Source organism: Meles meles, unplaced genomic scaffold (genome assembly GCF_922984935.1).
Source record: "Meles meles unplaced genomic scaffold, mMelMel3.1 paternal haplotype, whole genome shotgun sequence".
NCBI lineage: Eukaryota > Metazoa > Chordata > Mammalia > Carnivora > Mustelidae > Meles > Meles meles.
Genome location: NW_025721139.1, coordinates 155,074 through 299,252, shown reverse-complemented (window position 1 = coordinate 299,252; position 144,179 = coordinate 155,074). Strand labels below are relative to the sequence as shown.

The window sequence follows — 144,179 nt, the reverse complement described above, 5'->3', positions numbered from 1 at the left end:
TGCCTACTACTTTTCTTCTCCTCCTCCTTCTTCTTCTTCTTCTTCTTCTTCTTCTTCTTCTTCTTCTTCTTCTTCTTCTTCTTGTTCTTCTTCTTTGGAGAGACACAAAGGGAGAAGGTGCGCGCGCGCGCGCACACACACACACACACACACACACACACACACACACGCGCGCTCGCGCGCGCGCGCATGGAAGGGCAGAGAGAGAGAGAGAGATTCCGCAACAGGCTTCAGACTCAAGTGCTGATCCGGACACTGGGCTGGATTTCCCAGATCACAGGATCAGCCCTGAACCAAAATCAGGAGCCAGACACTGAACTGACAGGCACCCTTGGGCAAGGAACTTCTAGGCAAGCTGCTGTAAGGATCCCAGAAAGGCTTGGTAAAATGTTCTCCTCATTCACGTGTTAGTAAGGATGCAAAGATTATAGTGGTGGCTAGCTGAGGTCAAGTCCCACCAAAGTAGGGAGGGCAGCCTTTAAGGGTCTCCAACGATTCCCATCTTGGGTACACATCGTTTTGTGTTCCATACTCCACCTCTTCATTCGAGTCAGGAACCACTGACTCACTTTTAAAGGACAGAATGTGGCCAAAGTGATAGGATGTCACTTCGGAGGTTAGTTTACAAAGAGACTGGTCTCCTCTTGGGCTTGCCCGCCCTCCGTCCCTCCCTCCCTCATCTGTTCCAGGGAAGCCAGCTGCTCCTTCGGAGCTTTATTATGGCGAGGCCCATGGGGCAAGGAATGACTATTTCTTGCTTCCAGCAATGGTTCACAGCCACCTGAGTGAGCTCAAAAGCAGACTTACCCACAACAAGCCTGGAGATGACTGAAGATCCAGAGGCCCTCTTGACTGCAGCCTTGTGAGTGATCCTGAGCCACAGGGACCTGGCTAGTTGCACCTGGATGGCTGGCCCACAGAAATCATATCAGGTTATGAATGTTGTTTTAGGCCCATTGGTTCGGGGAAAACCTTCAAGAAAGACAGGAGTGTGAAGCCAAATGTTTGGCTTCTGACCCACCCCCCCTCTCCTGGGGTTGAAATTCCAGGGAAATCAAGAGATGGTAGAAACGCCTGAGAGATGAGTGTAAACAATGGAAGACAGAGGACGGAAAAGGAACTGTGATCTGTTTTCAAGAGTGAGCTCTATCATCTTCCATTCCCAACAGCGATGTAAGAGCGATCCAGTCATTCCACATCCTGCCTTACAATGGGGAGTGGGGTCTCTCTCTCCCTCTTGTTTGCATTTGGTTTGCATCATGGTGATAGGTGTGCAGTGAGAGCTCATTGGAGTTTGAATTTGAATTGCCCCGTTGCAACTTTTTATGGGATTTCCGTCTCTATACTCTTTGGTAAAGTGTTTCGGTCTTTTGCCCATTTTTTTTGTTTGTTTTTTTTTTTCTGGCTGGATGGCTTGCTTCTTTGGGGGTCAACTTTTGAAGTTCTCTACTTCAGACAGGAGTCCTTTATCAGGTATGTGGTTTGCACCTATTTTCTCCCAGTTTGTAGCTTCCCTTTTGGGTCTTCTTCACAAGGTGTTTCACACAGGACAGACTTCCAATTCTGATTGTTGGATCATGTCTAATGAATCAACTTTTCCCGTATGGGAAATGATTTGATGTCCAGTCGGAGGATTCTTTACCTAGCTGTCCATTCTGGATATTGTTTCCCTATAATATATATCATTTTACATATAAGGCTGTGATTAATTTTGAGTTAATTTAACAAAATTTTTTTTTTTCTTTTTGAGAGTGAACTTGCGCATGAGTGGGGTGTGGGGTAGAGGGAGAAGGGAAAAGAGCATCCTTAAGCAGACTCCCCAGTGAGCTTGGAGCCTGATTTTGTCCCGGGACCCTGAGAGCATGACAAGAGCCGAAATTAAGAGCTGGCTGCCTCAGCGGCTGAGTCACCCAGGCACCCCGAGTTAAGTTTTGTACAGAGGATTAGACTTCTATTGTCATCCTCGTCCTCCTCGTCCTCTACCTCCACCACTTCCTCTCCTCTACCCCTCCCTCTTCTTCTTCACCTTCTTCTTCGTTGTCTCTGGAAGTCCACTTGCTCTAGCACCATTTATTCAAAACGCTGTCATCCTCCATTGATCTGCTTTTCCCCTTTGTCAGAACCCCTTTGACATGTTGGATGTCAATCTCTTTCTGGGTCCTTGATCCTGTTCCACTTAGCTATCTTGATTCTGTTCCATTTGTCTATCCCTTCACCAACACCACACACTTTGGATTACTGTAGCTGTAGATTGGGTAGAAGGATTCCTTTGGTTTTTTTCTTTAGTTTTATTTTCTCATTTTTCTAGGTACTGAAGCGGGGAGCTAATTGTTTTGAGACAGGGAGAGACTGAGAGAGAGAGAGAGAGAGAGTGAGAGAGAGAGAGAGAGAGAGAGAAGGGGTCCAGAGAGAGAGCGAGAGGGATTATTAAGCAGCCTCCATTCCCAGCACCAGCACAATGCAGGTTCAGTCTCACAACCCCGAGTTTGATCACGACTAGAGTCAAAATCAAGAGTTGGACTAACAGACTGAGCCACACAGATGCTCCTCCTCCTTTCTAACCTATGCATGGAGTGCTCTAAATTGTGCTGTCCATTGATTTAGCTGTGTCCCACAAATTTTAATATGTTGTATATTAATTTTCCTTCACTTCAATGCATTGAGATTGATCATTGTTTTTTGATCATCTGGAATGTTACTTTCTCACTGTTTGGATATTCCTTATCTTTCTCCTTTGGATACCTACTTTGCTTTTTAAATTTTTTTTTTACTTTTTAAATTGTACTTCCGAGAAATTGACCGATAGTGTTGTATTTGTTTGAGGTGTACAATATAGTGATTCACCTCTCCTACCCCACCTGCTGTCAGCTGCTTTTGCCAGAAACTGATGTGCTTTGGAGACTCAGGTGCACCTCTCCCACCCCTCCTCCCTTCAGCTCCTGTTGCCAGGCACTGGTTTACGTTGGAGACGGAACCCTCATAGGGGTTCCAAGCGCTTCCTAGTAGCCCAGAAGACACTGGTGATCGGAGACAAAGCCACAAGGCTCTTTGGAGCCAGCTGGTGGCCATCCAAATGTCCCCCACACAGTTCTGGAGCCACTGTGGGCTGTCCTAGAGCAGCTGTGGGCTGCTGGGTTGGTGATTTACGAACGTTGGCCACATGTGCCACGCGTCTCTGGGTTTAGCTGTGAGATCCTGGTGTGCACTGCAGTGGTGGTGTTCCTGGTTAAGAGTGGACTCACCTTCCGAAGAAGAAAGGGGCACTGTGCCCAGAATGATGAAGTCTCTGGAAAAGGCATGGAGAAGACGGCACTGGATGCACAAGCCCGTGGAGCCGTCGCATCATCAGAGCAGAAGGCCAGTTCTCTCCCATTACAGCTTCTTGCTCTGGCTGCCCTGAATCAAGATGCCTGGTATTGGTCAGTGGGAAACACCACGCAACTGCTGAAGGGAGTTCGGGAAAGGCTGTTGAAGAGCCGTCACCAACTGCCTGATGAAAATCCCATCTGTGGAGCACCCCAAGAAGATGGAGAAGCCCTGGGGCGGCAAATACCAGAAGGCTTCAAGGACAGCCGTGATCTGCAAGCAAGTGCAGACCTGCTGGTTCAGGAGATTGTCAGCTGTGGACAGAGAGTGCAGGAAGAGGCAGGGCAGGCAGGCAGGCCAGAGCTTCCTGATGGAGGAGTGTGGTGGCAGACCAGTGGTGAGGGCCAGAGCCAACAGCACACCCTCAGCCAGATCCTCCTGAAGGGGATGCATGTGCTCGAGCTGCTTGGAGATCATCTGGAAGGTGGGGGCTCAAGGAGGCAGGTGGAGACTGGCTCCTCCTCTCCTGACCACGTGTCCTCAGTCGGGAGCCGGTGAACCAAGGAAAGCAGTCCAGGGCACTGAAGAAGTCCCGTCAGAGGAATGAAGAGCTCCCAAGAAACCCAACAATCCACCAAGCTGAGCAAGTACCTGTTCACCTTCGGAACACCCTCCTGGACGGTGAGATTAAGAAGTTGCGCCTGAAGCTTGAGGCAGAGCCTAAGCTGTCCAAAGAGCACCTCAGACAGCTGGAGAGGAAGATGATGGAGGACAAAGCCACAAGTCTCTTCGGAGCCAGCTGGTGGCCATCCAAATGTCTCCCCATACAGTTCTGGAGCTTCTCTGGGCTGTCCTGGAGCTGCTGTGGGCGCTGCGTTGGTGGTATCAGAATGTTTGCCTATATAGAAACGTTTTTAGTGCAGTGTAATAGTTTGTAGCTGAATGGACTAAGTGGCTTGGTTACTTCAATTAATTCAGCAAACCTTACCTAACCAGAAATTTTGTTTAAAATCCTGCGTATTTGATCATGAAAAAATGTTCATCATCAGTAGCCATCAGGGAGATTCAAATTAAAACAACATTGAGATACCACCTGACACCAGTTAGAATGGCCCAAATTAGCAAGACAGGAAACGTGTGTTGGAGAGGATGTGGAGAAAGGGGAACCCTCTTACACTGTTGGTGGGAATGCAAGTTAGTGCAGCCACTTTGGAGAACAGTGTGGAGACTCCTGAAGAAATTAAGAATAGAGCTTCCCTATGACCCTGCAATTGCACTGCTGGGTATTTACCCCAAAGATACAGATGTAGTGAAAAGAAGGGCCATCTGCACCCCAATGTTTATTGCAGCAATGGCCACGGTCGCCAAACTGTGGAAAGAACCAAGATGCCCTTCAACGGATGAATGGATAAGGAAGATGTGGTCCATATACACAATGGAGTATTATGCCTCCATCAGAAAGGATGAATACCCAACTTTTGTAGCAACATGGACGGGACTGGAAGAGATTATGCTGAGCGAAATAAGTCAAGCAGAGAGAGTCAAGTATCATATGGTCTCACTTATTTGTGGAGCATAACAAAAAACATGGAGGACATGGGGAGATGGAGAGGAGAGGGTGTTGAGGGAAACTGGAAGGGGAGATGAACCATGAGAGACTATGGACTCTGAAAAACAACAAGAGGGGTTTGAAGGGCGGGTGGTGGGGGGTGGGAAGTTGAGGAACCAGGTGGTGGGTAATAGGGAGGGCACGTACTGCATGGAGCACTGGGTGTGATGCCAAAACAATGAACACTGTTATGCTGTAAATAAACAAATAAACGAATAATTTTAAAAAATCCTGTGTATTTGATCACCCAAAACAAAGTGAGGGTTGCTGGAGGGATGGGACTTGGGAGAGGGGGTTTGGGTTATAAGCATTTTGAGAGTATGTGCTATGTTGAATGCTTTGAAGTGTGTAAATCTGGCGATTCACAGACCTGTACACCTGGGGATAAAAATACATTACATCTTAAAAAAATGTAAAATAAAAAAATAATCCTGTGTATTTGAGTATTAAAAAATGCCAGCACAGTGAAAGAGTCCTTCTCTTGGGAAATATTTGTTGCTGAATCAATCAGACTGAAAGACCTAGTTTTATGACATGCTAACTATGTATCTCATTTGTTCCTTGGTAGGCAAGTTCTTCAAGGAATATTGACTTCTTCAATTAACCAGTTTGAAATCTCTCATTATAACCAGCAATTATGTAGGAGAGCAGAAATTTGTGCACATTGACACTAAGGCAGCCTAATTTCAAATTTTGACTCAGCCAACCATTACTTACATATTTACTAAGAGATGATTAAACTTTCCTGATTCTCACTTTATCACCTATAAATTAGTTTAAGCACAGTTTTCAGAACTGTTTTATATTTACAACAAAACAAGGGAAGGTATGGAGATTTCCCATAAACAGTTTTTTTCTGAACAGTTTTACATTTTTTTTCAGAATAGTTTTACATTTACAACAAAACAAGGGAAGGTATGGATATTTCCCATAAACCTCCTCCCTGTACACAAGCCTAGTGTCCCCCATTATTAACACCATTCATCAGAATGGTACATTTCACCAAGGATGAACCTACATGGACACACCATAATCACCCAAAGCTCATAGTTTATTTTAAGGTTTCTTCCTGGTGTTATATATTCTGTGAATTTGGTCAAGTATATTACATATATAATACGATTACATATATCCATCATTACAATATCAAACAGAGTTTTTTTCTGCCCTAAAAATCCTCTGTGCTTTGCCTATTCATTCCCTATCTCTCTTCCGCCTCTACTTCTGGCAACCATTGATCACTTTATTATCTCTATTGTTTTGTCTTTTCTAGAACATCATATAGTTGAAATCAAACAGTATGCGTGAAACCTTTTCAGATTGGCTTCTTTCACTTAGTAATATGCATTTAAAGTTCTTCCATGTTTTTTCATGGCTTGATACCTATTTCTTTTTAGTGCAGAATCATATTTCACTGTTAATATTTCACAGATATATCACTATCCATTCACCTACTGAAGGTCAGCTGGGTTGTTTCCCAGTTTTGCCAATTATGAACAAAGCTGCTAGAATCAGCCATTGTACATTTGTGCATGTGTTTTCGATTCCTTTGGATAAATACTGAAGAATGTGATCACTGATCACACGGTAAGAATATGTTTAGTGTTGTGAGATGTTGCCAAACTCTCTACCAAAGTGCCATTCTGCACTCCCAACAGCAATGTATGAGAGCTCCTGTGACACCACCCCTTTGTCAGCCTTTGGTGTTGTCAGTGTTCTGGATTTTGGCCATTTTAATAAGTATAGAGTGATATCTCATTGTTGTTTTAATTTGCATTTCCCTGATGACGTATGATGTGGAGCAAATTTTCATAAACTTATTTGCCATCTGTATGTCATCTTTAGTGAAGTGTCTTTTAAGGACTTTGGCCCATTTTTTAACTAGGTAGTTTGTTCTTTTCCTATTGAATTTTAAGGGTTCTTTCCCTACTTTATATAACAATCCTTTATCAGATGTGTCTTTTGCAAAAATTTCCTTGCAGTAGATAACTGTCTTCTAATTCTCTTGAAATTGTCTTTCATAGAACAGAAGCTTTTGATTTTAATGAAGTCCATCTTATCAATTATTTCTTTCATGGATCATGTCTTCGCTGCTATATCTAAAAACACATTAAGGTCATCTAGGTTTTCTTCTATGTTGTTTTTTAGAAACTTGATAATTTTTCATTTTATGGTTAGGTCTATGATCCATTTTGACATAATGTTTGTGAAGGGTATAACGGTTTGTGTCTAAGTAAATTTCTTTGTATGTGGATGTTCAGTTGTTCCAGCTTCATTTGTTAAGGAAACTTTCTCCATTGTATTGCCTTTGCTCCTTTGTCAAAGACAAACTGATTTTATATTGGTGTATTTCTGGGCTAGATATTCTCTTCCACTGATCTATTTGCTTATTGCTTCACTAATACCAGAATGTCTTGATTATTAAAGCTTTAGAGTATCTATTGAAGTTGGGTAGCATCAGTCCTCCAAATATATTTTTATTTCCTTCAATATTTGTGTTGGCTATTCTGGATCTTTTGCCTCTCCACATAAACTTTAGATCATCAGTTTGTTGATGTCCATAAAGTAACTTGGTAGGATTTTGAATGAGATTGCATTGAATCTACAGATCAAGTTGGGTAGAACAAGCATTTTGACAATGTTGAGTGTTTCCATTTATGAACATGAAATATCTCTGCATTTATTTAGCTTTTTTTGATGGCTTTAATCAGAGTTTTATCATTTCCCTATACAGACTTTGTACCTATTTTGTTAGTTTTGTACTAAAGTATTTCATTTTCTTGATAATCAATATACATGGTATTTTTAATTTCAAATTCTACTTGTTCGTGGTATATAAGAATTCAGTTGAGCTTTGTATATTAACCTGATATCCTACATCATGGTTTTAATTGCTTATTAGTTCCAGGAAAGTTTCATCAATTCTTTCAGATTTTCAATATATAACAATCATGTCATTTGTGAGCAACAATAGTTTTATGTCTTCCTTCCTAATCTATGTATGTTTTATTTCCTTTTCCTGCCTTATTATTTTAGCAAGAATTTCCAGTGTGATGTTGAAAAGCAGTGATAAGAAGGGACATCCTTGCTTTGTACCTGATATTAATTGGAAATCTATTTTCTCACCACTAAGTATAAGGTTAGCTATAGGTTTTTTGTAGATGTCTTTGTCAAGTTGAGAAAGTTCTTCTTTATTCCTAATTTACTGAGAAGTTTTCAGGGTTTTCTTTTTTTTTTTTTTTTTTTTCAGTCATTTAAGCATTGGACTTTTTTCTTTAAATTTTATTTTGTTTTATTTTCAGTGTTCCAAAATTCACTTTTCATGCACCACACCCAGTGCTCCATGCAATATGTGCCTTCCATAATACCCACCACCAGGCTCACCCAACTACCCAAACCCCTCCCCTCCAAAACCCTCAGTTTGTTTCTCAGAGTCCACAGTCTCTCATGGTTTGTCTCCCCCTCTGGTTTCCCCCAACTTACATCTCCTCTACATTCTCCATATTATTCCTTATGGTCCACAAGTAAGTAAAACCATATGATACTTGACTCTTGCTGCTTGACTTATTTCACTCAGCATAATATTTTCTAGTCCCATCCATGTTGATATAAAAGTTAGGTCTTCATCCTTTCTGATGGAGGTATAATATTCCATTGTATATATGCACCATATTTTCTTTATCCACTCGCTGGTTTAAGGGCATCTTGGTTCTTTCAGTTTGGCCATGATGGCCATTGCTGCTATGAACATTGGGGTAGAGATGGCTCTTCTTTTCACTACATCTGTATCTTTGGTGTAAATACACAGTAGTGCAATTGCAGGGTCATAGGGTAGCTCTATATTGAATTTCCTAAGGAATCTCCACACTGTTTTCCAAAGTGGCTGTACCAACTTGCATTCCCACCAACAGTTAAGAGCACTCCCCTTTCTCCACACCCTCTCCAACACATGTTGTTTACTGTCTTGTTAATTTGGGGCACTCTAACTGGTGTAAGGTGGAATCTCAATGTGGTTTTGATTTGAATCTCCCTGATGGCTAATGATAATGAACATTTTTTTCATGTGTCTGTTAGCCATTTGTATGTCTTCTTCGGAGAAGTGTCTGTTCATGTCTTCTGCCTGTTTTTTGACATGATTATCTGTTTTGTGTGTGTTGAGTTTGAGGAGTTCTTTATAGATCTTAGATATCAGTCCTTTGTCTGTAGTGTCATTTGTAAATATCTTCTCCCATTCTGTGGGTTGCCTCGTTGTTTTGTTGACTATTTCCTTTGCTGTGCAGAAGCTTTTGATCTTGATGAAGTCCCAAAAGTTCATTTTCACTTTTGTTTCCTTTGCCTTTGGAGATGTGTCTTGAAAGAAGTTGCTGTGGCCGATGTCGAAGAGGTTACTGCCTATGTTATCCTCCAGGATTCTGATGGATTCCTGCCTCACGTTGAGGTCCTTTATCCATTTTGAGTTTATCTTTATGTATGGTGTAAGAGAATGGTTGAGTTTCATTCTTCTACACACAGCTGTTTCCCAACACCATTTATTGAAGAGACTGTCTTTTTTTCACCGTATAATTTTTTCTGCTTTGTTGAAGATTATTTGATCGTATATTTGAGAGTCCATATCTGGGCTCTCTACTCTATTCCACTGGTCTATGTGTCTGTTTTTGTGCCAGTACCATTCTGTCTTGGTGATCATAGCTTTGTAGTCAAGGTTGAAATCAGGCAACGTGATACTCCCAGTTTTGTTTTTTTTTTTCTTTTCAACATTTCCTTAGCAATGTGGGTCTCTTCTGGTTCCATACAAATTTTAGGATTGTTTGTTCCAGCTCTTTGAAAAATGCCAGTGGAATTTTCATCAGGATTGGCATTGAAAGTATAAATGGCTCTAGGCAGTATAGACATTTGAACAGTATTTATTCTTACGATCCATGAGCATGGAATGATCTTCCATCTTTTTGTGTCTTCTTCAGTTCCTTTCATGAGTGTTCTGTAGTTCTTCCTGATGAATATGGATGCCAAGATTCTCAAAAAGATCCTAGTTAATAGGATCCATCAGTACATTAAAAAGATTATCCACTACGACCAGATGGGATTTATCCATGGGATTCAAGCGTGGTTCAACATTTGCAAATCAATCAATGTGATAGAACAAATCAATAAGAGAAGAGAGAAGAAGAGCGTGGTCCTCTCAATTGATGCAGAAAAAGCATTTGACAAGGCACAGCATCTGTTCCTGATTAAAATAATTCAAAGTATAGGGATAGAGAGAACATTATTCAACTTCATAAAATCTATCTATGAAAACCCCACAGCAAATATGATCCTCAATGGGGAAAAGCTGACAGCCTTCCCTTTGAGATCAGGAACATTACAAGGATGTCCACTCTCGCCACTGTTATTCAACATAATACTAGAAGTCCTAGCAAGAGCAGACAACAAAAAGAAATAAAAGGTATTCAGATTGGCAGAGGAGAAGTCAAACTCTCTCTCTTCACAGATGACATGATACTTTATATGGAGAACCCAAAAGACTCTACCCCCAAACTACTAGAACTCATACAGCAATTCAGTAATGTGGCAGGATACAAAATCAATGTACAGAAATCAGTTGCTTTCTTATACACTAAGAATGAAAATACAGAAAGGGAAATGAGAGAATTGATTCCATTTACTATAGCATCAAAAACCATAAGATACCTGGGAATAAACCTACCCCAAGAGGTAAAGGATCTATACTCAAAGAACAGCAAAACACTCATTTAAATTGATTTAAAAAGTCATGAATGGGTACTGGATTCTGTCAAATGCTTTTTCTGCATCTATTGATATGATCATGTGATTTTTCTTATTTAGTCCACTGATGTGGATTGCATTAATTGATTTTCAAATGTTCAACCAGCCTTCCATATCTGGGATAAATTCCACTTTGTCATGGTGTATAATTGTTTTCACATTTTTTAGATTTGATTTGCTAATTTTTAGGGATTTGCATATATGTTTATGAGAGCTTAGATCTGTAGTTTTCTATTGTACAATTTTGGTATTAAGGTAAGAGGCTGGGGGTGCCTGGGTGACTCAGTGGGTTAAAGCCTCTGCCTTCAGTTCAGGTCATGATCCCAGGGTCCTGAGATTGAGCCCCACATCAGGCTCCCCAGCGAGCCTTCTTCCCCCCACCCCCACCTGCCTCTATGCCTGCTTGTGGTCTCTGTCATATATACAAATAAAATCTTTAAAAAAAAAAGGTAAGAGGCTGACTTCATAGCACGAGTCAGGAAAAATTCCCTCTGCTTCTATCTTCTGAAAGAGATTGTAGAGAATTGGTAAAAGTTTTTTCTTAACTGTTTAGTACAATCCATTCATGAAACTGTCTGGTCCTGATGGTTTCTGTTTTGGATAAATTGGCTTTAATTATGCTTATGTCATAGGGTTATTGTAACCATTAGATGAAATGATGTATGGAAAATAACTGGCAGTATTAATAATTATACTCCTAATAATTAAGTCCCCAGTCAGGATTGTAAGTTTCTTCTAGATATCTATGTGTTCCTGAAATGGACACATTTCTAGTTAGACATAATAATAATTAAAATATGGACAAGATTTTGTGACCCTTTGTACATATATTATATAGTTTTATTCCTTAAAATAACCACCTGTTTGATGGACTTATCCCTATTTTGGATAAGGAGGTAGAGTGTGGGAATTGCTAGATACATTCTTCATAATTCTCTTAAGTTAGTGCCAAAGGCAGGTGATGAAATCATAGTCTCTCATTACCTTACAGTGTATTGACAGGGCTAGACCTCTGTAGACTAAAGTTAATCTTAGAGAAAGTGTAATAATATTCAGCAGGATGTGTTACACATAGTAAATTTTTCATAATTGTCAAATGAGTCCACCTAGAAATACTACAAAGTGAGGCAGAAACCTAATACTTCTTTCACTTTTTTATTTACTATAGTCAAAATAATTAAATATTAAGCCTATTTGTAATAAAAACTGAAGGAAAGCTGGAAGACAGAATGTTAAATTATTTTTTTTAGAGTTGGTAATAAGTTATTTTAAGATAACTAAGAGAGTTTTATATTATGTCCCATGTGATGACTGTTTCAACCTAACTTTGCATTTCTGATAACTCAGATGGAGCGTTTTAGAATTTTGATCATTGCAATACGCCAATTTCACATCCTACTCCTATGTTCTTATGTTAGTGTTTTTATTATTCTTATTTTTTACTATTTTATTTATTTACTTGAGAGGAAGAGAGAGAGAGAGAGCAGGAACGGGGGAGAGACAGAGAGACTGGAAGAAGCAGACTCCCCCACTGAGCAGGAAGCCTCATGCAGGGCTCGATGCCAGCACCTGGGATCATGACCTGAGCCAAAGGAAGACACTTAACCACCTGAGCCTGCCAGGCACCCCCCTATTTTAGTGTTTTTTAATACCAAGTGTGTAATCAATTTCTTATTTTTTACCCCCAGTACGTGCACGCACACACACACACACACACACACACACACTCAGACTTTAATTTCTCATTAACTACTTAGTGGAGCTTTAAACTTTTTGTTTAGTACATAGAAAATGAGAACGTAACTGAAATTAAAAGCTTTTTTCACAAATTAATAACCCTATTTTTAACTACTATTCCAGTCTGAAGAAAATAACACAAGTAGGAAAATGATTTGATTCAGTAACTGTAATTTGGAATCATAGTTGTGTGTTACAGAATAATATTTTTAAAGTGAAACCATGCTTTTCATAGAAATATAAAATAATATAGGTCAAAGATTTTCTCATTAATTAAATGAGGAAACACAAAAGATGTTGCAACTAGTTCAAACATCAAAAAGCAGCGACAGTTAGAGAACAGGAATACTGAGTAACTGCAAATGGATGCAACACAGCTTCTTCCCACCACCGCCCCACCCCACCCCTGCCCCTCTCTTGTCTGGGAGTGGGGGTATGCGTGTGGGGCTTCCCGCCACTGGACAGAATTTCTTCCTATATATATATTTTTTCCCATTTTATTTATTTTTTCAGCGTAACAGTATTCATTCTTTTTGCACAACACCCAGTGCTCCATGCCCTCCCCATTACCCACCACCTGTTCCCCCAACCTCCCACCCCTGACCCTTCAAAACCCTCAGGTTGTTTTTCAGAGTCCATAGTCTCTTATGGTTCGCCTCCCCTTCCAATTTTTTTTTTAATAAACATATAATGTATTTTTATCCCCAGGGGTACAGGTCTGTGAATCGCCAGGTTTACACACTTCACAGCACTCACGATAGCACTTACCCTCCCTAATGTCCATAGCCCCCTCCCCCTCTCCCAATCCCACCTCCCCCCAGCAACCCCCAGTTTGTTTTGTGAGATTAAGAGTCATTTATGGTTTGTCTCCCTCCCAATCCCATCTTGTTTCATTTACTCTTCTCCTATCCCCCTACCCCCCCCATGTTGCTTCTCCATATCCTCATATCAGGGAGATCATATGATAGTTGTCTTTCTCCGATTGACTTATTTCACTAAGCATGATACGGTCTAGTTCCATCCACGTCGTCGCAAATGGCATGATTTCATTTCTTTTGATGGCTGCATAGTATTCCATTGTGTATATATACCACATCTTCTTTATCCATTCATCTGTTGATGGACATCTAGGTTCTTTCCATAGTTTGGCTATTATAGACATTGCTGCTATAAACATTCGGGTACACGTGCCCCTTCGGATCACTGCGTTTGTATCTTTAGGGTAAATACCCAGTAGTGCAATTGCTGGGTCATAGGGTAGTTCTATTTTCAACATTTTGAGGAACCTCCATGCTGTTTTCCAGAGTGGTTGCACCAGCTTGCATTCCCACCAACAGTGGAGGAGGGTTCCCCTTTCTCCACATCCTCTCCAGCATCTGTCATTTCCTGACTTGTTAATTTTAGCCATCCTGACTGGTGTGAGGTGATATCTCATTGTGGTTTTGATTTGTATTTCCCTGATGCCGAGTGACGTGGAGCACTTTTTCATGTGTCTGTTGCCCATCTGGATGTCTTCTTTGCAGAAATGTCTGTTCATGTCCTCTGCCCATTTCTTGATTGGATTGTTCTTTGGGTGTTGAGTTTGCTAAGTTCCTTATAGATTTTGGTTGGACAGCCACATGCAGAAAAATGAAATTGGACCACTTCCTTACACCACACACGAAAATAGACTCCAAATGGATGAAGGACCTCAATGTGAGAAAGGAATCCATCAAAATCCTTGAGGAGAATGCAGGCAGCAACCTCTTCGACCTCAGCCGTAGCAACATCTTCCTAGGAACAACGGCAAAGGCAAGGGAAGCAAGGGCAAAAATGAACTATTGGGATTTCATCAAGATCAAAAGCTTTTGCACAGCAAAGGAAACAGTTAACAAAACCAAAAGACAACTGACAGAATGGGAGAAGATATTTGCAAACGACATATCAAATTTCTTCCTATATTAATCACCACACTCTTACCAGTGTTTTATAATACAGAGTTGTAAAATACCCTAAAGACAATGAAGGCCAAAGAGTATCTGTGGAATCAGTCAGTTAACCCTGAAGGTTGTTCTCTGAAGCCTTAAACTGTGCATAGTTTTCTATTGAAGCACATGTTTTTACCTACACTTGGAAAATGGTGATAGGACTTTCCACCTTATGGTATGCATATGAAGTACTGCAGTCAGGTTTGAATAGTCTCTGTTTTAGTGTAGCTTACCTTGAGACAGAAATACTTGTTTATTTCTTAGAGCAAACCTGAGTATCAAAGGAATTCATGAGATTCCATATTAGCATGAGAGAATGGGCACAGGGTAACTTCTAAGCTTCTGTTTGGACAAAGCCTCTGGAAAGTTAAATAAGCCATGTGGACCTTTGGACAACTTTTTTTTTTTTTTTTGAAAATGTAAATACATTTTTAATAATCCGTGAGTTTCAGTGTTTTTTTCATTTTTTTTAAATTTCTTTTCAGCGTAACAGTATTCACTGTTTTTGCACCACACCCAGTGATCCATGAATACGTGCCCTCGTTATTATTCACCACCTGGTTCCCCAATCTCCCACCCCCCGCCCCTTCAAAACCCTGAGGTTGTTTTTCAGAGTCCATAGTCTCTCATGGTTCATCTCCCCTTCTAATTTCCCTCATCTCCCTTCTCCTCTCCATCTCTCCATGTCCTGCATGTTATTTGATATACCCCACAAATAAGTGAAACCATATGATACTTGACTCTCTCTGTGTGACTTATTTCACTCAGCATAATCTCTTCCAGCCCCGACCATGTTGCTACAAAAGTTGGGTATTCATCCTTTCTGATGGAGGCATAATACTCCATCGTGTATATGGACCACATCTTCCTTATCCGTTCATCCATTGAAGGGCATCTTGGTTCTTTCCACAGTTTGGTGACCGTGGCCATTTGCTGCTATAAACTTTGGGGTACAGATAGCTCTTCTTTTCACTACATCTGTATCTTTGGGGTAAATACCCAGTAGTGCAATTGCAGGGTCATAGGGAGGCTCTATTTTTAATTTCTTGAGGAATCTCCACACTGTTCTCCAAAGTGGCTGCACCAACTTGCATTCACCAAACAGTGTAAGAGGGTTCCCCGTTCTCCACATCCTCTCCAACACATGTTGTTTCCTGTCTTGCTAATTTTGTCCATTCTAACTGGTGTAAGGTGATATCTCAATGTGGTTTTCATTTGAATCTCCCTGATGGCTAGTGATGATGAGCATTTTTTCATGTGTCTGATAGCCATTTGTATGTCTTCAGTGGAGAAGTGTCTGTTCATATCTTCTGCCCATTTTTTTGATATGATTATCTGTTTTGTGTGTATTGAGTTTGAGGAGTTCTTTATAGATCCTGGATATCAACCTTTTGTCTGTACTGTCATTTGCAAATATTCTCCCATTCCTTGGGTTGCCTTTTTGTTTTGCTGACTGTTTCCTTTGCTGTGCAGAAGCTTTTGATCCTGATGAAGTCCCAAAAGTTCATTTTCACTTTTGTTTCCTTTGCCTTTGGAGACATATCTTGAAAGAAGTTGCTGTGGCTGATATCCTATGATATGATATCATATCCTATGATAACCTATGATATCAACATAGGCTGATGCCTATGTTCTCCTCTAGGATTCTGATGGATTCCTGTCTCACGTTGAGGTCTTTTATCCATTTTGAGTTTATCTTTGTGTACGGTGTAAGAGAATGATCGAGTTTCATTCTTCTACATATAGCTGTCCAGTTTTCCCAGCACCATTTATTGAAGAGACTGTATTTTTGCACTGTATATTTTTTCCTGTTTTGTCAAAGATTATTTGACCGTAGAGTTGAGTCCATATCTGGGCTCTCCACTCTGTTCCACTGGTCAATGTGTCTGTTTTTATGCCAGTACCACGCTGTCTTGGTGATCACAGCTTTGTAGTAAAGCTTGAAATCAGGTAACATGATGCCACCAGTTTTGTTTTTGTTTTTCAACATTTCCTTAGCAATTCAGGGTCTCTTCTGACCAGCATCAGGCTCTCTGCTCAGTTGGGAGCCTGCTTCCCCACCTCTCTCTCTGCCTGCCTCTCTGTCTACTTGTGATCTCTTTCAAATAAATAAATAAAATCTTAAAAAAAAGTAAATAAAATAACAAGAAATAAACTCTCTGTGTTTTCATGCAAAATATCTGATGTTTTAGGAATGTATCATTGATTTTAGAAGGTGTGATAGCTAATTTTATGTGTCAACTTGACCTGATCATAGGGTCCTAGGGATTTGGTAAACATAATTTCTCATTGTGTGTGTGAGTGTTGCTGCATGGGATTAGCATTTGGATTGGTAGGCTAAGTAAAGCAGATTGCCCTCTCTTATGAGGGTGGCCTTCACAAAATCAGTGGAAGGTCTGAATAGAACCACAAGCTGGAGAAAGAAAGGTTTTGCCTTTTGAGCCTGACTGTTGGAGCTGGCCATTGTCTTCTGCCATTCAGCTGAGACTTATTCTGGTTTCCAGGCCTTTGAATTTAGACTGAATTACACCACCTGCTTTACTGGATCTCCAGCTCGCAGACAGCAGATTGTGGGATTTCTCAGATTCCATAATTGTGTGAGCCAATTCCTCATAACAAATTTCTTTAGACAGATAGATGATAGATTCTTTACATTATCAATCACAATAAATGTAAGTGGACTGAACACTCTCAGTAAAGTATAATATAAAAAATCCAAGGGTGCCTGGGTGGCTCAGTGGGTTAAGGCCTCTGCCTTCGGCTCAGGTCATGATCCCGGGGTCCTGGGATTGAGTCCCACATCGGGCTCTCTGCTCCATGGGGAGCCTGCTTCCTCCTCTCTCTCTGCCTGCCTCTGCCTGGTTGTGATTTCTCTCTGTCAAATAAATAAAATATTTTAAAAAAATATAGCCGTATACTATTTAAAATAAACCATATGCATCACAAAAGTGTCTACACATTAGAACCAAAGGATGGAAAAATGACATACTAGATAAATAATCAAAGGAAACTTGGGGCAGTTATCTTAATATTAGATTAAGAGAATAAGAGGTAAAGAGAGCCATAAGATAACATTAAGAAATTTAGTTCACCCAATAGATATACCAAATCTAAGCCTTACACATAAAATAAGAGTTCCAAAATATATAAATCAAAAGTTGGCAGAACTCAAACAGAGAGAGTCAATTATCATATGGTTTCACTTACTTGTGGAGCATAAGGAATAACACGGAGGACATTGGGTGAAGAAGAGGAGAAGTAAGTTGAGGGAAATCAGAGGGAGAGACAAACCATGAGAGACTGTGAACTCTGAGAAACAAACTGAGGGTTTTGGAGGGGAGGAGGATGGGGGGTTGGGTGAGCCTGGTGGTGGGTATTACGGAGAGCATGTATTGCATGGAGCACTAGGTGTGATGCATAAACAATGAATTCTAGAACACTGAAAAGAAATAAAATAAAATTTAAAAAAAAGTTGACAGAACTACAAAGAAAAATCAACAAATCTACTACTATAGTACTCCCCAAAACATGAATAATCTTCGGGTAGAGACAAACATTAGTAAAAATATTGATCATATTAACTGAATAAGCTTGATCTAATGGACATTTAAAAACAGAATATTTAATATACATTTGAAAATACACATTCTACATACTAATATATAGCCCATATCAAACATTTTTCTAGAAGATTTTTTTTATTTATGACAGAGAGATAGAGAGTATACAAGTAGGCAGAGCAGCAGGCAGAGGGAGAGGGAACTCCCTCTCGATCCCAGGACCCTGGGATCACTATCTGAACTGAAGGCAGACACTTTACTGACTGAGTCACCTGAGCACCCTCCATATCAAACATTTATAAAAACTGAATTCTTGCTAGGATAAAAGCCAGCCCAAGTCATTTGCAATCATTCTTTGACCATGATGTATTGAGTTAAACTTAATATTAATACATCCAAACTTAAAGAACTTAACATTTATACATCCAAACTTAAAGAAAAAGCTAAAACCACAGGAGGAAATTGGTGAATGTTGGCTATTTTCATATTAAGGTTGGCTGTTCACAGATATATACCAAAAAGTGAAGAAGCAGGTTAAAAAAAACTAGAATATATTTGCAAGATGTATGTCTCAAGAATGCCTAGAAATCAACAGGAGAAAGAGTGAGCAGCCTAATACAGAAGTGAGAAGAATTACTCTCAGAAGAGCCATTCTAGCTGTCCCAGGAACACATGAACAAATGCATAAACTCAGTAATCGGGAAAGGTAAATTAAAACCACGGTGAGGTGTAATTTTGCACCCACCAGAAGGGTAAAAATACAAAAGTTGCTCAGTACCAGTGCCAGATGTAGGTCAAACAGGATCCATCCACCCGCTGGCGGTACAGTTCAGGATCCTGTCTGGGAACGCCTAGAGCGGTGGAAACACTATGAAGAAGGCACAGGAATGAGTAACACAAAATTCAAGGTGGCCCTTATCCCCGAGGGAAAGCAAAGGGAAGATGAGGATTATTACATAAAAAACTATATGTGTGTGTTTTATACATTTTTGGTAGGGATGCCACATTTCACAATTTAAAAAGATTTTAATGAAGTTAAAGGCTGGGATCAGCCAATACTAAAAGTTATTTCAATTCTCGGTAGGTATTATGTTGTGGTTAACACGAAGGCCCTATGCTATTAATTTGTCTTTCATCTTGTTTGTTCGTGCTTTTTCTAACAGTTTCCAGTATATTAATTTCAAGACATGTTGCATATTTATCACACATCCAAAGTACCTTTTTTTTTTTAAAGATTTTATTTATTTGACAGAGAGAGATCACAAGTAGACAGAGAGGCAGGCAGAGGGGGGGGGGAAGCAGGCTCCCCGCTGAGCAGAGAGCCCGATGTGGGACTCGATCCCAGGACCCTGAGATCATGACCTGAGCCGAAGGCAGCAGCTTAACCCACTGAGCCACCCAGGCGCCCCAAAGTACCTTTTTGACTGCAGACCTTTCTAAGAGGGCCCGTGAACAAGGAAAAAAGGTAATGTTTAAGATTTTTTAAATTAACGTTCCTAATGCTGAATATTCAGGTCTAAAATTATTTAAATCTCTCAAATGTTTACTTTAGTCAGGTTGTGATTTTTTTTTAAAGAGCTTTTTACTTTTATCTGGCTTAATTTTTTTCCCTATAAAATCATGCTGTTAAGGTATTTTGATGTATTTTTGAACTGTTTAAATTATTATCAAGTATTGGTTTTAAATTTCTTTTAAGATGATTTCAAGGTTATTGGAAGCCTTCAGGAAAATGAAGATCAAACTAGTGCTTTTTTTCTTGTGATGATTACCAAACTTGTTAAATCCATAGCTAGTTAAACCTAAGGTTCTGTGAAGATCCTGCAATAATTCATTAAGTCAACAACCAAAGGCTTCCTCTACTTGGCTCTAATGAATCACCTAAAATATCTATCTATGCCTATAGACTTCTGGGACCATCTGTCTCCTATTCGAGTTGAATTTATACTGTCTGACTTTTATATATTTTAGGGGGTTAGCTATATAGAAGCAAGCACTGAGTGCAGGCACCAATGGCTATAAGGTTTATTTTTCTATCTTTCCCCAGAGTCTCTGGAGGAAAAATGGAGTTTCGTCCTTTTCCATAATCTAATATGTTGAGTTCTGTCTTTGATATTATTTTATTTTTTTCTTCCTCTGGAAGGGATTTTTCTTCTACAATGATTCCCATTTCATGATGGTTACCATAGGGAAGGTGGGGGGGTATGGGTAAAACAGGTGATGGGATTAAAGAGTACACTTGGCATGATGGGTGCAGAGCAATGTATAGGATTATTAAATTACACCTGAAATTATTAAATTATTTCTATTAAATTATTACTAAATTATTACACCAGAAACTAATACAATGCTGTATGTGAACTGTATTGGAATTAAAATAAAAAACAATCTAATTTTTAGCAATTCAGTAACATGGCAGGATACAAAGTCAATGTACAGAAATCAGTGGCTTTCTTATACACTGACAATGAAAATACAGAAAGGCAAATTAGAGAATCAATTCCATTTACTATAGCACCAAGAACCATAAGATACCTGGGAATAAACCTAAACAAAGAGGTAAAGGATCTGTACTCGAGGAACTACAGAACACTCATGAAAGAAATTGAAGAAGACACAAAAAGATGGAAGACTGTTCCATGCTCTTGGATTGGAAGAATAAGCATTGTTAAAATGTCTATACTGCCTAGAGCAATCTATACTTTTAATGCCATTCCGATCAAAATTCCACCGGTATTTTTCAAAGAGCTGGAGCAAATAATCCTAAAATTTGTATGGAATCAGAAGAGACCCCAAATTGCTAAGGAAATGTTGAAAAACAAAAACAAAACTGGCGGCATCACGTTACCTGATTTCAAGATTTACTACAAAGCTGTGATCACCAAGGCAGCATGGGGCTGGCATAAAAACAGACACATAGACCAGTGGAACAGAGTAGAGAGCCCAGATATGGACCCTCAACTCTACGGTCAAATAATCTTTGACAAAACGGGAAAAAATATACAATGGAAAAAAGACAGTCTCTTCAATAAATGGTGCTGGGAAAACTGGACAGCTATATGTAGAAGAATGAAACTCGACCATTCTCTTACACTGTACACAAAGATAAACTGGAAATGGATAAAAGACCAAAATGTGAGACAGGAATCCATCAGAATCCTAGAGGAGAACATAGGCAGTAACTTCTTCGATATCAGCCACAGCAACTTCTTTCAAGATATGTCTCCAAAGGCCAAGGAAACAAAAGCGAAAATGAACTTTTGGTACTTCATCCAGATCAAAAGCTTCTGCACAGCAAAGAAAACAGTCAACAAAACAAAAAGGCAACCCACAGAATGGGAGAAGATATTTGCAAATGACAGTACAGACAAAAGGTTGATATCCAGGATCTATAAAGAACGCCTCAAACTCAATACACACAAAACAGATAATCACATCAAAAAATGGGCAGAAGATATGGACAGACACTTCTCCAATGAAGACATACAAATGGCTATCAGACACATGAAAAAATGCTCATCATCACTAGCTATCAGGGAGATTCAAATGAAAACCACATTGAGATACCACCTTACACCAGTTAGAATGGCCAAAATTAGCAAGATAGGAAACAACGTGTGTTGGAGAGGATGTGGATAAAGGGGAACCCTCTTACACTGTTGGTGGGAATGCAAGTTGGTGCAGCTGCTTTGGAGAACAGTGTGGAGATTCCTCAAGAAATTAAGAATAGAGCTTCCCGATGACCCTGCAATTGTACTACTGGGTATTCACCCCAAAGATACAGATGTAGTGAAAAGAAGGGCCATCTGTACCCCAATGTTTATAGCAGCAATGGCCACCGTCGCCAAACTATGGAAAGATCCAAGATGCCCTTCAGCGGATGAATGGATAAGGAAGATGTGGTCCATATACATGTTGGAGTATTATGCCTCCATCAGAACGGATGAATACCCAACTTTTTTAGCAACATGGACGGGACTGGAAGAGATTATGCTGAGTGAAATAAGTCAAGCAGAGAGAGTCAAGTATCATATGGTTTCACTTATTTGTGGAGCATAACAAATGACATGGAGGATATTGGAGATGGAGAGGAGAAGGAAGTTCAGATAAACTGGAAGGGGCGGTGAACCATGAGAGACTATGGACTCTGAAAAAGAACCTGAGGGTTTTAAAGGGGCGGGGGGTGGGAGGTTGGGGAACCAGGTGGTGGGTAATAGGGAGGGCACGTATTCCATGGAGCACTGGGTGTTGTGCAAAAACATTAAATACTGTTACACTGAAAAAAAAAATTATAATTAAAAATTAAAGACCTATAGTGGAAGAAAAAACAATCTAATTTTTAAAAAATTCCCATTTCATAACTCCCTCTATGTCTTCCTCTTCTCCTTCCCCCAAATGTTTATATATCATTTTTTAAAACAAACCATAAGAACTTCCTGTGATGCCAATGAGATAGTCAATGCCAGTTCCTTTCATCCCTCTCTCCTTTCATTAGCAAGCTCTTTGAATTATTGTAAATTTCATATGTCTCCCTTCTTATCCTCAGTGCCACAGCCAACCTGGCCACCTCTCAGAGCTTATCTCTGTCTTTTCTCAATTGTGTTGCAAGCCCAGTGGCCCCCTTCCCGCTCTTCAAAGTCAAGTGCTCTCCCATTTCAGACCTTAGCATTTTCTTTTCCCTCTGTCCCAAGCTGTTCTCCCATACAGTCACAGGACTTCCTTCACGTCTCTGCTCAGATGACTTCTTCGTCACTCTATTTTAAAAAACCAAAATGGCAAAATACCCCCACCCCAGCCTCTTCAATTGTTTATTTTCCTTCATAGTACTTACCCCTAGCTGGCAAATATTTATTGGGTGTTTGCAAACACAGGTAAAAGAAAAACTTTAGAACAATGCCTGGTGTGTAGTTAGAGCTTAAGAAATACCTACGAATTGAATCAATTAATGAATATTCAAAGTGCTTCATCTCAGAGCTGTAATGATTCTTCTGTTTCCTTGATGTCCTGTTCATTTGTGTGCAGCATTTGGTTCTTATAACACATCCCTTCTCTCAGTTTCTGAGATGTTATACCTTTATTTAACCTCTCCCGGCTCTTCTGTCTTCTTCAAGAAGACTTTCAAGTTATTGCTTCCTTCAAGGTTTAGTTCTGGGCCCTAAATATTTCTTTTTCAGTGCTCACATCCTCAGAGATTTCTTCCATTCTTCCTCTTCTTTTTATTGTGATTAAAACAAAACCAACATAACATAAATTTATCATTTTACCAATTTTTAAGAGCATAGTTTGGTAATATTTACTATATGTACCTTCTTGTGTAACAGATCTTTAGTACTTTTTCTTCTTGCAAAACTGACACTCTGTATTCATTGAACAATGACTTCCCTTTACCCCTTTCCCCAGCTTCTCGTAACCACTATTGTACTTTCTGTTTCTATGAGTTTGACTGCTTTAGGTACCTCATAGAGGTGGGATCACACAGTATTTGTCTTTTTGTAACTGGCTTACTTCACTTAGCATAATATCCTGAAGTTTCAGCCATGTTGTAGCATGTGAAAGGATTTCTTTCTTTTTTAAGGCTAACTAGTTTTCCATTGTACATATGCACCGCATTTTCTTTATCCATTCATCTGCCAATGAACATTTAAGTTGCTTCCATCTCCTGGCCATTGTGGATAATTCTGTAATGAACGTGGGTGTGTAAATATCTCTTTGAGGTCCTGTTTTCAATTCTTTTGGCTATATACCCAGAAGTGTGTTTGCTAGATCATATGGTAAATTTTCAAGGCATGTCCATAGTGTTTTCCATGCAGCTGCATTATTTTATATTCCCACCAACAATGCACAGGGGTTCCAATTTCCCCACATCCTCACCAAATACTTGTTATTTTGTTTGTTTGTTTTTTCATTTATTTGTTTGTTTAATAGTGGTCATCCTGGGGTGGCTTGGTGGTTCAGTCAGTTAAGCATCTGACTTTAGCTCAGGTCAGGCTCTCAGCATCCTGAGGAAAAAAACCCTGTTAGGCTCCCCACTCAGCTGGGTGTCTGCTTATCCTTCTTCCTCCCCTTCTGTCTCTCCCCCTGCTTGTGCTGTCTCTCTCTCATATAAATAAATAAAATATTAAAAAAAAACAGTGGCCATCCTAATTAGCACAAGGTGATATCTTATTGTGGTTCCAATTTACATTTTCCTGGTGGTTAGTGATGTTGAGCATCTTCTGATATGCTTATTGGTCATTGGTATGTCTTCTTTGAAGAAATATCTATTCAAGTCTTTTGCCCATTTTTAAATAGATTTATTTGTGTTTTTGTTATTATTGAGTCATAGGAGTTCTTTATATATTCTGGGTATTAATCTCTTATCAAATATGTGGCTTACAAATATTTTCTCCCTTTCTGTAGAATGCCTATTCATTCTGTTGGCTGTTTCCTTTGCTACCCAGAGATTTTTTCTATTTAAGACTTCTTCCTACTTCACTTTGCTCCTGATTTATATCTGTGCTCCTCACTCTTTCTTGCACATCTCTTTGTACTTAAGCCTTGCCTTGCCATGTCTTTCCCTTTGTCTTTGCCTTCTATACAATCTAGCATAGGATTAAAACGTGGAAACTCAGTAGTTGAGATGCCAAATCGAATGACTTAAGTTCCCAGGTCATGTCTCCAAATGTTTTCTGAATATCTCAAAACTCTCTCATTGCCAGCATTTAAGGCCTTACAGTTCTCTTCCTTCCACTTTCTTCTTATCTAAGCAATTGTTAAGTCCTCTCGATTTCTTTTGGACAATGAGTCTTAAATTGAAAACTTCTTTTCCATTCCCAGGATCACTGTGAACCAATCTTAATGAACACAGCCCTTCTCCATGTGATCTCCCATTCTACTCTCAGCTGTGTTTTTGAACAACGAAAAGGCCAGGCCATGGTTGTCTTATTAGGATCCTATGGTGATGTCCAATCACTCCTAGAGTAAAACTAAAAGTTTCCCTTGGCTTTCAGTTTTGCCCTATGAAGGTAAGAAATACATTTTATACTCACAATTAACAGTATGGTCCTTCCACTTTGGCCAAATGATGTCCTTAGTTTGTCTCTGAAATACCTTCTTTATCTCTGCTTCTGTATGTTCCCTGTCTCCTAGAAGACTCCCATCTGACTAAAATAATTCAAGTCCTACTCCTTTCTCGAATCCTAACCTTCCAGTATGCCCTTCTGTCTTCCCTGACAACTAACTAAAATAATCTTTAGCCTAACTTGGAATGTCCTAACCATCTCTCTATGTTTTAACACACCAGGTTAATGCTCTCATTAATATTATAGAATTTTCATTTGGAATATCCCTACATTGTACTTTTCTTTGAGCAGTGAGGACCAATAAAATTAAAGTAATTTTCCTAATTCTGAGTTATAGATTTTGGGAAAGTCAAAACACGATGATTTTTTGTTCCACCATAGCTGTTCCCGAGAAACCCCCCAAACAAACAAATCTTCCCCTCCCAAACAAAACAAAATGAGAGAAAATGCCCAAACAATTAACTTTGTAATAGCCTTTGGCCAGTTCCCCATAGATCTAAAACTCTCAAATTTAAAAGCTATGGACTGGTGTTCTCTGAATTTTTTCCAAGCAATTAATACTCCAAATAGTTATGACCCAAGAGCAAGCGGACTCTAGGACCCGTAAACAATGTGCTAGGTGAGGAAGCAAAGGCTCATTATGGACACTTATTAATGACTCTGTCTGTGATCATGGGTGGTTCGCTTAACTTCCTGATATTCACCTCTCTATTTGCAAATAGGGATAAGACTGGGGTGCAAGAGGTACTGCTTTTAAAAGCTTTTAGCCCATGAAAGGTGAGCTATGAATTATGACATTAGACTAGACAAATTTTCTTTTTTTCTCTCTCTTAGTAAATAGGAGATTATCTGTTTATTTATAGATAATCCATCCTATTCTAAAAGAAGAGTTTTAGATCAGTGTTCAAAATATATACTATGAGACTTTATTTTTTTAAGTAAAAAATGCCAGGGTAAATGAACAACAAGTAGTAGGAAAAATAAGAGAAGAATGGAAAAAATGAGATGATAAAAAATAAGAGTGGAATCAGTAAATAGAAAGTGTGTCCTGAGATGCAATCCACCAGCTACAGATGGACTGCAAATCTGACTGAGATTTCTAGCAGCCAATTCAGATAGAAGACCATGATGAGTTCAATGATTCATGGAGTCCATACATAAAAACAAACCAACAGCTCAAAGGCATAACTATTCCTGGTACTAAGATCAAGGGAAATTTCCCATTCTAAATAATGACATTCAAGTAATGAAGAGAGGCATGCACAAGAGTTGAATTAGTGAGGCAAAAATTCTCCCTTTTGATGTTCTTTAGGTTTTTCTTTTTAAAATATTTCTTTCTCCATGTTATTTTTCAATAACAAGAAGTTGATAGTAAGGCAATATTGGTCAAAAACTTGGGTAGGTGAAAAATAATTTTTAGGGGGAATTTGAAAGGAAATACTAGGGGGTGGCAAATTCACATGTAAGAAGAACAGGCCAAGAGTACAGAAATGACAAGTTTTTAGGTCAAACCAAGGGCAATATAGGAAGTCAGAAGCCATCTGGACACATTAAGTGTGGTACCAAAGCCCTGAAGTAGCAGAGTCTTAATTTTAAGCAAAAGATAAAGAAAATGAACTTGCAGTTGGGACAAGGTCATAATATAATTATAATGAATAAAATTATTTTAACATTTAATGGGCCTCTTCTGCGATTTCATTTCATTTATACCATTTCTAGAAAAAGTGATATATTTAATTATACTGTAATTGTCCTGGAAGGACTTCTACATTTAAACTATGATTAGCTTTGACCATTAGTGCACTATGAAGGAAGTAAAGGCAACAGAAAAGGTGATCAAATGGCATGAACAGGCAATTCAAAAAGGAAGAAATTTTTATTCTTATGTCACCTGTATAGTCAATCTGCATTAAGTATTTTCAGTTTTACTAATAAATAAATATTATAAATCACAAATACATATTAAAACATCAGTGATGGGGCACCTGGGTGGCTCATTAGATTAAGCCTCTGCCTTTAGCTCAGGTCATGATCTCAGGGTCCTGGGATGAAGCCCTGCATAGGATTCTCTGCTCAGTGGGGAGCCTGCTTCCCCCTCTCTCTCTGCTTGCCTCTCTGTCTACTTGTGATCTCTCTCTCTCTCTGTCAAATAAATAAATACAATTTCTTAAAAAATAAAACATCAGTGATATGCTAGTATTTTCTATTAATTAAAATTACACAGCAATTTTTTAATTTAAGTGATAATGCATAACATTGGCTCTCTTCTACCTTACTGGTGGAAGCTGCAAATGGACACAGCCTTATAGTGTAGTTTGGTGAGACATATGAAAATCCCTAAAAATCAACACATGCTTAAATTGAGGAAGTCGACTTCTAGGAATTTATTCTTAGGAAATAATTTGGAACAAGACTAAAAATGTTCACTGAAGAAATTTTAAGTGATTCTTGAAAATATAAATACTAAAAAAAAAACCAACAATAGGTAATTAGTTTAATAAATTATAATTCATCCACAGAATAGAATACTATGCATTCATAAAAGCTGAAGGTGTCATAGTAAAATTCTTGTCCTGAGAAGATGTTCATGATTGTTTTGTGTTAAAAGCAGGTTACATTATGAGGTATTATCATGCTACAATAATCAAGAGAGTGTGGTTGTGGTATAAATTTAGATAAATAGAATGGTGGAATGAAATATAGAGGCCAGAAATAGGGGCAAAAATATGCATAATTGATTTTCAACAAAGGCACAACACATTTGAAAAGGAAAAGGAAAACCTTGCAACAAATAATGTTAAAAGAACTAGATGTCCGCGTGAAAAAAGAAATGTACCTCTTCCCCCTACCTCACACCACACACCAAAAAACAAAACAAAACAAAATGAAACAAACAAACAAACAAAAAAAACCTAGATGGGCTTCAGGAAGAAAACATAGGTAAATCCTTTGCAGTTTCTGGAAGGGTCAAGATTACTTAGTTAACTCACATAAAGAACTAACCATACAACATAAAATCGATAAATTGGCTTTATCAAAATGTCATCATAAAAATACACCATTAAGAGAATGAAAAAATGCACCACAGACTGGGATTAAATATTTACAATCCATACATCTGACAAAATACTTGCATCTGGTGTCATAAATAATGCCAACAAGTCAATATTAAAAAAAAATTTTTTTAAAAATGAGCAAAAGCTTTGAGTAGATACTTTACAAAAGACATATAAATGGCCAATAAATCCATGGAAACGTGCTCAATAACATTAGATATACCATTTAAACACAATGTAAATTGATGCAAATTAAATGCAAATTAAAACCACAATGATCTACAACTCTATACCAACCATATTGCTAAAATTTAAAAACGGAAAGTTAAATGTTGGTAAGTATATGTAGCAAGTGGAACTTTCATAAGTTTTTGATGGAAGTGTGAAATGGTACTATCACTTTGGAAAATTGTTTGGCAATTTTGAAAATAAAATTAAGCATTTATCTACCTTGTGACCCTGCAATTAAACTCCTCAGTTTTTACCCAAGAGAAATGAAAGCATATGTCCACAAAAAGACTTGCATAATATTTGTATTAACTCCAAACTGGAGACAACCCAATGTCGATTAATAGGTAAAGGGATGAGCTATTTGTGGTTTCATACCCACCTGGTTTCATACCGATGAACTACTTTTAACATTAAAAACCTTGATAAGGGGCACCTGAGTGACTCAGTGGGTTAAAGCCTCTGCCTTTGGCTCAGGTCATGATCCCAGGGTCCTGGGATCGAGCCCCGCATCAGGCTCTCTGCTCGCCAGGGAGCTTGCTTCCCTTCCTCTCTCTCTGCCTGCCTCTGCCTTTTTGTGATCTCTATCTGTCAAATAAATAAAATCTTGAAGAAACAAACAAACAAACAAAAAAACACCTTGATGAATCCGAAGCTACTACTAAGTGAGAGAAGCCAGACAGAAAAGAGTACATACTGTTTGATTCCATTTCTATGCACTATATGAACGAACAAAACAATTCTATGGTGAAAAAAAAATCAAAACAGTGGTTGCTTTTGGTGAAATAGGTAGGGCTTGGCTGGAAAAGAGCATGAGAAAACTTGCTAGACAGGAATATTTCTTGATCAGTAACTATTACATAAATGTGTCCATTTGTCAAAACTCACCAAACGTGTGCTTAAAATCTGTGCATTTTATTTGTGGAAGTCATTTTCTAAGAAGACACTTGAAAATCCCCGTATCTTAGCACTCATACCTCATCACATGATAACTGGGGTGGTCTGTGTGACCCTTAGAATACATTGGAAGTGATACATATCACTTCTGGGACTGGGTTATAAAACACACTTAAAAAGATGCTTCAATTTTGATCTTGCTTTCGTCCTTTTTCTCTTTTGGATCATTTGCTCGAAGGAAGCCAGCTGCCATCTTTTGAGGATACTCAGGTATCCGTGTGAAGAGGACCAGCAACCCCCAGTTTAATAACCACTTCCTGGCCAGAGACTGCCAACATCCAGAGAGGAAGTTGGGAAAGGTTGGTCCGGTCTTCAGATGGCTGTACCTTGCCTGGCATGTTCATAGCAACCTCATTGGAGACTCTGAGCCAGAATCACCCACCTAAGCCACTCTCTGATTCATGACCCATAGGAATTGTGTGAGAATAATGGATGTTTATTATTATTTTTTTAAGCTGCTAAAATTTGAGGGTACTCTTTTTATTTTTTTATTTTTTTCAAAGATTTTATTTATTTATTTGACAGACAGAGACCACAAGCAGGCAGAGAAGGGGGGAAGGAGGCTCCCCACTGAGCATAGAGCCCAATGTGGGGCTTGATTCCAGGACCTTGGAATCATGACCCAAGCCAAAGGCAGAGGCTTTAACCCACTGAGCCACCCAGAACCCCTTTTTATTTTTTTTTAATTTTTTTTTATTCATTTGAGAGAGAGAGGGGACAAGCAGCGGGGAGGTTCAGAGGGAGAGGCAGACTCCCCAGTGAGCAGGGAGCCCAATCGGGACTTGATTCTTAGACTCCAGGATTATAACCTGAGTTGAAGGCAGACGCTTAACTGACTAAGACACCCAGGCACCCCTTAAGGGTACTTTTTAATGCAACGGTAAACAACTGATGTGCTTTGCATACAAATTATACCTTAACTTTCAAATATTAGGAAAGTATAGCATTTAACATAACAGAGTAGTAGTTTATTTCTTTCTAAAATAGTATCATACATCAAAATGTTGACAATAGCTATCTGGGTGGTTGGGATTATGAGTGGTTTTCTTCTTTATGCTTATCAGTATTTTTATTTCTTCCAAGTAATACTATTATTTTTTAAGATTTTATTTATTCATTAGACAGAGAGAGAGAGCACAAGCAAGGAGAGTTGCAGAGGGAGAGGGAGAAGGATGCTCCCCCACTGAGCAGGGAGCCCTACATGGGGCTGGATCCCAGGACCCTGTGATCATGATCTGTGCCAAAGGCAGACACTTAACTGACTGAGCCACCCAGATACCTTCCTCCAAGTATTATAAAAATATCATAGCTTGTGAAATAAAAAGTTTTAATACAAGCAGAAGATGGGAATAGGTCTTTTTTTCCCTTGTGTTCACTCATACATAGATCAAGGGTTGCTGGGGGTCCTAATGAAATCCACCCTCTTCAAGTGATTACAGGAAAGGCAGCCATGGGTCTGGCACCTTGAGTTTTTGTCTTACTCGTTCATTAGTATGGGAGAATCTACATTCATCTTAGTTTTATTTTTTATTAATTAAAAAAAATTTTTATATTTTTATTTATTTGCGAGAGACAGTGAGAGAAAGCATGAATGACGAGAAGGTCAGAGAGAGAAACAGACTCCCTGCGGAGCTGGGAGCCCGATGCGGGACTCGATCCCAGCACTCCGGGATCATGACCTGAGCCGAAGGCAGTGGTCCAACCAACTGAGCCACCCAGGCGTCCCTAAAAATTTTTTTTATAAACATATAATGTATTATTAGCCCCGGGGGTACAGGTCTGTGAATCGCCAGGTTAAAACACTTCATAGCACATATCCTCCCCAATGTCCATAACCCCACCACCCTCTCCCTACACCCCTCCCCCCGGCCACTCTCAGTTTGTTTTGTGACATTAAGAGTCTCTTTTGGTTTGTCTCCCTCCCGATCCCATCTTGTTTCATTTATTCTTTTCCTACCCCCTAACCCCCCCACCCCGTTGCATCTCCACTTCCTCATATCAGGGAGATCATATGATAGTTGTCTTTCTCTAATTGATTTATTTCGCTAAGCATAATACCCTCTAGTTCCACCCATGTCGTCACAAATGGCAAGAAAGCATTTCTTTTGATGGCTGCATAGTATTCCATTGTATAAATATACCAAATCTTCTTTATCCATTCATCTGTTGATGGACATCTAGGTTCTTTCCATAGTTTGGCTATTGTGGACATTGCTACTATAAACATTCGGGTGCATGTCCCCTTTGGATCACTACGTTTGTATCTTTAGGGTTAATATCCAGTAGTGCAATTGCTGGGTCGTAAGGTAACTCAATTTTAACTTTTTAAGGAACTCCATGCTGTTTTCCAGAGTGGTTGCACCAGCTTGCATTCCCACCAACAGTGTAGGAGGGTTCCCCTTTCTCCGCATCCTCGCCAACATCTATCATTCCCTGATTTGTTAATTTTAGCCATTCTGACTGGTGTGAGGTGGTATCTCATTGTGGTTTTGATTTGTATTTCCCTGATGTCAAGTGATGTAGAGCACCTTTTCATGTGTCTGTTGGCCATCTGGATGTCTTCTTTGCAGAAATGTCTGTTCATGTCCTCTGCCCATTTCTTGATTGGATTATTTGTTCTTCAGGTGTTGAGTTTGCTAAGCTCTGTCTAGATTTTGGATACCAGCCCTTTATCTTATATGTCGTTTGCAAATATATCCTTCCATTCTGTCAGTTGTCTTTTGGTTTTGTTAACTGTTTCCTTTGCTGTGCAAAAGCTTTTGATCTTGATGAAGTCCCAATAGATCATTTTTGACCATGCTTCCCTTGCCTTTGGTATTGTTCCTAGGAAGAATTTGCTGTGGCTGAGGTCGAAGAGGTTGCTGCCTGTGTTCTCCTCAAGGATGTTGTTGGATTCCTATCTCACACTGAAGCCCTTCATCCATTTTGAGTCTGTTTTCGTGTGTGGTGTAAGGAAATGGTCCAGTTTCATTTTTCTGCATGTGGCTGTCCAATTTTCCCAACACCATTTGTTGAAGAGGCTGCCTTTTTTCCATTGGACATTCTTTCTTGCTTTGTCGAAGATTAGTTGACCATCGAGTTGAGGGTCTATTTTTGGGCTCTCTATTCTGTTCCATTGATCTATGTGTCTGTTTTTGTGCCAGTACCATGCTGTCTTGATGATGACAGCTTTGTAATACAGCTTGAAGTCCGGAATTGTGATGCCACCAACTTTGGCTTTCTTTTTCAATATTCCTTTGGCTATTCGAGGTCTTTTCTGGTTCCATATAAATTTGAGGATTATTTGTTCCATTTCTTTGAAAAAAATGGATGGGATTTTGATAGGGATTGCATTAAATGTGTAGATTGCTTTAGGTAGTGTGGACATTTTCACAATATTTATTCTTCCAATCCAAGAGCATGGAACATTTTTCCATTTCTTTGTGTCTTCCTCAATTTCTTTCATGAGTACTTTATAGTTTTCTGAGTATAGATTCTTTGCCACTTTGGTTAGGTTTATTCCTAGGTATCTTATAGTTTTGGGTGCAATTGTAAATGGGATTGACTCCTTAATTTCTCTTTCTTCTGTCTTGTTGTTGGTGTAAAGAAATGCAACTGATTTCTCTGCATTGATTTTATATCCTGACACTTTACTGAATTCCTGTACAAGTTCTACCAGATTTGGAGTGGAGTCTTTTGGGTTTTCCACATATAGTATCATATCACCTGCGAAGAGTGATAGTTTGACTTCTTCTTTGCTGATTTGGATGCCTTTAATTTCTTTTTTTTTTTTTTTTTTTTGTCTGATTGCTGAGGCTAGGACTTCTAGTACTATGTTGAATAGCAGTGGTGATAATGGACATCCCTCCTGTGTTCCTGACCTTAGAGGAAAACTCTCAGTTTTTCTTCCATTGAGAATGATATTTGTGGTGGGTTTTTCATAGATGGCTTTGATAATATTGAGGTGTTTTCCCTCTACCCCTAAACTTTGAAGAGTTTTAATTAGGAAGGGATACTGTACTTTGTCAAATGCTTTTTCAGCATTTATTGAGAGTATCATATGGTTCTTGTTCTTTCTTTTATTAATGTATTGTATCATATTGATTGATTTGCGGATATTGAACCAACCTTGCAGCCCTGGAGTAAATCCCACTTGGTAGTGGTGAATAATCCTTTTAATGGACTGTTGAATCCTATTGGCTAGTATTTTCGTGAGAATTTTTGCACCTGTGTTCATCAAGGATATTGGTCTCTAATTCTGTTTTTTGATGGGATCCTTGTCTGGTTTTGGCATCAAGGTGATGCTGGCCTCATAAAATGAGTTTGGAAGTTTTCCTTCCCTTTCTCTTTTTTGAAACAGTTTCAGGAGAATAGGAATGAATAGGAATTAATTCTTCTTTAAATGTTTGGTAGAATTCCCCTGGGAAGCCATCCGGCCCTGGGCTTTTGCTCGTTTGGAGATTTTTGATGACTGTTTCAATCTCCTTACTGGTTATGGGTCTGTTCAGGTTTTCTATTTCTTCCTGGTTCAGTTTTGGCAGTTTATATGTCTCTAGGAATGCATCCATTTCTTCCAGATTGTCAAATTTGTTGGCGTAGAGTTGCTCATAGTATGTTCTTGTAATTGTTTGTATTTCTTTGGTGTTAGTTGTTATCTCTCCCTTTCATTCATGGTTTTTATTTATTTGGGTCCTTTCTCTTTTCTTTTTGATAAGTCAGGCCAGGGGTTTATCAATCTTTTTAATTCTTTCAAAGAACCAGCTCCTAGTTTCATTGATTTGTTCTATTCCTTTTTTGGTTTCTATTTCATTGATGTCTGCTCTGATCTTTATGATTTCTCTTCTCCTGCTGAGTTTAGGCTTTCTTTGTTGTTCTTTCTCCAGCTCCTTTAGGTGTAGAGTTAGGTTGTGTATTTGAGACCTTTCTTGTTTCTTGAGAAAGGCTTGTACCGCTATGTATTTTCCTCTCAGGACTGCCTTTGCTGTGTCCCACAGATTTTGAACCATTGTGTTTTTGTTATCATTTGTTTCCATGAATCTTTAAAATTCTTCTTTCATTTCCTGGTTGACCCATTCATTCTCTAGAAGGATGCTGTTTAGTCTTCATGTATTTGGGTTCTTTCCAAATTTCCTCTTGTGAATGAGTTCTAGCTTCAGAGCATTGTGGTCTGAAAATATGCAGGGAATGATCCCCATCTTTTCATTCCAGTTGAGACCTGATTTGTAACCCAGAATGTGATCTATTCTGGAGAATGTTCCATGTGCACTAGAGAAGAATGTGTATTCTGTTGCTTTGGGATGGAATATTCTGAATATATCTGTGATGTCCATCTGGTCCAGTGTGTCATTTAAGGCCTTTATTTCCTTGTTGATCTTTTGCTTGGATTGCTTGCTTTCTCCACATCCTCACCAATACCTGTTTTTTCCCTGACTTGTTCATTTTAGCCATTCTGACTCATGTGAGGTGGTATCTCATTGTGGTTTTGATCTGTGTTTTCCTCATCTCTGAAGGGTTTTCTTATGGAATGGTTTCTTAGAGCTATGGGCTTACCATATTTCCAGTTTCTGGAACAGCGGTAAGGAGACAGCATTTTCCCTAGTTGCTCTAGCAAAAGTACACAGGTCTATTGGACCATCCCTGAATTGTGGCCAATTAATGTGTTGCACCTGCTTCTCCCTGGAGTTCAAGGTTGGGTCAACTCTCCCAAAACTAAATGGAAACCAAATCACTGAGTGGAGGAAATGGTTCCCCAACAAAATCTGAGTTGTGTTTACCAATGAAGGGGGAATGGCTGCAGAGAGGCCAAAAAACCAGGTATCTGTCATAACTTGAATATTGTAGCCACAAGCTACATGGCATTGTATCCTTTAGCATTCTGATTCTTCCATGCTCTCATACTCCATAGGGTCTGGGAACTTGGTCTTTCTGATAGCGTCCAGGCTCCTCCTATTTTCAAGCACTAACACCCACTTACACTCCATTTTATGAGTGAAAAAAAAATTGGGATTTGTGTTGGAACATAAGAGCCTTTTGATGATCGTTTCAGCTCCGCGCTTTGTTTCTACTATGCATTTAGCCAAAAAGAGCAGATTGGTGGCATAAATACAATTGTAGTGCTGCTAGTCCCCTCCACAGCCTTCTTGGAGAAATAAAAGGAGGGCTCTTTATAGCAACTGTAAACCAGAGTCAAGTTTAGGCATAATACTGCCACACAACCTTTCTCTGGAATCAAGAAAGGCCAGCATCATAAAAGAAAGGAGCTTCTGTTTTGATGAAGACTTACAGAAATTTCTTTTCTTTTTTAACCTTCAGAAGAGAAATAGCAATTGGATATCTTGCTTGAGTCCAGGGTGGTAAGAAACATATCTGAAATGTGGCTAATGTAAGGATTGCAAAATATTTTTTTCTTGCTTTTTAAAAAATCTGAGCCCTTTCGCAGTAAATTCCAAAGTCCTTAATATGGCAAACAAGACCCTTTAAAATTTGTTTACGTTGCTTCCCTCTATATAGTTAACTATATCCAACCCCCTCCACCCCCATGAGAGAATTTGCCCATTCTCTTTTCTTGGCCTGAAATACCTTTCGCTGCTTCATTTAGTTATTCTGTCATCTTTCGAGATGATATCACTTCCTTCCTGAAGTCTTCCTAACATCCTACTCTGTGGTAAATGCCTCTATCTGATATTCCCCTAGCATGCTGTACTTAAAACTACCATAGCGTGGATCCGAATGCAGCATAATGATGTATGGCCTCCATGTGCCTCTGAGTTGTTTGAGAATGAGTTTTGTTTGCTTTTTGTTTTCCTTCTTTGCCAATGCCAAGCATCATGCCTGGTATGGAGTAAACAATCAGCAAGCACTTTTTGAGTAAAGGAATAGAATCTGAGTGTTAACATAAACTTGATTGAAAGGGCCTGTGCAAGGCTCATTTACTTTAGGTATTAACCTTTGAAATTTTGTGCATTCTATATACTAGTATACTTTGAACACATGATGTCTCTAGTAAGCAGGGTAGAAATGTTCCTAATGAGAATTAGTCAAAATTTTATTAATTTGAGAGCTTTATGTATACAGAATATTAGTGTATTCCTGGCATATGCAAGCACTAGAAACTATTTAATAAACAGTGGCTATGTAATAATTTGTGTTTGAAACCCCCAGAGCTTATGGTCCAAATTCATTTATTTATTGGAAAAAAATTATAGGAATAAACTTAGTTTTAATATATACTACAGAAAATGATCTACTTTCCATTCCTTTCATAGGAGGAGTAATTTCTGCTAATTGAATTGATGATTTCTGACATTTGGTTTTACTTTTAGTCCTGGATCAGTTTCAAACAGTAACTCATATAGGCTGCTCCTCTGTGTAGCTTGAGAATCAGGTGCATCCGGATGAATTATGTGAAGTTCAATAAAACTCCTTCGTGCCCATCCACCTGCCCATGCTCTTGCTTTTTTATTCAGTTGACTCACAGCTCCTGAAAGGCAGAGTCGGTTTCTGATTTATCATCATTCCCATTGCATAGCACAGAGCCCGGTATATAAAAGGAATGCCATAGATGCTTGTTGATTTAAAATGAACTATTTTGGCATTATTCTCGGAGGGCAAACAATGTTTACTAGGTGATTCCTTTGGTGCTAGCTATGTCTACTGCATTATCTCTCTTAAGACCTGCTGTGATCTCATGAAGCAGGTGTCTCATGAAGCAGGTAACACCATAGTAGATTAGTGAATGTTGGAGTGCTGAAAGGTGAGTAGCTTGTCGAAGGTGATTCAGGCTCATCAGATTTCAAAGTGGGCACTCTATCCAGTACATGTTAAAAGCGATATTTCTCTCACTGGGCTGCCATGAAGATTAAATGAGTTAATGTATGGAAAGCACCCAGCACAGTGCCTGGAACATAATACACAATGCATACATCTTTGCCGTTCTTATTACTTTGCAGTTTCTCAGAGTAGATGGTAAAGAAATGTTTATTGATTTTTTTCTTTATGCCACACTTAGTAGAAAGGACATCGTTATATAAAGAGAAGAGAAGAAAAACAACACCCTTTTAGGTATGTTCTTTCTTGATATGTTTACTACAATAACTCAAAATAGTGCTTTAAGACTTGGTTTGGGGTTTAACCCAGAAGAGTATTAGTGTCTTCACCAAGTCCTTGGTGAGCAGCATGTGTGCACTTACTGTCTATATGTTACACTTTCTTCTAGCCTGGACTTGGGAACAGCTGTGGCTTATTGCCCCTGTTGGATGTAATGGGAATTTGCCCAGTTTCTGTAGTTGATCTTATTCAACATTGAATATAGAGAGAGTTTTACATGAACCTCTTCCATTTCTATTACTTGGCCAACTCAGTGTCCTGCATTCCCTTCAAAGTCTGTAATCCTAACCCCCCTGGAAAACAGAAGGAGGTGGAGGAAGGGAGGCAGTGAATGGTATACGCAGGGTCTTAAAATGCAGTTGAGTGATTTTGATGTCCTGTGACTGTCCTCAAAGCATTGAGGAACTTCAGTGATTTTGGGTAGTCAATGAAAAGTTAGACCGTGTTCGATTACCTTAGGTTTGACATTTGTCCCAGATACCTATAGTGCTGAACAGTTTTATACACTCTCTCCTCCTGTTTCGACAATGTCTTCTCTGGTTTGTCCTGTTTTCTCTCTATGGAGTTCAGACCCTTGGGGTTTGTCTTTATAGATGAGGATACTGAAGTGGTATTTTTTTTTTAATTAAATCTTAGTAGAGTTGCCTGGTGAGCCTGAATTTCCTACTAAATGAATCGTAAGCATTTGGTGGCAACTCTTCCCACTTTCTAGAACTTTAGAAAAGTTGGCTCTCCAACTTGAGGCTTTCCCTGGTCCTCGCCTTTAGATGTGCTGATCACATCCAAAAGTGGCTAGAAACAGTAGTACCAAGGGTGACACCTCCCTCCCACCTTGCTGGGAGTTTCCTCTGATCAACTGTTCTCCCAAGATTGCATCCTGCCTATGACCTCACCAATTTTTTTGTCTCCACATAAATTGCTATCTTTTCAGGAGGAGCATGACAGCCTCCCTTTGCTTGGGCTTCCATTTGTACAGAACTGTTATTATGGAATAAGTTTAATGGGTCGTGAATTTCGTGCAGAAAGGGAGGGTCTCTTGATGACTTTGTATGTACCAGCTAAGGACGTATTGGCTCCACAAGGAGTGCATTAGGCTAAATATTTTTAGCCAACTGACTCTGGGGGTAATAACCCTAAATGCTTCATTAAATTTTCATGGGTGAGTGACAGAAGCTATGAGAGGAAAAAAAAAAAAACAAAAAAAAAACCCAAACCGGCCACATTAGCTTTATGATTACACAGCTGGAGGACAGGAGTGTGGCACCTCAAAAGAATAAGAAAATCAACTTTTTGAGGAACTGTTGCCTGTCTTTTCTTCCCTTTCTTGGCCCTGCTCCCAATGGGCAGCCCTTGATCAGATTTTTTCTCTCCCCCACACCTGGCATTCTGGCGTCTGGAGACAGGTTATACCATACCAGACTTTTACTGGAGTTGAACCCAGTCTGAGGTACAAGACTTTCAGACCAACACAGCTTTTCTGCAGCTTGGTAGCTCTTTGTAAACTAGGACCAGAAGGAGGGAGCAACTGTTTACTGGCTGGGGCCTTCTCCCGTGCAGGCCGCATGTTGGAACTGAATCTGCAGATTGCCTTCTCCCGAGCGTTCTAAGAACGCGAGTGGAGCGAGAAGACCAGCCCGCATACCTTCAGAGGCTTGAGTCCCTTCCTAGGACCGAGGGCAACGTGAGTGATGCAAGCCTTCTCCCTTCTGCTCGCCCAGGGAAGCCTCAGTGGAGACGTGAACCTGCCTAACCAGGGATGGCCGCTGGGCGCTAGCGCCCCCTCCCGCGAAGGGGCGAGGGGGCCGCCTCTGGCTTTCACCCGTGGGCATTCTACCCTTGGGAATGCGTGAGAAGTTTGGAGCCTTGGATAAAAGAGTAGACCCTAGGGGAAAATGAGGCAGGTCGGGAGGGCGCTGTGGTCGGTGGGGACGGTGGCGAAAAACACTGGCTACTTTGTGAAAGCCGAGGCTGGGAGCTTTGACACTTTCCCTTCCTCACCCGCTCCGCGCGATGCGCTGGGGAGGGGACTCCACGCCCCCCACGCCCTCGGCTCGGTTCGCCTCGGTCCGCACCGGGATGCGGAGTGAGCGCAGGGGCTCCGGAGGCGCGACCGCGAACCGCGGCGCCCCGGCTCGCTCGTTCGCTCCTTCTGCCTCCTCCACCCCCCCGCCGCCGCCGCGAGTCGGCTAAGCTCTCGGAGCGCGCTCAGGCGGCACGGAAAGCGTCCGGGCGGGAGCGGGGGCAGGTGCCGGAGCCGGAACAGGAGCGGCGAGGCGCCGGGTGACGGCGCGCCGGGGGCGGGCGGCACGGAGGCAGCCACGGGAGCCAGCAGGTGAGCTAAGGCGCCGGGCGCCGGGCGGGCGGGGGGCCGCACGGGGCGGGGGGCCGCGGGAGGAGGCGGGGCTGCGCGCCCGGCGGTCTCCTCTCCCGGCGCTGACGCGGGCCTGTGGCTGTCGGGGACGACGGACCCTGCACGGCGCTTGCCGGGCTTCCCCGGGGTGGAGAGCGCGCCTGAGTGCCGTCGCCCGCCGGGCTTGGGGAGCCGCTTCCTGCTCGGCTGCGTCAGCGGCGGAGGATGCTGTCCGCGTGCGGAGGTGAGGCGCGGCGGGGGCGAGCGCAGCTCCGAGTTCGGCGCCAGTAGGTGCCGGGGGCAGGGGGGAACTGCGGGCCGGACGCCGCCGCTGGGGCCCCGGGCGCGGAGGAGGGCTCCTGGGGCGCCCGTCGTGGGAGTTTGGCTGGGATGTTGCGGGAATGGCGACTGCAGTTTTCCGCCCGCTCCCTTCTCTTGCTGGGGGAAAAGGAGCGACCTCTCCTTCCTCCTGGCTCTCCCTCACCACCCCCAGTCTTACTTCTGACCTCGCGCCTCTTCTTTCCAGACGTCCTCACCCCAAACACTCGTCTCTCTCCGAGACCCCCTGCTCCCTCCTCCCTGCCGCAAACCCTGTTCTATCGACCTCTGAGCCCTCCCTTCCCCTCCAAAACATCCCCATTGCTCCAGAGCCCATCTCCCGGTCTCTCTAGCGGCTTCCCGGGGCCGGACCCTCTTCCCCACTCATCTGTAGCGCTCTGCCCGCAACTGTCGAACAAGCGGGTTTCTCCTATAACCCTTGCCTTTTCGCAAACACCCTCATAGCTGGACACCTCGTCTCCCTGGACCCAAGCTGTTCTCGAGTCCTCCGTCGACTCTGTTCTGTGCTGCTCCCCGCTCTGTCCCATTCCCCAGGCTCCCCGCAGCCCGATGGCTCTCCTCCCCGGCCCGCCCCTTTGGTTTGGGCTCCAGACTGGATGCTGTGCCTGGGAACCAGAGCTGAGGGCTTTTGTTTCTGTTTTTCTTTCTTTCTTTTTCTTTTTTCTTTTCTCCTCCTACTGGGGAAACTTTAAAATCCCCGTGGTTCGGCTCCTAAAAAAAGCCCTAACCGGAGGGCCCAACCGCCGAGAGAATCTGGACGCAGGGAGACAGAGATGGGGGAGATCGTGTGGCTCGTCGGAAGGGAGCCATGGGATGAGTGAGTGTACAAAGTAAAATTCAAAACAGAGGTGGTTGCTGCTGCCGGGACTCTCCTTCCCAGGCTGATTCCGTCCCGCGGAGTATTATTGTGACCCCTGGTGGGAGGGCGCGTTTTTCTCTGCACTTTTTAAAGCGCCCGTCCCCACCTCCTCCCACCTCCCCCTTGGTGGTGCTGGTGACCGAACGGGGGGTGGGAGAAGAGGGAGTCGGTACAAGGGAAATCTGCTTGGAGAGGCTGATGCCCCTTGGTTCCTGCATTGTTTGCTCCCGGACCCGCCAGATTGTGTGTGCTTCACGCTAAACTACCCGCCACCCCCAACTGCATCACACAAGTCCTCGTTGTTGGGGGTCTGCCTGGGCACTTCCGCCGGGGCTGGGAGAGTCTGAAGGAATGGGATGGGGGTGGGGAGGCCGGGGGCGCTCGGGAACGAGTGCCGGCTGAAGCCGGAGGCTCGGCCCCGCGGGCAGAGCGGAGAGCGCCCTGGCGCGGGCATCCAGCGCTCTGGCGACTGTCGGGGAGCGTGGTTGCGTGCCCGCGTGGGTCGGTGCCTGGCGGGTACGTTTGTAGACCCAGGTACGTCTGGACTTAGATCCTTTAGGAAGAGCCGCGAGTGGAAAGCTTGCGGAAGCGAGTGCGTCTTTTGCTGTCCTGGCGCTGGGCGGTCGGGCGGTCTGGGGAGCGGGCGAGCGGGCCAGCGAGTCTTCCGAGGCGGTTGCTACTAAGCTGCTCCAGCGAGTTACCGGAACCGGAGCAAGGATCCGCTATCGCGTCTCCTGCCCTCCTGCTCCCCTGCTCCCCTCCTGCTGGCGGGTTCCACGCACTTTCACAGTGTTGATGGTTTTTGAATAAAGGCCTTGTGGGGGTTCCGCGGACACTTCATAACACTTAACATGTTTTCAAGTAATCATATAAATTAAAACTGGCTTACGTTCAGAACCCCCTAATTATCCGGTTCACGTTTGTGCATTTATGTGCCAATTAGAGGTCTTCAGGAAATCCATAAAATTATAAACCATTCCCACCCCCTGAATTAGCGCGCATTGTTTTTGTTATCTCAACGATGAGTGATTCTGGATGGAATCCTGAATTGAACAGGCAAGAAGATACATGTGCGGGTGGGTGGGGGCGAGGGAGAGGAGAGCTGGGCTGGAGTAAGGACACTTAACAGCAACCCCCTCCCCCATCTCTCTCACTTCCTATCCTGGCAGGGCTTGGTGACAATTCTGGAATCTGAAAGGGATCAAAGATTTTCTTGATTTCCTATTGAGAAGGGCAACCTAATCAGAGCTGTGTAAAAGTCAATTCTAAACAATCAGAAGTTGTCTGCTGATGTCCTTGATTGAAACCCCAGCATTCAAATGGAGTATTGAAGAACTCTCAGACATAGTTTTTGAAGTGCTATTGTTCTTTTCAGTACACAGAGGCCCTCATAAAGGTTTAGGAAGTTCAAAATGCCCTGATTTGAAAGACTGACATTGTAACTATTTGGCAACTCTGAGGGGATCAGCAGGGATGAGAGCAGAGGCCTAGGTGGGAAGTGCAAAGGTGTTGTTAAAGTCTTCTTGGGAGCTGTGCCACTGTCAAGTGGGAATTCAGTTCTAAGCATCAAGTTGGCAATTAAATCTCTTCGTAAAGCAGATTTAGGGGATGGTTTTTACTAGGTTGTTTTGTTTTTTGTTTTTTGTTTTTTTTTTCCCCTTGGTGGATTGCTTAAGGTCTGAATAGGCATATCTGAAACATTTTAATCATGTTCATTGTATTCATCTGGATAAAAGTTACTGATTGTTGATGAAGCTCATCTCACAAGCTGTTTCACAGTATGTTTTATTTGCAAGACACACCATTGTAGGAGGCTGTAGGGAAGAGATGCCATCACTTATTGTTCTTGTTCTCTTCCCCAGGCCAGAGAGGAATCTGCTGCTTCACTCCCCTCTGCCCTCCAAAGTCATTTCCCTTAAAGGGATGGGGGTTTGGCTTGGTACCTGATAGGACCCTTCCTAAAAATTGCATTTGGTGGATATATGGATGCCTGGAGCCAGCCTCCAGGCAGATGAAGAATCTAATTGAAGCAGCATTTCATTTTGATAATTCACTCAAGTCAAACATTTTGGTTTTTGCAGGAATTTAATCCCTCTCTCAAGCTAATAAAGCTAACAAAGCAAGAAAATCACAGTTTATATCTTTTAGATGGCATTTTAAAAAGTTGCCTACATTGAATGCTGTTGTCAGGAGCTTTCAGCTTTATTTAGGGCTTACTGTGAAGAAGAATGTGCACTGGGTGAGTTAAGTAATTGAGGATAAATCTCGTGACCTCTCAGAACCTCTGTTTTGTTATTTGCAAAACAAGGACTGTATTATCTACATTGTATGCTCTTCAAGCAATTTGATAGGGAAAACTATCTCATTGGGCTCTTTGACAGATAACAGGACTTCAGGAGAATGGTAACTTTTGGTCACAGGAAGGAGTCCTGCTAAGGAGAGAGGATATTTGGCATTGGAAGGCCAGGATGGAATCCTGACTATGTGATGTTTGGTAAATCACCTCTTCTATTGTAAGAGTGGGTTAGCATAAGTACAGCCATCTTAGCTTGAGCAGCCATCTCAGGCCTAAGAGCTGAACTTTCCCCACCCTGCTTTAGTTCCAGAGACCCCCACCCTGCTTTAGTAACAGGAATACCTAACCCTGTAAACACTTCCAGGAAAAACCACTATACCTAACCCTGTAAACACTTCCAAGAAAGTACCTAACCCTGTAACCAGACCTGCAACAGCTAATCAGCCTACTGCAGAAAAACTCCCCCGCCCCCAAGCCTCTTGTAATGACTCATAAAAACCCCTGCCTTAACTAGCCTTGGTGTCCAAGTCGCTATTCCGCTGTGTCGGGTATACTTGGGCCCAAGCTTAAGCTTGTCAAATAAACCTTGCTGTGTGACTTGCATTATCGAGAGTTTTCTCTGTCTAATTGAGGGGTGGTCGACTCTGTACCCTGTTAATAGGGTATTAACACTGTTAATAAAAAAAAAAAGGAATAGTTTACCTTTTTGGAGCACTTACTAAGAGTCAGGCACCCTTTTAAGCACTTTGCATGCATTAGTTTATTTAATCTTTAAATAACCATGAATAATCTTTGAGTAACCATAGGTTGATAGTTGTATTTTCATTCTCCTTTGATTAATAAAGAAACTGGGGCCCACAGAGATGGTAACTGGCCCAAGGTCACAAAGCCAATAAGGTATAGAGCTAGGGTTTTTTTTTTATGTATTTATTTATTTAGAGAGAGTGCGCATGAGCAGGGAGGGGCAGAGGGCAAGGTTAGGAGGAGACAATCTTAAGTAGGCTCCATCATTAGCATGGAGCCCCATGTAGGCCTCATCTTCACAATCTGGAGATCATGACCTGAGTCAAGAGTTGACAGGTAACCAACTGAGCCACCCAGGTGCCCCTAGAACTGGGATTTAAACCCAGGCTTTCTGGTTCCTGGGCCTGTGTGGCAGCATACTTGCCTCTGTGTGGAGGGGTGATCCCAGCTATCTCTCTTCCTTAACAGGGAATAATGGAATAGACTTCCAGCAGGAGCAAGTTAATAGGTTTTTCCCAAGGTTCAGATGCTAAAACAAAATAAATATTGTGTTATCAACAGGGCATTGGGCTGATGGTAGAACATTTTGAACACTTGGGACTTCATGATAGGTATTGGTCAGTATGTTCACATCTATCTGTGCTGTCAAAGTATTCTTTAAGTAGGTATACAGAAATTGCATTACTGCTGTTGTCTGTTAACAACTGTGATAAGCAGAGATTCTTAAAATTAAAAGGTGGCATAACAGGTAGTTAGAAGTCTGGACTTGGGTGCTAGAGTGCCTGAGTTCAGACCCTAGTTCCTCCAGCCCTGCCAGCGGTGTGGACTTGACCAACCTCTCTGACTTCTCCATGCTTTAGTGTCCTTGATAATAAAACAACAGTACCCACCACCTATGACTGTGGAGACAATTATAGGAATTAACACCAAGTGCTTAGAACAGAAGTGAGTACATAATGTTACTTAGCTCTGTGTCACCCTTCAAATGAAAGCCAGATTCTTCCTTTTCATAATACAAAGGTCTCTGTCATTGATATCCCAAGGCCTAAGTATCCTAACAGTATCTGTTTTTGTTTTTATTTTTTTCCTAAACAGGAGGTAGGGAGAAAGAGATATAGTTCAGGATTTCAGAGAAAGGTTTTGTTGTTGGGTTTTGTTTTTGTTTTTGTTTTTCTAGGTCATTGGAAATATTACCTTGAACATTTACCTTCTATGTGAAGGGAATTGGGAAGTACACATAATGCTAAACTCTCCATGGAATTGCTCTTTTCAGAAACTGTTTTGAGGAAAATAAAATGACTGTTCGATTGATTGGATTCTAGTAGTAGAATAGTCAATTCTCCCCATTTACAGATTGGAAAACAAGTCAGATTAAAGGAAACATATAAACATAATGGCTGAGAGACACCATTGGAACCCAGAATTCTTGGGCTCCTTGTCCACTGCTTTTTCCTCTGGGCCAAATTGCCTCCCATACCAGGATAGAGAAGTAGCCTAAGTATAAACAAACCTTGAAGCAAGGGGAGTGTTGCCAGACTAGGAGCAGGAGCCAGTCAGATGTTCTGTACTGAAAAATGTGTCCAATAGGAAAAGAAAACCCCTCCTCTTATAAGTACACTAATATCCATGAAAACTGGCACTAAACTCAATCTATGAAATGCACATCGGGATATGAACCCATGTTAAACACACACACAGAGCAGCTGATGACTTGAACACCTCCCTTAGGTTGGAGAGCAAATGAACAAATGATTGGGTTTCTTTTTCTGTGAGATGCTCTTTGTGTTTTTCTTCCACTTAGTTTTCAGATATGGGAAGGTTTTGGTTCAGGAATCCTAAAACTCCTCCGGCTTCTATTTCATGAAATATGCAGCATATACTATTGGAGAGAAATTGCCAGCTTGCTTTTATTATTATTATTATTATTATTATTTGAACCCAACATATAACCAATCTACAATACCAGTGGGGGATTCTCATAAAGAGAAAGGAAAACAGAAATAAAATTTTTGCTGAATAGAACAACTCACAGCCAAATGATACAAGTTTTGTGATGGCCAAGATGGGTTGTTTCATTTAGGGGATAAAAATGAGAGGAGGGCAGTCCCAGACAGATGAGACCGTTCAAGGTGAACCGCAGTCTCTGTCGACCACCTACACTGAGCCTTGCAAAATTGTCAACTTGGTATATTGGCTCCAAGATGCAATTTCTGACTCTCGCTGTTGGTCAGTGTCTCTGGTTCTTGGCGGGACAACTGTGATCTGTTGGTCCATCAGTTAGTCTTCCTTTCCCCCTCTTTGCCTCTTCTTGTTTTTGTCTCAGAGTTTGTCTCTCTTTCAGTCTTTGGATCCATTTCTATCTCTTCCTTTTAGTGTCACTTTTGCTAGTGAAGACTGAAAAGTTACAAATATGTCTTTGGGACTATCTGGGAAATGGAGGAAGCTAACTCAGGGAATGCCCATAGACATTACTTCCATGCCCATTTAACACATACTTGCCTGAGCACCTTGTTTGTATCTGGCTCTGGCTTTGTGCCTGGCATTATGAACAGTACCATGAGCAAGGGTGCAGTCTCTGTCATCTAGGCACTCTACCTCCTGCATAAGTTACTGCCACAGGGTGAGATATGGTACAGAAAATATCTGCATGGCACTAGAAGCTTCCAGAAGAGTAATTTATTACGTCTAAAGAAAGGAAAAGGAGGGGCAAGCTTCAAAGAAGAGATTGCATTTCAGCTGGAAGCTGAAGGTTGACCAAGAATTTCTCAGGTCTTGAAGGCATCCAGACCGGGAGAACTGTGTGGGCAAAGAGAGGTGGGCATGAAGGTTCGTCATTGGTTTGGAGACAGGCAAAGTTGGGTGTGGCTGTAGTGTACAATATGTGACTGAAATGGATTATTTTGTAGAGCATTTTCCAGATTCTGTTTCAAGGAACACTAGGGTTCTCCAAGATGGTTATGAGTATTTTAAAAGAAAGAACATACAGAAGGAAAAAAGTTCTGTGTCCCCCAAAGTTTGAAAAGCATTGAAAAACATAACTCACTCTTGCTAAGACATGGTATTTACTGACATATTAAAACTTCAGTAAGAAGTAAAAGCAAGCAAGCAAGGAAGCTCATTGAAATCATTAAGATCTTCTAAACTTACTTGCCAGAGCCCCCCTCATTTCAAGGAGCCCTTTTTAAAAAGTGTCTTATGAGTTAGAGTGGGGAATGTGTTTGTAGGTAATCACTTAGGACTTTTACAAAAAGGAGTTGATTTTTTTTTAGAAGATTTTGTTTATTTATTTGACAGAGATCACAAGTAGGCAGAGGGGCAGGTGGGGGGGTAGTTGAAAGCAGGCTCCCTGCCAAGCAGGGAGCCCGATGTGTGGCTCAGTCTCAGGACCCTGAGATCATGACCTGAGCTGAAGGCAGAGGCTTTAACCTACTGAGCCACCCAGGAGCTCCAAAAGGGGTTAATTTTATCATAAAAGTAATATGTGTGATTTGAAATGTAGTGTAGTATATGTGAGACATACAAAAAAGTAAAAAAATAGAGTAAAACTATGAATAAAGAAAAAAAAATCAGCACAAAAAAGCTGAGAACACCCAACTTAAGAAATAGAGCCATGTAAATACAGTTGAAGGCTCCTTTCCCTGATCATATCTCCTTCCCTTCTGCCAGAAGTAACCACCGTCCTAAATTTGGTGTTTATGATTCCATATAATTCTTTTGAATATTCTTTTTAGAAGACAAAGAATTCCTTTGAATTCCCATTCAGTTTCTAGCTTGTCACTACAGAGATAATAAAGAAATTGTTGTTCTGTCCAGGAATTGTTGTTCTGTTCCTGGAATAAAGGACGTTTATAAGCTCTTCAGAAGAAGGAACTATGACTTCTCCTTTTAACAGTATTTGGAATGTAGTAGATGCTTGATAAATTTCTGCTGAATTGAATTTAACTAAATGTGTGCACTCTCATGGGGTATATTAAGTTCACATGGTAATGAAGATTGGGGAAAAGTAATTGTTTTTCATTAACAGTATTGAAATTCTTTGTGATCAGAGATCTTGAAAACTTTTTTTGTTTCATTTTTGTTTTGTTTTGTAATCCGGATCTGTAAGTGAATAGTAACAACTACTGACTATAAGTCCTTTTCATGTTTTCTTGACATCTTTTGGAATCATTAATGATAACCACTTGCCCAAATCTGCCCTATTAAAATAGGTGATTCAGTAAAACAGCTATCTACTTCCATTACAGGAAAAATAACTCCAAGTGCTTTCAGTCAAAAAGGATATTTGTAAATTACAATGTAATTAATTACTCAGTACCCAGACACCAAGTACTTTGAAGATTTATACTTAGGGCCCCAAGAAATAACTTACTGTCAGTAGCAGGGTGTGACCTTAGGTACAGTCATGCCAACACAAGCATCTCTCTTGATATATGTAAGGGACATCTTGAAAAATCTCCATCTGAAACTTATGTCATATTTTCCTTTTATGTTATCCTAGCTTGTATTCCTGAATTACTCCTGTTTACATGTCAGCATGCAGTGAAGGTTGGAATATTGCTGAGGGATACATGGTAGAAAGAATGAAAGGATGAATAAAGTGGGAGACCCGTACTCTCAGTGGGGGGAGACTTTTATTTCATATGAAATCGTGGTTGTATGGGAGATGGTAGATTAGCTTTTCCCATGGGGCTGGATGTTGATCATGGCTGACAGTCCACCCCCATGATTTTCTTCCTCTGATTTCACCAGTACTGATTTCTCTGAGTAATTTTGGGAGCACGAGTAAAATTCCAAGGGATAGAATGAGGATCAGCTTTGGGTTCGAATGACCTTCAACAATGCAGACAGCGCACGGAGGGTCGGGAAGAAATGCCGTAGACTGCCATGCCCACATGATTGCCTACAGATGCCCATGGGCTAGGAGGACGGCACATGGTGGTGCTTGTCCTGAATTGGAGGACACATTCTGAGCAGAATTGTATGCATTCTCACAAAAGTTCTAAATATAGAACACAACCATTCAGACATTAAAATTAAACCAGAAGTGCCAGTAATCCAATTGTGGATGAAGTCAAAGATGGGTCAACCATATGCTGAATCTGAGCTCTGGTATGTATTGTTAGAACATAGTGAATGCAAAAAGGTTACTGTAATTTATTCCTTCGGGAAACTGAATAGATTTATAAGCCACATAGAAGTTGGAGTCTTGACAACCTTCTGCTATCTAACTTAATAATGTGGTTGAATTTATCAGTCTTTTCTTTGATGGTTAGTACTTTTTATGTCTTGTTTAAGAAAGTCTTTTTTTTGGGGGGTGCCTGGGTGGCTCAGTGGGTTAAAGCCTCTGCCTTCAGCTCAGGTCATGATCCCAGGGTCCTGGGATCGAGCCCCACATTGGGCTCTCTGCTCTGCAGGGAGCCTGCTTCCTCCTCTCTCTCTGCCTGCCTCTCTGCCTAGTTGTGATTTCTCTCTGTCAAATAAATAAAATATTTAAAAAAAAAAAGAAAGTCTTTTTTTTATCCTGATGTCCTAAAGATATTCTCCTTTATTATCTTCTAAAAGTTTTATTGTTTTGCCTTTCACATTAAGTTCTGTAATCCACGTAGAGAGAGAGTATGTATGGTGTGAGGTAGCAATTTATTTTATTCCTAATTTTCTTCCGTATAGAAAAGAGTCATCAAGGGACTTAGGGTCAGTTTCTAGGTGTATATTTTGTCTACTCTTTGTCCAGACTACATTTCTTTATTATTATAACTTTATAGTAAATCTTGGTATTTGGCAGGACAGATCCCCATAATGTCCTTCTTCAGAAATGTCTTGGTGCTTTTTTTTTTTTTTTGGCTTTTTATCTTCATATTCATTTTATACTTTCAAAGTTACACAAAAATACTCTTGAGATTTGATTGGAGTTACATTGAATTTATAGTCTAATTCAGGGAGATGATATCATTATGATACTGAGTCCTTCCAGCCATAAACATGCTACTTCTCTCCATTTTTTGGTTCTTAATGTCTTTCAATATAGATTGTAATTTTCTTCATGAAGTTATGCACTCTTACTAGATTTATTTCTGGGTGCTTTATGTTTCTGTAGTTGCTCTTCTAAATGCTATCTCTAAAAACTATATTTTCTAATTATGTATTAGTTTTCATCATATCCCACCTGTATTTCTTGCTCTGGATGGTGGGGGATTAGGAAGGGAGGAGAAAAAATGGTGCTCACTGACTGCTTACAAAGTGTTAGGTGCCTGGGGCACCTGCCTAACTCAGTTGGTTAAGCATAGGACTCTTGATTCAGTTCAGGTCATGATCTCGGTTGTGAGATCGAGTCCTACATCAGGCTCAGTGCTGGATATGGAACCTGCTTAAGAGTCCCTCCCCCCCCCCCAAAAATTACTAGGTGCCTTGCATGCTCTCATTTGATGTCCAGAACAGCCTCCACCCTCCTTCACAGATGGACAGAGCAGGGGATGCCCTGTGGCCCAGTGGGAATGCAGAAGTGAGGAATGGAGCTCCAAGGACTTGCTCAAACCTTGTAGCAGTCAGTCACCTTGTTCCAGTGGCAGGGTCTTTGAAAGATGTCTCTAGTTTTGGAGTGTGCAGTGAAGCAAAGAACTTCACTGGTTAGGCACTCTGTTATGTCTGAGTAGCAAGACCTGGGGCCAGTCTGGCTCCTGATCCATTGAGGAGACTGGGCCACTGCCCAGGATGCCACCTTGAAACAGAAAGAGAGGGAGAGAGGGAGATAGATACCCTAGTTTCTACCCCTCCTCCTTTCTTCCTGTCTCCTGCCCGGCATTCCCATTGATTGACCCTAACTGGAAGTCAGTTGACCAGGGAGCCTGGGAATGGGACTTGGGCTCAGCTTCCTGCCACACCCAGCAGTGCAGGGGAAGGGGCCTGGAGTGGATCAGAGAGAAACAGGCAAAGGACTAGTTCTGATGCCAGGGAGACTAGTCTCTTACAAAAGTGTTCACTAATATTGCAGAGCTTGGGAAAGTGAAGTAAAGCCATGCTCCTCCTCTAAGCTGCCCTCCCATGCTGTCCCATCCAACCTCCCTTGCCGAACTGTGAGAGGGACCCCTGACATTGAATCTCTATCTTGCCAGGGGAAGCTACATCCGTGCCAAGTGCCCTGGTGAGTAGAACAGTGACAGTCCCTTTTCTGCAGTTCCCAAATCTAGAAGACTCTGAAAAGTCCCAGTAATTTTTTTATAATTCATTGCATGGCAAGAACTGATCTGATCTGAATGGACACGAGACTACTTATCATGTCTGTTGATGCCCCTGAGTGTGAACAGTCATACATATGGCTTGAGAGGTCTTGATGAACTTGATTATGGAGAGAGGGACCTAGCTAGGGGTAGTCCAGATACCTAAAAGCTAAGTGTGTGACATGTGACATGCGACATGCTGCCTTTCTAAACTGCAGAATAAAATCTGCTTTCTGAACACATCAGACCCAGGAAATTTGGATTGTGAACCTGTATTTCAACATGACAGAAGGAGAAGGAGTGGAAATGTGGCCTGATTATAGGCAGCTCTAGGCCAGTGCTCCTGGTATGCAGTACAGCCATTCCAGGATCACCGAATGCCAGAGCGGGTTTCCTCGGTAGACTAGCCTAACAGCCCACTCAGTCTATAGATGGGGAGACTTCATTGAGGTTGGAGAGCTGGCCCATGTGTCGCGGGTCACCAAGAGCTTCTCAGTGGAGCTGCTGCTACTTGAGTTCCCTTTGCAGTCCATGCTGCTTTGGTCTGAAGCTTGGGTGACTTCCAATGTTGAAGTGTCAGAATGAAGGAAGCCAACTGGTGAGTGAACATACAGGTAAATCTGCCCTCTAGCTGTGGTCATCTTATCCTTTTGTAGCATTTCACACAGACACGCACATTTGCACACACACACGCATGTACTCACACTCATGCAAAAACTATTCAGCTTCTGATCTTATCAGACAGACAGGATGGGTGTCACCATCCCCATTTTCCAGACCATCAGACCAAGGTTTGAGTAATAACTGGGTCCATGGCGTGGGCAAGTCCCTGAATGCTTGGAGCCTCCACTGGAAAATGAATTCTTACTCATGGTTTTGTTCTAATTGTTCAGCCACAATCAGACCCATAGGGAGAGCGGCAACACAATTAGAAATGTGCCTGGTGCCCATCAACCATCCTTTCTTCCTCACCCCTCCACCTTCAGACAAGTAAAGTAGATTACTTGAAGCCACACAGCTATTCCCTTTGAAAGGGCAGGCTTCTAGTATCATGAAGAGAATTTAGTAGTTGACTGATGACAGACCTCTTCTCTCTGTGCCTCTGCTTGCTTGCTTGCTTGCTTGCTTGCTTTCCTGGCTTTAAGAGGAGGGGCTTGAAGAAATGCCACCATGTGCTAATTTTCTCTTTCTCTCCTGGGAAACTGGGTCACAGTTGGCTGTGACCTTTGTGGCCCCTATTGTCTTCACAGACCCTATTGTCTTCACAGATCCAGATAGGCACAGGTTGTTACTTTGTTTACTCCAAATCTGACTGGAGAGGAAGCAACCAGATCAAAAATACAATTTGCTGCAGAGAGCAACTTTATTTCTTGTCAGCACACATGGTACTTTGCTTATCATAATTTACGGTACATGGGCATAATAAAATATTTTCTTTTTCTGAGTATTTTGCAAGATTAGTAAGGCTGCATTCTTAGGGAAAGTTTATTAATCCATAACTTTTAGAAAACTCCAGAGGAAGAAGATACGAGATATGTCCTGTAGGTAAAGACGTCAGCATTGAATTATGCGTCCGTTATTCAACTAGCTCTGTGCCAGGTGTAGTGCAGGTTGCTGATAGGATAGCAACTCTCCCTTGGATGTGATCTAAACCAGCAGTTGTGTTCATTTTGTTTTCAAATTGGGAGGGTGTGAAAAAGTAGGCGGCAGCCCATTGAGTAATCGCGGTCCTTGGGATGCTGGTCCCTTCCACCCCTTTGGCGGCACTGCAGCGACATTAGACACAGGCATTTGGACCCTGGCTGCCTTGCCTCAAGCTGTGTGCCCTGGGTCTCTTGTCTCTTAGCACATGGAGATGGTGTGCTGGTGGCAAGGGTGATAGCAATGATGAGGGTGATGGTGAGGAGGATAGTTACCTCTGTGCCCATTACAAGGGGTAATGGTTTACGGGGAAGTACTCTGTGCTCTGTCCTGTCACTCATTTACCCAGTGTTCATTGCGCCCTTGCAGGGTATTGGCACAATGGTGCGCTCCGTGGAAATGGCCACAAAAGATAGGCTTTCTTCTCAAGATCGAGGATTGGTGTATGAAGCCCAGATACACAGATGACAACACAGTGGCTAAGTACAACAACAAAAAAAGTAGAATTAGCTGAGGGATGAATTTTGCCAGCACCCAGCTAAGTAATTTGAAGGTGAACTGGGCTTTGCTGATGGATTGTTCTTACTGTAAATATGTTTCAGGGATTGTGCTGGGTGAATGTGATAGCAGCTGTTGTCTACCAGGGAAGACACAAATCCACAAATGATGGAGGAGGCACGTTCTAGGTCAGGGGACCATGGTAAAGGTAGAGATGGGAACCTCCATGTATGGTGAGACCTGAATGAGCTGGTATGAGCCGGCCAGAGCCGGGGAAGGTGAGGCCGTGAAGGTAGTACCTGGTCGCCATATTAGCCTTGAGATTGTGGCTGGTGGTGAAACAGCCTTTTCTTTGTGTGCCCTTCTGCTCAGATCTCACCCTTCTCCTCTTCCCCGGGGTGAACGGGCAGTCTAAGGAGAAATGGGGTTATATTTATTTAGGTGAAATGAGGATGGGTATATGGCAGGTATGGTGTGTTTTAATGGTCTCTCTGTGGCCTCCTGTGACCATACCTGCAAGCCCAGGTGCCTACAAAGACTGCGTAGTTGACATTGCTGAATGGAACAATCCAGGGGAGGCGTTGGGGGGTCCTGGGTTAGCTACTTGGTTAGCTCCAACCAAGTGTTGCCATAAGAGAGTGCTAGACAAAAGTAGCCAAGTCTTCAGCTTGAGAAAGTTAGAAACTTTTAAAAAGACTTATTTATTTATTTATTTATTTGCCAGATTGAGAGAGAGAGAGACTGAGCTAGCGGGCACAGGAGCAGGGAGAGTGGCAGGTAGAGGGAGAAGAACTGAGCAGGGAGCCTTGGGAGCCTTGTACAGGACTCGACCCCAGGACCCTGGGGTCATGACTTGAGCCAAAGACAGATACTTAACTGACTGAGCCACCCAGGCATCCCAAGAAATCTGTTTTTTAAATGTGAAATCCATCAGTTTAAAAACGTGGATGAAATTAGTTACACAACAAGGACAACAACAGAAAAATAACATTTGTAGGCTAAAGATAACTTGCCCGTGGGCTGGTTTTGACTCATGAACCCCCTCATTGGTGGATTCTGGCCCATTCTTGATAATTATTATGTTATGACTACATAGATCGCTCTCAAATGGAAGTTAAATAAATATACCAAGGGGTAAATCGGGCCATTTTTAGTAAGGAAAAGTTTCTGTAAGACAGTTGGATGGTAGGAATTGGTCCTCGTTTATTTCTGTGTGTTTCCTGAATCACCTCTTCTGTTGTTCTTGATTAAATGCTTCTGATACAGGGTAAACCTTTGGTAAAACCGGTGTCCGTGGCAATCCGAGTGTGTTGCTCACTGTTTGCTGGGCAGCACTGAGGTTTTTGTGTGTCTGACTCTACAGCTGCCTTGGTGAGGCCTGTTACATCCTGCTGCCCAGGCAAGTCCCCGTAGTAAGTCCGATGAGTGGGTGTAGTGTCTGTAAATGACAGCGTTCCATGGCGTTCTCCTTTAGGGTTGAGCCTTGACTCCCAGCCTCTGAAATATGCACATTTCAAACGAGAGTGAGAACACAAGCAACTTAGTAGTTACTGTGGAGTTGAGTGAATGTCATAAATATTTATCTTTTTCATAGCTGGCATAAAAATGTTAGGATATAAAAAAGTCATTCACTGTAAAAACAACAGAAAATTCATTGGCTATCCATCTCCTGAATGTGTGTGTCTCTTTGGGTTTTCATTAACTTCTAGCAATATACTTTGAGAAATCAGATTTGAACAGAAGTTTCAGCAGAATATGAAAGCTCCTGGTGTTCATAATTAACCCGTTTTCAGCACTGATCCATTGCGTACAATAGCTTCCTTTTAACCATGTAGTGGCTGTAAGCAGGTTCAATGTATTTTTCTTCCAGATTTTTTTTTCTTCAGAAAGAATCCCTTGTTTACTGAATTTGGAAAACACACAAGAAATACGAAAGAAAAAAGTCACTTATAATATTTCTACCCAGAAGCAGTCTCTGTTAATGTTTTGAAGTACAGAGATAAACAGGCTAGAGATTGAGGTCAGATGAATATGGGTTTCTATCCAGTCTTCTTTTATGTATTCTTGATGAGTCTTATTTTTCTCACCTATGAAATAGAAATATGGATATTATCTCTCTTATCTCATATATTCTTGATTAAACCAGATAATGTACATGAAGCATGTAGCTCATTGGTTGGTGCACAGAATGCATTAAAAAATGAGCAATATGCTTATGTCTCCTATTCTTTTGACTACAAACGTTTTGCTTTGTGGAATCCATGTGGTCAATGACCTATTTTCTGTTAAAAAAAAAAAAAAAAAGGACCACTCCCCTTGTTCCCATATCTCTTTAAGAATCACTCTCTAAGTATCCTTTTTAACAGATTTCTTTGCAGACCTGAATCCTCCTTAAACTTTTCCCTTGCATGTTTAAGGTGTTTTTCATCCTTCTTTATTATAAATAATTATTTGATGGATATCTCTCTTCATCAATCTTTGGTGGCAGCTTGACTTTCTGGTTAATATAGTGACTGCATCTCACATGGGAAATGGGCAGGATTCCTGCCAGCATCCTCTATTGGAACCCTTGCAGATGATGGATGGGAATGTTCTGTATCTGCACTGTCCAGTATAGTAGCCACTAGCCATGCATGGCTATTGAGCATTTGAAATGCAGCTAGTGTGACTGAGAAACTTATTTTTTAAAAAATTTTTAACATTATTTAATTTTAGTTTGAATAGCCCTGTGAGCTCATGGCTACCATATTGTACAGCATGGGCTTATGCTGTTCTGGTTCAAGAGTAGATCTAGGCTGGGGTTTGTTTTTTAGAGAGACCTGTCAGTGAAACATCTAGCTTTATCTTTTGGGCTTTTCCTTTAATTCTCTGGTACAGGTACTTAAGTACTGGATTTTCCCTTTCTTTGTGTACATTCTTTTTATTTTGACGGAGGGTTAGTAGAGGACACGTCACGTGCCAGCCACCAACTTTTTTTTTTTAAATATTTTGTTTATTTGACAGAGAAATCACAACTAGGCAGAGAGGCAGGCAGAGAGAGAGGAGGAAGCAGGCTCCCCACGGAGCAGAGAGCCCGATGCGGGGCTCCATCCCAGGATCCTGAGATCATGACCTGAGCCGAAGGCAGAGGCTTTAACCCACTGAGCCACCCAGGCGCCCCGCCAGCTACCATCTTAACTTAGAAGATGAATTTTAAGTTTTGCTGATGTGAGAACAGTTCAGGTTGTCAGTGACAAGAACGTAGCTTAGTATGACTTTGGTCTAAAGGTTAATTCCTTGGCCTGTGTTTTCCATGTCGTTGGTTTTGTTAGTGGGTTCTCCCAAAATAGTGGCAAAGATGGCTGCCAATAGTCTAGGCTTACATCCTACTAGCCTGGGCCCTAGCAGAAGTAGAGAGGACTTTTCCCTCACAGATCATAGAATGGCCTAGATCTGGATCTTGGTGAACTTGTTTTCATTCCTGAGTCTGGCTCTGTGGTCACAGTTGGGGAGGTAGGATTCGTGTCCATCGGTCAGCTCTGGGCCCAGGTCTGTATAGAGCTGAGGTGAGTTCCCTGGTAAACTACATGGTCTGCCACTGGGTTGGGAAATGTGTTTGTCAGGCAGACACATGCTGCACAATGGATACTCATTGTACCATATCTTTGAAGCATTCTTGCTTACCCCAGTTCTATTTCAGGAAAGCCATTTTGTCAGGGGGGAGGGTGGATTTTTTCATCTTGTGAGTTGCTATCCATTGGCCTAGCAGGCTTTTATCACTTAATGGGATCATTCCCTTACCCCAAGGAGGGCCAAGTCTTCTGATGATGAAAGCATTGGGGTATTTGGGCTGTGTCTGCTCTCACTCTGTGTTCTGACAGTATGTTCATAAGCTAACTTCTTCTCCCTGGGAAGTAGGTAACTATACCCCAGAAAGTGAATGAGGTTAAGTAAATCGATGCATCTATTGTGATTATTTTTCATTATGAATAAGGCAAAAGATATATTGCCCAAGCCCCTTCCTACAAGTACCTGAATCAAAGCTGATGGGATTTACGTGTCAGACATCAGATAATCTAGGAATCTGGTGGAGAGTGGGTACTTCAGTCCCCAGCTGGTGTATTATAGCAATATCTTGGGACTTATGGGTGTAATTAAACCATCCCTATTAGTATTTACAAAAAGGGACTCACTGCCCTTAAATGTGACTGTAACATATCAGATCTTCATAAAAGTATGGAGCTAGTTATTTCATCAGCAAAATCCATGTAGAAAATATTTTATTAATGTTTCAATTTTCTGATTCAGCCCTTTGTGTAATAAAATATGGTGGCTCAAACAGTTTCCTTTTTACTGTTCTTGCTCGGCCTCGTAAGAGAGGCTGAAATTTTGTGGTACCGTTTATGCCAATTTTCCTTTAAACTCTCTAGCATAAAGCATATCAGCAAATTAATATTCCCTGACCATAAGATGAGATTGACCTCCTACATATAAGTTCATTTCTTGTCCTAACATCTACTGTACTGTGAAATTAGGGTCTTTTCTTTATCTGTCTATATATTTTTACTTCATTTTCACTGTGGCAGGAGTGGTGGTGGGGAGCTCAATCCAGATACCATGTCACCTTAATGTATTATCAGCTTTTGCCTAGTCAGTCATTACTATATAATGATGCAGGCAATGTCATGAACACAGCTCGCTTTTTGGTGCTCTTTTATTCCAGATTGAATGAGAGACAAACTGTCTGTACTTAGAAGGAACCTAAAACATGGAGCACAGGCTTGGTGAAACTCTGTGCTCTTCTTGGCTGCGTCACTTGTGCTGAATCGAGTTACCGGCAGACAGGTAAAAGAGAGGGAGCTGTGATAGGCTGTGCATCGGGGAGTCTTAACATCCTGTAGGAACATGTGGGATCTCCTATCAGGTTAGTCAGAAGTCCTGTGTGTCCTTGAACTACTTACTTGACTTCTCTGAACCTACCTTTTCTTGGCTGAGAAAGAAGAGTTTGGATGAGTGATCCCTAAAATCCCTGCCCACAATAACTCTCTGATTTTTATGCAGACTGACACTTTTTGTTCATCTATAGTAATACGTAAGGACTAGTGTCTAGTACGCAGTTATACACATGATTCCGCCCCTCTCAAAAGTCTTCCTGTGTTCCCTCATCCTAGGCTTTGTCCTTCTCTGTTCTTACTATATTTTTCACCAATGATACTATATATCAGAGTGGATTTTTTTTTTTATTTTAGTACTTTACTTTTTTTTTTTAATTTCTTTTCAGTGTAACAGTATTCGTTGTTTTCGCACCACAACCAGGGCTCCATGCGATACATGCCCTCCCTATTCCCCACCACCTGGTTCCTCAACCTCCCACCCCCTGCCCCTTCAAAACCCTCAGGTTGTTTTTCAGAGTCCATAGTCTCTCATGGTTCATCTCCCCTTCCAATTTCCCTCAACTCCCCTCTCCTCTCCATCTCCCCATGTCCTCCATGTTCTTTGTTATGCTCCACAAATAAGTGAAACCATATGATACTTGACTCTCTCTGCTTGACTTATTTCACTCAGCATAATCTCTTCCAGTCCCGTCCATGTTGCTACAAAAAAGTTGGGTATTCATCCTTTCTGATGGAGGCATAATACTCCATCGTGTATATGGACCACATCTTCCTTATCCATTCATCCGTTGAAGGGCATCTTGGTTCTTTCCACAGTTTGGTGGCCGTGGCCATTGCTGCTATAAACATTGCGGTACAGATGGCTCTTTGACTACATCTGTATCTTTGGGGTAAATACCCAGCAGTGCAATTGCAGGGTCATAGGGAAGCTCTATTTTTAATTTCTTGAGGAATCTCTACACTGTTCTCCAAAGTGGCTGCACCAACTTGCATTCCCTCCAACAGTGTAAGAGGGTTCCCCTTTCTCCACATCCTCTCCAACACACGTTGTTTCCTGTCTTGCTAATTTTGACCATTCTAACTGGTGTCAGGTGGTATCTCAATGTGGTTTTCATTTGAATCTCCCTGATGGCTAGTGATGATGAGCATTTTTTCATGTGTCTGATAGCCATTTGTATGTCTTCATTGGAGAAGTGTCTGTTCATATCTTCTGCCCATTTTTTGATATGATTATCTGTTTTGTGTGAGTTGAGTTTGAGGAGTTCTTTATAGATCCTGGATATCAACCTTTTGTCTGTACTGTCATTTGCAAATATCTTCTCCCATTCCGTGGGTTGCCTTTTTGTTTTGTTGACTGTTTCCTTTGCTGTGCAGAAGCTTTTGATCTTGATGAAGTCCCAAAAGTTCATTTTTGCTTTTGTTTCCTTGGCCTTTGGAGACATCTTGAAAGAAGTTGCTGTGGCTGATATCGAAGAGGTTACTTCATATGTTCTCCTCTAGGATTCTGATGGATTCCTGTCTCACGTTGAGGTCTTTTATCCATTTCGAGTTTATCTTTGTGTACAGTGTAAGAGAATGGTCGAGTTTCATTCTTCTACATATAGCTGTCCAGTTTTCCCAGCACCATTTATTGAAGAGGCTGTCTTTTTTAGAGTGGATATTTTTTGTGTCTTACTTTCGCCTTTGAGGCTGTGAGCTCCTTGAGGGCAAGAGCCTTTCACCCATGTCTTTTCCATATAAAAAGAATATTTTGCAACATGACACCTGATCAATGTTTGGCAACTGTATGGATAAACTTCGCATTACATTTTAGAGATTGTGCAGGGAAGCACAGAAACAAACACAGGGGCTCAGTGGGTTAAGCCGCTGCCTTCGGCTTGGGTCATGATCTCAGGGTCCTGGGATCGAGCCCCGGATTGGGCTCTCTGCTCAGCAGGAGGCCTGCTTCCTCCTCCCTCTCTCTCTGCCTGCCTCTCTGCCTACTTGTAATCTCTCTCTGTGTGTCAAATAAATAAATAAAATCTTTAAAAAAGTTTATCTGAAAGGGGACCCTTCTTTAGCTGTGGTGAAATTGTTTAGGCCCTTAAGTCACGTACAGTAAACTCAGGAGTTTCTCAGGGAAATTTCACTTTAGTGTACATGAAATGCCAAATTTTTGCAGTTGAGCAGAGAGGTAAATTATTTGGGGCCAATAATGGAATCCTTTTATACATTTCTGATTATTCAGCGCCATATGATAGGGCCATGCTACGTGATTTCCTATCATGTCAGAATGTGGCCTGTGTGGTGGTGAGGTCATTCCCATCCTTTTAAGAAAGAAGAGAGAGCTTGTACTGTCCTCACTGGTGTTTTAATGTTTTGAGGTTGTTTTTGCCTGGGCTCTGGAGGAGCTAGTCTGCAAAGCAAGACAATGTGAACACATCTCCCCAAATCAATGAGAATTGTGCTGTCCTCTAGAAAATTAGGTTTGAGCCACATCAATGTAAGTGCGGCAGACTGAATAAATCCCATTTCGTGATTGCACCATTATGAATTGTGTAATGTGCCTAGATGGGCACTAGCTATGATTGCTTCTCTTTCCTCAGCATTATGAAATGGTAATGCGGTGGATTCATGGGAGGAGAAGTGTCTAAAATAAACAGCCCAGGCTACACGAGACAATTTAGGGCTCGCACTTTGGAAGTCTCCCAAGTGGACCAGTATAAGATGTTACTATTAACTTGGTGACTTGTTTTGAGAAGAAAAGGAAAGGAAAGGGAAAAGGAAAAGGAAAAAGAAAAAGACAGGTACTGGCGTGAAGTCCCTGCATCATCTTGCTTTATGCGGTGTTTTATGTAAGTTTGTTGCGAAGTGGGAAAAAACCTCTAGTTGGGTACCTCCAGGGGTAGTTCGTGGGCAGGCCAGATGATCTTCCATAACATTTGTTCCTTTAGCCACTTGAAATAAGTGCCTCCTTTGTGCCCCGCCACCACTGCTGGTGTAGGGGAGGAGGTCTGGCAGGGGTGGTTTGCAGTGTCTAGATAGACGAGCTTCACAGGTCGAAAGCCCCCTAGTTTTTCATTCTCTCCACCTCGATGGTGTTAAAAATTCACCAGAAAAATAAAGGCTCCTCTACCAGTGCACTGTTCATTTCATGCACAGACCTGCAGACGTTCATTAACGGTGTTTCAGATCGCCAGCAGTTGATACTGGGAGGTGAGCCCTCATAGGGATGAGCCCTTGGAGCTGTGAAACGCTAGCTCCATCTGAAGTTTGGAAGACATGCGATGATAATTCCAAAGGCCCTCTTATCTCCTGATCCACTGGAAGCTACCTGTAAGCTGAATTCAGTGAGTGCTGGGGGCATAGGCAGCTCTGTAGTCAGTGAGGACCCGGAGAACTGGGAAAGTAGGACTGGCATTATAAGCTAGTGCTTGTTGGTCTTAGAGCAGTGATCTCTTTCAGTTCAGCTCTGGCTCCCCGTGTTATAGACTCCCTGGGTCTTCACTGCAAGACAGAAAGCCTAGCGTTCATTGAATCCATTAGGTCTATTCTGGCTCAGGCTGATGCCTCTCAGTTTTCTGCCTTAAATGTGAATGATCAGCTTTCATGAGTAAGCAGCAGTAAATTCAGTCCAACGTACTAGCTATGTGATGTTGGACAAGTCATGGCACTTCCTTTAGCCTCACTGTCCGTATCCGTAAAATGCGGGCCTGTGAGCTGTGATGTTCTAGGTTATATAGATGGGATTCTGGCACTTAGCACTGTGCTTGAAACATTGGTGAGCTGATGAGAAGCATCTGGGTCCTCTGTACTCCACGGGTTCCTGGGATTCTCAGATCTGACCTACCTTTTCAAGCATTTGCATGGTATTCAAGTAAATATGCCTATCAGTGCCCTCATTTATTTTAGAAAATGGTAGAAGCCTAGAATCTCAGGTCTGAATTACTATTAAAATTTTATTTAATTAGAGCAATCTCCTTTTGAGATCAGGAAACTGTGCCATCCGTCCATTCATCCTGTTATTCTCTTATTTAATATTTATTAATATTAGGCACCTGGTGTATGCTTGGGGCTATGCACGGTGCTGAGGAAACCAAACAGAGTGAGATGCAGTCCCTACCCACAACCCTCTCCCCGTTCCCCACAGAGGAAGAGCACCCGTGAACTACAAACCCGTCGCTCTTCATTGTACTGCCTTTTGGTTCTGTGTGGCTGGGACGATGGTGCTGGGAGCCCAGGGACTTCCAGTAGAAGAGAAGGTGGGGGGAGAGTTCCTCAGCTCTGTCTCCTGCAACCATTCATCATTTCAAGCAGAAACTAGAGACTGAATTCGAGGGCAAAACTGTGACAAGCCTGTTTATCAACAAAAGCACCACCGGGAGTTGGAGAGCACTTTTTCTGCTGAAGGACTTCCATATTGGACAAGCACACACTCAGAACCCAAGCCCAGCTTCTCAGTCCATGTTCAGAGGAAATAAAGGGCCACATAGAAAATGAAAGCGGAGTGGGCACCCCGCAAGGGGTGGGACAAAATCCAGAAAGTTCTGAAAGGCCTCTGTGTGGCTGGTCCCCCAGCTCAGGCCCACACCTCCAGGGGTCTGACTGTGGCAGATGGGGTAGCAGTTCGCCCCCGACTTGTAAACGGGGTGTGGTCTTGCTTTACGTTTTCCCATAGAAAAGAAATACCTTTATTATAAAGTCCCAGTTGAAAAGACAGCAGTGAAACAAGCCACTTGCGGTTGAGGAGAGGATTGTGAGAGGACAGTTAGGTTATGGACTGCGACTCAGCAGAGTTTCCAGAAGGGAGAAGGATATCCCCAAAAAAACAAAAAATAGTTCTGTCACTTGCATCATTTAAAAACCCATTGCCTGCAGGTTTGTCTTGTCTCCCTAGTCCCCAGCCCTGCCCGCTGAGCTCTTTCTCATTGGTCAAGTCTCCAGTCCGTTGCCCTCCCCTCTCTTGGGCCTCCCTCGACGGTCTCCATCACTTGGATGGCTGTCGTCATCGTGCTCCAGAGCCTCAGTCCCAGGCCCCACATTTGAGTTCTTCGTGTCCATGTTGGTAGCCTGTGGAAGACCCCGACAGGTGTCCCCAAATACATGGACTGTTGTCTCTTTCTCTCTGCATTTCCTTCCCCTGCGTGTGGGCCTTGCTCAAACACTCAACAATGTTGACTGAACTTAAATATCTATTGTCTCTGGTGAGCTTGGACGATCACGTGGAGGTCGCTCACCCTGTAAGTCGTGTCCTCTGGGGAGAGAGGGGGCATGTGGTGGGAGAAAGTGGATTAATTATGCCTGCCTGATGGGCAGGTGACACAGCAACCAGAAAGCCAAAATTAAAAAGTGATCTTCACACACAAGAAGGGTTGATTGAGTCAAACATGGTAAAAATTAGGACTAAATGCACACTGTTGCCCTTAGACACAAAGCATGAATATCAAAGCAACATAGCATGTGGTGAGTATCTGCTTGTTCTTATGAAGGAGATGGGGGAGGGGGATGATTTAAGTTCATACAAGTCTCCAGAAAGCTGCCCAAGATGTCTTTTCTATCCTGGGGTGGATTTACTGAAGAATTTAGTAGCTAATGAAGAATTTGGTTTTGGATTCTTGTCTCTACTCTCTGGAGGACCCAGCAGAAGTTCAAGTACATGAGGACACACACCTGCCTCTCGTGCCAGGCAGTGACGGCATGGATGTGGCGTAGACTCTGTGAATGTCAGTGGCCTGGGGACCGATCAGACTGGAGTGTGTCTGGAGGAAGAATGCTGAGTGGTCAAAAAAGAAAAAAGAGATAGAAAAAAAGAAAGGGAAAAAGATTGTCCCTAAATGAATTTAAAAAGTACTAGAAGCAGTCTGAGATATTTATACTTCAAGACATGTGTTTGTTGGCAGGGATGGTTGTGTGGGGGAAGTGCGGAGCATAATCACCATCTACCAACATTTTAAAAACTGCTGTGTGGAGTGGGAATTAGAATTCTTCTGTTCATCATCAAATGAGTGGAGGTTAGAAAAAGCAAGTTTTGGCTCAAGAAATCTAAGTGTGAAATGGCTTATGTGAGATAAGGTGCTCCCTTTCTCATTTCGTAGGCTCAAAAACTTGAGGGAAAAGGGTACTACAGAGGATTGCCACATTGGATTGGGGGATTGGGCAAAATGATTTTTAAGGATCCTTCCAATTCTAATGTCTTATTTCTATTGAACATGTTGTTCCTTTTTGACTCCGGAAAAAGATTTAGAGTATGAAAATAAGATGAACAGTTCTCATTTTATTGCAGAAAGCATGTTTATTTACATTATCTCAAGTGAACCCTCTAAGATACACATGTGGTAGAGATATTATTATTGTCATTCTGTAGATTAAAAAACCTACAGACTTTTTACAGACTAATGACTTTTTCAAGGTCATCGGAGGAGCTGGGTCCTTGACTTCATAAGGAGTGTTTACAATCTGGTTCTCTGTGAGTAGTTAGACCATCCCTAAGAGGTAGATTCTAATCTTAATTTCATTTCATAGATGAGGAAACCAAGGTATAGAGCACAAGTCGAGGTCATGTACCTGTGAAGTGGCAGAACCAGTGTTTGAACCAGATGGTGTGATTTTATTTCATAGTTCATATTTTTAACCTCTGTGTAGCATGCATTTCTATAATTAGCATAATATCTCAGCTGATGGAATGCTAAAATTGTGAAGTTAAAGAGCAATCAATAATTTGTTTTGCCATCAACCATTCAAATGATCAGAATACAAAATTAACAACTCAAAGTGTGTTTTTTCCACCCCCTGGGACAAACTATGGTATCCTGGAATGTGTATCGAAGGTTAACATGAAAAGTCGGGGGGAGAAAAAAAGACATACCTTCCCAAAGGACCCCAGAAAATCTGGCCCCTCACTCTCAAAAGTGGGTCATGACGCAGTTAGACATCACTTACCTGGCTTGTTCAGCATGGAGATGCTAGGTTAAATGGATTTTGCTAAAACCTGCATCTAATGTTTTGAGCATCCAAACTTCTGTGTGCTTCAGCAGACAGCAAGTAGAGTAAGGGCAGCCTAACATGGTGGCTGAGAGGCCATGCATTGTATGTTCTGAATGACCCCAGACTTCTGGCTGCTTCTTTTTTTGCTGTGCCTTTTCCTACTCACCTGATAGCTTATTAAAATGCTTTGGGTGCCTTGGCCCAACAAGAAGTGCCCCCAGCTTGCTGTGTTCCTTTAGCTTGTGCTCTGTTTTCCACAGATCTTGCTTTCTCTTCCTATGTCTACTGTCCACTCCCCCACCGCCAGCTTTCCTCTAACCTGCTGGGATCTGTTGGCTCCTTGATTAGTAACAGAAAGTAAAACTGGAAATTTTTAGGGAGAGGAGTTTGGTGTTTCTGTAAAACTGAGTCTAATAGCCTTTGTGCTTAAGAAAGGAATGCCAGGGGCACCTGGGTGGCTCAGTGGGTTAAATCCTCTGCCTTCGGCTCAGGTCATGATCCCCAGGTTCTGGGATCGAGCCCCGCATCACCTCCTCTCTCTCTGCCTGCCTCTCTGCCTACTTGTGATCTCTGTCTGTCAAATAAAAAAATCTTAAAAAAAAAAAAAAGATAGGAATGCCATAGATGTGTAGAGAAAAGAGTCTCCTGTATGGTAGCCACGGGAGCCCTGTGGCAATTCACATTTCAGCTCATTAAAAGAAAACATCCGGTTTCTCAGCCCTACTAGCCACATTTCCAGGGCTCAGTCATGTCCTGTGGCTAGTGGCTGGAGTAGGAGAGCTGGTGGATAGCACAGATAGAGATCATTTCCGTCATCACCAAAAGTCCTCTTGGCACTCGTTGTTCAAGCACCTGTGCCATTGAGGCTTAAGGATAAATGGAAGCAGACAGACATGGGTTCCCTGTTGGCTATTTTGTAGTTGAGAAAGGTGTTTACTGGCTCCCAATCTCCTCATCTGCAAAATGGAAATAATAAATCATTACATCACAGGGCCGGTCTGAAGATTAACTACAGTGTCTTGTAAAACAGCTCTTGGCTTGCAGTACTGGGGTCCAGGGAAATTCATTTCTGGAAGTTACCCATTGTATGTGGCATCCAGTCTGATAAGGCCAGTTTGTGAGGCCGAGGTTTGCAGAGCCTGCTTCCACAGAAATCATCCCCCTCGGTACTGAGTCATAATGCAGGAGTTAACATGCATATTAGTTACTATTTGCTCCTCAGATGCGCAGAATGGCAAACATAACCTTTTTTTTTTTTTAAGATTTTATTTATTTATTTGAGAGAGAGAGAGAGCATGAGAGGGGAGACTTCAGAGGGAGAAGCGGACTCCCCACTGAGCAGGGAGCCTGATATGGGACTCAATCCCTGGACTCTGGGATTATGATCTGAGCCTAACGCAGTTGCTCAACCAGCTGAGCCACCCAGGTGCCCCAAATACAACGAATTTTTAAGGAGTAAATGCTTTTTAAGAAGAGTATGTAAAATACTTCACATCTATTAGGAAGCTTTTTTGTAATCTATTATTTTTTAAAGATTTTATTTGTATGAGAGAGAGAGAGCAGGAGCCAGGGGGGTGGAGGGGCAAAGGGATGGGGAGAAGCAGATTCCCACTGAGCAGGGAGCCCTACTATGTGCAGCTCCATCCCAGGACCCTGAGATCATGACCTGAGCCTAAGGCAGCTGCTTAAAAAGCTGAGCCACCCAGGTGTCCCATTTTTTGTAATCTAAAGACCACATTTCCCAAGCCACCTTCCAAGGAAAATTAGACCCATAATGGCTTTCTTTTATCATGTTAGGTTTGGGAAACCCTGCATTTCCTCTTTCCTTTGAATTTCCTCTTGGAGATTCACAATGTGCAGGTTAAAGGCTCTGAGAAGTCCTGCCAGAAAGCAATTATGTTTAACATTTTTTAACTCAGTGTTTTGAGTTTTCATGGATGTGGCACTCCTCCCTATTCTTATAGAACACTTATTAAATAGTTTGTACAGAAGCCATTTTAAAACATATCCTACTCTAAGGCCTTGTCAACCACTGTTTTCCAGAGGCATCTGTAGGAAGGCTTGAAAAGCATTTCCTTCTGCACTAACCCCTAATTCTAATGTAACAAAAGGGATGTGGTGCCCACAGCTCACTCTCTTTCGCAGTTCCTTAAGGAAAGGATAAATTTGAAGCTAGTTCAGGACCTGAAAGTAAGCTACTTTGTCAAGGTTTAAGGTTCAATAAACTGCAATTGAGATCTCTTGTATTTCAGACAAAACTGCAAAGGCTGGTTTTGTTCTTGGAGATGAGAGACTAATGGAACCGTGCTTCCATCGGATGACCAGCAGGTTTCCAAGACCTCTGTCCTCAGCAGTCTGTCCTTGCAGTGTCCTGCCCATCGGGTCTGATGGCGGTCTTAGAGAAAAAGGGAGATGTGATTCAGCCAGTGTCAGTGAAGGGATTGCTTTGAATAAAGCTGAACCTGCATTGGCTCTGCTAATGTGATAAGATCTAAGAGAATGGTCTCATCGTTGTTCTCTCCCTGCACCACGTGACAAAGCCTGACAGAGAGCCTGCTCATACATGCCGCTCACAAGGTGGTGGGATGCTGGGAACTTTAGTCTAGCAGGGAAGGATAATGAGCACATTCTCGAATCAAATTTCTGGATCCTGTGCCTATCTGTCTGGATGGATGTCATCTCTCTCGCTCTTTTCAGTCATCTATCTCAGGGGTCAGCAAAAAAAGGAACCAGCTAATAAATATCCGTGGCCTAGCAGGCCCTTTGGTCTCTTCTGCAACAACTCAGATCTGGTGTCATAGCTCAAAAGCAGCCAGAGACAAGACAGAAATGACTGTGTTCCAGTAAAAGTTGCTAAAACAGGTGGTGGGCTGCATGGGGCCCACAAGAGGTGAGTCTGCTCACCTCTCATCTATCTCTTTGGTTATCAGTGTAAGCACCAGTTTTGGCTGTTTCTATAATGCTTGCCTGAATCAGATGGTGTGTGTGTGTGTATTCATCTACCTTTAAAAATAATTTGAGGGGTCCATGGGTGGCTCAGTGGGTAAAGCCTCTGCCTTTGCTCAGGTCATGATCTCGGTGTCCTGGGATCAAGCCCCACATCAGGCTCTCTGCTTGGCAGGGAGCCTGCTTTCCTCTCTCTCTCTCTGCCTGCCTCTTTGCCTACTTGTGATCTCTCTCCCTGTCAAATAAATAAATAAAATCTTTATTAAAAAATGCTTTGAATGCATGGCTAGATGCAGGCTTCAGACATCTTCTGTGAAGTTATTTCTATCTGCGAGTGTCGAGACCCAGGTGTCACATATGTATGTGACGTCTTACATCTCTCTTTGTTTCCCACAGCATCTCTTTGCACATAGTATCTGTTTAGTATATGTTGGTTGCTAGGTAAGCAAATGAACTATGAAATACATAGGACTAGTGCTCTTAGAGATTCAAGTGTAACTGTGTCTACAGAAGCATTAGTTAATTGATATTTTTAGTTTGCCTTCCAGGTGCCAAGCAGGGAACTAGATCTGGAAGATTCGGCCATTAGCAACAGGACTTGGCAGCTCTTCTTGGTGTACTCACACAGGATAGAGTCTGTAATAAACACTTGTGAGTTACCATACTCACATACTCATTAGTGTCACAGCCTTCCAGAAAACTCTGTCATGAAGATGCAGCAGATGCTTTGGTGACAGCCTCTTCTTTGTCCATACCTCTGAGTGTATTCTGTGTCCCTCTTGCCTCTTAGAGTGTCCCCAGGGCCATGCATTGTGCTGGGCTACTAAATCCTTATGAATGAATGAATATTTCTGGAGCCCAAAACATAGAGCTAGTGTGTTATTCTAGAATGAGCTTTAGTTGTGGGCAGGGCGGCTGGGTTAAACAGCAGCTCTGGGCACAGGCTGGCTATGATATGGATCAGTTGGGCTTCTCCTGGGCAGCAGAAGAAAAGGCATGGTCGGGGCGCTTGAGTGGCTCAGTCAGTTAAACGTCTGCCTTCGGTTCAGGTCATGATCCCAGGGTCCTGGGACTGAGTCCACAATGAGCTCCCTGCTTAGCGGGGAGTCTGCTTTTCCCTCTCCCAGTCCCCTGCTTGTGTTCCCTCTCTAGCTGTCTCTATCTCTGTCAAATAGGTAGATAGATAGATAGATAGATAGATAAAAAGAAAAAGCATGATCACTGGGAACAAGATTGAAAGACTTCAACTATTTATGACAAATGATTATATGGGTCCTTTGGGGCTGAGAGCATGCCAGACAAATGGTCGTGTTAGCCATAGGGCGTGCAGACCTAGAAAGAAACACAGCCACTGTGGGAGGAGGAAGGTTGGGAATTTGGAGATCCTCAAAGCAGATTTCCTCCATGCTGTCAGCTGGGACCATAAGTAAGGGTAAAATTTGTAACAAACAAATATTGGAAGAAGAGAGAAATAGCAAAAGAAAAAGAAGAAAAAAACAACAAACCTAAACCACAAAATAAAAATGCTGAAATCATGACAGGCTGACAAAATGAACTTAAAAAGGACCAAAGCTGGCTTTCTTTTTGGTTTCTCCTTGATTTCTCCTTGTCTTGTTCCGGGAGAAAGCTGAAATCATCTCAGCCGGTCCCTTCCACCGGGAGGATTTGAGACCAGGAGTAGCTTTATATAGGAGGAGAAAACTGTTACCTGCCAGGGCTCTGATTAGTCACAGCCCGGGGAGGAGGTCAGGGACCCTGGCCTGCAGTATTTTCCACTCCCGAATTCAGGAGCTCCCGGTGATCTTCATATCAGTAGACTAGTCGCAGTTATTTTGGTGTCTGACTAGAGCTGATAGAATTGAAATGAGTACCTTTTGCAAAATAATTTTTAGCGGGGTTGTCTCACCTAGGCTCTGGAGTATCCCTGTGAGGGTAGGTGTTACTATCTCCATTCCTGGCAGAAATGGAGGCCCCAGTTAGATGATTTGCCTAAGGCCACACAGCTAATGAGCAACAGAGATAAAGGCTGAATCCCATCAGGTCTTCTGATTCAAACTCCGTATCCTTTTCACCAGGATGGGCTTCAGAAGGAATGTTAGGGTCTATTTAAGAGGGCCGCTTAGGGCCAGAGCCCTCATTGTCCATAATAAGCCCACCAGCAGGTGCAGTACTGACTTTCTCAAGAAAATTTGGTATGTGTGAAGAGCACCACAGCAGTACTGGGGGCCAAAGTTAGCAGTGTTGGTTTTGGGGTTCACACTCTGGCCCTCTTTTGAAAGCTCTGTGGCTTGGAGCAAATTAGTTAACACATTTGCTTCCTTATCACTTGCTGAGGCAGGCATGAGTTAATATATGTAAGGGACTGGTAGGTCTTCTGGAATTGGCTTTATTTTTGTTGCTGCTATGATGCTGGTTTATGTTAGGGCATCTAGGTAGCCAGATGACGGTGTCAAGGGAAGTATAGAGCTTTTTACCCACTGCACATTTCATTTGGGGGGAAACAATTTGGGTATAGTTGATTTAGGGAGAACTCTTGGTCTGGATGTTATCTAAGTGTATGCTCTATAGTTGCTTGCTCCTTCCCTCTTTCCTTGTTTCCTTTTCTCCCATCCTCCTTTCCTTCCTCCCCCATCCTTCATTTTTTGTTGTTGTTGTTGTTGTTGAGTTGAGGCTAGAAGGGTAAGAGGATCAAAGAAACAGGATAAGAGCTTGTCATCTATGTAATGAGGTCGGAATGGCATTCCCCCCAGAAGAATATTGCGGTAGAGACCGGGCAGCATGAACTATGGTGTGTTTCCTACCAAAGTTGCACCCACGTAGGTCCAAAGTGCCCTGGCGTTAACTGCTCTCCAGTGAGCTGGGGTGGCGGTGGGTGGAGGGATTTGAACTGGTAGTGGTAGGTGGGGGCCAGAAGAGGGAATGCCTTGTGTTCCATCCTGGAGAGTGTTGACTTTATGTTGAAAGTCATGAGGAACCTTTGGAACCTTATGAACTAGAGAATTAATTGATCGACTGGCTTCTTGAAATCAGTCTAGAGTAGAGGGTGTGATGGGCAGATGGAAATTGACAAGAAAGGAGGCAGGGAAGTGGGCTAGGAGATTAGGAGAGAGATCATTAGGACCAGAGCCAAGGCAGCGACGACAGGAATGTGAATGGAAGATGTGGGTTTGAGGGTACGTAGAACAAGGCTCCAGCCATGTCTTGGTGGTGGAACAGGACAGAGGGTTGACGCATGAATCGATAGTTACCCTGGTGGTGTGAAAGAGAATGTCTCTGAATGTTTTCCTAAAAGAATGACATAAAAAGGAGACAGGCACAGCGGGAACGACTTCAAGGGCCCCAAATAAAAGAAAAAGCAATACAGATCCCGGGGCATGTTTTCAGATCATGGTGTTGAGGATTCCAAGTGGGTAAGAGGAGGAGATGTTTGTGAGAGGGAGCTGTGTTCAGTGAAGACGGGAGATTTGGGGTCATGGAGAAGAGAAGTGCTAAAGTTACGAGGGATAAAGAAGAAGAGAAAGAAAACTGGGCAAAGAAATCCAGAAGGGGGAATGAGCTGTGAGAGTAGGAAGTCAAGCTCACCTCCAAAAGGGCTGCCTTTGTCTGAAGTGCACAGACAGGGAAAGAAAGGGGAGGGAAGAGGCTTTCAGAGAAGGGGGTGGCAGCAGAAAGGAGAGTCAGTGGAGATAACAGGCCAGCCGTAGGTGGGACATGAGATTCAGAAGGTGGAGAGACACAGGCAAGGGGAGGGAGCATTGAGCTGGGCATAAAGCTGGCGCACGGTCAAAGGGAGCCAGAGAAAGAAGAAGGGGGTACAAAGGAGCCTTGAAGAGTTCAATGAGGTCACTTCAATATGGGACAGAACGGCCCACACAAGGACAGGGAAGCACAAATAGCTTGAAATGCCAAAGGCCTGTGGGGCTCTGGCAGAGGGGAAGCTAGTTACAATTTTAGCCCAAGGAACAAGGCTGTCTAGGATGATGGAAATGTTCTGGGTGAATAGGGACTGCGAGGTCTGGTCAGGAGCAGCAGAATCCTATATAAGGACTGGCTGCTTGTTTAACAGACATAGGATGGATATGGATGTGTGAAAGGAAATCTTTGTTGAAAGATATATGATCTTAAGTTGTATTTATTCGGGAGGGGAAATAACCACATTTATGGATGCCCATGTCCCACAGGAGAAATGTGTCAGGGAGAAGGTCTGCCAGGATACAAGGCCTTAACTGCGTGAGGGAGAAGGGGGAGCACTGGGAGGGGGTTCCAGCAGCTCATAAATATGCTGGCAGAGGAGAGGAAGGAAATCTCCGCAGCACTGTTTGAGAATCTGTGTATGACTTGAGAAGGGCAGGGGCGAATAGAGCGGAGAGATCATGGGCTTAGTCGAGGACGCCTAATTTCAAATTGTTTTTTTATCTAGTGAAGTGACCTGGTGTCAGGAATTTGACCTCTGACCCTTAGTTTCCTCAAAGCTTTACAGTGTTTCTATGGTGATTAGAAGAGAGAAGACCTGTGTGTGTGTGTGTGTGTGTGTGTGTCAGCAGCGGACGGTGTGATTTCACAGTAGTACATTTTATCACTAAATGTAGAAGTTATGAAGTTCAAAGTCAAAGATGGAACAGTGAGAATTTCCTTGTACCTTTTATTTATTTTTTATTTTTTAAAGATTTTATTTATTTATTTGAGAGACAGAGAGAGATCACGAGCAGAGGGCAGAGTTAGAGGGAAAAGCAGGGAGCCCAATGTGGGTTTTGATTCTAGGACCCTGGGATCATGACCTGAACCAAAGGCAGTGGCTTAATGACTGAGGCACCCAGGCGCCCCTATTTATTTATTTTTAAGATTTTGTTTATTTATTTGACAGAGAGAGGGGGGCAGGCAGAAGGAGAGGGAGAAGCAGTCTTCTTGCTGAGCAGGGAGCCTGATACGGGACTCCATCCCAGGACTCGGATCACAACCTGAGCTCAAGGCAGACAGTTAACCGACTGAGGCACCCAGGTGCCCTCCTTGTACATTTCAGATAAGAGAGAATTCTGACACTAGTGCCAACACTGCCACCCCCCACTCCTCCTCCTTGATGCCATCCCCCAGCCCCAAGCCGCTGCTTTCCACCTGGCATCTCGTCCTCATAATGATTTACAGAGGTGGGTGGTATTGCTTGGAGAGGTTAAGTGACTTGCCCTAGTCTCTTTCCTGCTAAGTGGAGGAGCCAGAGTCAAACTTTTGGCAAAACCAAACTTTATTCTGGACCTTACCATGGGGTCAGGGGAGTGGAGAGCTGGATAATACCTTCAGAAGTAGACTGATCCTGCTGATTCCACTGCCAAAATCCCTGCGAGCATGTCTGCATGAGCCTCCCTGCCCTTCCCTGACCCCAAGCCAGGCCCATGGGAAATTGCACTTGGTGTCTTGGAGCAATACAGCCAGAAGGCAGCCCACACAGGTGCTCATGAACTAAGAGAATGCAGGATCCTTTCACAGCTGGATTCTGCCTGAGCTTCAGCTTCTAGGAGGTAAAAAGGGATGCCACTAGTGGCTAGTTTTTGGTTTTCCCTCTTCATTTGAGAACTCAGGTGTGAAGATCATGCTCAGCTATGAAACAGCAAAAGAAAAATACAGATTTAAAAAGAGAAGGTGAAAAAGAATGGGCCGGCCATGATGGAGAGGGGAAGGAGCACTGGTAGGAGCAAGGACCCAACCGAATACAGTGACCTCTGGCCACTCATGGGGTCTTTGAAGGCTCGTGGTGTTCACCCACAGAGTGAAACTGTGCATCCATTCACTGGTCATTAGGGTCCTTTCCAGGTCTCACAGGCTCTGTTGCGGATAGTGAGTATAGCACCCATGTTCCTTCCTTTCAGTCTCTGCCTCTTTGTTACCAATATTCCAGAGCTGTCCTTAGGTTCCTGTAGACACTAGTAAAGCCGATAGGAATTCTGTCCCCTCCTTCTTATGGAAATAAACTGCACAGGCCCCTTCTTTCAGGGGGCCGAAGTGGTGGAGAGTAAACAAACTGACATTGTTGTCCTTTGGTATCATTATGTCTGTCTGACCCCCTAGCTTGGGAGCTTTTGGATGGGTGAGGACCGTGCCTTATTTATCTTCCAATCTTCAATGTCAAATAGTGCCCTTTACTTGTCCGGTCAAAGAGTGAGTAAATGGATGAATGGCATTCGTACCATTTACAGAGTGCTTCGGGCTAAGTAAGGACTCCACATCCATGACCTTGTGGAAGCCCCATAAGGACCCAGTGAGATAGGAGCTCCCTGCTCCCATGTTATAGTGTGTTTGCAGACACTGGCCCGCTCAGTCACTCCCCCAAGGCCCCATAGCTAGGGAGGGGGGCACAGACACGTGGGATCAAAACCTTGGCTCTTGTGAACTCTGTCACCTGTGTTCTGAACTCACTGGAATGTGAATCTCTTAAGAGGTGACCAAGGACCCAAGGGAAGTGATCCGTGAACCATCCGTTCCTTTGGAAGCAAAGTGAAATCAGCAGTGAAATGAGGCACCATTTGGGTGCATTAGGTAGTCTCCATGGCACCGGCCATCTTGGGGACAACAGTTAATGGGAAACCCTGCCAGATGGCTACAGTTAACTTGCACTTTGCTCTAGCCCAGTAACTTTTTAGCCCCTTCTCTTTCTAGTCCCCTGCCTGCAAGCCTGAATCCCACCCTCATCAAGATATTTACTCTTTTCTCTGAGGGCCTCATGCTGTCTCTTGCCTCTGGATTCCGTACCTGCAGAAATGTAATTACAGGTCTTGGTCTCTGACTCCAATGTGGCTGAGTCTCCTTGAAGATGGGGGGCTCCATCTAATTTACCTCCATGCCACTGAGACCTGGCCAGGGGCCAGCCCGTGCTAGTTGCTAAGTAAATGTTTGTTGAGTGGATGCATTACAGATGATCCCAAGGGTGATTTCCTAAATGCCCCAAACCTGCACACTCAAATGGCATATGAAGCTATTTCTGCCACATGTCTGGTTTTATCCAGGCTGAGCCATGCCTCTGACAGTGCAGCTTTCTGAAATATCAAAGAACTGAAGGGACCTAGCCCAAATCCAAGGAAGAATTTTATGTGGAACATCTGGACTCAAGACCGTCTCTTTTTTCCCTTTTCAAAACGTAGTAACTTATTTTATTTGTGTTGATCCCCGATGTTTTGATAACAGCTAATCCATCAGTTCTTCCAAGGTCAGTAGGAGTCCACAGAGGGCTTCAGCCGCCTTGAGAAGGGTGTCCTGCCGCCACTGCTTATCCCAGGCAGATCCCATTTTCTGTGCTGCTCCTCATGGAAGATCTCAGCAGGGGCATATCACATATTTTTCTAACACCTCCCTTCTCAAAGGGCAGGTCATAGGGTGAGGGCAGGGCTTATTTCGTTGCTAACATGATTTATAAACATCCCACACATACATCTTTCCTGATCTCACATTATTATTTTTTTAACTAAAAATTTAACTGTGGTAAAATACGCATGCCATGAAAGTTACCACCTTAACTATTTTTGAGTGTTGGATATATTCATGTTGTTGTGCAACCTATCTCTAGAACTTTCTCTCTTGCAAACTGGAACTCTGTGCCCATGAAATACCTCCGCATTTCTCACTCCCCCAAGTCATTGGCAACCGCCATTTGAGTTTTTTGTTTTGATGACTGACTGCTTTAGATGGCCTTGTGTAAATGTAATCTTACAGTATTTACTTTTTGGAGACTGGCTTATTTCACTTTAGCCTGTGTCCCCAAGTTTCATCTGTGGTGTAGCAGATGTCATAATTCATTTCCTTTTTAAGGCTGAATTTTACACCATTATATGCATACACCACATTTGCTTCTCCATTCATCTGTTGGGCATTGGGTTGCTTCTACCTCGTATGTTTGCTGTCTATCTGTCTTCTTTGGAGAAATGTCTTTTCAAGTCCTCTGCCCACTATTATTTATTATTATTTTTATATATTATATATTTATTATTTATTATTTTTTTTATTTTTAAAATATTTTATTTATTTATTTGACAGACAGAGATCACATGTAGGCAGAGAGGCAGGCAGAGAGAGAGGGGGAAGCAGGCTCTGCTCAGCAGAGAGCCTGATGTGGGGCTCGATCCCAGGACCCCAAGATCATAACCTGAGCCGAAGGCAGAGGCTTTAATCCACTGAGCCACCCAGGTGCCCCATCTCTGCCCACTTTTCATTGGATTATTTTTTTTTTTGTAGTTGGATTGCATTTTGCATTGGATATTTGTTTTTTGTAGTTGAGTTGTAAAATTTCTTTATCTATTCTGGATATTATACCCCTTTATCAGATACATGATTTGCAAATATTTTCTCCCATGCCTTTTTACCTTGTGATGGTGGCCTTTGATTCAAAGAAGTTTCAACTTTTGATGTAGACTAATTTATCTATTTTCACTTTTGTTGCCTGTGCTTTGGGCATCGTGTCCAAGAACCCATTCGTGGCAAATCCAATGTCATGAAGATTTTCCTCTGTGTTTTCTTCTGAGTTCTCTCTTTTTTTTTTAAGATTTTATTTATTTATTTGTCAGAGAGAGAGAGCGCGCGCGAGCACACGCACAAGCAGGCAGAGGCAGATAGAGAAGCAGGCTCCCTGCCGAGCAAGGAGCCCCATGTGGGACTCATGACCTGAGCTGAAGGCAGCAGCTTAACTGAATGAGGCACCCAGGCATCCCCATTTTGGGGGTTTTATAGTTTTTAGGTTTTACAGTTAGGTCTCTGATCCATTTTGAGATGATTTTTTATATAATAGAAGGTAATGGTCTAACCTCATTCTTCTGTGTGTGGATATCCAGTTTTCTTAACACTGTCTGTCAGAGAGACTGTCTTTTCCCCATTGAATGCTCTTGTCACTCTTGTCTCAAATCAATTGACTTTCTCCACAAGAGTTTACTTTTGGGCTTTCTATTGTACATTTCTGGTCTGTAGGTTTATCTTTGCACCAGTCCCACACTGCTTGGGTTACACTTACTGATCTTTATTCTCCGAATAACATGGGGTTCCAAATGCAAGTGCCAGTGAAGCCATGACACGTTGAGGTTCAAAGGTGGGACAATGACATCTCCGGGTCTCCTGGCCAGTAATTTGCAGAGCTGGGCCTTTGAACTCTTCACTCTGCTACAAAGCCTGTTGCATCGTGGGCCAAGATACTCCACCATCAGGATTAGAGGACCAGACTTGAATAAGCTTTTCTTCATAGAAGAATCATTGCTGTTGGAAGGGAAAAAAGAACTAGTATGTGTTATGACCTCTAAATACCTTTTTGACAATTAATGACTTTATAACTGTTCAGTAACTGCAGCTCTTTCAGAACCTTGATTCCATGTATTCCGCATTCCTCCCTCTGACCAGCAGCTCACTCTCTGTAATACACGTTAGTCAATACTACAGTTTCTAATGCTCCGGTACATCTTTAATACTACCGTCTGCCCCCCAGCTGTGGCATTCTTTACCCTCTCCACCTTCCTCTACTTATATTTTTCCCATAGCACTCATAGCCTCTAACAGACTGAACACTGGCTTCTTTTTTTTAATGTTTCTTGTTTTTGTCTGCCCCTGCCCACTGGAATGTTTACTCCCTGAAGCAGGGCTTTTCCTTTTGTTCACTGATGTATACAGTGTGTGTGTGTGTGTGTGTGTGTGTGTGTGTGTGTGTGTGTGTGTGCGCGCGCGTGCGTGAGCGCTCGGTAGATAGCATAATGACCTCCAGAGGTTCCCGTGTCTTAATTCTCAGACCTCTGGATCCATTACCTCCTGTGGCCAAAGAACTCTGCAGAAAGGATTGAGGTTAAGGACCCTGAGATGTGGAATTATCCTAGATTATCAAGGTGGGCTCAGTCTAATCACCCAAGTCCTTAAAAGCTGAGACCCCTTCTAGGCTGCAGAGAGCCAGAGAGGTGGCACCATGAGAAGGACCCAACCTCCATGTTGCTGGCTTTATATCCGAAGGGGCCGCAGTCCGTCGGTGGGTGTTTTGATCTGTTTTTTCCAAGGTAGCCATGGAAGGGAAGAGAGAGCTTTTTTATTTTTTTTTTCTCGTAGAGAAGATGAGCCAAAAAGCATAGTGTATATTCATCTTCAAGGTCTCATGTATAAGTAGAAAGATTCTTGAGGATATTATCATATTATTACAAGATAATCTCCTACACATACCATGCATGTTGGAACTCTGAAAGCAAAATGATATTTTTGTTTGGGCTCTTCAGTCTTGATAGAAAGAAAAAAAAAAAGAAAACAGGAACTTAGACGTATTTTCTTCAAGGCAAGGTCTGTGAAAATCCTGTTATGGAGCTTGGGTGCCAAAGCATGCTGTGTGAAGTCAGCCGGAGGTCATTACTATTTTTATGAGGTGATTATATTATAACTATGAGTTGGGCTTCAATCATAAGCATATCCTTTATGTGTGTTTCTGAACATTCTGTCCCCGAGTGCCAAATTCCACATTGGAATATTGATTGTCTGATGCCTGAGTTACAGCCTTCCTCAAATCTTGAATTAGGCCTCAGGGTTCATGTGTCTTTCTGGAGATAAGTTCTTCTTGTAAGTGGGAGATGTGAGGTCTTAAACAGTGGGCCCCACAAGGTGGGAAACCAAAGGCACACTCAAGTACCATTTTCCCCCAGGTGAAATAGGAGGTATTAAACACACCATTTTATGGCATAAATAGAGAAATTGTCATAATTTGTAAGTGTCCCTGAATTTCCTCTCAAGTAAAGCAAACATTAATGTATTCCTGCAAATGTTTATTATTTTCATGCAAATCTAAATGAATAGTTTTTCTTCCATTCTTTAGATTTTTTTTTCCCCCATTTAACCATAGGCTTCTAAATTTCCCTATTCTATAAATAGCCCTGATTTTTAAAGTGTCGCCATATTATTTTTAGATTGTTCAAACACGCCTTAATAAGGACTTCTCAGTTTCAGTACCTTTGAGATTGTATGCATTGTAGGAGGGCTAGCTGCATCCCTGGTAGGCTCCTGAAGCCACCAATTGTAGCATCCTCTAATGTCTTCAGTTGTTATCCCCCGTGGGGGGTCAAAGAGACCCTAATTGAGAATCACTGCCTTCACATGTGTTCAGTCAAGGTCTTTCAGCATTCTAAATACAGAGGGAAGTGAGTCTTGGAGTGTTTAAACCAAAAGGCAACGGCAAATGTCAGTGTGACAGATGCTTGTTCACATAATGACTTCCCCTCTAGGATGTCAGGGGAAGGCAGGGCTGTTAGGTGTTTGCATCCCTGTGACGTGGGACTGCTAGTCTGCTCAGGGGCCCCCAGTAAGTGTTTGTTGGATGCATAAGAGGAACCAATTACCTGTCAGTAAATGTGTATTCAGCTTCCATAAATGTATGCTTTTATGTATTTATGTATGTGTGTTGGTAAGTATTATGTAGGTATGTATGTTTTCCCATAAAAATACTTACCTGAGGGGACGCCTGGGTGGCTCAGTTGGTTAGAAGATTGCCTTCAGCTCAGGTCATGATCCCGGAGTTCCTGGATCGAGTCCCACATCGGACTCCCAGCTCCATGGGGAGTCTGCTTCTCCCTCTGACCTTCTTCTCGCTCATGCTCTCTCTCACTGTCTCTCTCAAACAAATAAATAAAATCTTTAAAAAAAAAATACTTACCTGAGAATCTTTGTTACATTCTTTTCTACTTCCGCATCTCAACAGTGGGCACATAGCTGAGCTTTCAGTAGGCGGAGGTCGGCTTGCTTCCTGGACGTAAAGCATGAATCGAAATGGTGAACTGAGAGGACGTCATGGGCCCACGCCATCACAGATGCAATTTGGGGGTGATGACAGCATCTGCTGTTGGTCATGGGATCCTCCCCCATTGGGCACCCTGAAAGGCCTGCTTAGGGTTGCCTCCTTTGAAGTTCACATTGGATACACGGCGGGGTGTGGGGGGTGTCCAGGTCTAAGGAGGCATGTTGGGTCTTTTTGAAGCCGCACTGGCAAGAGGGAGAATGTTCTGGTTCATTGGGGGGATGAAAAATTCTACTTTATATTTCCCCAGGCTTCGCAGTTGCTGCCCAGTTGTGTGGCCACTTCTCATTTCCAGAGTTCGCCTGGCCACCCTGCCAGGGCTGTGACGGGTCTTGCTGTGATGGCTCTTTTCTCTAGGCTTGCATTGAAAGTCATAAGAAAAAGTCCGAGGAGAGCAGCCCTTCCCAAGATTTATGCTGAAACAGCACAAAAGTTGAGTGTTCTTGGAAGGTCTTCGAAGTCACTTTTAAAAACTTTTAGGTTTAAATTCATTCTCTAAGCTTTGACCACCACAATAGTGTGAATTTTAAAAGGACTGTAAAAAACACTTACAAGGTACAGTGGATTTCTAGGTCGGGATTCAAAGCTCTGGGAGGAAAGTGGAATTAAAAGGCAGTTCTGTTAAAGGCACGAAGGATGGCGGAAATGACCTGGTTCAAACTTCTCATTTTACAGATCAGGAAACTGGAAATCAGTGGGAGACTTGTCCAAGGTCAGAGGTTTTTTTTGTTTGTTTGTTTTGTTTTGTTTTTCCCCTTATCTTTTGAATCTCTTTTTCTGTCTCTCTCATTCTCCACCCCCCCCAATAAAATTAGACCCAGAGTTATAAGCACAGATCAACAACGGTTTTCCCAGACCACAAAAACATTGGACCTAGCTATGGTAACTTAAGAATAGTGAACTGACACTAGTCTCTTTTACTTTATGAGTAAACAGAAATCCAGAGAAGGGTTTTTGTGCTGTAGAATTTTTTTTAAGATTTTATTTATTTATTTGACAGACAGAGATCACAAGTAGGCAGAGCGGCAGGTAGAGAGAGAGATGGGAAGCAGGCTCCCCGCTGAGCAGAGAGCCTGATGCGGGGCTCAATCCCAGGACCCTGGGATCGTGACCTGAGCCGAAGGCAGAGGCTTTAACCCACTGAGCCACCCAGGCGCCCCAGTAGGTGGATTGTATTTTACTACCTTATTAAGAGTAATGGGAAAAAAATGGAAGGAAACACATTTGGAGCTTATGGGTGGGTTGAAATTTCTTGAGATGGGAAACAAATTCATAAACAGCAGAGATAATAGCCCTACTTAAATGAGAACCTCTGTGGATATCAAGCAATGGAGTAATGCCATTTTGCTGTTTGGAGCAGGGGGGAAGCTTGAACATATTTGCACATATTTGCACATAGAATCCTTGGAGAAAATTGGCCTTGCAAAGAGCAGGATGCATTTGGATATGAAAATTATATGCAGACCACTGTATTAGCATAGTCCTATCTTTCTGTACACCTTTCCACTGCCGCACATATCAGAGATAAATTCGCCGACCTCACACAAACCAGATCAAAAGGGAATAAACTGGAGAGGCTTAGTATATTTCTTTTGGAGCTAGCATGTTTAATACCAGTTTCTCCTTGACTGCATTTTGTAGTATTTGGTCGTGCATGCTGGAAGGAGCCTGACCTTCAGGGCCAGAGTCTGAACTCCTGCCCTTTTAGTTATAAAGTCCTGGACAATGAGGGGAAAGTAATTGTAGCCCCCCCCCCCCCAGTGTACCCAAAGCCTGGTGCGGTGGGAAGTACATGGACCTTGCAGTCACCAAGTCTCATCTGACGCATCGCCCCTCCTCTCTACTCAGCTGCTCAGAACCAGTTTCCTTGTCTGCGAAGCGAGGACCTGCATGCCCTGTGTTGTCAGGTTGTTGTAGGGTTAATAGTGTATCATGTATTTGGTGCGAATGTAGCATCCCTTTTCATTACAACACTGGAGCCTTTTAAGACCCGTTTTCCTATTGTGATACATAGACTATGTTCAAAGAGTTCATGACCCCCCATGGGGACAATGAGTAATAATAAACACAAAAGAAAAACCCAGGTATCTACTCTACAGGTCCCAAAATAGAATGTTGTGGGTCTCTGGAATCTTCCAAAGGGCTCCTCCTTGACAGTGTCTGCCCTCTCCCCTCCCCAGGTAGCTACCAGCCTGAATTTCATGTTGATCATGTTCTGCATGCCTTTCATTTTGCCTGCTTTTGAACTTTATATAAATGGAATCAGATAGGAGCACCTGGGTGGCTCAGTCATTAAGCATCTGCCTTCCGCTCAGGTCCTGATCTCAGAGTCCTGGGATTGAGGCTCGTGTTGGGCTCCATGCTCAATGGGGAGCTTGCTTCTCCCTCTTCCACTCTCTCTGCCTTTCCCCTTGCTCCTGCTCTCTCTCTCAAATAAATACATAAAATCTTTTAAAAAATGGAAACAGATCGTACAATACTCTCGTGCTTTTGGTACTCATTGTATTTTTAATTTTTAAGTTTGCTTGAGACCAATGCACATACATATGGTTAACTTTCTCTGCTGTGTAGTGTTCTGTTCTAAGAGCAACCCATTATCTCCTCAAGTAACGGTAGGCATTTGGCTGGTGTCTACTTTTTTGCTCTTACAGAATATGTTGCTATAAATATTCTTCTATCCCTTTGATTCTTAAGCTGAAAAGGTCTTTATAGACAATTTAGTCTGATACCTTGTCGCTGCCTAGTTGTTTCGCATAAAAGGCAGCTGAGGCCCGAGAGGGCCAGCAGATTCCCAAGGTTTCCCAGTTAGGAAATGGCAGCGTAGGGCCAGTAACCATGGTTTCTTGTCCCAGTTTGGCTCATTGCTGTGACTAGACCACACATCTGATGGCTCGTCTTTTTATTTTAAACAACTTCCCATGCTACTGATAACTATAATCTTGGAGTTTTTATTTGGGCTAGCTCTTCACCACTCTTCTAGAAACATACTTGGCATTTAGTGGTGAGATGATTTCTCCCCATCACCAAATCTGGGGCAGTGCTGCCTTCTCTGGGGCCCCGTCCCATTAATGCTGGCCCGGGACACACCCCATGGCTATGGACCTGCCGGGAAGCTTCTCCTTCTTCAGCAGTGGGAACCTCTGAGACGTGTTTCAATCAGGAAAAGAATCAAAATAGACCCAAAATGGCCAGAGGTGGGGGGGACTGCTGAGGAAAGATCTGAATCCTTACGAGGCACTTTCTTAGGAAATGTCCTTTTACTATAAATAGGAATGGATATTCAATTTTAGGCCCCCTTAAAAAAAAAAAAAGCCAGCCTCTCAAGGACTGAAATTAGATTTGAGGCTGATGGGATGATTATAGGATGGGATGATTCTGTGCTGTGCTAAGACACGTCTGAAAGTTTAGAGCAGCTGGTGCAATGGAACAGCTGAGCCACGAACAAGTAGCAGCTGATTTTAGCACTTCTTTCTAGATGCCCTGGTTGGTTAACTCTGGCATTTGGCTCTCTTGTAAGCTCTCTTCTGGAAGCCCCTCAGCATCTCAGCGTCTCCTCCAGCTCTGCCACCGAGGAGATGGACACCTGTGGGCAGCTTGTTCCTCTTTCAGGTCCCAGTGTCCTGCGTTTTAACATGGTGGCAGTAGTTCATGTTTATGAAGAGCTTATACTGGGCTGGGCACTGTGCCATGGTCATGGATCATCTCATTTCATTTCCGCAACACTGCCATGAGGGGAGAACTGTTATGAGCCCCCACTTTGTGCAGAAATTGCACACAGAAAATCAAGGTAAGGTTGGCCCACTGATCCCCATGAAATGGGGGATTTGGAGTCTTGTTCTGGAAGAGAAGTATCTGGGCCTCCCTCCTTCATCTTTTGATTTGGGAACTGTTGTATGTTACAGGCACCCCATTTCTAGACACCCGCTCTACCAGTGACCCTGGCGTCCCATCATTTGTCAGCGTGGGATCCCCAGGGGAGATTGTGGCCGGGATTCCGAATTCTTGATGGGCATTTGTCTAGAGGGAGTGTCCAAGCTTTTGTCACCTTGAAAGTGGTGTGCCACCTCTGAAAGTTTAAGAACCGCTGACTTTGATCTTAAAGTCGCTAAGACGACAAACCGATGCAACCGGCCATTTGAAGACAATGAAATAGAGCCAATCGGCTTATGAATGAATAAGTGTTCAAAGGCTCATATTGATTGGTTTTTAATGATCGGGCCAAATATTTTGAAGTCCTGAAATTGCACTAGAAATTCACTGTGTGGAATTTACCGAAGAAACAAAAAGCAGTAACCTATCTTGTGAATTACACAATCCAAATATTTCATTCAATCCAAATATTTCACCACTGTGTCTTTGCACGGAAAGGTCTCCAAGGAATCGAAAACAGCTTCTCGCACCACTTATTCAGAAATGGTGACAGACACTATCAGGAAAAGGTGAAGGAAAAGGAATTTGGTGTGCTGTAGTTGTCATGAGGAGGTACAGGTGTAACCCCCTCTTAGTAAATTGCAACAGGTGTTAGTTGTGGAATGTTCATAGGAATAAATGTGGACAGTAGTTTACATTTATTGAGCACATATGGCATCAGGCTGTCTTTTAGGGACTCCACCTAGATTTATATAATGATCAGAATTGCTGTTTAAAGTGGATCGAGAGCTGCCCTTTGTATCTCTGTTGTCTCGTCTGTAAAATGGACAGAGTCAAAGGAAAGCATAAGAGCCAGTCTAAAAAATGTCCAATTAATTCTGATGGCAGGTCTCTAATATGGAGCCAATTAATGTATTCATGCTTTGGCATGACCTTCATTATAATTGCTTAACTCTGAGACTGTCGCCTCTCTCTGCAAGGTCCAAGGTGAAGGAATCAGACATTGATTAACTGCCTAATATGGGACAAGTGTCTTTGCAAATGTTATTGGTTCTTCAGTACTATCTCACGCATGTATTTATCACGACGCATCTCTAATTATTGTAAAACTACCTGTATGACTTCCTCTTAGCCTGTAAGTTGTTCATTCACCTGTGTATTGCTGACCTTTTGCTTTAGTAACAAGCCACCCCCAAATTTCAGTAGTTATCCAAGCTGTCTGCAGCTCTGCTCAGGTTTATTCTGGGAGATTTTTTTGCTTTGGGAACCCAGGCTCGGGGAGCAGCCTCATCGGAACCACGTGGTCCTACCGCCTGGGGGGGTGGGGCTGAAATGCAGGTGTAAAGTGAATGAACAACATAAGTGCATTTTAAGTTTCTGCACATTATGGTGGCCAAAGCTAGTCATGTGCCCAAACCTGACAACAGGGCAGGGAATGTTCCTTGTTTCTCTTGAGGTGCTGGCAGTCACAGTGCAAAGGGCACAGATGAATGCCCATCTCATCGGGAGGGATGCAGAGAGCTGGGAACCATAGTCCTGTGTACTACCATCTGAGCGTTCCTAGAACTCCGTTTTCATTCGAGAGAAAACCGAAGCCTGGAGATGCTGCATACATACTGGATAACATGATGATGTAATCTGAACTCGTTTTTCTGATTCCACATACATGCACTTTCCCCATCGGGTTTCCAGCATCATTCCTTTCTGCTCTGACACACATACTCTGTTCCTGTAACACATGGAGATTTATGTAATTTGCCCGAGCAGCATGTGCAGTCCCATATCGGTGGCTGAGGACACGATGTTAACATGTGCAGTTGCATTTTTCTCTTCCTATGCCGGTGAGGGTGGGCTTCTTTCCAAAAACTCAGGGCACCTGAAAGCAGTGTTTCTCTGGGGCTGCTTGGGGAGCTCCCACTGACCATTCCGTGCTAACCTCTGTCTCCATGTCGTCCTTGCCCCTCTGCATTTTAGGTGCATGGGGACTTTTTTCTTCTCCTGACAACACTGGGAGTTTCTGGAAGACAGAGGGAGAGTGGCTGCTTCTTGCTGATGGGTCCCAATGGTGGGTACAGGGGAGGTGCTGTAAATGTACACAGAGATAATGAACACATGAAGCTTGCTTCCATAGGAATGGCACTTGTCATCGTAGGGGCAGTGATCTTCTGTTTCTGGTACATGTCAAGTCAGGTGGTTTGAAATCATTGTAGAACAAAGGGCCTGGGAAATCCGTCCACTATCATGACTTACATGTGTCCCGTCTACGCATTGTTCTTTCTTTGAAAACTCAGCCCATTTTTCTACAATGTGTTTCCAAAGTGATTTTTATCCCTCTGTTTTCAGGGACAAAATAGGCTCCAATTATTCTCTTTAATTAAGTGGTTTTATTTTATTAATTGTTTCTAACTTATAGAATTCCCTGGAGACCCTTTACATGTTTCCAGATGAAGCCAGGAAGAAAAGTGCATTAATTATACACACAAACTCCTTTTGGCGAATTAAGCATGATGCACAGTGAACATGAAATGACTCACCCTCCTGAGCTATCAATCTTGTCATTAGTGATGGCTTGTATCAGTGGTATTGACATGGGCTTATCCAAACTGGATTCTTCAAAGAGTCATTTTAATTTTGCACAAATGTAAGAAGACAGAGTAGTTTGACATTCCATTTTTTTCTTTTGCTGAGTGCCTGGAGCTTTTCTGTTTATAATACCGACAATATTTTATAGTGCTCTCGTGTTTGTAAAACACCAAATTGTTACCTGAACAAGCCACAGGGCAATCCCTGGAGAGAGCTGAGTTTCACAGGAGAGGAGATGCAGCCTTTGCAGTTAAAGTTTATACCTCAAATCAATACAGCCAGAAAGGGGCAGAGCCTTTCGAGTTACTAGTATCTTTTTAACATTTCCAAGCAGGGATATGGGTGCATTGTGCTGAAGCCCCTTTCCTGTCATTTTCTGTGGGCATCTATTAAGGAAATTCAGATGAGTGTATGTTATATTGTCAATTCAATAAGCATTGTTTGAGCACCTGTTATGTTCTAAGATGCACCAATGCAAAAGTACCACATTTTAAAGAAGATTTTATTTATTTATTCATCAGAGAGAGAGAGAGGGAGGGAGAGAGGGAGGGAGAGAGAACTAGCACAAGCAGGGGGAGCAGAAGGCAGAGGGAGAAGCAGGCTCCCCACTGAGCAGGGTCCCCAATGCAGGACTCGATGCCAGGACCCTGGGATCATGACCTGAACCAGAGGCAGATGCTTAATCAACTGAGCCACCCAGGTGCCCTGAGAATACCACATTTTTTAAGACATGTACTATGTGCCGGGCACTGTTCACTGAAGGCTGACTCGGTTCATCTTCATAGTGACCCTCTGAGGTAGGGTCCTTATTGTTCCCAAGGTGTCCTTGAGGCACAGGAGATTAATTGCTCTTTGCACGTTATGCAGCTGGAATGTGGCGGAGTTGGGGTTCACTCCGGGAAGTTGGGCGCTGAATACCAGGCACTTCCCTCTCCAGCTTACTTCTTCCCCAGCCATGGCGTCCTTCTGTTAAGATGGGGATGGCCTCCTGTGGCAGGCGGTCAGAATGTCAGAACCCTATCAGAAGTTGCTGTGGTAGCTCTATGATGGCGTCCTGGAAGGGGGGCACCAGTCCCCCTCCCTGCCTCCGGGAAGCCTGGATACATGGATTGAGGAGCCTCACTGGCCACTGCTGAGCTTTAATTCCATGACCACTGTGTTTGAGGAACACATTACATTCCCGAGTCTTCTGTCTCTCCGAAAGGAGCTTCTTGAGATGTGTAGAATATTCTAGAGAAATTGCTCACCTTCTGAACTAAAGAGAGAATCCCTTGGGTTGACAGTCCAGATTTCTCATGACTCAGAAGCCATTTTTGGATTCCCTAGTGTGCACTGGGTGAATAAGACCTGGTTCCTTGTTGAGGCATTTCACGCGTGTTCTGCATGGAATTGGCACTGGGCATGTTGACATGAAGTGTCCTCTTTGAAGGCCAAGTCTTTCCTCCAAATAAAGCATTGAGATGATTGAGTTTCACTGCCTTTCAAAAGACCGTGTTGTTCAGCACTATTCATGGGGTGCCTCCTATGTGCTGAATGGTATTCTGGGTCCAAAGGATAGAGCAGTGGACGAAACCAAACCCCCTGTCTCTCAAAATGGAGCTTGCATTTCAGCAGAGGCAGATGGACAATGAATAAAATTAAGTGAATCCAACACCAGACGGGGATGAGAGCAGTGGAGAGAAATAAAGTAGGAAGGAGGGCAGCTGCGTGTGAAGTTGCAGGTTTTTTGTTTGTTTGTTTGTTTGTTTTTGTTTTGTTTTGTTGTTTTTTTTAATAATTTGCAGGCTCCCTGCTGAGCAGAGAACCTGATGCGGGGCCTCGATCCCAGGACCCTGGGATCACGACCCGAGCCAAAGGCAGAGCTTTTTTAACCCACTGAGCCACCCAGGCGCCCCTGAAGTTGCAGTTTTAAGCAGTGTGCTGAGACAGGGACCTGCACGTGTGTTTATGGAGGTTTCATTAAAATCGAGTCACCCCTACCACTTCTGCTTAAGACTTATGATTTATCTTCATTGCCTTCATAAAGTTCTTAGGCACAAAGTTTCTCATAACTGGGGCCTGTTGACCTCTCCAGACTCATTTCAGACCCCTTCCCCCAGAAACCATGCTTCAATGGCACTGACCTGCCTACACTTCCAGAAAACACTGCGGCCCTTTTTGTCTTGGTGCCATTGTGTTTGTGCTGTGTTTTCTGCGGGCAGCACCCTGCCACTTCACCTCAGGAAGCTTGTAGGAACTCTCTCGTCAGTACGCCTCTGTCCGTCCTAGCACCCTTATTATAGCTCACACTATATTGCCGTTGCATGTGTGTGTGTGGGGGGGAGCGTGCCCCTTTTCAGTAGACTGTGGTTTCTTCCTTGAAATAATTTTCCTTTGTCAGTGCTTAATCGACATAGGAGGAAGGAAAGGACATAGATAAGTAGGTGGGTAAGAAAGGAGGAGGAAAGACAGGAGGATAATCCAGAAGGCATCTAGGAAAAGAGAGAAGTTGTGGAGGGAGGAAGGAAGGGAGGAAGGAAAAAGGAGGAGGGGGAAGGAAGAACTCTCAAGAGTTCTTTGATCAGGCTTGAGAAGGTCAGCATTGTGTCTGAGAGACATCCCTCTGGCCATTGTGGGGAGAGAGTTGTTGAATCCCAGCACTCATCCACCCCACCTCCCCTTCAGCAGATCCTTTAAAGTTACACTCTCGGGTAAGATCGAGTTTTCCATCACCCCTAGGATTTAACTCTGCCAACAGAAGAAAAGACAGGGCCGAGGGAGGAGTTTGTGTCCACAGACTTCTCTCACCTGCCGCCCCAGGCCATGATCAATCATGGAAGTCTGATTGAGAATTCTAATCACAGCTTTGCTATCCTTCAGACCCCAGCCACTGACCGTTGAGTCCCTCCTTCTCATGCCTGCCGCCCCTCTGTAGTTACAGTCGCTCTTATGCATGAGTCTATCATTAGCAGAGAAAGCATGATGCATTGGCTAGGGCTCCCTTCATTCTTAGAACCTAGGAAACGCTTCTTTTTTCAGACTCTCAGGGCCCGTGTGGGACATCGTCATGAATGAAAGAAGAAAATAATACAATATTGGATGTGCCCTTTTGCTGCCACTGTGTAGAAAGAAAATGATGCATTATGGGCACCGTGAGTATATGGCGTGCATCCCAGCCCTGCCCCCCAACCCAATGGCAGCTGATGCAGAAAATCATTGCTCACAGTCAGTGTCCCAACTGAACCTGATGGTTGATGGTTTCATTGAAGATGTCCTACCCTTTTCCAAACCAGAAGAGTCAACAATTTCTAAAATGGAATCTCAAGAAGAAAAATCAATGCCCGTGAATTCTTTGGACTTTCAAAATGATCAGAGGCAGTGTTACTACTCAGCTAAAAATATTCTCAGTGACTGGTGAGACCTGGGGAGAATTCCCCTAGAGAGGGGAAGATGGTTATTTTCCATGACAGTACTGTTTAATTTTTTCACTCATATGCATCTATTACTATAATAAAAATATAAGTAAAACAGCTTCCTCTTGACTGGCAAACAATTAGAGGACAACATAACTGAAAAGCATGGACTGCTCACCTTTTCTTTTTTTAATTGTGATAAAATAGACACATAACAGAACATAAAACTTAGCCATGTTTAAGTGTACAATTCAGTGGCATTAAGTACATTCTCATTGTTGTGCAACTATTAACACCATCCATCTCCTGAACTTTTTCATCTTGCAAAACTGAAACCCATTAAACAATAATTCACCATTTTATGCCTCCTCGGCCCCCTGCAACCACCCTTCTACTTTCTGTCTCTAGAATTTGACTATTCTAGGTACCTCATGTAAGTGGTATCATTCAGTATTTGTCTTTTTGTGACTGGCTTATTTCACACAGCATAATGTCTTCAAGATTCATCCATGTTGTAGTATGCGTCAGAATTTTACTCCTTTTTAAGGCTGAATAATACTCCATTGTGTGTATATGCCACATTTTGTTTATCCATTCATCCATCAGTGGACTCTTGGGTTGCTTCTGCATTTTGGCTATTGTACATAATGCTGCTATGGACATGAGTGGGCAGCCAACTCAGTTTTTTTTTTTTTAAGATTTTATTTATTTGTTTGATAGAATGCTCAGCAGGGGGACAGGCAGATAGAGAGGGAGAAGCAGACCCGCACCCCCCACCGAGCAGAGAGCCCAACATGAGGCTCAATCCCAGGACCCTAGGATCATGACTCATGCTGAAGACAGATGCTTAACTCACTGAACCACCCAGGCTCCCCCTAGCTTAACTTTTAAAAGTGTGTTTTTAGGATCCTCTCTTGTTTTTATTATAAAGACTAAAAAGGCAAAGGGAGGCTAAATCACCTGGGTCATAAATGATCCCTCCATCATCTGGCGATTAAATGAGCCCATCCTTTGTATTCTTTGTTTGGGTGTCCTCTGAAGCAAAGACTATTATCCCATTTTATACTGAAAAATTGAGGCTCAGAGAGGTTAAATAATCTCCCAAGGTAACACAGCTAGAAAGGGGCAGCGGTTCAGTCTAGGTCTGATTCCATGGTCTGAAATATTTCTGCTATCTAATGCTGCCTCCCAAAAGTGTAATCAAAGCTGGACCTGAAGTGTGTGCAGATGAGGGGGAAGGCCAGAGCCTGAAGCGCTATCCCTCCCCTATGCCTGAGACACAAATATAATTTTTTTAGAACCAATGGAGAACAAAGAAAAGTACAGAACATTGAACCTAAAGGATGCAGACATGAAGCCTGATGTTCAGATCAGAACATACTTAACTATTTGTCATAATGCCAAAAGGGAAGAAGAATTCTCAAAGTCTGTAAGGAAATTCTGAGCAAAAGGATCAAAGTGCCACGTATTTCAAGGCCATGAGTGGACAAGAAAATAGTAGATGAGTTTTGGGAGAGGAAAACACCCGGAACTGACGAGGAACAGAGGACATGGGGAGATGGAGAGGAGAAGGGAGTTGAGGGAAATTGGAAGGGGAGATGAACCATGAGAGACTATGGACTCTGAAAAACAACCCAAGGGTTTTGAAGGGGCAGGGCGTGGGAGGTTGGGGAACCAGGTGGAGGGTAATAGGGAGGGCACATATTGCATGGAGCACTGGGTGTGATGCAAAAACAACGAATACTGTTACGCTGAAAATAAAAAAGGAAAGAAAATCAACAAAGTGGGCTAACAGGAGGATTTCTCGGAGCTAGTAGTGAAGCTCTGGCAAAATCCTGCATAGGTGTGGTCTGTGCAGAGGACACAGAGTTGCCCCATGCATCCCTGCAGGGAAGGGAGCAAAAACTACTGGCCATCTTTGAGAAGATTTTTGATCACCAAGTAGAAAACAAAAGAGAAACGAGAATAAAAACCCTTACAAAGATGAAAAATAAAGCTTGTGTTAGGAGAATGAGTATATCCCTCTGTGAAGCACACAGGAGGAAATAATTTTTCTTAGAAAACATCAGGGCTGCCTGCTGTGGGCACCAAAATGGTAAGTAAAATACCGAGCAGCATCAGAGAGGGCTCCGTAAGCAACCTGAGAACCTGCTTAGCTCATTCATTCCTGTCCAGTGCATGTGCCCACTCTGCTGTGTCTCAGGAAAGCAGTGTGGATGTGACAAGACTACAGGAAAGGACATGTGGCCAGGAGGCTCAGGTTGACCCATGAGAATGAGATTGGGAACCCTGGGTTTTCACAGCCCAGCACTTTCCTGGAGGGTCTGACCCAGGAAACTGGAGAAGATGACACTTTGCTGGACAGGTTACATCCAGGAACCCCCTCTGGCCCAGAGCTGTTATGTGCTTGTCTTTGTGTCATGAGGGGACAGGAAGGGGAGATCACAGCAGACAATGATACTCTGATATTAGTTCTTAAAGATCCTTTGTGGAGTTTTTCTCTGAGACAGACCTGGACTGGAATATGGCTTGACTTTCAGGAGACATTAAACCCCAGCCCCAAAGTGCTCCACCAGACCTGGCCCTGGCTCAGGGGGACCATAGTTGTAGGGAGAGGGGTCCTAGGATGAACTCAGGGGGATATTCTCAGAATCCTACCTTTGAGACATTTTGCTGAAATGTCTAAATCCAAAGTGATGCCTCTGCCACTTGGAACAAGAATCTCAGGTAAGAACAGTGATGGAGATTGTGGCTTCTTGGGTCCCATCCAGGTCTATGAGTCAATACTACCAATTTCCTTACAACCAAGCACTTAGAAGTAGAGCTTCCCTGCTGCCTGGGTCCAGCACACAAGCCCCACCGAGCCTTGAGCCAGGGGTCAGGCCCTAAGCTCAACTTTAGATGGCTTCCCTCAAGACTCTCAAGGCCATTCTGACCTGTACTCTGTCCCCAGAGAAGCCTCTGGTGGGACTTAGTTTGAGAATAGAAAGGGAGTGAATGCAGGGGATAGGAGGACACTGAGGAGTGGAAAAAGTATATAGTGGAGAGAAAAATGTAGGCAGCCAGTTAGGATCCCTCTGAGTTAGGAGTGATCAGTGGGGTTCCCAGTGCAGTTGTGCAGCTCCTACACTATACAAAAGTGCTCCACAGAGGCCAGACATGGAGGCAGAGCAGCTCATGGAGGCTGCTTGCCTAGGCCTTGACCCTAGCACAGGGCTGTGTCCACCGCAAGGACAGGGACTCTTTCTTATCAACACAAAGATGCAGCACATGCAGGCAAACAGCCCTAGGCTTTTCCATCCGTGTCACCAAGTGCTTGTGAGACAGTTGATGGAAGTGTGTGCCTTTCTTCCTCTAGGGAACACATGGGTTACACAGAGTGAGCTGCACCTATGTCTAGCCATAGTTAGGTCGGTTCTGGCTCTGCAAAGCCACACCCTTGGCTGGTAAGTGAAGGAGAAGGTTATACGCGTGCTAGGCTCATTATCCACAGGAAAGATACCTACCTGACATTACACCAGGGGCTGGGCATCATGACTTTGCCTCATTCAGAGACTTGGCAGGACCCCAGCATGCAGAACAGAGCAACGGGTCCCTGGCCAGTGCAGCTTGTCCCCTCCCACTCCCACCCATCGGCAGAAGAATCTCTTACTGCCATTAACCAGACAGCTCCCAGGGTACAGGGGATAATACCCTCCCTGTGGCCACTCCACAGGGATAACATATAAGAACCATCCAAAGTGCAAGGGGATTGACCCTGCTCTGCAATGCCCTTTTGGCTTAATAGGAACAGCTGGTCAATGAGGTGTTTGGTAGCAATTTAACAAGGCTCAAACAGCAAGAGGCATCTGCCGATAAATCAAAAGGGAGTGCCCAGCTAAATGAGGTTTAATTTAAATTCTTATCTCGAGCTGAGAGGAGTGTGGTTGTGCCTTCCAATTGTATTAGTACCAGCAAGACCTAGGCCTTGGGGGTGTGGGTCCCAAGACAAGACAGAGCTATATAAAACCAAGCCAAACTGCTGAAGAGAAGAGGGAGAAGGGAAAGATAAGTTGTCATTTCTTCTTTCATAGAAACAAAACAAGCTTCACTCTATTTAGAGGTCATTAAACTCATCATGGCCATGAGCACATCCACTGTGGCTACCCCATTACAGCAGAGGGCAGGAGCCCACACACAAGAGCACAAATGAGCCTGGCAGGGAAGAGGACTTGTTCTGTGGAAATGTCATCAGTCAGAACCATGGTGACACCAGGGAAAACAAGAGCTGCTTCTTTCTCATTGTATCCTTCCACAAAGAGCATCTCCATCGGCTTCCATTAAGTCCTCTTCTGCCTGTGAGCTGTGCACAGGCTTGAGCTTCTGTATGTAAATGCCCAGTCCTGAATGGGCCTGACTCTCCCTTCCTGAACATCCCACGTTTTTGTTTTTTTTTTTAAAATCAGAGGCCTGGACTAACATCAGGCAAAAAGCTGACTGTTGCTTAACTCATTCCTACCTCAGGAAGTTGAGCAGTGAGTCACTGAAGAGTCCTCCTTTCAAGAGGCCTCCCCCAAATGCCTTTTCCCCATGTTTCATTTCACTGGGACCAGAGACAACTTCCCTGTGGGTCTGGAGGGTAGAGCAGGATCTCAATTCCCAGGGCCTGTTGGCAGGGGGAGTGACTCAGAAAGCTCAGGAATGGAGAAGGCGGTGACACCCTACCACAAAAAGTATAGCTTAAAGTTCATGCACACCCAATCACTCCTTACGCCCCCCCCATCCTTTCCAAGCCAAGCATCCTCCTCCCCACCTCCACACTCCACGCAGTTACTGACTCTCCTCTTCAAACACATCAGCACATGTTCCCTTGATATCAGTCAATGTTCATGAAGAACACACAACCTGCCACAGTGACCTCATCTGGCTTTGTAATAAGTTCCAAGGTAGACAGGCCAGAGCAGCACCTCACACAAAAGACCATCTCTTAGGAAATCTGTTTGACTTAATAGCAAGAGCAAAGAGAATACAGAAGTTTATTTTTCTCTCATCTGAAAATTTACAGGTGGCAGTCCTGGCCTGGCATGGCAACAGACATCAAGAACCAAGGCCCCTTCAATTCTTTGACTCTGTATATTTAGCTTCTGGCTTTCATCCTGAAGACCACCTCATGAGCAAAGACTAGTGATGGAACACCAATCATCACATCTGGATTCCAGGCAGAAGGCAGAAGAAAGAAGGAGGAGTACCCCCACCACCAAAAAAGGCACTTCACAACTGTCTTTTTAAAAGTTTTCCCAGAAGTCCCACCCAATAACCTTTTTTATATCTCACCAGAACTTGTCACATGTCCACATCTAGAAACCCAGGAAGTTGGGAAATGTGGTTTATTAGTTGAGCATCTTGCCACCTCCCAAAATAATTGGGGATTCTTCTATAAAGGAAAAAGAAGAGAAATAGATTTGGGCTGGCACTATCAGCCTCTGCCACAATGGGCAGCAATCTAGATTTCATTTGACAGGAACTCCCATAAGGTTCTAAGGTTGAGATGGTGACACACAGATGGGTGACCAGACAGTCAAGGGGATTTTAAGTAGCATCTCAAAGGGTGTTGTGGCTATGCCAGCTGGGACAGAAGTCCATCACAGGACCTAGTCCTGATAGCAAATGTTAACAATCGCTTGGATGAAAATTTTCTGGAAGACAGGATCGTTGCCCCAGTGAGGAGGGACATATACACAAAAATTAGCAAAAATACCACAATTGACAGTGCCTACAGGACCCCAGAGGGGCGCACATCCAGAACAGTGAGGAGACACACAAAGAGTGATCTTCCCTGGATTCTGACCCTGGAGGTTTGCCAGAGCCAGACCCTCCTAAGAACATGATGTCTGTTGTGTTTATATGCATAAAGACACCAAAATAACAAATAAATTATATTCCTTTTTGCACATACTTTTTGCCTAGTAAACATGGGCTGACTGATCAGAATTAATGACCCAGTTCTTCAACATCAACTTCAGTGATAACAGTAAAAGGAAAAGATGGAGGAAGCAGGGTTAAAGACTATGGCACCTGGAAAAGGGATCCTCGGCTCCTCTCACACAGATATTTTGAACACAACTGTCTGAATTGCATGCAAGATGTTCTTCATAAAAGTAGGTAGACTTGATGGCCCAAAGGAAGAGGCAGGAGAGGGGCTCCCTCCAGTCTTGAGTGCTACACTGAACCAGAAATGCCACAAGTTGTTTGCAGAGCAACACTTAGAAACAGTTCCTATTCAGTTTTCTCATTTTGTTTTGTTTTGTTTTTTTTTTTTGCTTTTTATTTTAAAACAATGTTAGACTCATAAGAAGTTGCAAAAATACTAGATCCATCTATCCTTTACCAAGGTTCCCCTGAGTTATAAGATCTTACATAATCACAGTAAATTATGAAAGCCAGGAAACTGAAAATGGCACAGTATTACTAATTAAACTACAGACTGTATTCAGATTTCACCAATTGAGCACATAGATATGTTAATGTAAACACCATCCTAATCAGGATATCAAAGTGTTCTGTTCCCACAGTGAAAACCCTTTTCTACTCTTTCCTTTACTATCTCTAACCCCTGGCATTCAATGATCCATTACTATAATCTTGTAAATTTTTTTTAGAGAGAATGCACATGCTGTGAGCTGGGGGTGGGAGGGAAGAGGAACAAAGAGAGGGAATCTTAAACAGGCACCATGCCCAGAGCAGAGCCCATCACAAGGCTTGAGCTCATTATGAGATCATGACCTGAGCCAAAATCAAAGAGTCCAATAAAAATTAGAGCAGAAATAAATGAAATAAAGAATAGAAAAGCAATAAGAAAAAAAAATCATGAAACTAAAAGTTGGTTCTTTGAAAATATCAACAAAATTGATAGTTTCAGCTGGTGAGACTATCACCTAAAGGTGATAGTACCTTTAGGTACATGAACTAAGGAAAAAGAGAGAAGACTCAAATTACTAAAATCAGAAATGAAAATGGGGACACTATTACCAATTCTACAGATATAAAAAGGATTATAAGAGAGCAGAACAACTGTACCCCAACAAATTAAATAACCTATATGAAATGAACAGATTCCGAGAAACATAAAATCTACCAAGACTAAACCACAAAGAGATAAAAAATCTGAATAAACCTATAACTAGTAAGATATCAAATAAGTAATCAAATATCTCCCCAAAAAAGAAAAGCCCCAATTCAATGGCTTCACTGGTAAATTCCACCATTTAAAGAATACTAATCCTTCTCAATCTTTCCCAAAAAATTGAAGAGGAGAGAATTATTTCCATCTCATTTTATGAGGCCAGCATTACCCTGATGATATCAAAGCCAGACAAAAACACTACAAAAAAAACTACAGACCGTTATTCCTTACAAAATTGATGTAAATGTCCTCAACAAAATACTAGCACACAAAATTCAGTCACATATCAAAAGTATTATATATCATGACCAAGTGGAATTTATTCCTGGAATGCAAGGATGGTTCAACATATGAAAATCAATTGATATAATATGCCACATCAACAGAAAGAAAGAGAATACTACATGATTATCTCAGTGGATGCAGAAAAATCTTTTGACAAAAATCCACACCCTTTCATGATAAAAACACTGAACAAACTATGAGTAGAAGGAAACTACCTCCACATAATAAAAACTACACGTGAAAAACCCATAGAAAACATTATATTCAATGGTGAAAGACTGAGAGCTTTTCCTCTAAGATCAGAAACAGGACAAGGATGCCTGTTTTCACCATTTTTACTCAACATAATACTGGAAGTTCTAGCAAACCAATTAGGCAATAAAAATAAATACAAGGCTTCCAAAATGAAAAGGAAGAAGTGAAACCATCTCTGTTTGCAGATAATATAATCTTTTATGCAGAAAACCCTAAGGATTATAAACACACATACATACACTGTTAGAACTAATAAAGGAATTTAGCAAAGTAGCAGGATACAAAGTCAACATACAAAAATCATTTCCATTTCTATACACAAACAATGAACAATCTGAAAAGAAAATTACAAAATATTATTTACAATAACATGAAATCAAACATCAAAAAGAATGAAATACATAGGAATTAACAAAGGAGGCAAAAGACTTACACAATGAACTACACTGAGATATCACCTCACACCTGTCAACATGGCTAAAATCAAAAATGCAAGAAACAAGTGTTGGTGAAGATGTGGAGAAAAAGGAACCCTTGTGCACTGCTGGTGGGAATGTAAACTGGTGCAGCCACTTTGGAAACAGTATGGAGTTTTCTCAAAAAATTAAAAATTGAACTACCCTACAATCCAGTAATCATACTACTAGGTTTATACCCCCAAAATACAAAAACACTCATTCAAAGGGATGCTTGTACCCCATTGTTTATAGCAGCATTATCTACACTAGCGTAATTATAAAAGCAGCCCAAATACCCATCAATAGATGAACAGATAAAGTAGTGTATGTGGGGACGGCCTGGGTGGCTCAGTTGGTTAAGCCACTGCCTTTGGCTCAGGTCATGATCCCAGGGAGCCTGCTTGCTCCTCTCTCTCTGCCTGCCTCTCTGCCTCCTTGTGATCTCTGTCAAATAAATAAGTAAAATCTTTAAAAAAAAAAAAGAAAAGAAAAAAAGAAAGGATGCCCAACTTTTATATCAACTTTTGAATACCCAACTTTTGTATCAACACAAATGGAACTGGAGATTATACTGAGTGAAATAAGTCAAGCAGAGAGAGTCAATTATCATATGGTTTCATTTACTTGTGGACCATGAGGAATAACACGGAGGACACTGGGAGATGGAGAGGAGAAGTGAGTTGGGGGAAATCGGAGAGGGAGATGAACCATAAAAGACTGTGGATTCCGAGAAACAAACTGAGGGGTTTGGAGAGGAGGAGAGTGAGGGGCTGGGTGAGACTGGTGGTGGGTATTAAGGAAGCATGTATTGCATGGAGCACTGGGTGTGGTGCATAAAAAATGAATCTTGGAACACTGAAAAAAATAAAATTAAAAAAATAAAGAGACAGTGAGAGACACAAAACAAAACAAAACAAAACAAACAAAAAAAACCTATCCAAAGCAATGTGCAGATTCAAAGCAAACCCTACCAAAATCCCAATGACTTTTTTACAGAAAGAGCAAAACCCATTCTAAAATTCATATGAAATTATAGGGAACCCATATAACCAAAACAAAGATACAGTAATCAAAACAATGTGGTATTGGAATAAATACAGAAATATAGATTAATGAAACAGAATAGAAAGCCCAGAAATAAATCTTTGCATGTATGTCAAATTATTTTTTGGCAAGAGTGCCATGATCATTCAATGGGTAAAGGACAGTCTTTTTTTAAAATGATGTAGGAAAACTGGATATCTACACGCACAGAAATGAAATTGAACCCTTGCCTAACACCACACAAAAAAATTAATTTAAAATACATCAAGGATTTGAATGTGAGACCTAAAGTAATAAAATTCTTAGAAGAAAACATCAGACAAAAGCTTCATAACATTGGACTTGGCGATGATTTCTTGGATATGACACCGAAGACACAGGCAACAAAAGTGAAAATAGATTGGCCTTTATAAAAAAATGAAAGACTTTTCGACATCAAAAGATACTATCAGAAGAGTAAAAAGGCACACTACAAAATGAGATAAAGGATTTCCAAATTACATATCTGAAGAGGGACTAATATCCAGAACATATATTCAAGTAGAGTTAAAACAGTCCATCACACGGGTCCATCCTTTTCCAGATCCTTTGACTAGAGAGGACACGTTTTCCATGGGTTTTTTGGTGTGTCATTTGGCATTTCCAAATTTCAGGGTTCTCTAGTGCCCAGGCTAGGATATGAGGAGACGAGTGCGTGTGCGCGCCCCCCCCCCCCACATTCTTTTTTTTTTTTTTTTTAATTTGTTTATTTACAGCATAACAGTGTTCATTGTTTTGGCATCACACCCAGTGCTCCATGCAGTACGTGCCCTCCCTATTACCCAGCACCTGATTTCTCAACCTCCCCCCCCCCCCCCCCCCCCGCCCCTTCAAAACCCTCTGGTTGTTTTTCAGAGTCCATAGTCTCTCATGGTTCATCTCCCCTTCCAGTTTCCCTCAACTCCCTCTCCTCTCCATCTCCCCCCCTCCCCACAGAGCTCACCTCTGGGTCACTCCCGAATCACCAGGTCTCTAGCCCTCTGTCTTCTTTCCTCCACATTGTTGAGTCCGTATGCATTTTGCCCAGGGTTTGTAGTTGTAATTAGCGTGAGGAATAGGTGACACACATTTTCCCCATTTTTGTCTGGAAGCAGAAGCCCCCGTCCAGTTGAAATGGAAAGTAATGTGCTCAGGCATCAGGGTAAATTTAACCTTACAAACTGATGTTCACTGAGGTGATCTTGACCCATAGATTCTGAGGTACAAAGGGAGCAACAGCCGGCGGACTCCCTGATCCACAGACAGACGGCATCTCTGTTGTCTGGGGTTGCATTTGAGCGTAGGACTGCATCCCCTCCTGCTTCCCTACCAACAGAAGAGGGTCACTGGGTGTTGGTTTGGGTTGGTTGGTTTGTTCTTCCATCGCATGAGGGGAGAGTAAACGCTCACTGGCAGCCAGCTTCAGCGCCCAGACCAGCCTTTGGTGAGATGGCCGCTCGGCCGGGCAGTAAGCGGAACGAAAGGCGATAAGCAAGAGCAGAGCCCGCTCTCAGAGGAAGCAAGCCCCTTGGTCAGCGCCCATCTGCCAGGAAGCCCCAGTGGCGTCGACCACGGCAGCCTGTCGCCCCCAGGTCTGATCACCACGCGCAGCCAACCCTGGGCGAGCTTCCGAGTGCGGCTAGGCCTCGGGGAGCCTCAGGTACGTGCAGCCAAGGCAGGGAAGGACCCCTCCTGAAAGGGCGCCAGCGGCCTTGCTGAGCGCGGCAGACTCTGCTGGGAAGACGCAGGGTAGCAGCAGCTGCCTGTCTTCACTTGCCATACTGAGGAGATGCGGTTTCTCTTGTCTCTGCTTCAACAAGTGGGTTCGCGGTTCCACTGTTTATGTGTCTTAAAAGCCAACATTTTCAAGTGTGTTTTTGGTGTGGAAAATGATTATCCCACAATTGGCACGGCAAGGCATTTCCTTTGAAACTGAATTGCCAGCTTTGCGCAGTGGCAGTATGGTAGCCAATGAGGTTTATCCGAGGCGCGATTATTGCTAATTGAAACTGAATTGCCATGTGTACAGTTTTGCTGTTTAAGACAACACATCACCTGGCGGCTCCGGGAACAGAAGAGGAGCAAAGTGCCGAGCTTCTTCCAGAACCAGAGCGTCAGTCTCAGTTCTCGGTGATGTGGAGCGGTTTTGGGGGAGCACCAGGCGGAGAACACCGCCCGCTTCACGGGCTCAGCGGGCTCAGCACATGCGCAGACCCTGGGGGTGGGGCGTCCCTCCAGCACGGGCTCCTCCACACCTCCCCCACCCCCTCTATGGAAAAGAGCTCCCCAAAAGGGCTTCCTGCTCTGGCCACCCATAGCAAAGCTTACTCAGAGCAGAAGGGTGGAAAATGGCTGTTTCTTGAACCAAACCCCAGTGGAACCCAAAATCTGGGGGGCGGGGGGGCGGGGACTGTGGCTATGCTTCTCGTTTTAGTCCCTCTAGGAGATGTTCCCGCTCCTCGCATACATTCTTGGTGGCTCTCCCCTTCCCTTCTTCAATCCTCGTGGCCTCAGAATGTTCTCCCGGGGGAAGTCGGTCGGTTTAGGCATTCAGCTTAAAAGTACAGACACTCATCAGTGAAAGATGTGTAGTCGGAGTATATGAGCCGCAAAATCAACTTCTTGTGTAGTGCTTGGTCCTCATTCCCCTAACGGTGAAGCCATGAACTCAGGATATTGGAGGATTTTTACTCAAAATGGATGGGTGGGTGGACGGATAGATGGTAGAGTGGGTGGATGAGTGGATAGATGATGAGATAAAAAATGAGAATGGCAGGGTCCATGGCCTCTCCAAGCCCCTGTTCAGTGAGTAGAATGAAAAGCCTACCAGCCATCCTGTCTTCTGTGTCCTGTAGGAAAACCCAGTTCCTCCTTGGCCCTGGCTCTGGCCTGACTCACTAATGCATAAGTAACAGGCAGGACTTGGAGTTCTCTCGCCCATACCTACACCTGGGTCTCTGCCTTGGCTGATACAAAAACACTGTGTCTTCCAGAAAGAAAGATAGTAATAGAAAAAGGCCCTAGGCTGAGAACCAAGACATAGAGCTATTCAGTTTCCAGGTCAATGTCAGCAAGCTTCCACTGCCCCATTATTATTTTAAAAGCGATTTAGCAAGAAAAAGAGAAGAAGAAGAAGGAGAAGAAGGAAGAAAAGGAAAGGTTAAAAAAAAGTGATTTAGCAGAATGGGAAAAAAAATTCTGTGTTTATGGGCCATACAACATGTCTTTCTATCCTAGCAGAAACAGAAACCTTGGTGTTTAGAACAGTGTGCCCTGCAGAGCTCCTTCACAACTCCTGGCTGGCATCTCTGCTTGCTTCTCAGCCCCAGGCACCTGCTGACTTACAGAGCCCCAGGTTCCCAGTGGGTGGGAGCTGGACTGGGGTCTGGGACCTGCTCCCAGGCCCCACACCTGAGGTCAGTGTTACTGGCCTGTTAGCCAGCAGGACCACAGACGGAAGCAGCACACAGAAGGCAGAGTCTACTCTGCCCTTCCTAGTTCACCAAGAAGCTCCACAGGAGCCAATCTGGCTCCTCCCCCAGATGCTTCCCAGCGAATGTTCCTTTGCTGGCCGGCCCACATCTTCAGGAACACGCTTGCTGTCTCTGTGCTGGCAGGTGACATGGGCATGGGTCCCGGGGGGAGGCCTGCTTGGAAGGGACTCCACACATCTGCCTCCTGTTCCTTCTTCCTCTTTTCAACAGTTCTCCAGCTTTATTCTCTGTCTTAATTCTCTGGTCCTAAACTCTTCCCTCTTCAGCTTTGGCAAGTCTGCTGGCTTGTGGGCAGTGGGGAAATCTTCCCTCCCCATCTGCTCTGCCCACCCCCTCCACACCCCAGCATGACCTCAGACCTGCTGAGATCCAGCTTCTTCCCTGTGGGCAGCACCTGGGCCAGGTCCCACTTAAATTCCATCCCTGACACTTCCCTTTAAAGAGCAGGTAGTTGTTTTCTTCCTCTGATCCCCAGAGCAAAGATGCTGCTCCTCACCTTTTCTGGGCCCCCATGGAGGACCCAGAACTGAAAAAAAAAAATCTGCCCAGCCTCACCCTCTGCCTGCCCTGTCCCCGCTACAGGAACCCCTAGCCACATGTGGCTCTGTACATTTACATTTTCAGCTACTAAAATGACAGAAAACTTAAAATTCAGTACTGCAGTCACATTAGCCACTTTCTGGTAGCTACCTGCCATTTGTGGCTACTATATGAGACCATGCAGAACAACATTGCTGTCATCATAGAATTTTCTCCAGGTCAGCCCTGCTCAACACAGTCCTAACCATTCTAGTCTGAACCATCATGCCTCAATTTCCTTCTACAGCTCTTTCTGAGAAGACTTAAGCACTAAATGTGAGTCAAAGACCTCCCAAGTCCCTGGACACGAATCTCATGTCGAAATTTGAAGCAGTCAGCTTCCCTGCTGTCCCGCTGTCCATACCTCAGGACCATCCAGTGACCCCATTCCCAGCGTGCCCTACACCAGGAACACAAGGCCTCAGGGCAGGTGGAAACAAACCAGACCACAATGTTACCGCAAAGGGGAGCCAGCTTGTCTCATCCTCGAGGACAGTCATTGCAAGCAAGACACATGCTCTGAGAATTCTTCCAGTTGATATAGGCTGGGATCAGAGACTGCCTCTGCTTGCCAGCCCACCGAACTGGTCAGGAAAAACAACTACCAGGCTGGTTCCACTTGCACTGTTGGGGGCCCTCTTGGCTCCATGAACATGTCCCCCACTCAGCCACACGCTCAGCAGCCCTCGAAGACCTGAGTCCCCTTGCGCACAGCACAGGTGACAAAAGAAGCACTGCTCTTCCCTGTCCTCTCAGCACCAAGTGTCCAGAAGGTAAGGCAAGACCAGCCTGCAAGGCAAAGGAGAGATGGCTTCCCTTCTTAGAGAACAGAAGGGGACCAGCTGTCTGCAAATGCAGGAACCTACCAAGTGGATGTGGCCCTTAATTCCCTTGCACATCTTCCCTTGGTGGCTTTAGGAGCCACAGAACTTTCCCACCTGCTTCGCTTCTTGCCCTGAGATCTCATCTGGATCTTCTCACTCGTAGGCATCTCTGCATCACTTTGCCCTTAAATGTTGGGTTTCCTGCCTTTCTGCCTAGACCCTGTCTCTTCGTTCATTCATTTTTGTTGATCACTTTGCATTTGCTGTTGCCCACATGTGTTCTCCGTATCGCTGCGTGGTCTGGGGGCCTGGACTCCACACACCACATTACTGCTGCCCTCGTCCTCGGGCCTGCTGCTGAGTCAGCTCATGGAAATATCAGGAGGTGGGAGGGCCAGAGGAGAAAGAGTGAGGGGCGTTGTAACCCTTTCCTTCCTCCCCTCCTCTGCAGTCTTGCTGATAATCTAGTAGGTCCTCATCTTTCTCAGTCCCTCACATTTGCCATGGCCACCAGGCTGTGGTCACACTGTTCCCTCCCCTTTGTCCTATCTGGCTCAGAGGGCAGAATGACTCCTGTTGCTTTTGTCTGGGTACTTCATCATCCCTTAGTGGTTCTCTCAGCCTTGCCCGCACCTATATAAATAACCTTTTCTTTAAACTCTGTCCTTTTAACTCTTCTTCCTGGACCCCTTGTGTTCTGCCAGCGCCCAGGATCTATCACCCTTCTCCATTTGGAGCAGGTTCTGCTTATCACATAGTGACACAACACAATAGTTACAGAAGTCTGTGTTACTTCTCACAGTTCTGGCTCTTGACTCAACCCAGCTAGGTGGTTCTCATTCCAGGTCTCTCATGAGGCTATGGTCAGTGATGGCCCAGGTTGGAGCCACCTCCAAAGGCTTTCTCACTTGCATGGTCCAGCTATCAGTTAGTACCTTGGCTGGGAAACCTACCAAAGACCTTCCCACTTGGTCGTGGCTTCCCCATAGCATGGGAGCTGGATTCTGAAGGCAAGAGACATGATGGAAGTTGAATTGTCTTAGGACCTGGTCTTAAAAGTCACATGGCATGGCTTTTACTGCATTGTATTTATTGGAAGCTAGTCACTAAGGCAAGTCCATATTCACGATAGGAACTGTGTTAAAGAATTTGTGGACATATTTTTAAAATCAGCACAGATGGTACAGTCCAAATCTTATACCTTCTCCGCCCATAGCCACTTTGATCTATGTCCTCCACACCCTCTTGGGTCCCCAAAGCAGAAATGAGAGTGTCTCTCCAGACCCTTCTCTTTTCATCCTAGAGACATTGAGCACTGATTGACTACCTCCCAAATTTCTCTCAAATGCCTCAGCTCCCTTCCATCCCTCACTCACCACTGCTGCTGGACCTCCATCATATCTATCATGTCTTTTGGATCACTGTTGACCTCCCTCCTCCTTCCCAGAGGTATTTGTGTCACCAGTGGAATGCACCGAAGACCACCCCATGGCCCTTCACTTTCCTGAGTAAAGAGGGGGAAGGACTGGAGAGGGAAAGGACTTTGTCCAAAATCACACAACTAACCAGAGGCAGAGGCAAGCTGGAACTCAGACTTGCTGCACATGAGGGCTGGGCACGTTCCAGCACCTTCCCTGCTTGAGGGTAAATCTTTGGATGTTCTTGGAAGGCATTCTCCCACCAGAAGCCTGGGGCAGTCTCTCTATCTCTACATCTCAGGCCCAAAATATGGTCTCTATTCACAAAGAAATTGTTGCTAGAGGAATAAATAAATGGCTACTTTTATTATTTTCCTTATTCCAATGTACCAATTTACCATTTAAATAGGCATTTCCAGATTTCTGAGTGTCATCCTCTCATGAAGGAACTATTCTTGATCTTAAGGAACTTCCATTCTAAAATTAAACAAGACAGACAGAGTAGATAGACACACAGAGAGAGACACTATGCTTTTCTTTTTTTGGTAAGGGCTGGGGGGGAGCGCAGAGAAAGGAGAGAAAATCGAAGAGGACAGAGAAAGATCAGCACTGTTTGGTGGATGGAAATAGCATGAGAGACAACATAGAACTTGATGAGATCTGGCCCCCAAGAGAAAGGATTTCGAAGCTGCGCAACTGTTTATTTATTTTTGCATATGGGATCAGCCATTTTATGCGACTGATAAAATCAAGGACAATTAGACCAAATTGTGCTTTAATTTTGGATTGAAAGTGTGATTCTTCCACAGAGAACTCCCTCCTACAGCATCTGAAATTACTAACTAGCTGCGGAAGGCACATGGAGCCATCAGCCCGGGTAAGTGTGAGCTTATTGCTTGTCAAAAATGTAGACACTGATAAGATCCGGTGCTCCTGCAGGGGCATTAGAAAGTCTAGACAAGATGCAAATTAAGGTTGCACTTTGGGGAACATTATTTAAAACATTTGCTTGTTTACAGTTCATTCGACTTTGGAACTGAGGAAGACCCCAGAACCCCTGAAGTACCTCGGCTGCTAGTTTGGGTTGGGGAGCAATTGGGGCGGAGGAGGAGTAGGCAGGACACATTCGATTTCATTCTTCAAAATGTGCTAAGCCTCCCCTAAGCCATAAAAAAAAAAATCCATCACCTTTCTTCTCTTTTCTACCTCTCCTTCCTTTGCCAACCTGGTCCATAGAAGCATAACATCCATGTTAAAAGTTTAAACCCTTTGAGGCCATAGATGCAGAGTGGGACCCCTCCTGACCTTACTTAACCATTCAGCAGGACCTGGACAGCTGAGTTCTCTGAGCTTGGGGACCACATCTGCTAGGTGCTGGTAGTGATGGCATCTACCTTGCAGGGTATTGACGGATTAATGAGCTGACGTGTGTGGAGGCATTAGCACTATGCCTGGCACAAAGCCAGAGTTCAAACGATGCTTGGCATCACTATTGTGTTTGTGAGTTTATGACCATCATCATACAGCCTGTCATGCTTCTAGGTCTTCCTCCTGGTGCCCGCTAACTATTGCTTGAGAGGTTTCCTTCTTCTCTTGGTTGACCTTTCCTTTGGAAGTTTCTATCCCTGTTGGGATGCTGGGCCAGGATGGGTATTCTCACTGTGAGGAGTGTGGTACTCCATACATGTCCCTGTTTGGGCCCCCTTGGCCAGACAGAGATGAGAACAAGACTTTTCCCAGGTACAGCAGGGCTGGGTCCAGCCAGGGTCAGGAAAGTGTTGGTCAGAGTTCATCACTGGCCTTCTTCCCCTAGGCAGCAAGCTCTGAGCTCCTTGGTTAGGAAATCTTAATGGTGGAATGTAAAGCTTGCCACTTCCTGGAAGGGCTCAGGAATCTTGAAGGGACTGTGTAATGAGAGACGACCCAGCTGGGGGACACATGGGCAGGCCTTCAAAACCTTCCCTCTAAGCTCTAGGTTGGTTTTGGCCTTGGAAATTATGGCACTGCCCAATATCACAAAGCCCAATATCATCCAGGCCTTGCCTTCTATCCTTTTTGAGCCGTCTTTGACTCTCCCTCCTTCAGTTGAACCTGGATTTCTCTTTCCTTCAGGGGAGAGAGCAGCAGAGGCTGAGCAGGCTCTTGGTGAGGACAGGACTTTTGTGGGCAAATGGGACTGGATGGAGGAGCAAAAGGAAGACCCATTGAAGGACTTGCTGTCACCCCATCAGAAAGTTCCTGGAAGAAGCATTCCTTTGAGTAACACTACAGGGCATAGTTCCTGCCCTGAGGGGCTCATGAGGGGTGGGAGAGAGGGATTACTGGAAATGTGAGAGAGAAGCGCAAGGCATGCTGTAAGCCACAGGAGGGGTCACTGAAGGCTCTCAAGAGAAGGAAAGTTCTGGACAAGGATATCACTTACCTGTGAGCATGAGTTAGGGGTTACCCAGGTTACAGGTTGGTAGAAGGACAGTCTGGTATGGTGTGTGTGTGTGTGTGTGTGTGTGTGTGTGTGTGCTGTAGTACTATGATCTATTTAGGGTGGCTGAAGGTGCAGTTGTGAAGGGAAGAATGTTAGGAAGTGGAGAGGTGGGCAAGGGCTATATCATGGTAGCCGTTAAAGGTCAATGTTACAGAATTGGGATTTTCTCAAGTTGGTGATTGGAAGCCCCTGGAGACACTGAGACAGGTGAGTGCTACAGTAGGACTGCATTTTTGACCAACTAAGACTGCCTTTGTCCCAGCAACACAGGCTTGGATCTCAGAGGGTCACACACCCAGCTGCTCTATTTCTGCTTTGGTAAATTGAGACCCAAGACAATAATTGTTTGTCCCTGCCTTTGCTTAGCAATTGAAGCAAAACAAACTAGTCTCCTATGCCTTAGAGGCCCTTGAAAATGTATTTTTATTTTTTATCAGAGTAGTATATGTATATATATATAGGCTTAAAAACGCAAAGATGACTACAAAGCATAAATAGAAAACAGCTGTCACTGACCCATGTGTCTCCCTCCTAATTCTCATTCTTCAAAGACACTGTCTTCTGATATTTACCTCCATATTTGCAGGCAGCATTCATGGAATGCTTTTTCTTCAGTTTTAGATTTACTCCCATATATATACCATTGCCTCCTCTCCATTTTCTCGATATAGTTACATTACTGCTGTTAGCTAAATCAGTGGCTGCTTTAATGTTTTCAGCACAGCTGAGCCACCTGATACACCAGAACGTTTTTTTCAGTTTGCTTTTTGTCCTTCCTGGCATGAGTAATTGTCAGTTTGCTTTGTTTTTTAAGGAAACTATTGATGACTCATTCTAAAACTCTCCAACAGAGCCCCAAATCTCCTTTCATACCTTTGAATACAGCAAACCTTCTATAGGATTTCCCTCCTCCCTTTTTTTTCTGAGACATTCCTCCTGGACCCTCCCTCTCCTGTTCCAGGTAGGAGATGCTGCTTTCCAGACAGCTGCCCAGCTGGGTGGGAGTCAGTGGCGTGGGGTGCGGGGGGTACAGCTTCTTTTCACTCTCAGATTGGAAAAATCCATTTGCTTTCAGAGGCCCTTTTGGGAACCATCTGGGGACCCTGCTTCTTCAGAAAGAAGAAGCTATAGAAAACGTAAAAAAAAAAAAAAAGCAGAATAATTTTTTATTTTCCTTGTATTTACACTAAAAACTCTCCTTACCCACATGCATGCTTTGGCTTTCTGAGGATGCAAAACCGAATCCCCTCTTTGGTTTTAAATCCACTAAAGCCTCTATTTTGCCCATCTGATTTATACAATGGCATATAAGAAATGCAGATATTATTACTTCCAGGTGCACACACAGTAATTTAACTAAATGCTATCAAAGCCTTTCTAAGTAAAAAGGCCTCCTGGGCTTGTTTTAGTGAATAGATAAAGCTAATTTGTAATTAGTACATTTAGTTGTTAATATGCAAATGAGGCCTGCTGTTATCTGTAATTAGCACCAAATTCTTGATTGCTAAGGATGCTGCTAAAATACTTAGAAAAGTCTATAATCCTCACTGAAGTCTCCAACTACCTGAGGCTCTCCCAGACCTCACTCCAGCCCAGATGCTCCCCACACCCGTGCTCCCCTCCCAGGGGTTCAGCTGCCTGCTGAACTCCTCCTCTCTGTTCCAGAAGCACCTTGAACTTACCTGAACCTGAACTCATTAAATTCTGTTCCCTCCCTACACCCACAGCCCCTTCTAAGAACCAGGGCTCTGATGCACCACTGTCTCCCTCTCTCCCTCCTCCTCCTCCATCAGGATCCCCCATCAGAGAATGCACCACCACCCAGTGAGTCACCCAAGCCAGAAATGCAGGCTTCATCCTGAACCCCTTCCTCTCCTTCTCCCTCTGCGTCCCATCCATTTCCAAGTTTGCTGCTTCTTATCCCACCCACTGTCACTTCTCTAGGTCAGGCCGCCCTCTCCCCTCTTCCTGTAGTCCCCCCTCCTTTCTCTGCACTCCCGTTTACTGCCCACATGGCATTCAGCATGATTTTTCCAGACCGCCTCCTCACTTTACATCGTTCAGGTCTTAGTTCTGACATGGCATCCACTGGGAAGAAAGATATCCAAGATCCCCAATCCCCGGGTCTGACATAAGCGCCCCTCAACCCACTCCCATATCGCCTCCCAGCATGATGTCACCTGCTCACCTGTCTGCTTTACTCCTTAAAGTAGGGGCATGTGTTACTGCCCTCAACAACAGACACTCAGTAAACCATCCACAGATACTTGTCAAACAAACGACTGAGTTGGTCTTCTCAGATTGGTTTTAAAAGGTCCCCACCAATGTTTGCTATTTGATTCATTTCTTTGCAAGTTGACTTTGCCTTAACCTTTATGGATTGGTACTGAATGCTGAATTAGAAAGGTCTGAGTGACGGCATCAGGGAAATACAAATCAAAACCACAGTGATATACGACCTCACACCAGTCAGAATGGCTAAAATTAACCAGTCAGGAAATGACAGATACTGGTGAGGATGTGGAGAAAGGGGAATCCTCCTACACTGCTGGTGGGAATGCAAGCTGTGCAGCCACTCTGGAAAACAGATGGAGGTTCCTCAAAAAGTTGAAAATAGAGCTACCCTACAACCCAGCAATCACACTACAGAGTATTTGTCCTAAAGATACAAATGTAGTGATCCAAAGGGGCACGTGAACCCCAATGTTTATAGCAGCAATGTCCACAATAGCCAAACTATGGAAGGAGCCCAGATGTCCATCAACAGATGAATGGATAAAGAAGAAGTGGTATATATACACAATAGAATACTATGCAGCCATCAAAAGAAATGAAATCTTGCCATTTGCAACGACATGGATGGAACTAGAGAATACTATGCTAAGCAAAATAAGTCAATCAGAGAAAGACAATTATCATATGATCTCACTGATATGAGGAATTTGAGAAACAAGACAGAGGATCACAGGGGAAGAGAGGGAAAAATGAAAGAAGATGAAACCAGAGAGGGAAATAAACCATAAGACTCTTAATCTCAGAAAACAAACTGAGAGTTGGAGGGGAGGAGGGTAGAAGGGATGGGGTGACTGGGTGATGGACATTGGGGAGGATATGTGCTATGTTGAGTACTGTGAATTATATAAGGCTGACGATTCACAGACCTGTACCCCCGAAACAAATAATACATTATATGTTAATTTTAAAAAGACCCAAAAGTGATAAAAAAAAAAAATTAAAGGCCTGAGTGAGCTCTTGTGTATGCTCTTACTGCTGCCCCCAGGTAAACACACAGCTCACCCCAGGAGGGTTGGGGTCCCCCCACCTCTGGGCTTTGACACCTTGTATCAGTGGGCTTCCCTGTTGGACTTGGGGGGCTTCAGAGGTGCGGGCAGGGGGCCGCCAGCTCTGCCCCCTCCTGTGTGATTCCAGCCTCCATCCCCATGTGCAGCCACCCAAATGCAGATGAAGTCCTTTGATGGCAGGCTCTGAAAACCAAGGAAGATTTTTCTCTCTGGTAAGAACATTTGAAATAACATCTTTTCAAGTGTGTTGAAGATCAGAATATGAATAAGATGGGGGTGTGGTAGGAAGGAGTAGTGGAAGGAGGGGCTGGGCCTCTGCAGCTTGGTCTGTTCTGAAAGGGGTGGTGGTGAAACTTGCTTTCTTTTCTCCACAAAATGACAAAATCACTGTGGGGACATTTACAACCAGAATCTTTTCGACATTTTTAAATCTCTGAAATCATCAAAAAGAAAACATTCTGCCATGTGCGTTGGCACGGGAAATGCTTTATGGTGTGGGGTTGTCTAAAAGACACGAATGGAGCCTGGTTAACTTCATCAAGATCTCTCTCAGAGATTTGGGGTCTTTGAAACATTACGTACAGTCTCCTGGGCAGCATGTTTGCCATGTGGAAGGTGGGGGAGGGTGAGGGTACTTGATTCTTATATACCAGTCACTGCATACAAGGCCAGCATGTCAGGTTCACATCTTTCCTCTTGGAACCAAGGGACAGGGACAGCAAGGAAAATATTCGAGGTGTGGGACACCATCCGACCACCATTCACTGACTTAAATCAGCCCACCCAATTGGGTGCTGGAGGCCAGCCCTGGACTAAGAATCTAGGAGAATGAAGGAGCCTCCGCTTTTCATTCAGGACTAGGAATGGAGCCCAGCGACTCTGGTGGGTCACAGAGCCCTTGGCTCCCTCACACCCCCTGCGTCTTGTGGGTGGTGACTTACTGAGCAAAGTTCATGAATAAGCACTTGGTCTGGAAGGTAAGGAAACCATAATCCCTAAGTCCCAGTGAGGGGGCAAGCAACTTTTACCATTAAGTCGCTTGGTCACCTATAAATAAATCGCCTACTTCCCCCGTTCTCCCCCTGACATTCCTTCGGGGCCATCAGTCCAGCCTCAACATTTGCTGCCCAGTTCACTGTCCCTTAAGATCCAGCGTGATGCAAAATCCAGCAGCCACCTAGCATTTAATGACAACTCCCAGCAAAGACACGCTGAGGGCAGGGACAATTTTATGTTGCTGGTACACTGTTCCTTGTGTGGAGGATCAAAACTGAGGGAGAAATGGGGCCAGAGCCTGCAACTCCAGCTTGGAGGATGAGCCTAAGTGGACAGTACAGCTAGAATCTGAAACAGACTTTTCAGCACAGCGTGTCCCCAGACCGTGCCCTTCCAGGATGGACTAAACAGGCTGGTTGTGAAGCAACAACGTGAGGCATAACATTCATGTCTAAGAGGGGCTCTGAGTAGAGGAGAACCCCACATGACAAACATAGGTTGGTCACTCCATTTGGATCTAGGAGACAAGGTCAGCTTTATGTTGAGGATTCTTTTTCTGTCATCTTTACAGATGCTCACAGAAAGCCCTGATTACTTGCTGGGGGCCAAGAATAAGGGAGTCACCTGGCTAAAAGTATTTCATGGCAGTAAGCACATGTAAGTGACTGTCCTAGTTCCATCCCAGTTCCACACAGTTCTCACAGGGCATGCTCAAATACCCCAACTGCAAACTTGTCCAAAAAACTGCTTCTGGATTGCCGAACCCTGTGAGTATTCATTAAGCAAAACTCTGGACCATTCCAGAAAAAAAAATGTACATATACACAAATTTTACTTATAATTCCCCCCTGAAACAAGACCTTTGGTGCTCAGTGATAGCTTCCAGGTGAATTATGGTTTAGGAGTTGACAAAAAAGTCCCTCCAAAAGGAAAATCCTTGACTGTAGTAGTGTGGGAAAGATTGAGTTCTCTTTGAACACATTATAAATTATTTTTTCTCCAAACTCAAATTATTTACAGCTTCTCAGGAATGTCTCTGTCACTTGTGGCATGACAAACAACGTCTGCCTCTGAGGGAGAGGGCTGGAAGGACCTGGTTTTCTCCAGAATGTACATCAGCTGCAGTCCTGATTCCCCTCAAGAGATTGTCTGAGTCGGGGGTGTCACTGACGTTTGCTTGGGCATCTTGTCCACTCCTGGTAATTTATCTGAGCAGCGTTTGTCTATGGTGTGTATGGTGACCATGTTCCTAATGAATTTTGTGCAGGTTCACTCCCCCTGGCACAATTTACGGCCGACTGATATATGGGGCTGTGATTTGGTGTGGCTGGAGCACACATGACCTCACAGCCGGAAACAAGGTTCCAGGGGGTCGGCTCCTCCTTTCCATCTGTTTGGTCACCACCTCTTCCTTCCCAGCACCCCAGAGGCACTGACCACGTGGTCACTGGAGCTAGACATCTTAAGAATCCCTGTCCAATCCAGATTCTTCCCGGGGATGATAGAACAGTTCCCCAGGTGGCAGCTGTAAGATGGGGAGCTGCTTGGCAGGGCCTTGGTTGGCCCCATGAGGAACTGACAGAGGACAGCCAGGCTTACCACTTACGATGCGCTGTAAGCTTTCTGCTTGGGCGTAGAGGGGCTGAGAGCCAACTCTGCCATCTTTGTGCCACCTTGCCCAGAGGATACAGTTTGTCCCATCCCACAGAGGCACTGTTTGGGGGATGAGGACCTAAGAATGACCCCCTGTGGTGGGTGTGATGAGGAATCCAGGTCAGGAGTGGCGAAGGAGGGTCCTAGGAGTGTGTTCCCACCAGACAGCTGTCAGGGCCTGAGGCTCCACAGTAAGAACAAACAGAACAGGACCCAGCCGTCTGTTTGGTACTGGTACTTGGGGCCGGGGTTTGCTAGAGCAGCCAAAGAATTCAGGCCTCTTCCACGAAGGCACTGCTCCCTGCCAGGAATGCTCGAGCTGGTGGCAGATGGGAATCAATATTCTTTCTGCATACGAGTTGCTGCAAATCATTTTTCCAGGGTTTTCACACTAGGCACCCTGTCTTCTCGGTCTTGGGGTGAGTTACGAGAGAACGAGGTCTTCTATGTTTTTAAGGTCCACCCCTGACACCAAGCCGGGCCCTGAGCCAGCAGAATGGTGTGTCTGGGCTCATGCCTTCCTACCTGCAGTCATGAGTCCCCTGGAAATGTGTTTCTATCCCCCACCCCCCACCCCACCCCCCCAAATCTGAAATGACTAGAACACTCCCTGCCCTGAAGGCCCATGTCAAATGCCACCGAGAGGCCACGTGGAGAAAAAAAAAAGTGGTCAAGTCACAGCTCCACCTCTTCCTGGCCACGTGATCTTGGGCTTTCTGAGCCCCCATCCACTCCCCCCTGTCCAGTGGAGTTAATAATGACTTCTTCCCAGGGCTCCTGGGAGCGTTGATCACGGGCTGGATGTGGCGCATTCACTGCAAAGTTCTCCACAGTGTCTGTCCAAGACGATGGCCCTTCCTCCAGGCAGCAGTATTCCAGAGCCAACCAAGGGCCCCCTCCCCCTCTTTCAAACCTCCCCTTGGTATCTCACTCTTCGTCCACCTGGTAGCCCTGATCTCGCGTCTGTGCAGTGCGTGCTTGCTGGCTGTCCGCCGCACACCCAGCCTCGGCCCCCTAAACACCCCCTGCTTAGCTTGTGGGGTCACACTGACAGCTAGCTCAGAGGGACCCACGCTAGAGCCTCAGCAGCATATTAGGATTGCTGCCTGGGCTACGGGATAAATATTTTAAATTCCAATGTGAAAAGACGCACAGAAACACACCAGCAGTGAGGTTTCCAACTTGAAGTTTTCCTCTGCAACAAAACTGTGTTTCTCTATCAGCAGCAGGTTTAGCCAGCCATGTAATTTTAAACAGCCTGAAAAATTACCATAGATTCCAAAGCATTGATTTTCTGCACCACAGTAACATGTTAAATCTCTTTTCTGAAGAAGACAAAAGAGAACGAGAAGAATCAACTTGCAGTCCAAAGGGAGGGGGAGTGGGGTGGGGAAAGGGGTCCTTACACAACAAAATTAATTTGGTAAGTTGCCGATTTTTATTTATTTTTTTTAAAGATTTCATTTATTTATTTGACAGACAGAGATCACAAGCAGGCAGAGAGGCAGCCAGAGAGAGAGGAAGGGAAGCAAGCTCCCTGCCAAGCAGAGAGCCTGATGCAGGGCTAGATCCCAGGACCCTGGGATCATGACCTGAGCCAAGGCAGAGGCTTTAACCCACTGAGCCACCCAGGTGCCCCAAGTTGCTGATTTTTAGAGTAGATGACCTGTGAAGGACATTCTGCTTCCAGCCAGGAACCTTGTTATGTAAGAAGGGCAAGCTCAGTTGTGCCTCAGAGAAGAGGGAAACGGAGGAATCCGAGGCGGCTAGCGTAGATGGCTGAGTGACATGGCCCGCGAGGGGCCCCTAGGCCACCCCGGAGCCCCAGGCCCCCCAGAGGCATGAGCGGGGAGCCTGAGAGGGCCCAGGTTTGCATTCGCTCTAGGTTACTGAGAAGGCAGACGCTGTTGTCTCCTGATCTGGGTCTTAAGGAGTCCGGTCAGCTTTGAGTTAGACTTGTTCCGTTATTGACACTACAGGTTTAAAAATGGAGTGTTAGTTTTCCAGCTCAGAAAACATCACCTTGGGCTATGTGTGAGGATTTAAATGTATAACCACCATTCATAATTTTTTCCAAGCCAACCTTGTTATTGCGACCTTTAGTCATCTTGTTATACCCAGTACAAAATGCTCAGAGCTAAAACAGTTCAGTTATAACTTTGGGGGGGAAAATCCCACTGTCCTTTACCCTGTCATCTCCTGACTGCCCCCACCAAAAAAAAAAAAAAAGAGAGAGACCTTAGAACTTCTATACTTGGTTTCAAACTCAAAACAGATTTTTTTTATTTATTTATTTTTAGAATGCATCAGTTAAATCTGTTCATCTTTTTTGAGTTGAGGGACTGGAAGAAATCACACATCATTTCTGATGTGATATACCCATGGGCGGTTTTGCATCCTATCCAAAGATAGCTCAACTTCATTTTAAGATGTTTTGCCTTCTATGGCAATCAAAATCAAACTTTTCTAAGTAGACATGTGCTTGTAGGTTACGCAACTCTGAGCATCCATCAGCAGTGCATGTGGACTTTGCTTCACCTTGAATAAACTTCCAAGCCCTAGAGGTATGTGTGTGCACCTGCGCTCCTCATGGGCATCTGGGCACCTCCTGTTGCTCAAGCTCCAGGGTGAAAACAGGGTAAAGGGCAGTCACATCTGGGCTACCTACAGGCTTTGTCCAAGGTCAGATTGTCTGCCTACCTGGAGGAAATCCTTTTTTCCTCCCCATCTTTATCTTCACAGGGAACAATGCCAAGGGAACAGAGAATCAGAAAGATGGGGACCAGCTGTGCTAAAGTCACCTAGTATTTCTGGGTCTCACTTTACTTACCTCCAAATTGGACCAGATGCCCCAGAAGATGACTTCCAGCTCAAACTCCATCTCATGCTTTTCTTCTCTCTGGGAGGATCCCAAGAGGTGATCAGGGGCCAGGAGGTAGCTCCCCACCCCCAACCCACTGCTGCAAACTTCCTCCAGCCAGCTTCCTGCCGGTTGTTACTCTTCCCCTGCTTCTTGCCCCAGGCCAGTGTCATCCCTTCTGCTTGCCTATCTGGGCTTCCTCTTGCCTTGCAACCCACAAACACCCCTTCCACTGGATCCCATCGACAAGAAATCTGGGGAAATGTATTTGTAACCAGGACAAGCTCTAGATAAATATTGGTCACTGTTTCTTGGCAACTTATCATAATTATCACAATTATCATAAATTCCCTTAGAGTCATATTAGTTTCCTCAAACTTTCCGCTTACTCCTTCTCCTAAATGAAACTGGATCTAACTGTAATACTTTTTTATTTTTGCAACACTTTTAAAGGAGGCTTTTGCATTTATTCAATTAAACTATTCACTACCTAATATTTTTTATTTTATTTTATTTTATTTATTTGACAGAGAGAAATCACAACTAGGCAGAGAGGCAGGCAGAGAGAGAGAGGAGGAAGCAGGCTCCCTGCGGAGCAGAGAGCCGGACATGGGGCTCAATCCCAGGACCCTGGAATCATGACCTGAGCTGAAGGCAGAGGCTTTAACCCACTGAGCCACCCAGGCGCCCCTCGCTACCTAATATTTGTTGGGCTGAAGAAACGCTTGTTGAGTAAGCGAATGGACAAATGTACCTTGTTGGTGCTATGGGAGATTTAGGAACAAACAGGCCCCCTCCCCAGCCTTTAGGAGGACAGTCTATCTATGGTGGTGGAAAGGATCAAACACGCACAAAAACAGCTGGAATCCTAGCAGTGCCACTACTCTTGTTATAGCAACACAGCTTGTAAATATGGAAAGACAATACTAGCTGAATAGTAGTTGGGAAACAGCCACTTCCCTAATCACCCGCAGCAAATTCCTCCTCCGGGTTATGCTGCCTCTCTGTGGTATTCCCAGACCTCCCTACAACCTAGCAACCAGGGAGGAGTAACACCTGGTTTGGCAGGGAATGTTCGGTATGCTCTTCCGGAGCTGTCCTGATTTGTCAGCACCAGTGGTTGTCAGTTGGTTAATATTTTGACTACTACTAAGGAATATGAATAAACCTTTGGGGGGGGGGTGCCAAAAAGAAGCGATAAAAGCAGTTAAGCAAACAAAGGAGATATTGGGAGACTTGGTTCCATTCTCAGCTGTACAGGGGGTACCAGCCATAAGTCTGGCCATTCAGAGAGGGCATTATATTTCCTGGCCACAGGGACTGGTTCAGTAAGGGACAAATGACCTGTCCGATGAAATGAAATGTAATGAAACTTTCTGTGGGGCTGTTAGTAGATAGATAGTTGCTCTTTATGATGGATGTGAATTGAGATGTGATTTTTTTAAAATATTTTATTTATTTGATAGACAGATCACAAGTAGGCAGAGAGGCAGGCAGAGAGAGAGAAGGGAGGAAGCAGGCTCCCCGCTGAGCAGAGAGCCCCATGCAGGGCTCGATCCCAGGACCCTGAGATCATTACCTGAGCTGAAGGCAGAGGCTTTAACCCACTGAGCCACCCAGGCGCCCTGAGATGTGATTCTTGAAGGACCATAGGAAGCCCAGTGAGACTTGAATTTAAGAGTTGCAAAACTCCTGGATCAAGCCATTCCTGAAACTCATTCCTGCCTTCTGGACTATAATCTAGAGTGGGTAAGTTTGCTTTCCTGTCATTGTATAACAAAAAAGTCCTGATACTGGTGTGAGGCAGCAAAGAAAATACAAGTGTAGGAGAGATGGAAGGCAGTGCCCTGCCATTTTCAGTGTAGCATGGCTCTATACTCTGATCTTTCAATCTGGTCTCACTCTCTCCTATCCATCCAAGCCATCATACCCTTCCAATTTTGCTTGATTTCTTGCCCAATGTGGGGTTAAATCCTTCATCTTTTCAACTTTCCTCTGTTTTCACTTTGCCAATCTCCAATCCTTGGCCATCAGACAATGTTCCCAGCCCTTTTCACGTCATGGCAAACACAGAACATGATAATCTTGGGGGGAACCCTGGGGTAAGCTAAAGCATTAAAGGTGTCTATATGGGTCTTGATGGGGAAGGTCCATTCAATTTTCTTCAGATTAAAAAATTGTGGTAAAAAATAGAACAAAAAGTCTTAGGGAAGACTACAGCTTTATATGAAATTTCGAAGTAAAATCATTTCAAAATGTTAAATGAGAACTTTGAGCTTGCTCCCATGAACATACCTTTTTAATGTCAGGTTTACTGCTTTAAATGCTGTCCTAAAATCCTGACCAAAACTTTTTAGTAATAATCTCTTCAGCTTCTTGGTAGTCACTATCAATGAGAAACCTTGCACAAGTGGGGAATAAAAAAATTAAAGCCATTTTTTGGGGCAACCTTTCAAAAATGTCAACTGTCGAAATGATATTTAAAGAATCCAGTCACGTTCCATTTTTCACTTCTACATATAAATTCATGGGGATTTCTTGATGACATTACTTATGATAAAGCAAATGGACTTCCATTCCAAGACAATTATTTTTACATAAATTATTTCTACATAATGACGAAGACCTAATGTGCAGAATGCATGTGCATTGTTAAAGAGGTCTCCTTGTACCTAAAATGGATGCCACCACAGTAGTTTGTCAGTCACAGTAGACAGGAATAGCTGACATACAGGAAGGCAGGGACAGCACCACTCCTTAATGCCCTTGTCGTTACCAGGAGTGGGGGGTGGGGGGTGGGGGGGTGGGGGTGGGGGGGTGGCCAATAGCCCAAGCTGTGTGCTCAGGTACTCCATGGGCTCTCTGTCTAGGCAGGGCAGTGTCACGCTCTGGGACCAGCCTCCCCCCCACATCCCCCCATCTCCACGGTGGAGCAGCAGCCTCCTGGGTACTTAGGTTGGTCCTGAGCTTTCACTTGCAGGAATCCCCAGGTTCTCCCTTTCAGGAGCCCAGAGACATCATTCAGCTGGAGGCAACCATCCAGCACCCGCCCTGAGCCTGAGAACTAAGAAGATCAACACCTCTACAGCAGACCCATAAGCCCCTGGTCACCCACATGGGCATCTTGATACAGGGGATGGGTAACTGTCTAGACAGGTCATCATGGAGTGAATACATGCCATCACCACTACCCTCAGGAATATTCATTCATCTGTTGATAGATTAGCCCCAAACCCCACCACTTCCATCTCCTCATATTCTGTCTGGTTTTTCCCTTGACTTTACCCATCCCCATTCATGCTTCTGAAGGTTATCTATCTGCCTACTCTTTTCCAGTCCTTCGCTCTCCATGACTTGCTCCTAGGACAATTGGAACTATTTTCTGCCTCCTCTATCAAGACATCCTTCTCTCTCTCAGCTCCTGCAGGCTGTACCTTCTCAACTTTCTTTTCTTTTCCTTGCTTTCTTGATCTTTATTGGAACTTATGTCTTGATGCTGTACTTTGTCATTTTTTTCTTCCATCCACTAGCTGGAAGTTGCTGACCCTCTTTTTAGTCGATACCTTCTTCTCACCCTGTTTTATACCATCACTTCTGTGTGAACAAATTTCAAATCTTGCCAGCAGTCTGACTGTCTGAACCCCATTCTAAATTTTGCCTCTGTCTTTGGGTAGTTCCTTCTGAAACTCCTGGTGGCACCCCCCACTCACCCTGCTCTGAAGCTCCTTCTCCACCCCAGCCCCACGTCAGCTTTTCCTTCTCACATCCCTGTTTCTGGGAAGGGCCCCACCATTCCCCCACCTTGATTCAAACCCTTGAAGGTAATCTTGGCTTCTCAACTGATTATTGAATCCTGATGATTCCCTCTCCTGTATGCCTATCCCATTCCTCACCTCCATTTCTGTATATGCTATCCTATTCTAGGTTCTTTACCTCTCAATGGGATTATTACAGTAGCCTCTCAGCTTGTCTATCACCTTGTTTTTCTTTCTTCTGCCACCTTGGACAAATTCTCACAACTCCCATGTATAAAAGCTTTTAATAGCTCTTCACTGTTGATTATATTGCGCCTAACTTCTTAGCCAAACATTCAGATCCCTTCATAATCTGTTCCCAGCCTATCTGCACAACCCTAGTTCATTTATAGACTTAGAAATATTTATTAAACTTCTATACTTTGTGCCAGACTGGCCTAGGCACTGGAAATACCGCAGTGAAGGAAATCAAATTCTCAGTTCACATTCTAGAACTTACATTCTAGAGAAGAGAGTCAGACACCAGGAAAACATGTAAACATGTTGGATAAGTGCTTGTGGAAAAATGAATTAGGGTAAGAGGGTAGGTAGGTGGTGATGGGAGTAGCACTTTATTTTTTATTTTATTTTTTTAAGATTTTATTTATTTATTTGACAGAGAGAGAGATCACAAGTAGGCAGAGAGGCAGGCAGAGAGAGAGGAGGAAGCAGGCTCCCGGCGGAGCAGAGAGCCCGATGCGGGGCTCGATCCCAGGACCCTGAGACCACGACCTGAGCCGAAGGCAGCGGCCCAATCCACCGAGCCACCCAGGCACCCCTATTTTTTTTTTAATTTGTATTTATTTACTTGAGAGAGAGAGAGATGAGAGAGTGCACACAGAGGAAGAACCAGGCTACCTGCCCAGCAGGAACCCGACTTGGGGCGCGATCCCAGGACCCTGGGAAGGCAGACACTTAACCGACTGAGCCACCCAGGTGGGGAGTAGCACTTTAGATGGGATGGTCAGCCAGACCTTTTTGATGAGGTGGAATTCATCTAGATAATTAAATGAAAGGACAATGAGCCTTAGGAATAGCTAGGTGAAGGGCATTTAGGTTGTGGGAAGAAAAAGTTCAAAGTCCTTGAAGCAGGAACATGCTTGGCAAGATGAAGAAACCACAAGGGCACCAGTGGGATGCACAGAGTGAGCAAGGAGGAGGATGAGAGGTGAGCTCTGAAGAGGAGGCTGGGGGCTATGTTATGTATGCTTTGTGGGCTATGGTATGCATTTAGAATTTAATTCTGAATGAGGTGGAAGGCACTGGAAGGTTCTGAGTAGTTGAGTGACATGTTCTAAAAAGTATTACAGACAGCTGTGTAGAGAACAGAGGGAGGAGGGGATGAAGGAGAATGAAAACCAGGAGACCAGTTAGGAGACTATGGCAACAATGTAGGCAAGAGATGGGATGAGAGACGTTGTAGAGGTTGAGAAGTTGTCAAATTCTGGTTACAGTTTGAAGGTGGTGCTGACAGCATTTGCTGATGGATTGGACATGGAGTGTCAGAGAAGAAAAGAATCAAGGATGATTCTGAAGCAACTGGAAAAGTGCAATTGTCGTTAAGCTCTACAAGAAGACTGTGGGAAGAGAAGCAAGTCTATGGGGGAAGGAAAGTTCAGTTTGGGGTGTATTAAGTTTGAAGTGACTATTAAACATCTAAGTGAAGATGTCAAGCTGTCAGTTGGATATTTGACTCTAGAATTCACAAGCAAGATCCAGGCTAAAAATAAATTTAGATATTGTTTGTGTATGGGTGGTATTAGCATTCAGGGACAAGGAGAGATCTCCTCGAGAAGGTCTACATTCTCTGGCTACACATACACAGAGGCCAGTGGACCGAACCTGGGTCACTATAACACTAGGAGGCAGAGATGGTAGAAAGGGCTCAGCAAGGGAGACCCTATAAGTAGGAGGAAAGACAATCAAGACACTATGGTGGCTTGGAAGCCAAGGGCAGCAAGGGTTCAACAAGGAGGGGAAGTTTGTGATTTGCTTTCAAGTAATCATATGTGTGTGTGTGTGTGTGTGTGTGTGTGTGTGTGTGTGTGTGTGTGAAGGGAGATGGGGGACTTCCTTCAACAAATAGGAACTACGACAAACTGATCACTGCTAAATATGGGTAGATGGGACGTCACTGTACATTTTCCTTACTTTTGTATATGGTTGACATTTCCCTTTAAAAAGAGTAAAAGAAAGAAAGAAAAAAAAAAAGAAGAGAGGCGGGGAACCAAAAACAAAACAACAACCAGAGAGTGAGAAGCTGATAGTTCTGAGAGGTCACTTCGGAGAGTGGATTTGACCCTGTAGAGGGCACTGCTGGTGGTGACAGGAGCATTCTCAGTAGAGGCAGAGCCTGTTGGCAGAGGGTGCAAAGGAGGGGCGCCTGGGTGGCTCAGCTGGTTGAGGGTCCGACTCTTGATTTCAGCTCCAGTCATGACCTCAGGGTTGTGAGATGGAGCCCCGATTTGGGCTCTCTGCTGAGTGTGCAGCCTGCTTCAGACTCTCTTTTCCTCTGCCCTCCCTTGCCCCCAACTTGCACGCTCTCTCTCTCTCAAAAAAAAAAAAAAAAAAAAGAAAGAAAGAAAGAGAGAAAATACAAGGAAAGCAGAGAGACTGAGCAAGTGCAATCACCTCCTAGGAATCTTGCAGGTAAAAGGACCAGAGAAAAGGGTAGCTGGAAGGAGATCAAGGGGCCCAGGGCAGCTGCTTTGATGGTTAGCTTAAGTCAGAGATATTACAGCCAGATTTCCTTCCCCTGTCTTTCATACAAGCCTTAGACAATTTGCTCCAAAGCAACCCTCCCCACGTTCTTTGTCTGCACCTCCCTGCCCATTCACCCTGCCCGTCCACGAAGGTCTGGAACACGTACACCTCCTACGTCATCCCAATTGTATGTGATGTGTCCAGGCATACAGACTCTACTTACACACAGAATTTTCAAGAAATTTTTTACAGGAGAGTTTCAGTTGTCAGGTGGCTCAGCTAGGCTCTCTCTAGCAGCCCTCATCATTGATGTGTATCAGAGCACACAGTGTGTTTAGACTGGAGATCAAATCTACACAATGTTCCCCTGACAGCTTTCAGAAGGGAAGCAGAACTTCTACAGAAACTATAAAGTTTCTTATTCCTTTAGATCCTGGAAGATAGCATTCAATAGTAGCAACAAGAATAATATCTTTTACATGCCTTTCCCACTCTGAAAGATGTGACTAGAAGCACCAATTTACACTCAGGAATCACAGAGTGGTATTTATTTTTAAAACTAACTGAAAAGCCTCAGCAGTTACCGGAAGATTTCTCTTTGAAAACATCAGAAGCTGGGCAGGAGTAGGTGGGGAGGGAGAAGGAGCCTCCTAGCTGAAGACGTGGCAGCCTCAGTGAAGCTGCACCAAAAAATAAGATGTGATTCAGAACACGACTTTCCTCACACCTCCCCTCAGAATATCTCACGGCCAGGAGACCAGGGCAATTTAAGATTCCTCCTGCTGAGAAGTTTCCTCAGAAGGCAAAAGGCAAGAACAGACAAGACACTTCTAGTCAGGATTAAATACAAGACACATTGTAGATGGCCTCTGAAGAAATTCTGAAGAAATGAGATGTTTTCAGAGCTGCTATTATGACGAAAAGGCCGGGGTGACAAAAAAAATCATGCTTGTATAAGCTAAACTGAGGGAGACGACAGCAAATATGTCTTGAGTCTCAACAGCAAGTACAACAGGGCATTTGTACATCCTGCCTAAACACGACTGAGGGCCCGCTGCTGTTATACACCCTGTGTTATGGGCCAAGACCCTTGTCTCGAGAGGAGACGGGCAGAGACTATCACGATACAGTTTGAGATCGAAGAGGCTACCTATGGCAGGAAGGCCCCTTCAATCCTGAGATGAAGGGAGTTTGGGGTCTCTGGCAGAAGCAGGAGCAGCACCATGAGGAAAGATTCCTGGGTTTAGAGAACATGGAGTTCTAGGCACACAGACACAACCCAAATGTGAATACAGGCTGCAGCCAGATCATGGAAGGCCTCTAACATCTCGGACCAGAGAGCTCTTCCTGGTGAGCAACAGCAGGAACAGGTCTGCAGTCTTGAGAGGTCATTCTGGTGGCAGCGTTCTAAAGGAAAAACAGACTGTGCACCAACTTCAAAGTTGTGTACATTGGTGACTCTATGGGTCTGATTTGTTGTCATATTCTGTTTTTCTGTGCTTTATCTGCCTATGCTTATTTTTGTACCTTAAACAGCTGAGGGGTTCATTCTCTCCAGGTAGGTTTCAACATTCAGACAATTCATTTTGCACCTGTATGCCTTATATCTCAATGGCATGATAGAATGAACAATTGCGAGGTATATGTAAATTCTCGCTATGCAAATGACCTTGGGCTACAGAACCAGGGGGGTTTTCTTGCCCCTCTGCCCGCTTATGAGCTGCCTGGAATTTCACCTGTGCAATGAAAAAGTTTTTGCCTGGGCCATGAAAAAGTATTCACCAGTTTGGGGTGAAGTGTAGAAGCAAAGGACCACATAGAGAATCATAAAACATGTAAAGACACACCTTTTCTTTTAAATTATGTCCTACTCCTTTTTTGGGTGTTAGGATTCTCTTTATTTTGGGGAGCCTGGGTGGCTCAGTTAGTTAAATGTCTGCCTTTGGCTTGGGTCATGATCCCAGGGTCGTGGGATCGAGTCTCACATCGGGCTCCCTGCTCAGTGGGGAGCCTGCTTCTCCCTCTCCCTCTGCCTCTTCCTCTGCTGCTCTCCTTGCTGTGCTCTCTATCAAATAAAAAAAAATCTTAAAAAAATTATCTTTATTTTATGAAATAATGGCAACCTGGTGTTTCGTACAGCCACTCCATGGCCAAACAGTTGGCAACGCTGGATGCATGCGCTCATCTGTGGAAATGTGAAGTCTTCTTAGAAGCCTGGCAGGCCCCTGGTCTGAGGGCCCTCCACCGCCACCCTGTTCACCCTGCACAGAGGTCGGTCCCCTGATGGCAGAGTCTGGTAGGAAGAAGGACGCTTCTGGGTTAACCAAGGCTGACACCAACCTACCAAAGCATCAGAGTTGACAGTTAACTATGCAACAATCAGAAAAATGTTGGCCTGGTGTGTAATTTAATCATTTATTTCTTCCTAATTATGTCTCTGAAATTTATTATCTTAATGAGAATATTAAACTTCTTTTCATGGCTTCTGTGTCACTCACATTTAAATATTGTTAAATAAGTGGTTAAGTCAGTCCCTAAAAATATATCCACTTTGCTGATCCCAACTTCATCTCCCTGCTTTAGAGAGAGGTGCTTGAAACCCTGTTAGCCCTAAAGAAACAAATAGTTTGGGGCCCCTGACATGGAAGCAGCCCCCACGCTGGGGCTGCAACAAAGCCTTGAGGAGTACTGAACAATCAGTTAGGCGTTGGGAGTCAGAAAGACCTATATTTGGGCCTCAGCTCACAACTTACCAGCTACATCACCTTGGGTTAATTACCTCTCTGAGTCTCAGGTTCCTCAACTACAAAAGGAGGGTAGTAACAGTACCTACCTGCACGGGGCTGTTGTGTTTAGGACAGTCATAATGCTTGGTAAATCTTCAGTAATGGCAATATTGCCTTCATTGTAAACATGGGCTATTTACAAAGCATGAGACTTCACAAGAATCGTGTTAGACCTGAAAAGGCTCTTTTTGATCATCTGGCTCGATCTCAGCGTTTTATAGATGGGGACGGAGTGGGGGGATAGAGGGTGAGATTTAGGGAGAACACAGAATCAATAAGAGGCAGAGCCTCGACTTGGTTTCTGGGGTTAGCCCAGGGTTTTTTCTACCACATTAGTCTTCCCCACCTGCAAGTATTTGGTTCTTGACTTTTAAGGTCTTTTGCCTAGAAAGGACTATGCACCTAGTTCCAAATGGTATCATTTGAAAATTACAAATGGTAAATCCCATACTTTAAAAAAATGAAGAATGGGGCGCCTGGGTGGCTCAGTGGGTTAAGCCGCTGCCTTTGGCTCAGGTCATGATCTCAGGGTCCTGGGATCAAGTCTCACACCAGGCTCTCTGCTCAGCAGGGGGCCTGCTTCCCTCTCTCTCTCTCTGCCTGCCTCTCTGCCTACTTGTGATCTCTTCCTGTCAAGTAAATAAATAAAATCTTTAAAAAAAAAATGAAGAATCAACAACAACAACAACAAAAAAAACTGATAGCGGTCATTATGTCACTATTTCAGAATATTTACTGCAGAAAGTATTAAATGTGTTAAAAATAATGTAACAGAATATCTACTCATATAGTAGTGCACTAAAAGGTGAATGAACAGAAATATAATATTATAAGCATCATTTACAGATGTGCTTTGTGCTTCCCCCCACCCTTTACACTCCAAAAAGAAAAGGTGCAAACTGAACCCCCCTAGTCAATCCAACTTCTTGGTTTCTCAGGAAGAAAACAGGATTTTCCAAGTCTTTTGCTAATTCTAGAATGCAACAAAACCAGATGGATGACGATGGGGCATGGCAGACAGGAAAATGCAGCAACAGAAAGGACATGAGATCATTAGTCAAATAAAGGGACACAAAACAAAGTGGATACACTTTCTGTTATTTTAAATCAGTAGTTTTATTACAATCCCTGTGGACACACAGTTAGAGAAGGAATGTCCTGACATTTTCTGAGCATTTCACGGAAAGCAAATGTAACCATCCAGGCAGTCAAGTCATCCACATCTTCTCCAAATTCAAAGCAAAAGCTTTTACATTTGATAACGCAGGAAAGCAAAGTTTTCTTATTCTTGTCTATAAAACTTCAGAGTCAGAAAATAGTTACAGTAAAGCGGGCTGACAAGAGAAGGGTTTCCTTCCTTCTTACTGTCCCAATCCCTGCCTCTCGGTTTTCCCCCTTGACTTTGTAGATGACTTTTTATGATACTGCAGATGACAGTGTGTTCAGGGGCCAAAGGGGATCTACTTATCAGGCCGGCGATTATACTTCACTGTAACTGAACGGAAAGAACAAATTAAGAAAATTAAGTCTGGAAAATGCACAAAGGCAAGGGGGGAAATATCTGGGTGTATTAAAAATGAGATGCTCTTTTCACAGAACTCAATTTAAAAGGATACAATTACCATAAACAATTAACTCCATTAACTAGCTCTTATATTTGCCAAAGGGCTCTGCATTTATACAGGCTTGGAGGAAAGCAACCTATCAGGTGAAACGAGTCACTAATCCTGGTGAAGCAGGCGTCAGACTATCTGGAGTTGCACGGGTGTTTTTTCAGACCCACTTTGTAGAAGACACTATGGAACCTTGACAAATTTCCACCTCTCAGCAGTCATTGCAGCAGTCAGGTGTTTTAATCTCTTTAGTGCCCAAACTCACAAAAGCACTCTAGGAATGAAATACTAAAATGACCTTCTGGATACATTCACTAAGTGTAACATAACTTGGAAAGAACAAAGGAAAAAGCCCAAGCGTGACTCTAGTATTTCATATAGAAAAGCACTGCAGGAGAAAACTTTGTTTAAAAACATCAAAATGCAGGTGAATGTAAATACATTTTTGGTTAATCTGCGCTATACCATATAGAAATCCTGTCAGATATTCAGTCTGCTGGGTAACTCATTTGCATTTTTCATGTCTGATTGTATTAGTAGAAGAATATACACGGATGCATATACTGACACATGTATATACATATACATATATAAAATTCAGATCATGAAAATTTGTTTTAAATATACATACTTAAAACCTGTACCTCTAAAAATAAATACCTTAGCCTCTAGTAGGCTAATTCTCAGAGTTCCTTCATAAGCCAATCAGAACACAGCTTCTCAACAAGAGCAGATGACCAATTAGCTGCTCTTTAAATCCATTATCTATCAGTAAATGTTGTAAAATTCCGATGTGTAACAGAAATAGCATCCCCAGTACAGAACAGAGAGAGAATTCTGGCTTTGAAAATCGACGTCTTGGCTTCCTTGATGTTTAGTTCCTACAGATGTCTACTCTTTGCCTCTGCATTTATCTAGCAGTGGGAGAGCGGTTTCTAGTGACAGCGTTCTATTCCATGGGCATTACCTTCTAATCAAAGGAGTCGGCTGGCATGTCCTTTGGCATTTTGTTCAAGGGAACTAACACAACATCGTTTGTATTTGATATCGCTCCCATAATCACTGTGAGTTGCGTGTTTTAATGTAATTTACAATGTGCCGATACCACTGAGGTAAAGCAGAAGTAGCCCTGGCTCTTTTAAAAGGAGAGAGAGAGAGAAAAAAAAAGGAGTTTCCCAGGAGAACACTACATAAAAGGGACCCAGTGGTGGATATCTAAGTTCTAGGAAGTAACTCAAAACCACTGCCAGAATGACACACTGGATCGTTGATATTTTAGTTCCAAGAATAGAAACATGAAAATACTCAATATACTTCCTTTAAAAAGGATGCAACTCACAAAAACAGGGCTTTACTTTTTTTACTTTAACATTTCAAAAAAAAAAAAAAAACTTAAAATGATGTAAGCCAGACCAAGTTGTTCTATATAGTACAATACTTAACAACCTTGTCATTTTTTTTTGAATACAAGAATCTTAGAAATGTAGGAAATCCATGATAAATGATAGCAAGAATGTTTAATGACATTGCCTACATTTTTTTGAAAAGGAAAGTTTATCATAGTTGAAATACAACTTCTAAAAAATACAGTGTTTTCTGCGCTCACAGTTCCAGATTACTAACTTTATAAATTAAAGGTGAAAGTTATCCATATACAAACAAGGCCTCTTTTTCATTGATTTCAATCTCGATTAAACCTCTGGATATTTCAATCTTCATATTAACAAGGTAAGGCTGAGTTTATCAGATATAAATAAAACGTTTAAAGACCACGAGGTATTGGGGCACCTGGGTGGCTCAGTGGGTTAAGCCTCTGCCTTCCGCTCAGGTCATGATCTCAGGGTCCTGGGATAGAGCCCCACATCCGGCTCTCTGCTCAGCAGGGAGCCTGCTTCCTCCTCTCTCTCTGCTTGCCTCTCTATCTACTTGTGATCTCTCTCTATATATCAAATAAATAAAATCTTTAAAAAAAAAAATAAAGTCCACGAGGTATTGCAGCACTAAGGAAACAAATGTATCAAATATTTAGAGGCTGGCTACAATACTCTTCTTAAAAAAAAAAAATTCAAAATGTGTATCAACATCAAGTCACATTCTTTTTCCAATTTCTCTGGCTGCAAAAACGGGGCAACAGCATCTTTTCCCACTCATTTTTCCTCTCAATCCTTGAGTCAGGGGCGGGTCTCAGGTCAAAGGGCGAGGTCTTTTGGGAGGTGGTGGAGGCATGAGCTCTGTGTCGGGGTCCAGATGATGCTTCCGCTTCTGCCCTTGCGAAGCTGCCGCACATCTGTCAATGAACTCAAACAGCATCTCCTTGGTGACAGGGTTGGAGATGCTGTTGCACACAGCTGTGGACAAAGGGAGACACGTGTCTCACGTGAGGGTTAATTAAGGCAGCTGACTCACCACAGGGAGATGCGAAAGGGGAAAGGTTTTCGTCCCGACAGGCTGAACACTTTCATTTCACCGACTGGGGTGACAGGCTTCACACATGAAACGACTCTCTGCCCACCCCCTCGCCCCCCAAACGAGTGCTCTTCTGGTGGATACTCTTTCCTGTACCGTTAATTTTAAACCAAAACTTTAAGTATTTGAATTACAACCACTCCATCACTATTGTTTTCCCCCTCTTGGAAACTGCTTTCATGGGATTTTAATGGACTACAACGCATCACGCTACAGCCTATATGCAACCAAAACTACAGAAACCGTGCGCTACCATCCTCCAGTCTCATCTGTCAGAAGGAACTCCACCCTGTCATGATGGCACCCGCCACCGTTTCTACTGAACAGGGAGGTTCCACTGGAGCACACAGATTTTACTATTTTATTTTAATAACTTGTTTTCGATAAGTAAGGTATCCTAATAAAATTATGAATAAATACGGCATCTTTTCTTATGTGATCAAAATTGACCACCAGTCCTGTGAATTGTATTTACATATCTAGTTTGGGGGTGGGGGGAGGACAGTGGCTTAATTATTCGCATTTTCAAAATTAACTCATCTTGTCTGAACACAGATGCTAGTTCTAACAGAACCCTTAAATGTACAATAGTAACTTTCATAAACTGCAAAACTGAAACTGGCAATTTCTGTATTTTCTCATAAGCTTATCATATAATCAGCATCATCACTGACTGAGCAGCCTAAAGGCACACAATTCTATTAACCTTTAATCTTAGTTTTTATCCATTTTTGGTTTTTTTTCCCCCAGCTTCACTAAAAATGCAACCCAGAGCAACAACTGCTACTGCTACTATAAGGTTTACCTTATAAAAGTAATTAATTTCTGTTGTTCTCCATGAAAGAAACTTACTATTCTGAATTCCCAAAACATTTATATTGTACCCAAAGAACACTCGGAAAGATAGCACAGCAGGTTTTAGGAGGTTTGGGTTTGTTTTTTTTTTTAATGGTTTTCATTTACTTTGTTCTCCATTGTTTATAAAGCTATTTTAGGAGCTGGAAATGACATTTCCCCCCTGCTAATTTAGTCTTTTATCATCTGGCAAACAATGATTTTTATAGTTCTGAATAGATCTGAAATTATCATGGCTTTTGTTGTTGTTGCTGTTCAACAAATTTAACTTGTATACAGCCCATTATCCTGCCCTTTACACTTCTCTTTTGGGTGCATGGGCACAAGCCCACAGGCCTAGAGACAGGAACCTATAAGCCAGCCGGAGCCGACAGTCACAGCCCTTTCACAGCCAGCAAGGACAGGGGTCTGAGTGACCTGTGCCCCATCAAGCAGAACACCAAAGACAGCACATTTTGATTATAAACCTTAACGTGTGTGTGCGCTCTCTCTCTCTCTTTCTCTCTCTCTCTCTTTTAATGTAACAAACATCTGTCGGTTGTCATACTTACCATGGCAGTGTTGTAGGCATTAGGAAAACTTTTGTCTGTTCTTTGTCTCATGAAGACCCAGCTGTTATTCTCAAATTTGCATTCTATAATTTTGTTATCATACTGTTTTAGCTCTTTTGTCACCTGTTTTAAAAGAGAATTGAGGAAAATATTTAAATCATTTGAAAGGCTTTTTGCTTCCATTGTGTGACAGGCACATTAGGGAATGCCCAAAACACCTCAGTAACAATTCACACAGAGCTTTTTGTCATGTGAAGTGTCTAATCAAGCCGAAGGATATGGTGTGCACTCCCTTGTACACATGCTCATTAATCCGACATTTTAAAAATAGTTGTGAAAATGGCTGTCAGTATATAGCAATCAAAAGAGGCTAAGCAGAAACTAGTCACTTCTGGGCCAAATGCAAATATGTTACCATAGGGACCAATGCCTTCAATATTTCTGCGTCCCTATGGCTTTCAGAAATTGAGAGGCTGCTTAGGTTCGTCAGCATTCAGAAGGCTCTCACCATCTAGATTCCTGCGTCACAACCTAAAAAGTTCCCTTCACCAGTTGAAAGAAAAAGTTATACATAGAGAGTAAACATTAGGATGAGATCCAGGTAATGTGCAGGCTAAATATTTTGCTTTTCAAGAAATAACAACTAACCCAAACTCTAATCTTTGGGTTAGTTACCCTTTCCATCTCTTCCAACTACTGTGAACATACAGATGAAGCTACCTTACATTTTAGTTGGGTGGCTTTTTGGCTCCTTCACCTCAGATGATGGAATATGAATTACAACTTACTCTACCAAAGCTAACAAGTATCCGTGGTAACCATAAAACTTTTTTTTAAATATTTTATTTATTTGACAGAGAGAAATCACAACTAGGCAGAGAGGCAGGCAGAGAGAGAGGAGGAAGCAGGCTCCCTGCCAAGCAGAGAGCCCGATGCGGGGCTCGATCCCAGGACCCTGAGATCATGACCTGAGCCGAAGGCAGAGGCTTTAACCCACTGAGCAACCCAGGCGCCCCACCATAAAACCTTTTAAGAGATATTTCACCGGGCTCTGAGGATAGTTTTCATAAATAGGAACCTAAGCTTTGCAGTTTTCAAATCAAATGCCAGTCATGGTAATATTTTAATTCTGTCCTCATCTTTCACAGCTAACAACTTTTCTTCACAATATGGTAGATTGCCATCATTTAAACTTCATTAGCATTATTTGAAATGCTCTCATTTTTCTACCCACAGATTCAATACCACCTAGGAATATGAAGGGAAGCAAATTTTTAAAAGATGCTTTCAATTCACAGATTAGGCTGTGCATGTCTTCATAAATACTATCAAATTGTGTTCCTTTTCCTTTAATGAGTATTACATTGGATTGTATTATCTGCCTTTTCAACAAATCCAACAGGACCAATACATTCAGTGGCTGTGGAACAGACATGCCCAAAAGACTGATGTTCCACTTAGCAAACTTGCTAAAATTATTCTCAAATACTCATTATTCTAATCTCAATTCCCCTCCCCTTCTTTCTAAGGATCCACCTCCTTTTACTTTTGATACATTATCTATAGTCAAGTATTAGGCAACTCATTCAGCTAGGTAACCACATTTATCACATGTAGGATCTAACAAAGATGAGTTTCTAAACCTTTCAGAGCCTCCATTTTATAATTTCTAAAATGGGCAAAGGAGTTCCTCATTTACCGGAACCCTGGAAGAATAATAAATGAAAGTATCTGGCACATAGTGGCCAACCAGTAAAATTCTTGATTAAATTAAAATTAGGAAAGAATAGACTGCATACTGCTTTCAAAAACAAAAAACACTTTATAAGTAAATTCACCAAAGAAACCAGGATGACATGGAAAGGTATGTTTTGAAAACAGGTGTCAAGAAAATTGTCTCATAGGTACTACACAAGACAGGCTTGTATCAACAATGTGCAGTCGGTACTTTCACTGACCAGCAGCAAGTCTTTATCATATAGCTCATCATTCTTGTGTTCCTGGTTTCAGAATTGCTATAAATTATGTGCTGCTCAATCTGACTACAACAACTAAGCAGCATTATTAAGCATCTGCATATCCGTTTGGGCATGCATTATCAACAACCTGGAAACAGTGTTCTGAAAAATGCATGCGTCTGCCACTGCAGTAGCCTAAATGTATATCCATGTTCAAGAACAATTCGTTGTTCTTCTGATCACATCAGTTATATTCCCAAGGTAGAAACATTACAAGGTACTCATTTGGTTTGGTAGTAAGATATATTTAACTGACAGAAATAATACTTCTCATATGTGTACAAACTAAAGACAATTGTCACTAATGGTCAGATCAAGAGAATGAGTGCCATACAGGGGAGGACTTTAATTTTAGTATCCAAATTCTAATTCTATGACAGTAACCACCCTCAGCCAAGTACATATTATTATTTACTAAAACAAGACCCTGTTAGGCCTTCTATAATCAACTAATAAGAGTTTGAAAGTAATAAGAATAAAAGATTTATAAATCAGGATTTCCTACCTGTACTATTATACTGAATTAGTGAATGTTACTGTTTTTTTAAAGAGCAATATACAATGTATTTTATATTGAAAAATATTTTGTTCATGTATCCATCTTGTTGAGTACCATACTTTTTATACTATTTTAACTATCAATAAAATGAGGTGAAGAGACAATCCAATGAATCTGGATCTAGTATCTCTGGAGGGTTATTTTTGTTTTTGTTTTTTGTTGGTTTGCTTCTTTTTTTTTAAAGAGAGGTAGAGAGAGAGACAAAGAGAAGTGGGGTGGAGGGGCAGAGGGAGAGAGAGAATCCTAAGCAGACTCCACATACAGCACAGATCCTGACACAGGGCTTGATCTCACAACCCTGAGATCATGCCCTGATCCAAAATCCACTGAGCCGCCCAGATGCCCCTAATATCTCTGGAGATTTTTAAATTAGCAGCTCAATAACGATACCTGCAATAAAGAGCCCACTGTAGAGTCAGGTACAATCACAGGTGCTCCACTCTGCACTATTCTTAGAGACTACTTTTTGTAACTTAAGTGCTAGGCATATACCTACAAAAGGCAACCATCAGGGTTGGCTGAACTGACCTCTCCCGAGCAGGCTAAGTTACATTTCTATTTCTAGTGGTGGGATGAAACTCTGTAAATTTACTGTCTCTGTTTCAGGAGAGATGTTTTCCTATAAAGAGCTCATCCTGGGGCACCTGGGTGACTCAGTCGGTTAAGTATCCAACTTTTGCTTTTGACTCAGGTCACAATCTCAGGATGGTGAGAGTGAGTCCTGTGTTGAACTCTGCACTCAGCAGGGAGCCTGCTTGTCTCTCTCTCTCTGCTTCTCCTTCCACTTGTGCTCTCTCTCAAATAAATAAATAAGCAAAATCTTTTTTTTTAAAGGTCATCTTTATTTTATAGAGAGACTGCACAAAGGCTTGAGGGGCAGGGCATTTCTCTGAATTAATTTGCTCTGGAGACACTTTAAAATAACAAATACGCTTAGACTGAGAAGTCCATCAGTGAGTTGTAGTGATTCTATTTTTAGCTTTTAAATTTGAAATAATTTTAGATTTACAGAAAAGCTGTGTATAGATGGTTTAGAGAGTTCTAGTATTCCCATCACCCAGCTTCCCCTGATGTTCACATTTTATGTATCACAGTGCATTTATCAATTCAAAGAAATTCATGTTGGTACAACAATTAACAACTGCAGACTGTTCAGACTTCATTTTTCCCACTAATGTCTTTATCTGTTCCAGGGTCCCATCCAGGAAACCACACTGCACTTAGTCATCATGTCTCCTTAGCTTCCTCTGATTTGTGACAGTTCCTCAGACCGTCCTTGACACTTCTGAAGAGTACTAGTCAGATATTTGTAGAATGCTCCTCAAGTTGGAATTTTCTGATATTTTCTTATGATTAGACTGAGGTTGTAGATTTGGGGGACAAATGCCAAGAGGTGAAGTGCCTTTCTCGTTGTGTAATATCTGGGGGGAGGATATATTAGCAACATGACTTACTCCTGGTGATGCTATCCCTGAGCATTTCATTAATTAAGATGTTATGTGCCACGTTTCACTACTGGAAAGTTACTACTGTTCTCTTCTCCATACTCTGTGGGTTAGTTACAAGTCACTATGAACAAAGAGCCCCACTCAAGGATAAGGGAAGTAAGCTCCACTTCCTGGAAGGAAGAGAATCCAAAAAGTTGTGGACATTTATTAAAACCACCACAGACATTACTAAGTTTCTTGAGAGAGATATTTTGAGACTATGCAAATACTCCGTTTCTCCTTAAAGTTTTGCTCATTAATTTCAGCATTCATCTGTGAATTCTGCCCACAGCAATTATTCCTATGGTGTTCTAAGGGGGGTTTTCTCTTTTCTCCATCTCTTCTGCATTTATTATCTGGACTTTTTCTGTAAGGAACACTTGTCCCATTTCCCTCATTTATTTATTTGCTTATTTGTATCAGTATGAACTCATGGATATTTATTTTATTCTTTGGCTTATAATAAACTCCTTCTGTCATTTATTTTGTTGGTCAAATTGTTCAGTTTGGCACTGGGAATTCTCTTAGTTTGGCTCCAGTTTGGGCACTGGGAATTCTCTTAGTTTGGCTCCAGTGTCCTTTTAATTTGTTTCCATTTTTACTTACTTACTTACTTACTTATTTTCAGCATTTACTTTCTGGCAATTCAAGATACTACTCTCCAGGCTCATCTTTGTATTTTCTCTGCCCAGCCCTAGAGTTAGCCATGAGGTCCTCTACCAGGATTTTTAAGAACAACATCACTCCTCAACAGTTCAGGCTATGTTAAGACAGTACTGTCACCACCTGTTCAGGTTAGAATTTAAAAGCATTATTGAGGGAAAGAGAGAGAGAGAGAGAGAATGACAATGAGATTCTAAAGATGAATACACATTTTACTTAGAAGTTTCTGTTCCATCTTTTGTGAACTGCTCTCTGGAGCTAAACTAAATTGGCCATTTTATCTTTTTGAAGTTATAGTTCTACTCTTTGATAATTCAAGTTCTACCTCTACAGAGTGACAGAGAGTAAATTTTAAAAACATATCTTTAGTAGATAAAACAAAAATCTTATTTTCATGTAAATAACTTCAATTTCTAGGACTTATAAAGGCATAGAGAATAAAATAGCAAGTCAGAAATGAAATGGAATTATAAAAGTTTTCCTTGTGGTGTCAGAACAATACAAATTGTTTAAATCTGAATTATTAGATAAATAATCTTTTGGAAATACTACATTATAGTAGGGCCTTGATATATCACTTATAGAAAGTACATCCACTACTGGAGAAAGTAAAACACTTGACAAGTTACCCTCTTAAAAAAAAAATGTTACACCTATAGCTACTATTATGTATAAATAGCATACTTTGCATTTGCTAGGATGGAAACAGAGCAGAAGGAAGTCTTTCCCCCAGGAATGGTGGGGTCTTCAAGCCCTTCAATCAGGCATTCAATTAATCAAAGTAGCCAATAAAAAGAGCAGCTAGAACTCTGCTTTATTTATCCTAAAGGTCATCACAGACAAGTCACAACTTCAGGGTATGAAATTCCCACTACACTACATATTATTACCTTCCAGTAAAGTCAGAGTTAGTCAGAGTTCTTACTCAAAATATAAAATATTTCTGTATAGAACAATGGCTGGATAAAACAGTGATATGTTGGCAATGGTTATTGGTGGATGGTGGAATTAGTTATGACTTTTACATGTGTATGCTGTATTTTCCAAACTTTCAACATGCTTAACTTTCCTAACTTTTAATAATGAAAAATTCCTTAAAAAACGCTTTCATATCTTTGCAGATGATATGATACTATATGTGGAAAACCCAAAAGGCTCTACTCCAAAACTGCAAGAACATGTACAGGAATTCAGGAAAGTGTCAGGATATAAAATCAATGCACAGAAATCAGTTGCATTTCTTTACACCAACAACAAGACAGAAGAAAGAGAAATTAAGAAGTCAATCCCATTTAAAATTGCACCCAGAACCATAAGATACCTAGGAATAAACCTAACCAAAGAGGCTAAGAATCTATACTCAGGAAACTATAAAGTACTCATAAAAGAAATTGAGGAAGACACAAAGAAATGGAAAAATGTTCCATGCTCCTGGATTGGAAGAACGAATATTGTGAAAATGTCTATGCTACCTAAAGCAAGCTACACATTTAATGCAATCGCTATCAAAATTCCATCTATTTTTTTTCAGAGAAATAGAACAAATAATCCTAAAATTTATATGGAACCAGAAAGACCTCGAATAGCCAAAGGAATATTGAAAAAGAAAGCCAAAGTTGGTGGCATCACAATTCCAGACTTCAAGCTCAATTACAAAGCTGTCATCATCAAGACAGTATGGTACTGGCACAAAAACAGACACATAGATCAATGGAACAGAGTAGAGAGCCCAGAAATAGATCCTCAACTCTATGGTCAACTAATCTTCAACAAAGCAGGAAGGAATGTCCAGTGGAAAAAAGGCAGCCTCTTCAACACATGGTGCTGGGAAAATTGGACAGCCACATCCAGAAAAATGAAACTGGACCATTTCCTTACGCCACACACGAATACAGACTCAAAATGGATGAAGGGCCTCAATGTGAGAAAGGAATCCATCAAAATCCTTGAGGAGAACACAGGCAGCAACCTCTTCAACCTCAGCCGCAGCAATGTCTTCCTAGGAACATTGCCAAAGGCAAGGGAAGCAAGGGCAAAAATGAACTATTGGAATTTCATCAAGATCAAAAGCTTTCACACAACAAAGGAAACAGTTAACAAAACCAAAAGACAACTGACAGAATGGGAGAAGATATTAGCAAACGACATATCAGATAAAGGACTAGTATCCAAAATCTATAAAGAGCTAAGCAAACTCAACACCCGAAGAACAAATAATCCAATCAACAAATGGGCAGAGGACATGAACAGACATTTCTGCAAAGAAGACATACAGATGGCCAACAGACACATGAAAAAAATGCTCCACATCACTCGGCATCAGGGAAATACAAATCAAAACCACAATGAGATTCCATCTCATACCAGTCAGAATGGATAAAATTAATAAGTAAGGAAATGACAGATGCTGGCGAGGATGTGGAGAAAGGGGAACCCTCCTACACTGTTGGTGGGAATGCAAGCTGGTGCAACCACTCTGGAAAACAGCGTGAGGTTCCTCAAAAAGCTGAAAATAGAGCTACCCTATGATCCAGCGATTGCACTACTGGGTATATACCCGAAAGATACAAATGTAGTGATCCGAAGGGGCATGTGCACTCGAATGTTTGTAGCAGCAATGTCCACGAAGGCCAAACTATGGAAAGAACCTAGATGTCCATCAACAGATGAATGGATAAAGAAGATGTGGTATACACACACACACACACACACACACACACACAATGGAATACTACGCAGCCATCAAAAGAAATGAACTCTTGCCATTTGCGATGACATGGATGGAACTCGAGGGTATTATGCTTAACGAAATAAATCAATCAGAGTAAAACAACTGTCATATGCTCTCCCTGATATGAGGAAGTGGAGATGCAACGTCGGGGGTTTGGGGGCTAGGAAAAGACAAAGTGAAAGAAGATGGGATCGGGAGGGGGGCAAACCATAAAAGACTCAATCTCACAAAACAGGCTGAGGGTTGCTGGGAGGATGGGGGTAGGGAGAGGGTGGTGGGGTTATGGACATTGGGGAGGGTATGTGCTATGGTGAGTGCTGTGAAATGTGTAAACCTGGTGATTGACAGACCTGTATCCCAGGGAATAAAAATACATTATATGTTTATTAAAAAATTAATTAAAAAAAGAAACTATTTCATAAAAGAAAATAAACACTAGGTTGCTTTTTAATGCAGTGGCACAGAAAAATAAGAAGAGATAAAATTTTAAAGAAAACAAAGTCTTGGAATCAGGCCCCAAGACCACAGTTCCCAAACTGTGTAATGAGGTATCCTTATGTGCTACAAGAAACTCACAGAGGTACTGTGGGATATTTTAAACTTTTGGGGAAACAGTGGCATGTGCTGGACACCATGCAAACTATTAGTTGGAGGAAGTTCAGTTTCAATATGAAGTTCCTTGAGATGACATTATACCTTTGCAAAGCTGAGTTTTGGGTAATCACTGTGATAAAAACCAAGTACCACAGGGGTTCCTGGATGACTCAGTGGGTTAAATCCTCTGTCTTTTGCTCAGGTCATGATCCCAGGGTCCTGGGATCGAGCCCCTCATTGGGCTCTCTGCTTGGCAGGGAGCCTGATTCCTCCTCTCTCTCTCTCTGCCTGCCTCTCTCCCTACTTGTGATCTCTATCTGTCAAATACATAAATAAAATCTTTAAAAAAAAAACAAAAACAAAAACCAAGTACCACAAAAATCAGTGCAGAGCAATAAATGAAGCTGGTGGTGTATAATCTGACTCCAAGGTTTGAGAAGTTATGCAATCCTTAACATATGCTAAGCCGTTAAAATCTAGATACCTATTAAACTGTTTGATTCCATCCCCTCAATCAATGGAGGTGTTAGGTATTTCTTTTGGCATAGAGATGCTGTGTATTAGGCAAAATGAACCAAGAAAGTTCCAGAGCTTCTGCTTAAAATCCTTTTCATTTATTTCATTCATTCATCCTTCCCCAGATCCTAGTCTCTAAACCCACATGTAGGCTTGCATCTAGCACTTAGTGAAAACCAACGAGGGTAGTGAACAACTTTGCCTGAAGTGTAGAATATAGGTCATGATAGAGAGTGAGAATTTCTATCAAGTTAATCTCATTTGTTTTGATCTAGATCACTAAAATATGTATTCTCCATTGATCTCCCAATTGTGGGCACAGTACCCAGTCCCAGAGAGATCCTCAGAGAGGATGTTCATGGAATTCAAGAGAATTGTGAGCTTCAGCTTATCAAACCAGCTTGTACTATCTCTAACCAGCTAGTACTATTTCTAGCTTTTCTCTGTCTCTTTCCTCCTTTCTACTTTTCTTTCTTTCACCCAAAACAAAACAAAAGGTTTTAGGGCTTTAATAGCCTGTTTGTCATCTGAATAAACAATGCATTTGTACTCTCTGTTTCTGGGTGCCTACCATGGAGGTGATGCTACTACCAGTCTTTGCCATCACAGTATTAAAAGCAGCACTTCTATATATAAGACTGATGAATCACAGACCTGTACCCCTGAAACACATTAATACATTATATGTTATTAACTGAAACTATATAAATTAAAAGTAAATAAATAAAAGCAGCACCTTTGCTTTTGGCAGTAAAAACAAGTAGAGAAAGTGAAAGATTTGTCTCCCCCTGTCCCACCCATTGGTCAAGCAATATCAACCATTTCTAGAACTATGTGACTCATTTTATATAAATGAATATTAACAGTTTATTCATTGAGCACTTAGTATATATCAAGCATTATAAATCTGTGACCCATACGCCTAATCTCATTTAATTTGCACTGCAATCTTATGAGGTAGGAATTATATTCTTGCCCTTCAACAGGTGTGGAGCCTAATATCCACAAAGTCACAGGTCTGTGACTTTGGGTGGGGTAAATATCCCACCCAAAGTCACAGACCTAGAAAATGGAACAGCCAAATCTTAAATACAGGTCTCCCTGTACAATGCCACAATTCTACTTCATATTACAATGTTTGGTACTCTGTGGACAATAAATGCAGAATGAAACAAATTAGGTTATTTTCCTGCTCAAAATGTGGCTGAAATTGGGTTAAAAAAAACCTCTTTACATATAAGTTTAAGAAGTCAGTCATAGGAAAGCACAAACACATTGGACCTAATGTGGCCACAGCAATGCCCTGTGGATCCATCCTTCCCACCATCTGACAAATATTAATGAGCAGCCACATGTCAGGCACAGAGTTGTAGACTGGTGAGACAGACACAATCCCTGTCCTTTGGAGTATAGTCTAGTAAACAGTCAAGTAACAAATTACAAATTATGATAAGAGCTATGAAGAAAACAGATATGCAAGAGAAACTAATGCTGGGAGAAAGATATCTGGTTTTAGGTGGGTAGTTTGAGGAGATGATATTTAAGTTGGGATCTACAATATGATGGGAAGCCAGTTTATGGAAAGAAGGAAGGAAAGGGAAAGAAGGAGAAAGAGAGAGAGGGAAACAAATGAGAGCAGGTGGGGGAAAAAGGGAGTCACACACTCCAGGCAGCGATTAACAGTATGTCCAAAGGTCTGAGGAGAAAACAAATCTTAAGATCTTGGTGTGCTGAAGGAACTGAAAACAATGTTCTCTACAAGCCTTTAAAGAGGGTTCCACATAAGTCTGACTCATTCCCAAGCTCTTCCTCTCATATGGTATACCCTATATATACTCTTCTATATCATATATATAGAGAGAGGGTCCAGCTGCCTACTTGACATCTTTATTTGAAAATTGCAATAGACTTCTCAAACCTGATATATTCAAAACTCAATTCTATCTTCCTTCAAATGTACTTCTCTATCTCAATATGTGGGAACTCCATTCACTCAGTTCCTCATGACAGAAACCTTGGTGCCCTCCTGATTTCCTTTCCCCTTTTATCTCCCCCATATTTAATTCATTACCAGGGTCTACCAGTTCTATCTCCAAAATATATTGTGTACAAGTCTATTTGTCCCCTCTCTGTCTCTCAGATTCCTACAACGGGCTCTTTTACATTTTCCCCCAGTCCATCAATTCTTTACAACACAGCCAGATTGGTCTTTGAAAAATGCAAATCCAATCAAGTCATTCCCTTGTTTAAAACACAAATAAAAGACATACAGGTTGGGAAGGGAGAACTAAGATGGCCTCTATTCACAGAAGACATGATTACTTACATAGAAGAAATCTATAAAGATGCTCCTAGGACTAATAAGTAACTTTCACAAGGTTGCAGAATACAAGGTTAATATTCTAAAACCAATTATATTTCTATATATTAGCAAAGAACGGTTAGAATTTTAAAATTTAAATGGTATCATTTATAACAACTTTCAAAAACATGAAATACTTAAGTATGAATAAGAAAAACAAATGCTGCATCTGTATGCTGACAATTATAAAACACCAATAAGAGAAAAAATCAAGGAGGATCTAGACAAATGGAAAGATACACCAATGCTCATGAATTGGAAGATTCAATATTGTTAAGAGGTCAGTTCTTCCCAAATGATCCACAGATTCAGCATAATCACAAGCAAAATGCCAACAGACTTTTTTGTATATCAACAATCTGATCTAAAATCTAAAGCCAAGGAAATTAGAACAGCCCAAACAAAAAGAACAATGTTGGAGAACTGATACTGATTTCAAGACCAAGTATAAGCTACAGTAATCAAGACAATGTGGTACTGGTATGCAGAGAGACACAAAGGTAAGTGGAACAGAAGAGAGGCCAGAAGTAGATAATTACAAGGTCAATTGATATTTGACAAAGTTGCAAAGACAATACAATGAAGAAGGGATAGTGCTTTTAACAAATGGTGTTGGAGCAAATTATACACCCCCATGCAAAATAATGTACCTCAACACAAATATTGCACTTTACATAAAAATTAACTCAAAATGGGAAATATAGCTGAACATGAAACCTGAAATTATAAACTTTGTTAAAGAAAACACGGAAGAAAATCTTTGTGACACAGGGTTAGGCAAAATTTCTTAGAAAGAACAGCCAAAACATGATTCATAAAACGAAAGTTGGTAAATTTTAAAATTTATGCTCTGTTAAAGATTTTGCTAAGTGAATGAAAAGGCAAGACAGAGAGATTAGGATAAAATATTTGCAAATCACATATCTGACAAAGGATTTGTATCCAGAATACATAAAGAACTCTTAAAACTTGATAATAAAACACAATTTAAAAATGGGCAAACACAGGACACCTGGGTGGCTCAGTCGATTAGGCAACCAATTCTATTTTAAATTTATTTTTTATTTATTTGAGAGAGAGAAAGAGAGCATAAGCAGTGGGAAAAGGCAGAGGGAGAGGGAGAAGCAGGCTTCCCACTGAGCAAGGAGCCTGATGTGGGGCTCAGTCCCAGGACCCTGGGCTCATGACCTGAGTCGAAGGCAGATGCTTAACCAACTGAGCTACCCAGGTGCCCCTAAGCATTCAACTCTTGATTTCAACTCAAGTCATCATTTCAGGGTCCTGAGGCTGAGCCCCCCATCAGAGTCCACGCTGAGCATAGAACCCAAGATTTTCTCTCTACCTCTCCCTCTATCACCCCACCACTCCATGCACTCTATTAAAAAAAAAAATCAATCAGCCAATAAAAATGGGCAAACAGGGGCGCCTGGGTGGCTCAGTGGATTAAGCCACTGCCTTCGGCTCAGGTCATGATCTCAGGGTCCTGGGATCGAGCCCCGCATCGGGCTCTCTGCTCCGCAGGGAGCCTGCTTCCTCCTCTCTCTCAGCCTGCCTCTCTGCCTACTTGTGATCTCTCTCTCTGTCAAATAAATAAATAAAATCTTTAAAAAAAATGGGCAAACAACATGAACAGATACTTCACCAAGGAAGATAAGTGTTCGCAGATAAGGACATGAAAATAAGCTCAACACATCATTAGTCATCAGGAAAACATAAGTTAAAATCATAAAGAGAAACCACTATAGACTTATTAGAATGTCTAAAATAAAATTTACAAATATGAACATTATCAAAATTATATCAAAACAATATGATAACTTTACAGCAACTGAAATCTTGTATCAGCAAGATACAAAAAGTACAGCAACTTTTATAGCAACTGAAATCTTGTATCATTTTGCTGGCCAAAACTGTATAACTACTTAGAAGACAGTTTGGAAGTTTCTTTTATCA

The 144,179-nt window shown here is 42.8% G+C and overlaps 1 protein-coding gene and 1 pseudogene across 1 annotated transcript; both read left to right on the top strand.

Moving 5' to 3' along the window:
• The first annotated feature begins 39,357 nt into the window (after positions 1-39,357).
• On the top strand, positions 39,358-95,217 carry LOC123936029 (zinc finger protein ZIC 5-like). The gene is made up of 4 exons (XM_045996822.1): positions 39,358-39,528; positions 39,690-39,941; positions 85,698-85,788; positions 94,743-95,217. Exons 1-4 carry the CDS (start codon positions 39,358-39,360, stop codon positions 94,802-94,804), a joined length of 576 nt encoding a protein of 191 aa, XP_045852778.1. The 3' UTR covers positions 94,805-95,217.
• A 5,645-nt stretch (positions 95,218-100,862) lies between these two features.
• LOC123936032 lies at positions 100,863-100,945 on the top strand (annotated as a pseudogene).
• Positions 100,946-144,179: the final 43,234 nt, after the last annotated feature.

Coding starts and splice junctions, on each gene's coding strand:
- LOC123936029 (XM_045996822.1), top strand. CDS start 39,358: ATGCGCTGGGGAGGGGACTCCACGCCCCCCACGCCCTCGGCTCGGTTC. Junction 39,942..85,697: donor GATGCTGTCCGCGTGCGGAG/GTGAGGCGCGGC, acceptor TCTGCATTTTAG/GTGCATGGGGACTTTTTTCT. Junction 85,789..94,742: donor CTTGCTGATGGGTCCCAATG/GTGGGTACAGGG, acceptor GAAAATTTACAG/GTGGCAGTCCTGGCCTGGCA.